At 46.4% G+C, this 144179-nt stretch overlaps 1 protein-coding gene and 2 non-coding genes across 3 annotated transcripts; 2 read left to right on the plus strand and 1 right to left on the minus strand.

Annotated features, from left to right (window-relative positions):
- Nucleotides 1-2653: 2653 nt before the first annotated feature.
- On the minus strand, nt 2654-114766 carry REEP1 (receptor accessory protein 1). The gene is made up of 9 exons (XM_068966795.1): nt 114648-114766; nt 74801-74873; nt 57878-57954; nt 43732-43852; nt 39664-39777; nt 17555-17732; nt 12668-12703; nt 5271-5422; nt 2654-2725 (listed from the first exon to the last, which is right to left on the minus strand). Exons 1-9 carry the CDS (start codon nt 114764-114766, stop codon nt 2654-2656), a joined length of 942 nt encoding a protein of 313 aa, XP_068822896.1.
- On the plus strand, nt 102539-102677 carry LOC138093858 (small nucleolar RNA SNORA68). Its single transcript, XR_011146163.1, has one exon. It is a non-coding gene; the product is annotated as a small nucleolar RNA SNORA68 (small nucleolar RNA).
- TRNAG-GCC (transfer RNA glycine (anticodon GCC)) lies at nt 112775-112846 on the plus strand. The gene has a single exon. It is a non-coding gene; the product is annotated as a tRNA-Gly (tRNA).
- Nucleotides 114767-144179: the final 29413 nt, after the last annotated feature.

The raw sequence follows: 144179 nt of genomic DNA on the forward strand, positions 1-144179 counted from the left end.
AGGTACTCAATGGCGGTTGTGGTTGACAAGCACTGTTATCACAGACACACGAACAGTTTACTACGGAGAACACACAATTCAGAGGCCAGCAAAGTGAGCAAGCTATTCACACAAAGCCAGGAGGGATTATGCCTAACTCTCCAGTTTGTAAGTACAACACCCTCTCTCGTCTCCTCAGAAACAGAACAGGTGCTCAAAAGCAAAGAAAAAGTTACTACGTGAAAGGTACAGACTTTCCATTAGCATTTTGTAAACAGCCCGTGTCTGTAAATCAGTAAATTCAAAACATTCAGCTTTATCGTCTCAACAGAACTCCACACCACTATGTGTACACTTGGAGGCATTCACATTTTTACGTCAGTCCACACAAATATACAGCTTGTTGGATAAGTAAACACGTTTTGCCAGAAATATGACAGCTGCTCTCAGTTGTACAGTGAGTGTTTTTAAGAAAGAAACCAATTCCCTAAGCAACACCTGAAGGAAAAATAGTTACGTTAAGACAGCAGTTTGGGTACCTTTCTATTTTTTTAAATCTTAAATGAGAAGTAATACAGCTTGTCTGAGAGTAGAGTGCTTCAAAGTTATTTTTGGCATTGTTGAGTGCAAACTTGAGAGCCCATACTTGTTAAAACTCTCCACAGTAAAATGGTGAAAATATAGCTTGTTCACAATAGGATTTTAATCTCTGCTGCTAAAGGCATTTGTTATTTTGGCCAGGAAAAAAAAAAAAAAAAAGTTGCTAAAAAGCTGCTTAATAAGCCTTTTTTTTTGCATTTGTTTCTGATAATTCTGGGTGTTCCCAATAACAGGTAAATACATTTTAAAGCATATATTTTTCCTCTGTCTGAAGCTACTTTGTGAGCTTGAAGAAAACAGGTTTTCTAACAGGATTTAGCTATTGGTGGGTATGGGGCACAAACATTAAACAGACAGCCTCTGTTTGCCTTCCTGAACCCCACATTTGCTTTTAGGTTTATTTTCCTAAATCCTTTTGTAAATTACCAAGTCACCTTAAGAGGCATTATGAGGAAAAGGGATTTAAATTTGCAATCTGGTAACAACTTCAAGTAAAACCCTTTCCGATGTGGCTAAGATCCAGCCAATGTGTCATCAGCAAAGACTGATGTAGGTTTGTGTAGCTCAGTCATGCTACTGTCTCTAACTGGGCCTGTTTATAGCTGACTGACAGTAGGTTCTATGTGGTACGTGACACTAATTCTCTAGTGTTCAGGGCCTACCTATGAACAAACACGATCCAAGCATAATAAGTAACTGGGTTGTGACCCCTGCATGCATCACACTGAAAGGAAACATCAATTCTAAGCACAAGTAGACGAGTCCTACATTTAGGCTTGGGGCTTCCAGTGGGGAGCACCCGCCGCTGACCGAGATGCTATTTCAACCAGATTCTTCTTTTCAGATAAAATTCTCAGTCTAATTAGGGAGTTGCCTCAGACAGCGGTTTGTTCTCTTCCTAAAAGATGTGAGCCTGTATGAAATACAAGTGCCCATGAACATGCCACTTCTGTCTGGCTCACACTCCACACAACCCAGGAAGCAAACAGAGGGCACAAGCCACCGCTGCCCGTGGAGCTGAGCAGCAGGTCACATTCATGAAGACGCAACCTCTACAACCTTCTAGAACCCAGAGTTGGGATTGTTACCCAGATGTCTCAGATGTACTTCACGGAGCATCTGAAACAAAGCATGGTTCTAGGGTTGGTTTCGTTTGGGTGGATTGGTTTGTTTTTGCCAAACAGCGCAGGGTACTATGAAGGAAAAATAAACACTCAGTGATTCGTCACAACAATCCCAAGAGTTTACATCCAAAGGTGAGCCAACCTGCCTAAGGCAATGAGAAGTCCTCACCCCAGAAGGACTCAGAAGCTCCTAATCCTGTGTCTATGGGGGGAGACAAGCTTCCTGTGACTTTTCTCTTATTCTAGGCTGTTCCCCTGACCTCATTATACCCACCTCTGGTACTGAAATATCAAATCTCCATTCTAAACTTCTCTGGTATACTGAGTGAAGAATACAGACCATCACCCTATAGGAAAAACGGATGTCCTTGAGGTGTGTTTGGAAGCTTCGTAAGCACATCTGAGACACCCTCCAGAATTAAAATAATCTTTTACGCTTCTGTTTTTGCAGTTTTCTTATACATCAGAACCTCTGGCAGCCTTTGCAAGTCCACGGTATCAAGCCAAAAGCCATAAATATGTACATCGTAGTCCAAAGTATTAGTATCAAGAACAAAAGAAAAGTTTTTAAAAAATTGCTTTGTTTGCATATATAGGACTAAAAACAAAGTATGCAACAAATAAGTTACAAATGTACATCTCAGCAGCTCCGTGGGGGGATTCTCTTGTTTCTACAAACACTGCTGTCTGTATGCCAATCCAATGGTGGGAAATGACTAACCTCAGAAGACCTAAGGTCACACCCCCCACACACTACCTTTCCCTTATCCTCTCCCCAGCAAAATAAAGAAAAGGAAATGGGGGGCTCTTAGAGGGGAGAGAGGAAAGGGATGTCCGAGGCTGTGCACAGAGCACACCAGCTTGCGGGTTTCTATGTGATTAGTGAATAAATAGCTCTTTAAGGCAGAGAAGAAACATTCTGTGGATCCGGTGCTGTTGGCTCATCTCACTCACGTGGTTTCAGTGGCTGAGGATGAGGTACTTTTCTTCCTGAAGCGAGATCGAAGGATTCTAGGCGGTGCCTGGCAGAGAAAACAGAAACAGGACTGACCCCTCAGTTTGGTATAAACACGAACGCTTTTGAGGACAGTACCTGGATGGGTTTGTGTTGGGACTTCAGCTCTTCCGGTCAAAAGTCCATGTGTGTGAGCAAGCTGGTGGGGCTGGGGACTCCCTTGGGGTCTCCACCACAGCAATCAGAGTGGCCTCCCAAGCATCCCCATAGAGCTGAGCCAATGGAGGAGCCCAGTGCCGCCATCTTCATGCTCTCCTAAATCCCTGCACCTCCCAAGTGCACAGCTGCATGGAAGAATGACAACTTGTTTCTGCCTTGGGAGCAAAATGATCTTAACAAGTGACTCAGCAGAGAGAAAGGCCTCTCCATCACTTCCCTGGCTTTTGTTATTTCCTTTGGGAACTGGCCTTGCATTTCTTGGTGCATGCTTAAAATTTCCATCACTGAATTTCCAGTCCTCCTCCCAGATGTGAAATCCTTTCATGCAGAAGCAAACCACACAACACAGGAAACACTGGCTTTCTGCATGAAGAGTTCTACCTCATCTCCCCTACCAATGACTATCAAGGGACCCCCTCCTCCCATGGGACACAGATCACAGGGGCCACTACTGTCATGATTAAAGAAAAGCGAAATACTTTCTCCTGGCATAGTGCACTCAAGGGGTTCACCACTGGCCCCGACCTACCCTCAGCTCCCATCTGTCCACTTCTCTGTACTCAGCTGCGTTTTCTACACTATCCTTTCACATCTCCATCCCTTCTGACCAGAGGCCTTTCCTCCCTTCTCTGTCTGGTTATCTCTAGTCCTCTTAGGAACAAGCTCCAGAGTCACTCCTGAGCCCCACCCCAACAGCCCAGCCACAGCCAGGATCAACTCCTTGGTTCTCACACTGTTTAGCAGATGGCAGGCCATCAGAGACGGAGCCCACAAGGGAGCGTGCTGCTCTGCGCACTGTCTTCCTCGGCCACACTGTGCCTTCCTGGGGGCAGGAAATGCACCACCCTCTCCCAGCAAGGAGCTCCGTGCCCAGTAGGCGCATGGAAGGGAGGCGGGAGGGAAACAAGCACCAACAGAAGGCTCTGGCCTTCCATATACTGAGTCCTCCCACCACACTGATGACAGAAATGTTTACCAGCCACCTCTGGACAGAATGAGAGGAGAATCAGTGACCTGCCTCAGGCAGTTTAACCATAAGCAGTAAAGCAACATGGGCGGTTTTAAAAAACAAAACCAGGGACTTTCCTGGCAGTCCAGTGGGTAAGACTTCACCTTCCCATGCAGGGGGAACGGGTTTGATCCCTGGTCAGGGAGCTAAGATCCCACATGCCCCGTGGCTGAAAAACCAAAACATAAAACCATAAAACAGAAGCAATGTTGTAACAAATTGAACAAAGACTTTTAAAATGGTCCACATTAAAAGAAAAAAAGAGGCACAAACCCTCAAGACCTAGAATGGTTCTAGCACCTTGCATGCCCTCTGGGCTGGGTCCCTCTCCCCATCATGGGGCTGGCCGGGCTGTAAAGGACTCCTTGGACAGAGTCCAAACCCAGAATATCTTCTACCAAAACCTCTCAGTTCAAAAGGACCCCTGCGTGCCCCACTTTGGGAAGGAATCTGATGAACGCTTGGGAAGGAATCTGATGAACGCATGCGCTCTGCGGTGGGAACAGCTGTGACCTTGGTGGGAACAGGCCGCCAGGCCTCTGTGTTGGAGAAGGGCAGCTTGTCCACACACTGCCTCACCTGAGTCTCACAAGGGTCTCTGCACTGAGGGCAGGGGGGCTCCCAACTTGCCTCAGTTGGACTCTCAGGTTGCAGCGCTCAGCAGAAGGGGAAGGAGGGGAGACCTGATGAAACAGAGAGGAAGACTCTGGGGTCCCCCAATTTTGCAGGCCCTGCGTCTGAGCCCAAGGCTGTGACCCTGCCTGAGGCTCTAGGCTTGGCCCTCCTGCCGCCAAAATTCCATCCACGTCTGCACTTGGCCAGAGTACATATATAAAGTGCATTGTTTTGCTCATTTGGCCGTGCCCCTTCAATAACATTTTACGAACATCTCCTGGTTTGGCCAACAAGTTCATCTGGGTGTTTCCAAACCCGAACAAACTTTTTGGCTAACCCAGTATTTTGTATCGGCTACTATGTTGTGACATGGAGATAAAGAGATGAACGAGCTCTATTTATAAAGACATGTCATAAGACATTCTGAATTTTTCTCTCCCTCAAAACACTCATTTGGTTTGCTTCTCACTCACACATCATCTTAAGTTGGTAGCTGGGTGTTTTGTTTGTTTTGTTTAATCCCTAGACACAATCTCATTTCTTCTATTCCCAAATAAAAGTGGTAGGGTCTTTTTTCAGCCCTTGGCAAGTAGCTAGATGCTACCTAGTGGCTTCTCCTGCCTTTTTGATGGAGGGAAGTCTTCCCTCCTCAGGCACTCAGGAGATGTTGGGTATCCCAAGAGATGCCACTCTCAGGAGCCCCAGATCTCCAGGGCAAAGCCCTCTGTGAAAATACACGCTCCACCCCACAGCCCCCGATACCGTGTACCTCCAGGGGGAACTCCGTCTTTCGAGGTGCTTTAAACTTGTACATGAAGTCCAGCAGGTCTTCCTCCTCCTCGTCAGAAAACGCCAATGGGTTTTGGACCTGGTGGGGCCCCCAGGCCTTCACACCACCCTCATTCACATCGCCCTCAACCACTGAATGGCCATTTACAATCTACGCAGGGGAGACAAAGTACAGCAAGGTGGGATCAGTGCAGAAAGGAGCGAAGAAGGGCAGGCCAAGGTTAGGCACACAGCACGGCAAGCCAGGCCAGTTAGGAGAACTGAGGCCCCGACAGCTTCCTGGAACGTTGCAGGGGAGCCAGGACCACTGCAACCGTGAGGCACTATGCACAGGAACAAGCAAAGGCTTCAGAATCTACTGACAAGCTATCGGGGGACGTGGGGGTCCAGGGGGGGTACCTCTGTCTTAACAGATGGGTCACACCCTACAGCTTAGGGCTGTAAGGCCACACCAGAAGAACACCAGAGGGAAAGAATATCCTCTGGAAAGGATGGTGGCAGTGAGTTCCGGAGGGGAATAACACAGTTTTCTGCATGATACATACAAGCTGATGTTGCCTTAATTATACTTGCACATACAGCTCTGAGCTGTCCTTAAGAGAGAGGATGTAAAATGCCAGGAAGCCTTCAGAAAGAACCTTAAGCAATGTAGATTTTTCATTTCAAAGGTCAAGTGCTAGATAGAGAAGCAAAGGAGCCTGGAGGAAGGAGAACCTAGCCGCAGTCTTCCCCTCAAAAGCAGCAGCAAGATTCCTGTTTTGATCTGCCATGACTAATCCACGTGGAAAACTCCAGAACTTATTTGTGTCACTGTTGTTGTTGTTCACTCAGTCATGTCAGACTCTTTGTGACCCCATGGACTGCAGCACGCCAGGCTTTCCTGTCCTTCACCATCTCCCGGAGTTTGCTCAAACTCATGTCCATTGAGTCGGTGATGCCATCCAACCATCTCATCTTCTGTTACTCCCTTCTCCTCCCACCTTCAGTCTTTCCCAGCATCGGGGTCTTTTCCAATGAACTGGCTCTTCAAATCAGGTGGCCAGAATATTGGAGCTTCAGCTTCACGTCACTGAGTATTTCTGCAACATCGAATGTGGAGCATATTCCATGTCATCTGGCCACGTGATCCTATCTCAGTCGAGATATAAAATACTTCCTGTCCCAGTCTATCTGACACTCAGAGACATATCTTTCTAGGCTTCGTATATTGTTTTTACCTAGAACCACAGAAGGCAGAGCCGGGGGCCCTCTGATCACTTGATCTGACCACCCGAGGCCTGCAGACAGAAACCAGAGCTGTTCTGGGACACCCTGCTACTTCTCCTAAAAACATGTTCAGCCACCAAATGTATTCTCCCCATCAAAGAGGGTATGACAGCATCCAGTGTGGACTTCAAAAAACTAACAGTGGGAGCCTAGTCTTAGCCGCTTTCCCAGTCATTGCTGCTATACTCCCAATAAACAACAGGGGGCAGCATGAGAGCATAGTTGTCTTAACCATGAATTTCAAAGCTGAATTGTAGACTGGGAGCAACCAGCTGAGACAGGATAGACCCTAGCCTGAGATTGTTAACTCTCCTTTGTATTTTATTGCTCCTGTGCATTCCCCAACCTGTTTCCTCTGGGTTTAGGCTCTCTCTGGTGCCTTCCCCTGCCCAAGTCAGCTGCCTCGCTAAGATGGATGTAACGTGAAAACTGGTCAGTCTGGCCCTCCTTGGATGCTCTGGTCTTCCCCAGCCTGTCAACTCACCCAGAAGGTCTTGGAATGTGTAGCACACGGCTTGTGCCTCGAGCCCGAGTTCTCCTGTCCATCAGTTTCTGTCTCAGCTTCAAAGAAAGTGTCCTGAGCTATGGCTGATCCTCCTTGGTCCCTCTGAGCAGCTGATCCAGGACTGTGCCCACAGTGGCCACCCATCCACTAAAAGAGGTGGAGTCCTGACATCATCTCAGAGGGCTCGACTCTTGTCCCAGACAGAACTCAACATCCATCACAAGGACATTCCTCTGAACACCTAACAGGAGAACAAAGGCCTGCCTACCTAGGACCGAAAGACCAGGGCAAAAGCAACCTGCCCAGGTCTGCCCCAGCACAAAATCTCCCATCTTGAAAGCAGACTAGGGTTTGAATCTGTGCTTCTGCACACAAGGTTCCCTCTAAATTCAGGGCCATAGCATTCCCTCTACATATCACTCTGGGGTTCAGAAGGCAGCCCAGAGTCACCAAAAGATCCTCAGGCATGGAACAGTTCAGCCTGCTCACCCATTCTGGACTCACTGGGACTGAGCAGTGAACTCACACACTGTCAGAATAACAACAACAACAACAAGTGCCATCTCAAGAATGAAGCAAAAATGCTTTGAGTTAGTTCTCCACTGCATCCTTGAGCAGGGACTAAATGGTAGAAAAGAAGGGCCACTAGGAGTGATGGATCGAGGGAAGTCCAGAGATCCAGGCAGGAACGGAAAACAAGGTTTCAACTCAGCAGAGGTGGGGAGTGAAGGAAGTCAGTGTGGGCAGCTCAGGGACCAGAAGTATCTTCTAATAGAAGACACAGAGAGAACTTCTTGAAAAGAGGAGAATCCTTCTGGTCACTGTGTTCGTGGAGAGTTTTTGCCAAGAATGTTGTTTGTAATATTCTGCTTGAGTCTTAGGACTTAGGAGATGAAACACTGTAGACAAGCTGAGCCTCTGAGCCTCCAGATGTCTACTGTGTTGTGACAGTGAATCTCTCACTTATTTTTGGCTGCGCTGGGTCTTTGCTGCACTCAGGCTGCACATGGCCTTTCTCTAGTTGCAGTGCACAGGCTTCCCATTTGGGTGGTTTCTCTCGTTGAAGAGCATGGGCTCTCGGGCAGGCGGGCTTCAATAGTTGCAACACATGGGCTCAGTAGTTGCGGCTTCCAGACTCTAGAGTGCAGACTCAGTAGTTGTGACATACAAGCTTACCTGTCCCGTGACATGTGGGATCTACCCAGACCAGGGATCGAACCTGTGTCCTCTGCATTAGCAGGCATATCCTTAACCACTGGACCACCAGGGAGGTTGGACAATGAACTGCTTAACTGCATTTCGCTCTTTGCGCTGGCTGCGAGGAAGCCCAGCATCTCAGACTGTCTATGACTTTGTGACAAGCACCTATATTTTTCTTCTCGTTCTGACTCCATCTTACCTGCCTCCTCCCTTCCCCTCCAAGCTTCATTTTTCTTATCTGGTTTGATCTATCATCTGTATTTCCACAAGCATACTTAAATCCTTTAGGGAACAGGGAGGAGTATCAGTGAAGAAATAAACCCCACAGAACATGGGCCTATCTTTATGGGCACCCAGATGAAAATAAGGGGCTGAGCAGAAATGTGGTGCCGGACCTCCTCAGCACTCCTCTTCCTGTACATCCAAACAGAATTTGTGATCCCACAGGTCCTCACCCAAAAGGGTGCTACTGTCTACATCTTAATACTCCTCTGGCTCCTGAAGGCAACTTGCATGAGGGGAGCGTTTCATGCAAGGTCATGACCACAGCCACCTGCAAGCCTCAGGGGGTGGCAGCCAAGCCCTCAAGCCCACAGCTGACCACAGTGGCCAGGGCTGGGCGGTCTCCAAGAAGAGATGGGGTCAATCTTATTTCCCTCAGTGGGGGAGTGAGTGTGTGGCCTTGGCTTACTTTCTGAGTTAGCAAACGTGCGTAGAGCAGGCTGGGAAGCGGCTGCATCTCTTCTCTCTGTGGGGAGTGCAAGGAGGGAAAAACTCCCAGCCCTTCAAGGCTGAGCTGATCCATCTGCAGGAGCCCCAGGCCTCCCCACAGCCCTCCCCCAGGGCAGCAAACACCCCGGGTTAGTGAACACTTCCACACAGCACACATTAGTGGGAGCCATTAATCAAAGTCAGCAAACACGTTTGAGGAGAGCACGCCCATCTGGACCACTTACATCCGAGTCCCCAACAGCCACCGAAGAGAAAGGAAAGAATATCCTGTTAAAGAAGGACCTTTGCGGATGAAACTCACACACAGGTGGGAGTGTTCGTGCACACGCACACATACACACACACTCACTCACTCACTGCCCATGCTCCAAACCTCTGACAGCTCCTGCTACTGAGGAAAGAAACTGCCCCAGGGCCCCACTCACAAAAAGATGCAGTTCTCTCTCTCTTTTAATAGGATAAAAAGGGATGATTCTGCTTTTTAAAATATGTCCCATCTACTTGATTTTAAAAGGTGGGGGGACCCACCTCTATGACTCATTTCGAGCAGTGACAGAATTCAGTCTTCAGTTCTATATAACATCAAGGTAGGCAGAGAGAAAAGTGGGGAGAAAGGGCGGTAGGGGTGGGAGACAGAGATAATAATAGAAGCACAGAAAAAGAGAGACAGATGTGCAGGAAACAACAGGAAACGGCTGACAGGCAGGCCAGAATGGAGCAGAAAGTTCTCTTGGGACATGAGAGGCATGGAAGGAAATCATCTCATCGTTTCAGGGGACCAGGAGGGCCCCTCTGGGCAGAGCATCTGTGATCCACAGCATCCATGCCCCAGCCCCAGGTGTGAGACACACCTCCCCCTACACCATCTGCTGACGCTTCACAGCCAGCACCCTTCACGGGTCAAGATGGAAGGGTCCCCGGAGCCTCAAGTTTAATCCCTCACCCCATTTTACAGAGGAGGCGACTGAGGCCTGGAGAGTCGAGGAGCTTTCTCACCGTCACAGAGGGAAACGGTGCAGATGACTCACTAGCTGTTTCCTGGCAAGGAGACCTCAGGGAGATGGGGTAGAACTCCAGGGCCTTGGATGTTCAGAAGGCTGAGAAAGGCAGGGCTGGGGCAGAGGCTCCCAGATCATGACTCTGAGCAGGTCCACCCCAGCCTGAGGCCTCCACTGAGCCCCACCTGCGGCCCCATCCCCAACAATCCCCATCCCCACAGCTCCGGGGAAGGCCAGGCTCTACGCAGTGCTCACCACCAGCTATAATTCTATTTTAGCTTCTGTTCTAACGTCCTAGAAAGGCAGGCTTTGATGATGAAATCACCAGGTGTCGTGGGGGTGGCGTGGGAGGAGGACTTCCCAGAGGGCAGCATGGAGCAGGCCCACCGGGCAAGAGCAGAGCAGGAGGCGTCTCTCTCCTCCCAGGTCCCAAGGTGACAGGGTCCCATAGGGAAAGGCTTTCTGAGTGGCTTAAGGTATTTACAAACTCCAAACTGTAGGGTGACTAGGTCGAAATGAACCTAGCTGCCTGAGGCCACTGGGATGGGTGTTTTCCACCAACTAGTGCGTCCAGCAGGCTTCCCAGGTGGCGCCAGTTGTAAAGAACCCGCCAGCCAATGCAGGAGACACAAGAGATGCGGGTTTGATCCCTGGGTTGGAAAGATCTCCTGGGAAAGGGCATGGCAACTCACTCCAGTATCCTTGCCTGGGAAATGTAATGGACAGAGGAGCTGGTGGGCTATGGTCCGTAGGGTCACAAAAAGCTGGACACGACTGAAACGACATAGCAGCAGCAGCATCCAGCAGACCCGAGTATTATGTGCTAGTAGTGCTGGACACAGCTGTGTGCAGCCCCTGGGTTTCTTTCATCCTTGTTGAGCCTATGTACACTCCTCTGTTCCGGCAGGACGATGGTCCCCGCAGCCTCCTGCTCAGGAATCTTTAGACCATCCATTCTCATTAGGCTCATGGCCTCTGAAACCCCCAGGTCTTCTATAGATCTTTAAAAATCCAAGAGCTGAAATGTCTAAGGCAGGGGTCCCTAACCCCTGGGATCTAATGCCTGATTATCTGAGGGGAAACTGATGTAATAATAATAGAAATAAAGTGCACAATAAATGTAACGTGCTTGAATCATCTTGAAAGCATCCACCCACAACCCCAGTCCATGGAAAAACTGTCTTCCACGAAACCAGTCCCTGGTGCCAGAAAGGTTGGGGACCACTGGTCTAAGGGACTCCCCTGGCAGTCCAGCGGTTAAGGCTCTGCATTTCCACCGCAGGGGGTCCGGGTTCAATCCCTGGTCAGGGAACTAAAATCCCCCATGCCAGGTGGTGTGGGAAAAAAAAGAAGGGCAAAAGTCTTAAAACTGAAGAAATAAAGGGAAAAGAGGATCCTTCTTAGAACACAGCTCCCTGTCTTCCTGCTCACCACTTCTGTGGGAGGCATGAACCGCGTCTTGGTGGCAACAGGGCTGGGGGCACACACAGGCAACCATGGCACTAGGCTTGTTTCCCTCCTCCCCCAGCCCCACACCAGCCAGCAGGCCAGGGCTGGGCCCTCTTGCCTTCTGAGCCAAAGGAAACTCCTTCAGGGGGCTGTAATGGGGACTTGGGTTCGTCCAGCACCATCTCTGGTCCCTCACATGTTAAGATCAAGGAAAGAACAGGAGCAGGTCAGAAGAAAGCCACACAGCCCAGACACCACCCTCACCCAGGGAGGGTGGCAGCAGGGGCCCTGGCCAGGCCTGGGAGAGCCCGGGCCCATCTCCCTGAGGCCTTCTGGCCATCACAGTCAGCATCATCACCATCATCACTCTTCAAAAAGCCCTTTCACAGATATTGTCATAGCAGCGCAGTGAGGTGGGGAAGCGGGAAGCTCTGCCTCTATTGGAAGGAAACCCAGGCTTACGGTGGTTAGGCCATTTGCACATAGTTACACGGCTGGCGAGTGGCAAAGCAGGACCAGGGCTCCCTTGGCTGCACAAGGACTGAAACCCCCAGAACTGCAGGGCTCATCACTTCCGGGGACCCGGGTAAGTGCCTGCACTCCTATCACCAAGAGCACAGGGAATGATGACTCTGTGATGGTTTTAAAGTCTCTCCATATTCCTTGTTACTCCTCCCTCCAAGAGGTGGAGATGAATTCCCTCCTCTTGAGAATGGGCTGGACTTAATGACTCACTTCCAACAAACAGAACAAGGCAGAAGTGATGATTTTGTGCTTTCCAAGACAAGGTCCTAAAAGGTGCTGTAGCTTCCCACCTGGCCTCTCTCCTGCATCACTCACCCTGGGTGAAGCCAGCTACCATGTGGTAAGGATGCTCAAGCAGCCACCGGAGAGGCACGTGGAACGAGCTGAGGCCTCCAGCCAAGAGCCACAAGAGGGCCGTGTTCAGTCAAGCCTTCAGCCAGCTGTGGCCCTGACTGACACCCAGACCATAACTCTTGAGAGTCCCTGAGCCAGAGACACCCAATTAAGCTGCCCCCAAATTCTAGCCTGAATTCGCTGTAAGATAATACACACTTGCTATTTTAAGGAGTTAACATCCTCACCCCACCCCACCCCCTGACCCTGCAGCTGAAAGGGAGCCCCAAGGTCAGACACCAGGTCACAGTTAGAGCCTCCTCCCAAGGCAGGTCTCACACGCTTCAGGGAGGCTGGCTGTGTACTCACCTTTCCGGGTCCTGCAGGTGGAGCAGCAGGTACACACTGTGGGGACGGGGCATCATCAGTGATACCCCTCACCTGGACAGGAAGCAGCCCCAGGCCAACAGGGAGGCCCCAGGGAGGTGTGGGCATTCCCATGTGTTCACTATGGGAGTCCCAAAAATGTGGGTCTCTGTAGAGACACCAAGGTGGGAGAGGGGATCACCCTAGATTCTGCTTCCTCACAGGTGCTAGAAAATGCCCTTGTATGGCGCGCAGAGGCCAGTCCTTGTGACCTGCAGCCCGAGGGGAGGGAGGGGATGAAGTCCAAGCTTCCTCTGAGAAATAACTCCAACTGCCCCTTCTCTCTCTCTCTCCCAGTTCAGCATGGCCTGCAGAAAACCTGCTCACACTGACCTCTGAATCCCCAAAGGGCTCTCTGTCTGGCATTTGGCCCCAATGGTTAACTGGCTGCTGCCTTACACACTCCACTGGTCTTGGTGTATATCTGGGCCTTGTTATTGTATGTATGTGTGTGTATGCATGCTCAGCCATGTCTGATTCTTTGTGACCCCACTGACTGTAGCCAGCCAGCTTCTTCTGTTTACGGGATTCTCCAGGCAAGGACACTGGGGTGGGTTGCCATTTCCTTCTCCAGGGGAACTTCCTAACCTAGGGATCAAACCCACATCTCCTGTATTGGCAGGGAGATTCTTTCCCATTGAGCCACCTGGGAAGCCCTTGGTATACAGTAGGTGCTCACTAAATACAGGCTGTCTCCAAGTTCATGGAGGGCAAAGATCATCCTTTCAATTCCCTTTGTACCCTTCCCTGGGTTCAGTACCAGACCTGCAATAAATGATGTCTGACAAAATACCTCCCAGGCCATTTATTCTGCAGGGTGGGCCGCAGAAATTGCATGGTGTTATTTCATACCAATGGGCATGTATATTTTACATAAATTATTACATAATCTCTTACTCCATTTTGTACTTTTTTCACTAGGCCTCATGGTTCCAAACTCTACCTAAATGTGCATTGAAACTGTTCCTTCCAACAGCTGCACACACCTCCCTGGGGTGTGTAGCCACCGCGTCCTACCCAGCCTGTCTCCAACAGTGGCCTCCGGTCCAGGACTGGCAAATTATTAATACCTCAACTGCTCTCCTCACAACCCCGAGATGGAGGCCAAATAGGGATTCTGGTGTCTCACCTTCAAAGGCAAAGTCTGAAGCGAACTGGGTTCCTTTCCTGGTCCAAGGACAAATCCTCTGATAGGAAGGTTGTGAGACTGAATATAGGCTTAGGGGGAACAAGAATGGTGACTGCTTGGTGACGTTGGCCTCGCTGCGTTGCCATCTCTGCCCAGGCCCAGGGTCACTCAGTCAGGACAGATGCCCAGACTCGGGGCCATTTCCCAGACCAAACCATTCCTGGTGTCCGAGGCCAGGGCCGGGAAGGGCACACCAGCTGGCCTCCTTTGGCGGACTTCCACCTAGGCACCCTGACCCTCCCCTCCGGGGTTATGACAACTCCAGAGCCTCTGACCTGGGTGCTTCTGCCCTTGACCCAGGCCCTGGGCCATCTTTCACCTGTCTTTCTTTCTGAGCTGCCTTTTATTTTAGGCCCAGAACAGCTAGGGCAAAGGCAAGTCAACGGTCCCTGTCCTTCCTGCTAGGTCAGCACCCTGCTTGCTGGCCCTGAAATTGTGGGTGCCACGGCCAAGGGCGGGCAGGGAGGAGACTGCACTTTGTCGCAGCACAGCAGGCTCTGGTTCCCCGGGAACTCCACTCGCTCAGTCTGCAGGCCTGCAGTCAGAGTGCCCCCGTGCTCTCCAGGGCATCGCAGAGCACAGAGCGGGCAGGGCCAGGAAGACAAATCAGCCCAAGTCCGTTCCCATCAGGCGCTGGCCTGGGAGAGTGGGCAAAGCCCAGGGGATGCCCCCATCACCTTCTCTTTTATATCTGCAGTACAGCTGACTCACAATATTTACTTTCAGGTGTACAGCAGAGTGATTCAATATTTTTTTATAGATCATACTCCATATAAAGATGTTATAAGTAACATAGATAAGACTACCTTGGTGGTCTAGTGGATAAGACTCTGTGTGTCCCCTGCACGAGACACGGATGCGATCCTGGTCAGGGAACTAAGATCCCACATGCCACATAGGGTGACCAAAAAGGAAGAGAAAAATCTCACACAATCCTGGCTGTATTCCTGCCCTGTACACCACATCCTTGCCACCTGTTTTATATTCAGCAGTCTGTAGCTCTTAATTCTCCTCACCCATTTCACCCTCCCCCTACCTTCTCCTCTGGCTACCACCAGTCTGTTCTCAGTACCTATGAGTCTGTTTCTATTTCATTATATTAATTTGTTTCATTTTTTAGATTCCACATATAAGTAAATATATATAGTGTTTGTCTTTCTCTGACTTATTTCAATAAGCATAATACCCTCCAGGTCCATCCATGTTGCTGCAAATGGCAAAATTTCATTCCTCTTTATGACTGAGCAATATCCATCTCCTTTTAGATCCTACCAGACCTCCCTTTTTCCCAGTTTTGAAGCTGCTGCAAATAATCCGCCAAGGGGAGGACTAGGCAGGCGGCCTGGATTCTGGTCCTGTGTGGCCCTGGCACAGTATGTGACCCCTCTGAGCCCACTGCCTCTGCTTAGTTTGCCTCCATAACGACAACATAGACAGGAAGGGACTGCAGGCCCACCTCGACTCACTTCCTGGCCAAAGCAGGAACTTGGTACATGACTAACTCTGGTTTGGGCCCTTCCAATGTCAGGGATCTCACTACTTCACAAGGCAGCCCATTTCCATTTTAGACACCTTAATATTAAAGTGCTTTTCTAGGTAAGTTAGACAGCAACAACAACAGTAATAGCAGCTACTACTTAGAGTGCCAGGCATGACCCTAAGCACCTTCACATGGCTTTTTTCATTTGAATCCTCATGACAACTCTGCACATGGGGCTAGTCATTCTGTGTGTTCAGATAACGACTCTCTGGTGCAGAGAGGATAAAGTGCTTGCCCCGGTCACACAGCTGGTAAGCGGCTGCCCCCTCAGAACTCTACCCCGTTGGTTTTAGCTCTGTCCGCTGAGCCTCACAGAATCAGGACCCTTTATCAAATCAAAGCGACAGCTTTCATTTGAGGCTCGGTGGCCCAGAAACTGATCAAGGATGGAGGCTCACATGCCTAGAAGCCCAGGAAGTCAGAGGCTAAAGATGCTCAAGGAAACCTGATGGCCAGTGGGTGAATGGATAGAAGGCACTGACCCGGGAGTCGGGGCCACAGGAGAATGCCATCAGCGGGCGCAAACCTGATGACAGCTACCTTCCCTGGGCCTTTGTCTCTTCGTTGGTAAAATCAGAGGGTGAGACTGAGTGATCCCCAAGCTCCCTTCCTGCCTGGCCTTTAGGGATTCCATACTAAGTTCTCCTGGCTCAAGGACAAGGTTCCCCTAACCAAGGGGGATCTCACCCCATGGCCAAGCCTCCATCTCCCCAACCCTAGTAGGGCTAAAACATCTCTCTTCCAACAGAAAAGCCACAATCTTCAATCCTAGGTAGAGGGGACATTCCCGAGAAGGGAGGAAACTGGTGGATGCCAGGCCTGGTTCTGAGCTGGTCTCCTTTTCCCGGCGGGGAGCACACGCTGTCATTCCCAGGACCATGAAGCTCCTCTTTCCCACCCATGTCTTAAACCCTCAGGTTGGGTGGGCCTGGAAGGACCCTGTGCTCAGGACTCTAAGATGCCCCCTGCAGGCTGCATCTTACAGCACACGACCCAGGTCTAGGTGACCTGGACATCCCTGTTTATATATTTAAGGGCAGGCGAGCCACCTGGCACACGTCACAGCCAGAGATTGCCAGAGTGGCCCCATATCCACAGCCAGGCTCAATGTCCCATCAGGCAAAAGGGACGGAGGTGGAGATTCAGAACCATGCCCTGCAGCCTGCCCCCTCCCCATCAAACCTCTGCTGGCAGCAGCAGTGCTCAGCCCTGTAACCTCCCCTAGGAACAGTTGGGGAACCAGAAGTGCTGGCCAGCTCCCTACCCCTCCAGTCCCCGACCCCAGCCTCCACAAACCAGAAACCCCTTGATGCATCAGAGGTCAGTGGGCCCCAAATGTGGCTGCACCTTGACAGCATCATGTATCAGGGTCTCATCCTCAACAAACTGAATTCCCTGGGGGTGGGCCCAGGGCTCTACACATTTAATAATAAGGTCCCATGTCAGTTCTGGCACAGGGACCCCTCTCTACCAGGGCAGACACGGAGGCAGAGGTGTGGTTTCATACAACCCTGGGCTCCATAGGAATTAGATCTCAGGGCTAGTGTGGCCTTGGCACGTGGTGGCCCAGGGTGAGGTTTATGGCGGCGGTGAGGGGATGGGGGCCGGAGGGGACGAGACGGTAGAATGAGAGGACAGGAAACACCACGTCAAGAAAAGGGACCACGGGAGCCGTAAGCCCTGGGTGTGGGGAGGAGACACTCAGGTGCTCATGACAGGTGAGCTCTCCCAGGAGCATGTGGACAGAGAGGAAGGAAAGAGAGAAAGCTGCCTTGGCCAAGGACAGCTGGCCCAGTTGCCTCTAGGCTTGGTCTATGTACCACTATTCAACCACTTTCAACACCCTCCCCACCCAGATAATCAGATGGGGGAGGCAGGACCCTTGGTGTAGGTGACCTAACTCTGCCCCCATCAGAGTTCCCAAGGCCAGCTTCCCATCCTGGCCTGAGTGGTACTCAGTCCCTTGGCTGACGTGAATAGTCTGATGGGCATCTGTGTGAGTGGTGAGTCCTTGGGGAAAGGGTCCTAGGGTGGCCTGGGCCTCTCACTAGGAAAGAAAGGCCTAAGAGGTGGGAAAGAAGAGAAGTGAAATGACACCTACCTGAGCTGCCAGCGCTCTCAGAAGCACTCCTGGACATCTTAGGCTGGCCGTGCTTGCCGCTGGCCCGCCCAGGGCCCGGTGGAGGGGGGCCCGAGGGAGCAGGGGCGCCGTCTCCCCTGATGGTAGAGAGATCCTGCATGCTGAAGCTCCGGAGTCGCTCCGATAAGGCACCTTGTCCCTGGACGCAACACAGGAGGGACACCCATCAGAGGCCTGCCCCACGGGCCAGGGGCAGCCGTGGGGGACACACAGAGGAGGGACACCCGTCAGAGGCCTGCCCCACGGGCCAGGGGCAGCCGTGGGGGACACACAGGAGGGACACCCGTCAGAGGCCTGCCCCACGGGCCAGGGGCAGCCGTGGGGGACACACAGAGGAGGGACACCCGTCAGAGGCCTGCCCCACGGGCCAGGGGCAGCCGTGGGGGACACACAGGAGGGACACCCGTCAGAGGCCTGCCCCATGGGCCAGGGGCAGCCGTGGGGGACACACAGAGGAGGGACACCCGTCAGAGGCCTGCCCCACGGGCCAGGGGCAGCCGTGGGGGACACACAGGAGGGACACCCGTCAGAGGCCTGCCCCATGGGCCAGGGGCAGCCGTGGGGGACACACAGAGGAGGGACACCCGTCAGAGGCCTGCCCCACGGGCCAGGGGCAGCCGTGGGGGACACACATAGGAGGGACACCCATCAGAGGCCTGCCCCACGGGCCAGGAGTAACCATGGGGGACTCTGACAGTCAGCACAGTAGAGACCAAGCCCCTGGAAGGACTCTGCACCGGGCAGCTGCCCTGCGTACTTGTGGGAAACACAGAGGGGGACCAAGCCCAGAATGTCACAGGGCCTCTTATAGGTTCAGCCTTATTTCTCTACCTCCCGACTCTCCTCTCCTTCAGACGCCCCCACAATAAAGCAGGGCCTCAGCCAGACCCAGGGTGGAGGAAACGACCGTTGCCTTCAGTCCCTAACTCTCCAGGGCTTGTCTGTAGCTTCTCCAGCCTTACATAGATAAAAATTCTTATATAGCTACATTTTTCTCTATCCTCAGGACACAGGAATCTGGCCAGAAGATCAGAACTTAATAATCTAATAATCTTAATAATGTGCTCAGTCCTTAGTCTTTTCAAAGGAAATCAAATGTAGACAATATTTTTTAAATGTATGACAACAGCAATTTCTTTTATCTACTCATGTGACCGTCCATGAGTCACGCTGACTGCCACTGGTGTATCTGAGCTTCATAAAATAGCCAAAGGTAATGAATCAGGAAGGAAAAAGATGACATTAAAAAATAATAACATACATGCAATAAAACCCTGCTGACCATAACCATTTCTGTCTTGCTTGCTCAAGTCGCTTCAGTTGTATCTGACTCTTTGCAACACTGTGGACCACAGTCTGCCAGTCTCCTCTGTCCATGGGATTCTCCAGGCAAGAATATTGGAGTGGGTTGCCATGCCCTCCTCCAGGGGTCTCCCCAACCCAGGGATCGAGCCTGCCTCTCCTGCATCTTCTACATCACAGGTGGATTCTTTACCACTTAGCCACCGAGGAAGCCCTTTACTGTCCTGAGGGAGCCACAGACATCATCTCAGGCAGAAACTGTTCTTTTGTTTAGGAAAGCAAAATCAATCCATTATACTTAGGAAAGGGAAGGGCCTTGTTGTCTGGATGAGAGAATCTGTCATTGTGAAAAGGATCGTAAGGCAGGCACAGGGACGATGGCGTTGTCTTGGGTGCACCTTGGGGGCTGGAGGACAGACTCCTGTTTGCAGAAAAGGAAACCTGCAGTGGGGGGCTGGTAGGAGACTGGGGTTACTGAGGATTGGGTTGGGACCTGGAATAAGACGTGACAGGCAGACTTCCCTGGTGATTCAGTGATTAAGAATCTGCCTTGTAATGCAGGGGATGTGGGTTCCATCTCTGGTGGGGGAACTAAGATTCTATACATGACGGGGCAACTAAGCCCCCACAACAGCAACTAGTCTGTGCACAAGAACTAGAGAGTCCATGTGCCACAAAGAAAGATCCTGTGTGATGCAATGTCTCCTGGAAACTAACAACAACACAAAGAAAACTAAGTAATCAAATACACAGTTAGAATATGAAATCCAGGCAAAGGGTATTTAAAGGGAAAAAGGTGGGCTTTCCACGTAGCTCTAGTGGTAAAGAACCCACCTGCCAACGCAGGAGACATAAGACATATGGGTTTGATCTGGGTTGGGAAGATCCCCTGGAGGAGGGCATGGCAACCCACTGGAGAATCTTTGCTTGGAGAATCCCATGGACAAAGGAGTCTGGTGGGCTATGGTCCATAGATTTGCAAAGAGTTGGACATGACTGAAACAACTTAGCACTCATGCACAGATGAAAAAGGCAGAAATTGTCCTGGTTGCCTCAGATATTGCCCTGGGACGATGGTGGGCAAGGGGTTTGAGGCTTAACCTACCAGATATGACAGTTGGGTAGTATTTGCCAAGAAAATGAGACCAGGACTGGCTGCCCAATATAAACCCATCCAAATCCATCAGTCAATGGCCCATGATATTTCTACTCAGAAACATTCATGATGACATGTAGAATTTAGAAGAAATGAGACTAAAGAACAAAAACTGATCCTGAAAAGAGGGAGAAAATATTCTGATAATTATAATGGAGTATTCTGAAGGAGATCAGCCCCGGGATTTCTTTGGAAGGAATGATGCTAAAGCTGAAACTCCAGTACTTTGGCCACCTCATGCGAAGAGTTAACTCACTGGAAAAGACTCTGATGCTGGGAGGGATTGGGGGCAGGAGGAGAAGGGGACGACCGAGGATGAGATGGCTGGATGGCATCACGGACTCGATGGACATAAGTCTGAGTGAACTCTGGGAGTTGGTGATGGACAGGGAGGCCTGTCGTGCTGCGATGCATGGGGTCGCAAAGAGTCGGACACGACTGAGCGACTGAACTGAACTGAACTGAATTCAATATTAGGTTAACATTCAGGAAAACTACTTATAAATTTGCTCTTTCATTCATTCTTCCATTTATTCCTTTATCTATTTCACAAAGATTTATCAAGGATTGGCTATGGGCAAGACACTGTACTAGGTGTTACTAGGAAGTACCAAAAATATAGCTCGATTTCTGACAAAATGTAAAGAGACAAATGGACGAATAACCATTCAGAAGTGCCATACCAGAAGCTACAGAAAATGAAGATTAAGAACCACACAGCAGCAGAGAGTGGACATATGAACAGAGCGGGGGAAGGGGAGGGTGGGGCAAACTGGGAGATTAGGATTGCCGTATATACACTACCATGTGCATATTCCCTGGGAACTCAGATGGTAAAGAATCTGCCCGCAATGCAGGAGACCCAGGTTTGAACCCTGGGTCAGGAGGATCCCCTGGAAAAGGGAATGGCTACCCACTCCAGTAGTCTTGCCTGGAGCATCCCATGGATAGAGGAACCTGGTGGGCTACAGTCCATGGGGCCCCCCAAAATTGGACACGACTATGCAACTGACACTACATGTGTAAAGTAGATAGCTAGTGGGGACCTGCTGTATGGCAGAGGGAGCTCAGTTTGGAGCTCTGTGACAACCTAGAGGGGTGGGATGGGGGTCGAGTGGAAAGGAGGTGCAAGAAGGAAGGCATATATGTATTTATGCAGCTGATTCACTTCGTTGTACAGCAGAAACATAACATTGTAGAACAATTATACTCCAGTAATAAATAAACAAACCACAGCTCTAGAGTCAGACCTGGATTCAGTCCTATCACTTACAGCTGGGTGACCTCAACCTGTCATCTGTAGAACAGCATCCATGTGGCAGGAGGGTGGGGAGGAATAAATGGGATGATGGCATAAACTGTCCATGACAGAGCCCAATGTGTAGTAAGTGGTTCCCAAATGTCAACTATGATGATGGTAACATATTACTCTAGCTACCTGAGACATACAAATTGCTGCTGAAATAAAAAACAGAAAGATCAGGGACTTCCCTGGTGGTACAGTGGTTAAGATTCTATGCTTCTGATACAGGGAGTGTGGGTTCAATCCCTTGTTGGGGAACTAAAATCCCACATGCCACACAGTGTGGCCAAAAACAAATTAACAAATAAAATATAAATTTTAAAAAATGAGAAAACTCCAAATGCATTTGATCACAGTTAGACAGACTGTTAACTGACCATCCAAAAGTCATCCCCAATCCCATTCTCAAAATGGTGAGAAAAAACAGATTTCGCAAACTCCCTCCTATCTACTATGCATGACCATGTGATGCAGTTCTGGACTGGGAGGTAAGGGGAAACCTGCTAAGGGATTTCTGGGAGAGATATTTTCTCTGTCTGACATGCAGAAGGAGAAAGGCCTGACCCTGCTTCCTGCTTTCTGCCTTTGAGTGTGGGAACTGCTACCTTTTGACAAAAAGACTCACCAAGACATTCACCCGGAGCCTTGGCATCACTAAGACACTGAGATACTGACAGTGTCCGCTTACTCCTAGACTTCTTGTGAACGGTGTTCATCAATTATAAGACATATTTTTTTTCACTTCTGAAATTAGGGTGAGTCATATGATTGCTTGCCTTATTCTTGTCACTGCTTACACACGAATGCACTCAGTTGTTATTCCCGAAGGCAGGATCAGACAAAGGAAACTCGAGACTGTTCACTGTTAACAAACCAAGACCTACTGGAAGAAGGATTATGAGCCCAGGTTATTTAAAACACAGTCCATTGACACCTTCTAGTAAGATGCAGAAAGTGGCAGGATGGGAAACAGCAACATGGTTGAAAATCTCAGACACAAAATATCTGCATCACTAGCACTTGGGAGAGCACAAAAAGTGATGTGGCTTCATCATATATGGATACTGATAAGTGATTCAAAGGAATCCTAGAAAGACTTCAACCAATTTATTGTGTGTATAGCATCCCTTTACTTCATGTATGCAAGTGACACACAGGAAAAATCTAAAGACTCCGAGAGTCACTTTAATAAGTAAAAGTAGAGGAGTTCTTTGGTGTGTGTGTGTGTCAGTTGCTCAGTCATGTCCGACTCTTTGCAACCCCATGTGCCGGGAGCCAGTGTGAGGAATTCCACCCGTGACAAGGTCATGCGGCAAGAGCTCTGATAGCAAGGCTAATCAGACCTCAGGTTTTTCCCCTGGAATTTCCTGAGCATCCATCCCCCCCCCCCCAAAAAAAAAAAAAAGAATCTGCCTGCTTTTCCACTCTTCTGATATTCTCTGGAAAAAGTCAAATCAGGGCTTTAGCCTTCTGCATTTGAAAGGGATATTTCAGTTAAACCCCCTCTGATAGCTCTCTAGCTTGCCTATCAGGTTCCCCAGACCTCTTACAGCTTGTGAATTGCTTACAACCCCCCAACCACGAGAGGCACAAAGCTTAAAAGCATCTTAAAGATACAGCGCCTTTTCTAAAGAGTTAAAAATCATATTGGTGACAGGTTTTCACTGTTGACTCAATGATTGCCACCAGACCTCCATATTCTTTATCTTTTAGGCACCTGGGAGGATGTTAATCAATGTAAACGGGATATGGAAAAAGATATATAGTAGTTTTGATGTTAGCAACACTAGACTTTTGAGTTAATTACTTTTCTCTTTGTTATATATCACTGCACTCTTCTTGTGTCCTTGCTAAGTAAGAATGTAACTTTATTTAGTGCTTTCTGAGAATGGCACCAGACTTTGGGAAGATCAACACAAATAAGTCTTCTAGTTAACAAACCCTTATCAGAAAAAAGGCTGTAAAATGTTAATTGGCCCTTGTTGGCCAGAAGATGATGTAAATCACCTAAGACTTGTGTATACAATTAGGTATGCAGAGAGAAAAGCCTGGTTTTGATAAGAGTCTAGACTGCTAACACTGCATAATTTTGTATTACCCATTGATCTCTATGTACAATCAAAAAAATGTATAAAAGGCCTTCTGAACAATAGGGGCTGGAGCCAGTCACTGGACTGGTTTCCCCCGTGTCTCTCTCTTTTTCCTCTTTACTTCAACTTCAGGCTGAATTCCCATCTGGGGCGCGGAGGCTTGCCAAGTCTACTTACTTGCCCTGGCTGTTAAGACCCCTGCGAAAGGGAGCCTAAGGCAAGGCACCCTTAGATATTCAAGCAAGCACCGGTGGCCCAACATAGATGGTGCAAATTCCTTGTCTGGAATTTTATTGGCCTTCCATGTAATCCAAGTTATTCAGCCCCCTTTCTCCACTTAATTTTCCTACTACACACTTGTTTCTCAATCTAATCTTATATCAATAAATAAACAAGTCTTTCCTCGCCAACGCCATCCACGCTTCCAATTCCCTGGATCCACTGGGGCTGGACCCTGGCACCCATGGACTGTGGCCCGCCAGGCTCCTCTGTCCATGGGATTCTCTAAGCAAGAATACTGGAGTGGGTTGCCATTCCCTTCCCCAGGGATCTTCCCGACCCAGGGATCAAACCTGGGTCTCCCGCATTGTGGGCAGATTCTTTACCGAATGAGCCACCCAGGAAGCCCCAGTTATACCATGTTAATGGCCAAATAATTAGATTTGTGAAAGTGCCTGCTGAAAGGTTACAGGGGTTTTTTTACTTATTGATTTTTAAAATATTTATTTATTTATTATTTTTGGCTGCGTCAGGTCTTAGTTACAGCTCGTGAACTTCTCTCTAGTTGTGGGACAGGGCACACGTTACCCCGTGGCACACGTGATCTTAGTTCCCCCACCAAGAACTGAACTCGAGTTCTCTGCCTTGGAAGGTGGTCTCTTAACCACTGGACCACTTAACGGTAAGTCCCATTACAGGATTTCTTTTAAAACAACTGTGTCAGGGTTCCCCAGTGGTTCAGTGGTTAAGAATCCACCTTGCAGTGCAAGGGACACTGGTTTGATCCCTGGTCCAGGAAGATCCCACATGCCTCAGAGAAACTAAGACTCTGTGCCACAGCTTTGGAGCCCATATGTGCCTAGAGCCCGTGCTCAGCAATAAGGAGCCCACACACAACAAATGAAGAGTAGCTACAGTGAAGAGTAGCCCCCACTCACCACAACTACAGAAAGCCCAAGGACAGCAATGAAGACCCACCGCAGCCAAAAAATAAAATAAATGAATGTTAAAAAAATAAATAAATAAAAAACAGTTCCAGAGGAGGGTGGGAGCAGAGGAGTAAGACTGACTTTTCACCTGATGCCCTCTTTTGTACTTTTAGAATTGTGTACAATGAACATGTATCACCTTTAACACAATAAATCATTACAGTTGCATTTCCAGTAACACCCACAGCACTCTTCCATGACCACCCTGCGGACTCCAATCTGCAAATATGAGGCTTGCATGATGCTGACAAATGCCATCTAGACCAAAAAAATAACATGGGATTGTTTAAAACAAGTGGGAAAAGAGAAGGAGAAGCGGTTTCTCCAGAAACTGCCGTGTACTCACTCTCCAGCCTTGAAAGCCTGGGCTCAACTCTGCCTGGGGGACCCCAACCCATCAACTTGGTCCTGCTCAGCCTTGCAACCTCATTGGGAAGTTAAAGGGTTGAGTAAGATTCCCTTCTGGAATTCCCAACTGGGAAATTTTAACTTCGAGAATCTATGGCCTTCTCCTCTACAGTTGATTATGTGGCTCAGATGGCAACTCTAAGACTTTCCAGAGTAATTTGAAAATCTCTAGAATAAATGTTGGGCCTCCCAAGGTAATTCTGAGGAAAGGTAAATAAAATTCTGGTGTGTGTGTCTTTAAATTCTTGTATCGATTTCCTTCCCCGCCAACACCAGGTTTAGAATATGAACCATAGGAAAAGCTGGGAAGTCTGGAGCCCTTTCACGAGCCAAGGTCGGCTACTTCAGGCACATTGTGGGCACTTGTCCTGGACGCTGCAGGTCTGCACTGCCTTCAGCATCTCGCCCCTGGAAGAACCTCCCTGCGGCCCAGTATCACAGGACCAGAAAGGGAGACACAGTCGGCCTTCCCTGAAGACGAATCTCCTATTTGTATTCTGTCCTACTTTGAGCTCTTTATCTCCCCCCATATTATAAGTCTTGTTGCAGCTGCTTGTTTATACGCTGTTTGAACAGACTCAATCTTGCTTTTTTTCCTGGCACATTGATACCACACGGCCCAGTGGCTCTCTCAACTCTTTAAAATACCAGAAATCCCATAGAAGTATCTTTGGGGCAAGGAAGGGAAGCTTATTACTGATTAATTTTTTTTTCCCAGCTAAAACCCAGAAAACTGACCTTTAAGAGGTAAACCATGTCACTGAATTTTCTATTAATCTGAGATCTTCATTTTTGTGTGTGTGTTCCAATTTTATTGATGTATTTTTTCATTTGTATTTTAAAATTTTACTTTATTTGACTGTGTCTGGTCTCATTTGCGGCACGTGGGATCTTCCTTGCATCATTCTGGATCTTCTACGGCAGCGCTCGAACTCTAGTTGTGGTGCATGGGCTTAGCTGCCCTGTGGCCTGTGGGATCTTAGTTATCCAATCGGGGATCGAACCCAAGTTCCCTGCATTGCAAGGTGGATTCTTAACCACTGGACCACCAGGGAAGTCCCTCCATTTGTATTTCATTACTATATTTTTCTAATTTTATAGATGGATTCAAGATATAAACCTTAGGGGCTTACAAGTACTTTCACATACATATTTAAACTTAACATGTATTATAAATTTTTTTTTAATTTTAAAAGATGTTTTAATAATTATTTTTTATTGGAGTATAAACGATTTACAGTGTTGGGGATCTGAGATCTTTAATTCCTAATACTTCTCCTAATTTGTAAGAAATAAGAAATCCATGTAGCAAACACACAACAAATTCTCTTTGTGTTAATGCTTTTCTTAATCGGGAGAGCAAGTGTGTTCCTGGGAAAACCCACCAGACCTCTACTAATGTGATACTCGAAGTAAAAAGTTACCACTAATAGAAAACCTCTCATTAGGGCCCACAGAGCCCCGATTCAACACAGTCACTAAGTTTGGCTGCAAGCCCTTGAGGAGGTCCTCTTTTCCGAAAGGACACAGTGGGGAAGGGACACCAGGAATCTCACTGGGGGCTCCAGCAGGGCATAAAGTTTAGCACACCTCACCTCACACCGTATCTAAGGCCTGTGACCGATGACAATGAGAATAAAGTCAGAAGGCTTCAGTGAGTCAGTCAGTTGATAACAAAGCCATCAGCAGTAACCACAATTCCCACCGGCGATTTAAAGAGCGTGAGTGCTTCCTTCCAGATTCCCACGGGGTACCCACCTCACTGGCACAGTTAGCCTCTACAGCTACACATGCTCCACACCAAGCCCGAGCAGGCTCCTTCTCAGCATGCTTGATGAAGGCAGGGGCCTCCGTTTCTGCCACAGAAGTGGGTTAACAAACAAGAGAAAGAGAATCTTTCCCACCATTGCATCAACAGTAGCATCAATCATCAAACCCAATTCACTCTCCAGGCATGAAACAAACAAACAAAAACAAATAAGTTAATTGCATGTTAGATGCCGCCACATTAACACAATAAGAGGCTCTGGGAGGAGGCTGACCCCGGCTCTGGGATTAACGCACATGTACACACACGGGTGTCGGCAGGAGAGACACCGGGCTTGGATCCAGACCATGGGCTGGTAGGCAGAGGTGGCTACTGGCCTCTCTCCCCGACTGGATCAGTTCGAAGTTAGTCACACCTCTCAACGGGGTTACCTGCCCTTCTCTGAGGTCCAAAGAGGAGATAAAAGGAAAAAGTCGAGCCACCTGATAAAGGGGAAAAGAAAAAAAAGCCATGGGCACCAAGCCTATGAAATAGGTTGAAGGGCACCGTTCTGTTGCCCTGGCCTCAGACTCTCACCCACTCACTCATATTACTTCATTCACCACCAATGCTGATACTGCTCCTAAAGCTCTGAGGGAAGCCCAGTGGAGGAAAACAGATGGATATGAATCATGACACAGTTCCTGCTTCCACTATTCTTGCCTGGAGAATCCCATGGACAGAGGAGCCTGGCGAGCTACAGTCCATGGGGTCACAAAGAGTCAGACACAACTGAGCAACTAACACTTTCTTGCTTCTAAGGGCCTCACAGTCTGGCCAGGCATCAAGGCACAAACGCAAACAAGACAGCAAAGGGCAGACGGCAAAACACGTGACAAACGTTCAAGGCCCAGAGAGAAAGAGAGCAGTGTTGGCAGGGACCCCAGAGAGGCTTCATCCAAGAGTTCAAACTGGAGTCAGAGATGAGGGCTGCACCATCAGAAAGGGAGAGGAGGGATGTTGCGGCTGGAGAGTTGTCGAAGCCAAGGCGTCAGAGAGGAAAACCTGGATTTGGGAAACTGAGATTGAACCAATCAGAGAAGGGGCCAAGGTGCCTGGTGAGCAGCAGGAGGTAAGTCTGGAAAAACTGTGCTTTGTCTAAACCTGGACTTCGATGAGAGTGCCACTGACAGTTTCTGAGTGGTGACCCAAGTGAATAAAGCAGGATTTTAGAGTCACTTCCATGGTGGCTCAGATGGTAAAGAATCTGCCTGCAATGCAGGAGACATGAGTTTGATCCCTGGGTTGGAAAGATTCCCTGGAGAAGGGAATGGCAACCCACTCCAGTATTCTTGCCTGGAGAATCCCCATGGACAGAGGAGCCTGGTAGGCTACAGTCCAAGGGGTCACAAAGAGTCAGACATGGCTGAGCGACTAACACTTAAGAGTCATGAGAACATTCCAGATATACTGTGTGGCCCACACGGAGAATGGCCCCTGGTGTGTGCTCTGCCTTTCTTTCTCAAGTTGGAGCCAGGCACATGGATGTCTGCAGGGAAGACTGAAGTGCGGGACTTCCCTGGTGGTCCAATGGTTAAGACTCCAAGCTTCTACAGCTGGGGCTGCAGGTTCCATCCCTGTTCTGGTAGCTAAGACCCCACATACCTCATGGCCAAAAAACCGAACATAAAACAGAAACATTTTGTAACAAATTGTACAGAAATATTGTAACAAACTCAATAAAAACTTTAAAAAATGGTCCACATTAAAAAAAAAAAAAAGGACTAGAAGTGCCCTTAATGGGAGATGAAGTGCAAAAATGAACATTAACTGGTGAGGGAAGGCTGGTTTGGAGCACTGGCTGGATCTGAGGTGTCCACAGTAGCTGCTAAGGAGGTGAGGAGCGGGATGGGAAATGAGGACATTATGCAGGATAACGACAGTGAGCAGAGCCCCTGTAAACCAGAGCTGGGCCTGGTCCTCTGAGGCAGGCTGTCACTCAGGTGATGGGCTTTCAGGGTCACCAGGAAGGACTCCAGCCCTCACATGCAGAAGGCCACCATTGAGACCCAGCCAGAAGCCCTATCTGGTCCTTGGAGAGACCGGACCCTGAGGGAGCTTTGTGTGAGGCAGATCCCTGTTCCAGGATTTAATTTCTTTTTTCTTTCTTTTTATTGAAGTATAGTTTATTTGCAATGTTATATTAGGACATTGTGGTGCTAGAGAAGACTCTTGAAGTCCCTTGGGCAGCAATGAGATCAAACCAGTCCACCCTAAAGGAAATCAATCCTGAATATTCATTGGAAGGACTGATGCTGAAGCTCTAATATATTGGCCACCTGATGGGAAGAGCTGACTCATTGGAAAAGACTCTGATGCTGGGGAAGACTGAGGGAAGGAGGAGAAAGGGGCAACAGAGGATTAAATGGTTGAATGGCATCATTGACTCAACGAACATGAGTTTGAGCAAACTCTGGGAGACAGTGAAGTACAGGGAAAGCCTGGTGTGCTGCAGTCCATGAGGTCACAGACTTGAACACGACTTAAGTGAATGAAAAACCAATTAGGAACCAGTGATAAAGCTTTAGAGAATCCATCTTTAGTATCTTAAGAAAGTTAATTAATCATTCATCTTTGGCAGAGCTGGGTCCTCACTGCTGCACTCGGGCTTTCTCTAGTCGTGGCTAGCCAGGGCTGCTCCCGACTTGAGGTACTCAGGCTTCTTACTGTGGTGGCCTCCCTTGTTGTAGCGTGCAGGCTCTATGCACACGATCTTCAGTGGTGGCGGCACGCAGGCCCCGCTACCTTGTGGTATGCGGGATCCTCCTGCACCAAGGATTTGAACCCATGTCCCCTGCATTGGTTGGTGATCTCTTAACCGCTGGACCACCAGAAAAGTCCCTATCTTTAGTATCTTAAGGTAACTTGTGACCCACTGCCCAGCATTTAAGTGTGGCCCAAGCCTTGCCTGAAGAGCTGACAGACAACCTTAAAAGTACCCAGGGTTGGTTCTATAATTCTCAGCGGCAGACTGGCATCTCTCAGGCCCTCACCGCTGGGTCCTCCTGGCCAGGGGGTGAGGTCCAAGCACAACATGGTTAAGGAAGCATTGGTCTGGTGTGTGTGGAGGGGAGGGGGCTGTGGGGGTGTCTGGAGTGACGCAGGAACAAGCAACGGGCAACTAGAGTCTCACTCTCAGGCTAGCTAGGCCCCTAAACAGCTGTGTGGCCTTGGCAGCTGCTCGGCACTAGGGTCTCTGTGTCCTCGCCTGTGCAGTGAGGGGCTACGGACGGCAGCATCTAAGGCTCCTGTTCTAGTCACTCACAGGGTGACATTCTTCTCTCTTTCTCTCTCTCTCTCGGTGGGGGAGGGGGGGCAGGGGCTCATGTGTTATACAGAAGCGGCTGCCCAGGCACTCCCCGCCTCGAGGCTGAACAGGTGGCAGAAGTCGAGCCCAGAGTTAAGAGGGACCTGAGGCCCCCGGAGGGGGCGGGTCTTTCACAGGGCCACACAGCACAGGCAAGGTGGACGGAGCACAGGCAATGCCCAGCTGTGCCCACGCTACCACACCCAGAGCAAAGACGGGATTGTAAGTCATGCTGTGAGGCCAGCGTCGGACTTGTTTCTTTTATTTGGTTCATCAGTGAGTGAGGATCATGATCAACCTCAGGGTGTAAGCGGACACAGGAGTGACCAACAGGCAGCCTCCGCATGCGCTCTGCATCTAAGAAGTCTCTGCGGACATCACTTCATAGCTATTTTGCAGCAGAAACCGTCGTCATGCCCATTTCGCAACTGAAGAGACTGAGGCTCACAGAGATGCAACAGCAAACGGAGGAACTGAGGTTTGTTGGGTTTCTTTGCCTCACAGCATGTGGGATATTAGTCCCCTGGCCAGGGATCGAACCCACACTCCCTGTATCAGAAAGAAGCAAGAAATCCTAACCACTGGACCGCAAGCGAAGTCTTGGAGCTGGGATTTCCAACCTGGGTCTGCTTATTTTCAAAGCCCACCCTTGATACTAAGCATTGCTCTTCCGGCTGCGACAGCTAAAAATAGGTACAACCGTCCTTCGTTGCTTCACTATTTACTGTGTAACTAGTAGGGATGCAGACAAGACGTGGCTATAAACGACGGCAAGAGGGCCACTGGGGGACCATGAGGTGAGAGACTGGTTTCACCAGGAATCTGAGGAGGCAGCTGTGGAGGATGTGGCTCTTGATTTTGAAGGGTGGACAGGATTTCAAACAGTTGGGAACAGAGGCAGATGAAGAATCAGCATAAGAAGAGGTAGGAAAGAGAAAACTCTACAAACAGCATGTTAGTCAGTCAGCCATGTCCGACTCTTTGCAACTCCATGAACTGTAGCCCGCCAGACCCCTCTGTCCATGGAATTCTCCAGGCGAGAACACTGGAATGGGTAGCCATTCCCTTCTCCAGGGGATCTTCCCAACCCAGGGATCAAACCTAGATCTCCCGCATTGCAGGCAGGTTCTTCACCATTTGAGCCACCAGGGAACACCGTATGGCGTTGCTATTGCTAGCCCAGCACAGGAGGTGGCGCTGTCAATACAAGCGCCAGGAACAACTAGACAGGAAGGCAGGGATCAGTACAGGAACGCACAGGCCTCAAAGAGGGAGAGTGGCAGTAACACTTGAGTGGCTACTGCAGTAGTCCAAGCCAGAAGGGAGGGTGATGGGAAGAGAGCAAGGAAGGGAGGAAGGGAGGAAGGAAGGGATGTCAGATGGGCAGGTCTTGAAAGGAAGAGCACCAAAGATGACTAAGATTTAGAGCTTGGGGACCAGAGAGGATGGTGGTTTCATTATCATCTGAAAGTTGGGACCCAGCAGGAGGGGTAGATTCGGAGTTAGGTACCTGGCACTAATGGTACCAGGAACGAGGGAGATGTTCAGAGAACCGGTAATCCTGGACTTGAGGCCTGGGGAGGGGCTGATTTGGGAGCCAGGAGCATCAGGTGACAGCTGAAGGCGAAGGAAAGGATGAGGTGGCCCTGGGGGTTAAAGGAGCAAGCTGGGGTCCTGGAGAATCCCAACACAAGGGAGTTAGGGCAGGGGGCAGGGAGAGACGTATGGCCACTGATCATGATTGCAGGCAAGTTGCCTGAGCTTTGGCTGGCAAGTCAGCAAGTGCGAGAGCAGGCCTGGACCAGGGGCGAAGGTGAAGAAACAAAAGCTCTGTCATGGGCAGGGCTGCAAGTTGAGTCTCTATACCTCTGTTTTCCTGGTGAACCTTATATACAAAGGCCTCAAAGGGCTGAGCGGGCGAGGGAGATGGTAGAGACAAGCGTTGAGGAGGAGGAGGCGACCATCCTCCTCCACGGAGGCTGTGGTACCATCGCCACAGCCACTCATGGTGATCCTAAAAGTGGTTTCTCACACTTCCTAGGTTCAAGCACGCTCAGAGTGGTCCTCAGAGGCCAGGCAGGCACATGGCCTCTCTTCTTCCACTGCGACCCTCGGTGCATCCAGCAACATCATCCCCACAGGCCAACTTGGAACAGAGGTGGGGCAAGCAGCATCAGATCAGTAACTCTTCCTGAGCGCCGGCCCTTCCACCGACTTGTGAGGCTGAGTCTCTTGCTTGTTTTGATCCACCAGGAATGGATTCCAAATAGAAATCCGGAGAGAAAGGGCGTTGGGTAACAAAGGCGAGCGTGGTAGAACCACAGTGAACAAGGTTTGCTTGGTTCTGTTTCAGCTTGTTTTGGAAACAAGCTCCAGCACAGGCTGATTTGTTGGGGAGACTAGAGGGCAGGGAATACTTCCAAATTTTTTCAGTGGGTTGTCCATATGGTTTATATAATCTTGGTGTTTAAATGGTTGCCACAGTGAATTCTAAACATTGATTTTATGTCACCCAGTCCTTGGCTGAAACAGAAAGAGGGCTAACTTGACATAAGTGAGCACAGAGGCTGGGAAACGTTGCTCTGAGGGGTGAAGGGACAAGCATGAAACTTCCTGGAGTCCCTGGGTTTGGCAGACACGAGGGTTTGAAGCCACACAAGGAAGACATGGGAACCTGGAGGGGCCAGCAGTCTTTTCTTCTTCCTTGGAAAGCATGTCTTCCAAGCATGAGTGGATATAGGGAGATGTTATAAAAAGAAAATCAATATTTAATTGATATAATTAATTAAATGGGTTAATTATAATTAATCTGACAGACTGTAAACAGGTAGGTTATTATTATTATTATTATTATTATTATTATTATTTTGTCTTTTGGGTTTTTGCTAGGAAAAAAAAAAAAACAAAGGCAAACAACTCCAATCTGGTCAGAAATCTCAAATCACTAGGCTTATGAACTTTCCAGAATTAGCTTCTGGTTCCAAAAATAAAGTTCCATGATCATTTGAAAGGAGCATTTTATTCAAGCAAGATTTTCAGATAAAGCAATGATGGATAAAAAATAAGGGTCGGAGGCAGACAACTTTTTTTTTTTAATTATGGTGAATTGTTTCATAGTTTATTTCTAAAGCAAAAAAGAAGGTGAATTTTTTTTCCAATGAGTAGGAAGACACTGTAATTTATCTCTCTGTGACTGTGCCTAGCTATTTGGATACTAGGGCTATAACCAAGGTTTGGCTACACCCTGGTGGCCGCTGACCATAATGGTAGGCAAAGTGCCTGAGCTTTGCCTGACAAGTCAGCAAAGTGTGAGAGCAGGGCTGGACCAGGGGAGAAGGTGAAGAAGCAGAAGTTCCACCATGGGCAATGCTGTAGGCTGAGTCTCCATCCCCTTCTTTTCTTGGTATACCTCATATAACAAAGCCCCAAAGGGCTGGGCAGGTGCGGGAGGAAGGGGCCTTGGTTAAAGCAGAGCACTGTAGGCAGGAAGATGGAAATAAGGCGAAGGAGAACCCAAGAGGCATAACAGAGGTCCTGGTACAGTGCTGTCCAGGAGAACTTTCTGTGAGGGTGGAGCATCCTATCCCTGCGTCAGCCACTAGCCACACTGGTTGCCGAGGACTTAAAAGGGGGTTAGTAAAGACTGAGGAATCGAATATTAAAACTTACTTAATTTCAAATAATTTAAGTAGCCACATGTGGCAAGTGGCTACCATTTTGGACAGAGGATTGGAAGCCTCAAAAAGTTTATTCTTCAGATCAATTAATGAGGTTTAATGAGTGTAAAACAACAAACAAGAAGGCAGTTTGGCTTTTGCTGCTGCTGCTGCCAAGTCGCTTCAGTCGTGTCCGACTCTGTGCGACCCCATAGACGGCAGCCCACCAGGCTCCCCCGTCCCTGCGATTCTCCAGGCAGGAACACTGGAGTGGGTTACCATTTCCTTCTCCAATGCATGAAAGGAAAAGTGAAAGTGAAGTCTCTCAGTCATGTCTGACTCTTAGCGACCCCATGGACTGCAGCCTACCAGGCTCGTCCGTCCATGGGATTTTCCAGGCAAGAGTACTGGAGCGGGTTGCCATTACTTTCTCCAAGTTTGGCTTTTAGTGTTGTTTTTTTCCTAAATGAGGAACAAGGGAAAAGAAACCAGAGCCACTTATCACCAGGAGCTCACGAACTAACAGGAAATATCTGATTCTAGGGAGGGAAGAGAGGGCAATGGCAACCCACTCCAGTATTCTTGCCTGGAGAATCCCAAGGACAGAGGAGCCTAGTGGGCTGCCGTCTATGGGGTTGCACAGAGTCAGACACGACTGAAGCGACTTAGCAGCAGCAGCAGCAGCAGCAGGGAGGGAAGAACCCACAGGCAATCTGGGGCAGAAGCATCCCTCACGCACAGAGTGCCAGCTTTACTGAGAGCATCTGTCTTGAACAGGTGACTCTAATAACATTATTGGCACCACTGGAACTGTTCTAGGACAGGATCTCCAGGGGAAGTAAAATGGCATTATTTTCCAAGTTATGAGACAAGTAAAACACAAGATTGGTTTACCAGGCTAGAGAACTGGGCAGATGGAAGAGACAGAGGATATAGTTCAAATGTCAAGGGGAATGAGGGGGCCTGGATATCTCACAGTCTTAAATTTTTTTCTTTTTGTCTTTAGTGAAAAGTGTTTATTAGGAAGAAAAGAGTACAGTTTGTGTGGATAGACACATGGGCAGAGCCAGAGTCACTAAAACTCTTGCTCAATTGTTTTTTTCTCTCTATGGTTTCTCCTTATATGAGAATGTATTTTGCTTAACTAATTAATTTCTCCATTCTCTTTTCCAGGGGATCATCCTGACTCAGGGATCAAACCCAGGTCTTCCACATTGCAGGCAGATTCTTTGCTGTCTCAGCATACCAGGGAAACCCAATGAATTTCCAGAGAATTATTTTTTTAAAAAGAGAGCTTTCCAATTCTAGTCTTAAAAAGATGTGGGGCTCAATATTCCCTCCAGGTGGAATTACTGACTGGGAAATATTATTAGCTAACATCTAAGTTCAGAACCAACCAGGAGACTAGGGACACTTAGAAAGAAGGTACTAGTGAAGTGTGTTCCCAGGAAGGAGACAGAGCAGCTGTCACGGAAAGCAAAGATGCACTGCTACTTCCTAGGGACAAGGACTAGACCTTGGGGAAACTGGGGGATGTGTTGGGGTTAATAGGTCTGGAGAGACATTTCCAGTGTGCAATATTTTTATTTTACCTTTTCTAGTTCTAAGATAAAACATCAATAGCAACTTAAATTCATATAGTGACAGGCTCTATTTTCTTGGGCTCAAAAATCACTGCTGACAGTGACTGTAGCCATGAAATTAAAAGACGCTTGCTTCTTGGAAGAAAAGCTATGACAAACCTAGACAGCATATTAAAAAGCAAAGACATCACTTCGCTGACAAAGGCCCATATAGTCAAAGCTATGGTTTTTCCAGTAGTCATGTATGGATGTCAGAGTTGGACCACGACCAAGGGTGAGGGCCAAAGAATTGATGCTTTCAAACTTTGGTGCTGGAGAAGACTCTTGAGAGTCCGTTGGACTGCAAGGAGATCAAACCAGTCAATCCTAAAGGAAATCAACCCTGAATATTCATTGGAAGGATGAATGCTGAAGCTCCAATACTTTGGCCACCTGATATGAACAGCTGACTCACTGGAAAAGACCCTGATGCTGGAAAAGATTGAGGGCAAGAGGAGAAGCAGGCAGCAGAGGATGAGATGGTTGGATGGCATCACTGACTCAATGAGCTTGAGCAAACTCCGGGAAACTGGACAGGGAAGCTGGGCATGCTGCAGTCCATGGGGTCTCAAAGAGTTGGACATGACTGAGCAACTGAACAGATGGTTTACAAACCCTCTTCACATTTCTATGATTATTTGCAAAAACCCTGCAAACATTTGGAGAAAGGGCTCAGGGCTCAAAGTTACAAGCAAAAAGAATGAACTAAATGTGTAGGTAAAAGACCTTTCATTCTTCCAGTTAAGCTTTGCAGCTCCTCTTGGAGAAGCATCAAAGGATGGAAGGAAGCTCAGATGAGGAAGAGGTGCCCTCATCTGGTCTTGGTCCCAGACTCTCTTCAATCTGTCTGAACTCAGAGAGAGGCTCTCAGGCACCTCACCCCGTCTTCTGCATCTGTTGAGCTAAATGCAGTAGGTATGCAGAGTGAGAATTGATTTGTCAGTTGAGGGTGTTTTCTGGAAGGAGCAGGCAGGGTCCAGGAGCCACGGGTCCACGTGGTCCAGGGGCTTCGAGTACTGCAACCATAAATCCCAGTTTGTTCGGAACAGACCTAGTTTATACCTGTTGTCCTAGCATAATAATTAGAGCATCCTTTCACTCTCATATGTGTCCTGTCTGAATATTATATTATACAGTCACCCTAGCCACCGGGACTTGACATGGTGTCTTTTTTTTTCCCCCACAAAATTGCTTTGACTGTTCCCCTGGGGTCATTGACAAGATTGTTCTGGCTCAGCTTTCTCATTCTCAAGGTTAATGCTTCTAAAGGGCTAAATTTGCATCCCAGGAATGTTAAAGAAGTTAACTATTTTAACCCTAATCACTTGTGGTTTATGGCTCTGCATGGGGAGTCAGGCAGTGACCCATAATGAGCTCGCTGTTTGAAAATCATCTGGGGAACTTGTTAAAAATAGAGATGCAAGGCCCCATGGCCTGAAATTCTGATTCAGCACATCTGAGAATCTATTTAAAAATGAGAAACAAAGCTTCCCAGGTGGTTTGAACACTGAAGCCAGATTTGAACCCACTGGTGAGTCATCATTCTTCAGCCGCTGGCTGGAGTGGTCCCTTGTTGCTATGGAAACCACTGATCGACCCCTCAGCCAGTCTGAATTTTACTTTTTTTTTTTAAGTACACATCTGTTTCAAAAATAGGGGACATTATTTTATGGAGAGAAGAGTATTTTCTCTAAGACATTTTGAGAGGAAAAGCAAAGCTCCTAAAAGGCAGAAAAATTTCTAGTCTGAAGCCAAATTCAGCAGAAAGCAGGCATCCCTCACTACTTTAGCAAGACAAGAAAGAACCAGTGAGCAGTTATTTTCTGAAGCAAGTTTCAGACTGTCTGGAGCATCCTTCAGGTTAGCTGTAAGGTGCCTGGCTGGAGGCCTGGGCTCATGGGCTTCCCCAGTGGTCAGAGGGGCTGATGGTGACTGGCCAAGATGGTATCAAGACTCAGGAGACTCCGGCTGGTGAGGGACCTGGAAAAGGATGGCCCTACAGAATTACCATCAGAATATAATTTACACACACGGCTGAGTAGCCAGGCGGCCCGCACTGAGCCACTCTGATAAATATACCACACTGATGCTCTGAGCTGAGGGAAGAGCAGTAATCTGTCCTTTAGGTGCAGAAGCAGAGAAGATGGGGTGGAGGAAGGGGCCTAGGAGAAGGCTTCTATAAGCCTCCTGTGGCCAAGCTGGCCTGATGAATTCAGAATTTAGCAATTCCGAGTTCTCTTTCAGCTTAAACACAAAAGCATAAAATGATTGTATCTCAAACAGAATGATCTTAGAATTCACTGCTCTTTGTAAATTCTGATATCTGAATATAAAACAGCAGAATTTCCCCTCCAAAGATACTTCCTGGGATTCGCTGCTTTGCCAGCAACTATTGTACTAAGGTGGACAGGGACCCCCCAGGCACCAGCGGTAGAAGCAGCGAGACAATTCACTACGATTCTGTGTTACATAAGCAGCTGGTCCTTCTCTGAAACAGGAATCATTCCCTTTTGGTTCTCCTGTATACCTGCCAACCTATGTCTGCAGAAATCCTTGAGTTTATGTGGATGGTACTTTTCAAACACTCATCCCCGTGTGCTATATCTTTCTCCCAGAAATGGTCCTAAAGTGCTTTTCCCTGGGCCTAGAAAACCCAGCTCCATCCCTTGACCCAACTCACTGTCCACACACTTCATTCTACCATCCACCGGAAGCCCATGGAGCACCAAGATCAGTATTCAAAGTCCTTTTCCAAATCCTTTCAAAGCTCTACCCTCTCTTTCCCCCAAACTCTCACATCACCATCTAGGACTCATAGCTTCCCTTTGCAAATACAACTCACCTCCCAGCTCCTGGGTCTCCCCAGACATAAGCATAACTGTCTTTTCTCCATCCTCCACCAACTGTAGACTCCTACTCTACATCTGAGTTTGGGGGAAGCGATTTTTACGTGGACAATCTGCTGAATTGGCTCTACAAGTAAACGTCTACTAATTACATTTTTCAGGGGTGAGCACATGATAAGAAACTGACACAATGACAAGGAGAATGTGATGGAAGAAGAAGCTGGGAAGGAACACAGAGGGCCTTTGAACAGGGCTGGGTGGGAAAGAGAAGGAAGTAATGACTTACATCACAATATCCCACAGATCTGTGTTTATTTCAAACCTCCTCTACTGTATGATATTTGTTTTTCTCTTTCTGACTTACTTCACTCCATATAACAGGCGCTAGGTTCACCCACCTCACTACAACTGACTCAAATTCATTTCTTATGGCTGAGTAATATTCCCCTGTATATATCCACCATATCTTCTCTATCTGTTCTTCTGTTGATGGACATCTAGGTTGCTTGCACGTCCTGGCTATTGTAAACAGTGCTGTGATGAACACTGGAGTACATGTATCTTTTAAACTTGTGGTTTTCTCAGGGTATATGCCCAGTAGTGGGGTTGCTGGGTTATAATGAATATATATGAAATCTAGAAAGATGGTATTGATGAACCTATTTGCAAGGAATAAATGGAGATGAAGATGCAGAGAATGGACTTGTGGACGCAGGGGTAGGGAAAGAGCAGGGTGAATGGAGAAAGTAGCATCAACATATATATATATATATATATATATGGAGGGGAGGGAGGCTCTAGAGGAAGGGAATATATGTATAATCATGGATGATTCAAGTTGCTGTATGGCAGAAACCAACACAACACTGTAAAAAAATATTTTTAAAAACCCTCTTCTACTCTAGTTATTTGCTACTCCACATATCGTCCTCCACATTCAAGTCACTCAACCTATTCAGGACTCTGGGTTCCTTCCCCTGGATCTTCAGGGTCATGTGAACCTGAAGTGCACCTGCTCCCTCAGGTAAGTCTCTGCACCTGTCTATTTAGGTGACTCTCCCAGTGCATGCTGGGAAATTGCAAAGAAGTGCCCATTGCCTCCCCTCCCCTCTTCTCTGTGTCCAAGGTTTATGCTTCAAGTAATTTTGAAGTTCTTAACATGAGAAGCACAGGTGAGCTTCAGGGGCTCTGGGACTCTCTCGGTATTGCATAAATCATTTGCGTGTGTGTGTGTGCAAGCGAGCATGCAGCTTTCTGAGGGTAATATTCACCCTTTATCCCCTCAGCTTTTCAAGGGGACCCCAGCTATACTTAGCCTGTCTCTGGATGAGTTACAGCCATAGTGGTCAGGTCCCGGCACGGTACCTTGGAAGCAGCCATCACTGCCGCCGTGGCCGCCACGTTCAAGCCTCGCTTCCCAAAGTGCACAAGGGCATCGTAACTTCGGTCTTTCGCTTGGACCAGGCAATCATCAATTTCCTGTCAAAGGAAAACAGGCACTTTGACTTGGAAGGCCCCAATAAACCTCTATTCTTTCTCCCCTCTCCTGAGCGCTGAGCTTGGCAGCTTGCTCCATCACTGATTCTTGCTGGCACTGCCACTAATTGGCTGTCAGACCTGGGTGAGTGCTTAGCCTCTACACATGGTTCTGTCTTCTGCAAAATGAGGACAGCGGCGGCACCTAATTTGTGGAGCATGGTGAGAATTCATTGTTGTTGTTTAGTTGCTAAGTCCTCTCTGACTCTTTGTGACCCCATGGACTGTAGCCCGCCAGGCTCCTCTGTCCATGTGATTTCCCAGGCAAGAATACTGGAGTGGGTTGCCATTTCTTTCTCCAGGGGATTGTCCCAACCCAGGGATCGAACACGTATCTCCTGCATTGGCAGGTATATTCTTTACTGCTGAGCCATCCTGGAAACTCCATGGTGAGGACTACATGCGCTCATTCCAGGAAAGGACCTTACACAGTGGCTGGCTTCAATAACCAAGAACCATTGTCATCTTCCTTATCTCAAGGAGGTAAAGCCCCAGGATCTCTGAAATTCTATTATTGCATAGCAATTTCATACAATATCCAATATACAGTTCTTTCTATGTGTATATCGAGGGGAGAGATTAGGATGCAAAAAGAGATAGGGGATATTTTTGTTGATAGAGGAGATCATTTTATAGATAATTAAATAAAAACAGAAACCAGAAGTCAACTACAAGGTAAAGGTGAGGTGGGAGAGAGGATTGAGGTCTACTTAGGGACCAAGAGCAAGTAAAATATTGGTTTAGTTCAAATTTGGATCAGTGCTGGCTCATTCTTTTTGTTGTGTTTGGGTTGTTGTTTTCATTGTTTTAGGAACACAGCCATTCTGTAATCACAGGAGCAGAGTTCAGTCAATGACACTTGGCCTCGGCCTCATCTGAAGTTCAGCACATTGGTGCACTTCCTTCCCTTTGAGGCATACAGGTGGGCATTCAACCCCTTGCCTGGTCCTTGTTTAAAATTCCTCAGGAAGTCACAACACTCAGTTTCCATTGTGACCCCTGGCTGACTCTGGAAGTGATTCTTGGCAGCTCTTAAGAGTCAGTCACCTCCGTGTCAATGGAAATTGCATTAGTGGCTTCAGAGTTAAGTCCAGTGTTTAGAGAAAGGGAAGTAGGAAGAGCAGAGATTTGATAATGAGGTGGAGGCAGGGATTACTGTTTCTCAAACTTTACCCTCTGAGACAGTAAGTGTTGTGTCCTAGTTCCTAAAGGGTGTCTCAGAAATGGCTAACAGTAACCTGTACTGGAGTACCTCCAACTAATGTACTCAAAGCCTTGCCCTGGAAATCCAAAGTGTACAACTTTCAGAAGCAACAGAAATGAATATATCAAGCCACCTATAGTGAAAAAGTTGGCTTAAAGCTCAACATTCAGAAAACTAAGACCATGGCATCTGGTCACATCAATTCATGGCAAATAGATGGAGAAATACTGGAAACAGTGACAGACTTTATCTTTTTTTTGGCTCCAAAATTGCTGCAGATGGTGACTGCAGCCATGGAATAAAAAGACACTTGCTCCTTGGAAGAAAAGTTATGACCAACCTAGACAGCATATTAAAAAGCAGAGACATTACTTTGCCAACAAAGGTCCACCTAGTCAAGGCTATGGTTTTTCCAGTAGTCATGTATGGATGTGAGAGTTGGACTGTGAAGAAAGCTGAGCACAGAAGAATTGATGCTTTTGAACTGTGATGTTGGAGAAGACTCTTGCCTTGGACTGCAAGGAGATTCAACCAGTCCATCCTAAAGGAGATCAGTCCTGGGTGTTTATTGAAAGGACTGATGTTAAAGCTGAAACTTCAATACTTTGGCCACCTGATGCAAAGAGCTGACTCATTTGAAAAGACCCTGATGCTGGAAAACATTGAAAGCAAGAGAAGAAGGGGACAACGGAGGATGAGATGGTTGGATGGCATCTCCAACTCAATGGAACTGAGTTTGAGTGAACTCCGGGAGTTGGTAACAGACAGGGAGGCCTGGTGTGCTGCAGTCCATGGGGTCACAAAGAGTCACATGACTGAGTGACTGATCTGAACTGATAGTGCTCTTCATTCATATGGTAGAATCTTACCACACAACCAGTTCAGAAAGTCATATAATATCATTAATGAATTACAGCCTGCTGGACCCAATAATCCCACTCTCAAGAATTTATTCTAAGATAAGAAGTCAATAGAAGTTGACTATATACTATATGTGGTAATGTTTGTGGGTCCTTATGGACCCACAAGTGGAAAAGGATGGTATGCAAACGTGTTTAAGATTTCAGAAGACAAGTAATGCCATCTGTTCATTTTTTTGTAGTTATTGCTTTGGGGTTTTGTTTTGGGCTTTTGGTGTGTGTGTGTGTATGGTTAACATTTTAAGGAAGCATTACACAGACTGGATTGAATGACAAAAGAAGCTACCAAACAAATTAATAAGACAGAGATCATTTATTTTAATGGTTTCTGCATCTATTATTTCCCTTAGTGTCTCAGTGGTAAAGAATCCACCTGCCAATGCAGGAGACACAGGAGATGTGGGTTTGATCCTTAGATTGGAAAGAGCCTCTGGAGGAGGAAATGGCAACTCATTCCAATATTCTTGTCTGGGAAATCCCATGGACAGAGGAGCATGGTAGGCTACAGTAGGACATGACTTAGCAACTTAGCATGCATATGTCTCTTATTGTATGAAATCTTAACAAAACCACAGAACAATCCATTGAAAACATATCTGGCAAATCAGGTTCAGAGATGTTAAACAAAAAATAATTTTATAGACAGTGACATTATCTTAAAAGTAGCTTAAATTTCTTTTCAAGAGGTATAAGTCGTAATTCCTCCTTGTATCCTTAGATATTTTTGACTCCTTCCTGCAATTTCTCCCTGTCTTATTTTTTCCATCTGTGACATTAGACAAACCTACATTTTCATTTCAAGGATGTACGCAAAGCAAAACTTTGAAGCAAAACACAAAAGGCATGAAACAAATTATTATGTCTATTCTCATTAACACACTTATCAACTGATAACTTATGAAGTACAAAAATAGCAGGTATTTCATTTGTAGCATTTAATATATTCCAGTCTCTGTTGTAGCTATTCAGGCACAAATTCAAGTCTTTTCATCTCTCTAGGCTTTAACTTTCCTGTTTCTATTAGGTTTTTAAAATTTTATTATTTTTATCTTTAAAATGTATTATTTCTAATTTTTTTGTCTGTGCTGAGTCTTGGCTGCTGCTCAGGCTTTTCTCTAGTTGCGTCAGTGGGGGCTACTCTAGTTGTGGTGTGTGGGCTTCTCACTGCAGCGGGGTCTGTTGTTGCAGAACACAAGCTCCGGGCGAGCAGGCTTCAATAACTGCGGCACATGAGCTCAGTAGTTGTGGCTCCTGGGCTTGAGAGCACAAGCTCAGTAGTTATGGTGCATGGGCTTAGCTGCTCCTCAGAATATAGGATCCTCCCAGACCAGGGATCAAACCTGTGTCTCCTGCACTGGCAGGCAGATTCTTTACTACTGAGCCAGCAGGGAAGCCCTGTACTAAGTTTTAAAAGTATTTTTTAGTAGTATATATAAAAATTCCATCTACAAAAGGACAGGTGCTTAGCCTGATGAAAGGAAAGAAATTCAGTTTGGGAAGTTGAATTATGAGTGAATTTTTTTCTGTCTTTTGTTTCGATGTATGGAAATATTTTACAGTAATAGTGATGAATAATATCCTTTTGAGAATTTCACCAGGTCATAAAAATAGACTTAAAAGAGAAAGATTAGAAGGAACAATTTTCGGGTAGGGGGCAAATAAGTCAATCAAGAGTCTCCTTCAATAAAATCATATGTCTTTAAAAAAAAAAAATCACTTAAAATTTTTTTTTCACTCACTGGAAGAGGGGAAAGGCAGAACAACACAAATTACCTTTTCTTTTGAAGACAGTGTGGGATGTACAAACTTCCTGTAGAGGAGGCTGGAGCCTTTTGTGTAGGGAGACAGCAGCCAGGCTACAAATGCTATTTTTAGTTCATAATAGAATGGAAACCTGGAGAGAGATGAGAAACATACACATTCCATTAGATTTTCAGCAACTCTGCCCTGAGCCTATGAAAGACAGAACCTGGGAGCACAGATAGCTCTTCTGCCTGCACACAGCCTGGTCCTCGGATTCCCATAAACGTGTGTGCACACACGCACATCCGAGGTACAAGTCCAGGGCCTCTTTTGAAAACCAGTTCCTTTTCTGTGTGTGTGTGACCTCAGTATGAGGCTTGCAGGATCTTAGTTCCACGACCAGGAATTGAACCCGGGCACCTAGCAGTGAAAGCACAGAGTCCTATTTATGGGACCACCAGGGAGTTCGCAAAGCCCGTTCACATTTTCTTTTTTTGTCAAACAAGCTAGGGACCTAGGGTCTCTCAGCAGTCACTCTATGACTGCGCCTGACAACAACTGGTGCTTTCTGCCAGGCTCTGTTCACTTCCGCTGGAGCCGGAGCTCCTGCAGGCCCAGATGCCACATCCACCCTCGCCCGAGTTCCCAGTCATTCACTCTTTCCTGGAGGCCAAGAATGGACAAACACCTGGAGGATTCACAGCAGGGAAGAGCTGACAAAGAATCTCCACTTAGAATGAAAGCCTCTGTTCCTTGGCTGTCTTCTTAGTCCCCAAACAGGCTGGACAGTAGCCCAGCTCTTGCAGGAAAGAGGATGCTACTTACCCTGCTCAAACCAACAACACGCTTGTGGGAGGGGAGCAAGGAATAGAATATAAATAGTAAAATACAGGAAAGCCTGGTGTGCTGCAGTCCATGGGGTCGCAAAGAGGTGGACGTGACTAAGCAACTGAACAAGTACAATATATATAACTGCTTTATATACATATAATATACTTAAATATACTTATATATATGTATATATATACCCCCTGGGAATCCCTTGGACAACAAGGAGATCAAACCAGTCCATCCTAAAGGAAATCAGTCCTGAATATTCATTGGAAGGATTGAAGGTGAAACTGAAACTCCAATATTTTGGCCACCTGATATGAAGAACTGACTCATTCGAAAAGACCCTGATGCTGGGAAAGATTGAAGGCAGGAGGAAAAGGGGATGACAGAGGATGAGATGATTGAATGGCATCACTGACTCGATGGACATGAGCTGGAGTAAGCTCCGGGAGTTGATGATGGACTGGTAAGCCTGGCGTGCTACAGTCCATGGGATCGCAAAGAGTCGGACACAACTGAGCAACTGAGCTGAACATATATATATATAGTTTCTTTCAGGTGTACAGCAAAGTGATTCAGCTGTATACCTGACACTAACACATCATTGTGAATCAATTATGTGTGCATGCTAAGTCATTTTAGTCATGTCCGATTCTTTGCCACCCCATGTAGCCTGCCAGGCTCCTCTTTCCATGGGGTTCCCTAGGCAAGAATACTGAAGTGGGTTCCCATGCCCTCCTCCAGGGGATCTTCCCAACCCAGGGATCAAACCCTTGTCTCATATATCTCCTGCTTTGGCTGGTGGGTTCTTTACCACTACCGCCACCTATACTTCAATAGAAAAAAAACCTAAAATTTAAAAACCAACAGCAGGCAAAAAGGTTTTGATCATTTTGGTGCCAAAAGAAAGAAGAGTTCAAGGTACAGATAAAATACAACTCTGAAGTTTAAAGTCCTGGGTACTATTCACTGATGTATCCCATAAACACTTTGCTAGCACCCATATGTGGCAGTTGGTGCTGGGCACCAAGACGACACTGAGGAACAAAGAGGACCTGAGCCCTGTTCTCTTGGAGCTTCCAGTCTAGCAGGAAACACAGACAAGGTTCTGGCATCCTCGGAACTGACAGTCCAGTCAAGGAAACAGAGATTGCTCAAATCAAGACAATTAGTATAGAATAACATCCTCAGACAAGTGCCATCAAGGGTCTCTGTTAACCCATGTGGTACTTCTGCACGTATGAGAAAAAGCCCAACCCTTCGACTGGATGCAGTCCTGTGAGCATATGACTTGCAAACAGGGCTTCATCTGAATTTCAGCTCCACTGGCCAGGTATCTTGTGCTATGAACAACCTGTGCAACCGTACTTGGCAGGTCAAATGAGTATTAACCAGGTCTTTTTATTTTTCCTATTCTGATGCTTTGACATCTTGGGACCTTGCAGATGGAGAGACTACCTCTCTCATGGACACCACAATACAGGCTCCTGCCCACACGTCCTTCCTCTGCTTCCTGATCTGCCTGTGTGACTCTGCATGGCACACTGTGCCTCTAGGGATCTGTGTATCTCTTTAAAAATATTTATTTGTTTATATATTTGACTGTACTGGGTCTTCACTGTGGCACACAAGATCTTCAGTTGCAGCATGTCAACCCTTAGTTGCGGCACGTGGGATCTAGTTCCCTGACCAGGGATTGAACCCAGGATCCCTGCACTGAGAGTGTGGACTCTTAGCCACTGGATCACCAGGGAAGTCCCTTGGGATCTGTGAAGTTAACAAACTTATTCCTTCATGATGGTCATTTCTGTGTCTGCATGTCTTCTGCTACACTGTGCTTAGTTGCTCAGTCTCGTCCAACTCTTTGCAAGTCCATGGACTGCAATACGCCAGGGTCCTCTGTCCACGGGGATTCTCCAGGCAAGAATACCGGAGTGGGTTGCCATGCCCTCCTCCAGGAGGTCTTCCCAACCCATGGATCAAACCCAGGTCTCCTGTACTGCAGTCAGATTCTTTACCGTCTGAGCCACCAGGGAAGCCCAAGAATACTGGGGTGGGTAGACTATCCATTCTCTAGGGGAACTTACCAACCCAGGAATCAAACCAGGGCCTCCTGCATTGCAGGTGGATTCTTTACCAACTGAGGCACCAGGGAAGCCCCTCTGCATTTCTTACCAAACTCAAAAACAAACCCTGGATACCATTCAAACATGATGCTATGAGGGAGCATGATACCTGGGCAGGTTTGAGGCGTCGGAAAAGTAAAGCCCTTTCAGGCCATCCTCGTGATAAGAGAGCAAACACAAACAGTAATTTCTAGCAAGACATTTCAGAGGTCTTTAACTCTCACATCACTCCAGACAGCAGCTCCACCCACCCCTTCTTTCCATCCTAGTCCACTGCCTTCTGCTCCGGGCAGGCCCTTCCTGAACATTCCCCTAGCAACTAAAGGACACTTTCATGTCAAGATTGTTTAATGCTTCACAGCCAGAAAAGAGAAGGAGCTGAAGGAACAGAGATGTGATCCTCTCATATTTGAACACTCTGGTGATTAACAATGGAGAAAATTTGGTCTTGAAAACAAGTATTTGTCAGTCCAAGGGGCAAATGAGCCTGGCAAGCTCAGGCACCAATCCAAGATACACAGATAATCCTAGGGGGAATCTGTCACACCGGGGCTCTTTCATTTATTATGTAACAGATGTGGGTTTTTTTTTTAATAGGTTCTATGTGCACATAGTTTAAAAGATTCTAGAAGTCCAAAAGGGGACATAACAGAGTCTCTTTCCCATCTTGGACCCTTTTCCAAAAGCACAAAAGCATCATCAGTTTCTTGTAGATCCTTCCAGAAGTGGACTAGGACTAAGATATACAATCATGTGGGTATGTAGGACACCTGCAATGCTCCCTACACTCTCCTAGTGGTATTCTCTGCTCCCCTTCACACCACACCTTGCTTTCCCCACCACACATACAATTAACAGTACACTCTGGTGGCTTCAGCAATATGTGAACTGTGAAATTCCAGATGTTCAAGCTGGTTTTAGAAAAGGCAGAGGAACCAGAGATCAAATTGCCAACATCCACTGGATCATCGAAAAAGCAAGAGAGTTCCAGAAAAACATCTGTTTCTGCTTTATCGACTATGTCAAAGCCTTTGAATGTGTGGATCACAACAAACTGTGGAAAATTCTTAAAGAGATGGGAATACCAGACCACCTGACCTGCCTCTTGAGAAACCTATATGCAAGTCAGGAAGCAACAGTTAGAACTGGACATGGAACAACAGACTGGTTCCAAATAGGAAAAGGAGTACATCAAGGCTGTATATTGTCACCCTGCTTATTTAACTTCTATGCAGAGTACATCATGAGAAACGCTTGGCTGGAAGAAGCACAAGCTGGGATCAAGCTTGCCAGGAGAAATATCAAAAACCTCAGATATGCAGATGACACCACCCTTAAGGCAGAAAGTAAAGAAGAACTAAAGAGCCTCTTGATGAAAGTGAAAGAGGAGAGTGAAAAAGTTGGCTTAAAACTCAACATTCAGGAAACTAAGATCATGGCATCTAGTCACATCACTTCATGGCAAATAGATAGGGAAACAGTGGAAACAGTGGCTGATTTTATTTTTTTGGGGTCCAAAATCACTGTAGATGGTGATTGCAGGCTTGAAATTAAAAGACGTTTGCTTCTTGGAAGGAAAGTTATGACCAACCTAGACAGCATATTAAAAAGCAGAGACATTACTTTGTCAACAAAGGTCCATCTAGTCAAGGCTATGGTTTTTCCAGTGGTCATGTATGAATGTGAGAGTTGGACTATAAAAAAAGCTGAGCACCGAACAATTGATGCTTTTGAACTGTGGTGTTGGAGAAGATTCTTGAGAGTCCCTCGGACTATAAGGAGATCCAACCAGTCCATCCTAAAGGAGATCAGTCCTGGGTGTTCATTGGAAGGATTGATGTTGAAGCTGAAACTCCAATACTTTGGCCACCTAATGGGAAGAGCTGATTCATTTGGAAAGACCCTGATGCTGGGAAAGATTGAGGGCAGGAGGAGAAGGGGATGACAGAGGATTAGATGTATGGATGGCATCACCGACTCAATGGACGTGGGTTTGGTTGGACTCCGGGAGTTGGTGATGGACAGGGAGGCCTGGCGTGCTGCGGTTCACGGAGTTGCAAGGAGTCAGACACAACTGAGCGACTGAACTGATCTGAACTGGAGATTTTCTCATACCAGTACATGGAGAGTGGTTTCTCTCTCTATTTTTTTTTTTTGGCTGCTCCATGTGACTTGCAGGATCTTATTTCCCTGGCCAAGGATTGAACCTGAGCCCAGGACAGTGAAAGCACTGAGTCCTAACCACTGGACCACCAGGGAATTCCCCAGGCCTTACCCTTCTTAATGGCTGTATAGGGGGCATGAGCATCTACCCAGACCCCCACAGATGGATATTTACAAAGGTCACAACCTTTAGCTACTACAACAGAGCTGCCGTGAATCTCCTGGAGTATGCTTCTTTATGTCCTGATGATAATGTACCTTTAAGAAAATGCTCAGAAGTGAAATTTCTGCAGGTATCTGATTTATAGGTAGAAGCTGCGCTTTTGTGCAAGCATGGATACAAGAGCCTGGTTCCCCGCAGCCTCACGCTCACAGTGTAGGACAGTGAAAGAGCCTGCCCCAGGTTATGAGGATTGGTGGGGCGGTGGAGCGGGGGGCGGCGGGGTAGGATGGGCATTAGATCCTGAGCAATTCTTCTGAGCTGCTGGAGCCCCTGTATTTTCTGGTCAGCCTGCTGCTAAGCCTCCTTGTTCTTCAAGATCTTTCCTGTGTATCCCATCCACATTAACATGACCTGAAAAAATAATTAATTTATTTTTAGTTGCACTGGGTCTTCATTTCTGTGTTAGTTGCTCAGTCATATCTGACTATTTGTGACCTCATGGGCTGTAGCCCACCAGGCTCCTCTGTCCATGGGGATTCTCCAGGCAGGAATACTGGAGTGGGTTTCCGTTTCTTTCTCCAGGTTCATTGCTGTACATAGGCTTTCTCTAGTTGTGGTGAGCAGGTGCTGCTCTTAGCAATCACTACATTTTCTTTCTATTTTTTTCCTCAAGCTTTTTTCCTGCCCCACTTTCTATTCAAAGACAACTGCTGGCTTATTGAGTGATTCATTCAGTTGGGAAAATTTAACTGAAAAGCTATGAGGTAAGGGGCCCATACTAAGGAGTTCAGGGAAACCAAAGCTAAGGTAGAAACATCCTCACCCTTAGTGGTTTGTCATTTAGCAAGACCAACAGGTAACCCCATAATGTGCAGTGAGTAATGGAACAATGTCTCAGTGAGGCTCAAGGGCTTTGCTTCTCTCCGAATCATCATCCATTGCTCACAAACATACACCTCAAAATTCTTACTATGTACGTGGCCAAAGGTCCATATAGTCAAAGCTATGGTTTTTCCAGCAGTCATGTAAGGATGTGAGGCTTGGACCATAAAGAAGGCTGAGCACCGAAGAATTGATGCTTTCGAATTGTGGTGCTAGAGAAGACTCTTGAGAGTCCCTTGGACAGCAAGGAGATCAAACCAGTCAATCCTAAAGGAAATCAACCCTGAATATTCATTGGAAGGACTGATGCTGAAGCTGAAGCTCCAGTATTTTGGTCACCTGATGCAAAAAGCCGACTCATTGGGAAAGACCCTGATGCTGGAAAAGATTGAAGAAAAGAGGAGAAGGGGGTGACAGAGGATAAGATAGTTGGATGGCATCACTGACTCAATGGACACAAGTTTGAGCAAACTCTGGGAGATGGTGAAGGACAGGGAAGCCTGGCATGCTGCAGTCTACGGAGTCAAGGGAGTCAGACACAACTTAGTTACTGGACAACAATAACAAAATTCTATGTGGATAAGCCCTTGAATTGCCCTGATCTTGAGAACTAGGATGTATTTGAGAAGAAAAGGCTGGATGAACCCATCATATCCAAGGCATTTGTATAGCACTCAGGTGCAGTTCTATGCTCTCAATACAATACCGTCACACTCAAGGGGGTAAGAGTTTCCTTTTTTTTTTTTTCAGTCATGCCGGGTGGCTTGCCGAATCTCAGTTCCACAACCAGGGATTGAACCAAAGCCTCAACAGTGAAAGTTCTGTGCCCTAACCACTGGACTGTCAGGGAATTTCTAAGAGATTTCAAAGAGGGTTGGGCAAGTGATGAAACTGTCAAAAATATACGCAATTAATGTGTACAGAAAATTTCTGGAAAAAAACACAACCGACTTTGACCATGCTAACCTCTGAGGAGAGAGTCAAGGGCCTGGGGGAGGCGGGACTTACTTTTTAGTGTACTGTTTCAATTTTATTTTGCCATGTGCAGGTAGTATTTTATATATATGTATGTATATTTTAAAATCAAATGAAATAATCTACGCAAATTGTGAAACAAACCGCCATCCTATCTCTTCTGTGACCATACACAGTCGCTGTTTTCATCAAGATAGAAAGCTTTTAAAAGTTACCTGTGAAGAGAGAACTGTTTTAAGGGTGAGGTGGAGAGAGCAGGGTGGGGATGGATGCGTGAAGACTGAGAGGAAAAGTATAAACACGAGGGGTGATTTCCAGTCCAGGAAGTGAACCGAAGTGAAAGATGCTTCTAGGAAGCCAGAAGGTGTAGAACTACCTCTCCACTTCTTTAATTATAAAAAGAACTTGGAGCTGCTGAACTGGGGTCCATTCCCTGGAAGGGAAAGGGGCTCTGTCTGTCTGATAGGCCTGTTCTGGGTCCAATCCCCGGGCGAAAGAGAGGATGGAGAGGGAGGACTATCCCAGAAGGAGACCAGGATCTGTGATACCTGGAGGTCGGCAGGGAAAGGCAGAGCAGGCTGAGGGCATGTCCAGACTGTAAGCTGAGGCAGCCAATCCCCGGGCGAAAGAGAGGATGGAGAGGGAGGACTATCCCAGAAGGAGACCAGGATCTGTGATACCTGGAGGTCGGCAGGGAAAGGCAGAGCAGGCTGAGGGCATGTCCAGACTGTAAGCTGAGGCAGCCAATCCCCGGGCGAAAGAGAGGATGGAGAGGGAGGACTATCCCAGAAGGAGACCAGGATCTGTGATACCTGGAGGTCGGCAGGGAAAGGCAGAGCAGGCTGAGGGCATGTCCAGACTGTAAGCTGAGGCAGCCACAGGTGGCAGTGGTTCAGCTGCAAGTTGTGTCTGACTCTTGCAACCACAGGAACCATAGCCCACCAGGCTCCTCTGTCCATGGGATTCCCCAGGCAAGAATACCGGAGTGGGTTGCCATTTCCTTCTCCAGGGGATCTTCCCGAACCAGGGATCAAACCTGGGTCTCCTACATTGCAGGTGGATTCTTTACCGACTGAGCCACCAGGGAAGTAAGGCGGGCAGGGAAGGATCCCATGAGCCCTTCCCTGCAAAAGCGGAGTCCAAGGTGCCAGGAGACAGGCAAGGGACCCTCACTTTCCACCCACAAACTGCCTGGACAGTGCAAGCTCAGGGGGACCAAGGAGGGACCAGATGACGCCTCTACGTGGGTCAGGAAGAGAGGGGGTTTCTGCTCACACTGCACACACACTCCAAACACACCAGCTATCAGATGCCTTCCTGTGATAGGCAGTGTTTTGATCCTAGGAACTTCCTCCCCATGTTACCCACCAATATGTTACCTCACATGGCATAAGGGATTCTACAGATGTAATTAAGGCAATTAATCTGCTGACTTCAAGTTAGGGAGATTGGGACTTTCCTGATGGTCCAGTGGTTAAGAATCTGCCTTCCAGTGCAAGGGATGCAGGTTCAATCCCTGGTGGGGAGACTAAACCTGTGCACTGCAACTATGGAGCCCACATGCCACAGTGAAGACTCAGCATAGCCAAAAAAAAAAAGAAAACTGAACATATGAAAATTTCAAAGTTCAAGTCAGCACATTTGGTACATGTATTGCAAGTGCTCTTAATAGATAATCATGAAAATTTTTTTAAGATGGGGAGATTATATTGGATTATTGGGGTGGGCTTAATCTAATTACATGATATCTTAAACAAAAAGGCAGAGACTATTCTCTGGCTGGTAACAGAAGAGGACAGAAATGACATGCCATTGTTGGCTTGAAGATGACAGGATGTCACATGTCAAGGAAGTGGGGACCTCAGTCCTACAGCCCCATGGAACTGACTTTGCCAACAACCTGAACAAACCTGTAAGTGGAATCTCCCCAGAGCCTCCAGATAAGAGCCTGGGCTGACCCACACCCAGGTTTTGGTCTTGTGAGCTTCTCAGCAGAGGACTCAGTTGACTCTATTTGAACTTCTAACTCACAGAAACTGTGAAATAATAAATTTGTACTGTTTAAGGATGCTAAATTTTTAGTAATCTGTTCTGGCAGCAATAGAAAAGTAATACACCTCCCCCAAGTCAAAATTAAATCAACTCCAGAAATAGATGTTGACACTTGGGTTGCCATGCCCTCCTCCAGGGCATCTTCCTGACCCAGGGATTGAACCTGAGTCTCTTTATGTCTCCTGCATTGGCAGGCAGATTCTTTACCACTAGTGCCACCTGGGAAGTCTACTTATTAGGCATGAGACTAAAATTCCAGGACCATGGGTTAAACATATCCCAGCTATTAGAGAGCAACACATTCATCATTAGGTAGGATTTCCACCCAGCAAAGTGGTTGAAATGCCAGGACCTCAGGAAAAAGCTCGTGAGACTAACGTTCTTCCCCACAGTGTTCATAATAAAGGATGAGAGGACAGCAGGAGGCCAGCAGTGCCAGCCAAAGGGAGGGCATTAAGACAGAAGACTAGACCACAAGAAGTGCTGGCCATACTCTCTCTTTTTTTTAATTGGAGGACAGTTGCTTTACAATGTTGCATTGATTTCTGCTGTACAACACTGCAAATCAGTCACAACTATATATTTATATCCCCTTTCTCTTGGGCCTCCCTTGCCGCCCCCTTCCACCCCTCTAGTTCATCACAGGGCACCAGGCTGGGCTCCGTGTTATTAACATGTTAGCACCTTCCCACTAGCTATCTACTTTACACATGACAGTGTATGTCAATGCTACTCTCTGAGTTCATCCCACCTCTCGTTCCCCCTCTGTGTCCACATCTGTGTCTCCATACCTTCCCTGCAGTTAGGTTCATCAGTACCATCTTTCTAGATTCAATCTATATGCTTTAATATACTATATTTATTTTTCTTTTTCTGACTTACTTCACTCTGTATAAAAGGCTCTAGGTTTATCCACCTCACTAGAACTGACTCAAATTCATTTCTCTTTATGGCTGAGTAGTATTCCACTGTATATATGTACCACAACTTCTTTATCCATTCATCTGTTGATGGACATCTAGGTTGTTTCCATATCCTGGCTACTGTAAATAGTGCTGCAGTGAACACTGGGGTAAGATGTGTCTTTTTGAATCGTGGTTTTCTTAGAGTATATGCCCAGTAATGGGACTGCTGGGTCATATGGTGGCTATGATCCTTAATCGATTACACAGTCCTCACTAGGTCCAGCCTATTCTCCTCATCTCCACGAGACAGACAGGAGCCTCCCCACTGAAGCTCTGATGAAAATGGGGTTTGCCTCCTAGTGCCAGCCTGTGGGGCCTGGGGAAGGAAAAAAAAAATGGCTCAGAAGAGTTCTGTCTCCATTCTTAGAGCCTCAGCCCATCTCTGGTCTGCTGTTTACCTGGGCACAGAACAGGGCAGGATGGCACAAGCATATTAAATTAGTTCATCCAGATTCCTTCCTTCCAGCTTGAGGTCATGATAGCTGAGACATCTATCTCTCCCAGTGCAGATGAAAGCCAGGCTCCTTCAGGGGAAAAACTACATACACACTGAGCCAAGACAGGATTCAGTGAAGTAGTGTTCAGAAAAGTGGACGTCTTTGACCCAGGATACCCCAGAGGATAAGTCCAGACAAATCCTTTTTTGGATGAGAACTTTTTTCTCCAAAATGGAAATATCCTTATTATTTTTTTCCAATGATATTTGATCATGGTAAAACATTGATAAAACACAGCAAAAGTGAAACTGACCTCATGATCCCAAATTTCAGAAATAAACCTAGTTAAGTGATCAGTATTTTCCACACTATTTTTAGTATACGTTCACATGTGCACAAACTCAGACACTTCAGATATAAACAGGATTCTATATATTATTCACAACCTCTTTTAGCTAAGACACAATATATCAGTTCAAACATGTAGCTTATGATTTTCACTTGGTTCACCACTATAACTGTACTGGTCATAAGAGAAAAAAAGCTGTCCATCAAAAGGGAATAGATTAAATTACAGTCCATCTATACCATGAAATTCTATGTGGCCTTTTAAAAAAAGTAGGTAGATCTATTTATGCTTTCATGAAAGCATATTTGAAAAATAGATTTGAAAAACAAAGTAAGAACTATTAGGTATACTAGAGTTGTTGTTCAGTCGCCCAATCATGTCCGGCTCTTTGAGACCCCGTGAACTGCAGCACGCCAAGTCTCCCTGTCCCTCACCATCTCCCAGAGTTTGCTCAAGTTTACGTAAATTGCATCAGTGATGTCGTCCAGCCATCTCATCCTCTGATGCCCTCTTCTCCTTCTGCTCTCAATCTTTCCCAGCATCAGGGACTTTTCCAATAAGCATCTATTCATATCAGATGACCAAAACACAGGAGCTTCAGCTTCAGCATCAGTCCATCCAGTGAATATTCAGGGTGAATATCCAGTGAATCTCCCTTAACTTGACTCGTTTGATCTCCTTGCTGTCTAAGGAACTTTCAGGGGTCTTCTCCAGCACCACAGTTTGAAGGCATCAATTCTTTGGTGTTCTGCCTTCTTTACAGTCCAGCTCTCACAACCACACATGACCACTGGGAAAACCATAGCCTTGATTATATGGACCTTTGTTGGCAGACTAATGTCTCTGCTTTTCAACACACTGTCTAGGTTTGTCATCGTTTTCCTGGCAAGAAGCAATCATCTTCTGATTTCATGGTTGCAGTCATCATCTGCAGTGATTTTGGAGCCCAAGGAGAGGGAATCAGTCACTATTTCCACCTCTCCCCCTTCTATTTGCCATACAGTAATGGGGCATCTGGTCCCATCATTTCATGGGAAATAGATGGGGAAACAGTGGAAACAGTGTCAGACTTTATTCTTTTGAGCTCCAAAATCACTGCAGATGGTGACTGCAGCCATGAAATTAGAAGATGCTTACTCCTTGGAAGGAAAGTTATGACCCACCTAGAGAGCATATTGAAAAGCAGAGACATTACTTTGCCAACAAAGGTCCATCTAGTCAAGGCTATCGTTTTTCCAGTGGTCATGTATAGATGCTAGAGTTGGACTGTGAAGAAAGCTGAGTGCCGAAGAATTGATGCTTTTGAACTGCGGTGCTGGAGAAGACTCTTGAGAGTCCCTTGGACTGCAAGGAGATCCAACCTGAAGATTAGCCCTGGGATTTCTTTGGAAGGAATGATGCTAAAGCTGAAACTCCAGTACTTTGGCCACCTCATGCGAAGAGTTGACTCACTGGAAAATACTCTGATGCTGGGAGGGATTGGGGACAGGAGGAAAAGGGGACGACAGAGGATGAGATGGCTGGATGGCATCACTGACTCGATGGACGTGAGTCTGAGTGAACTCTAGGAGTTGGTGATGGACAGGGAGGCCTGGCATGCTGCTATTCATGGGGTCGCAAAGAGTCGGACACGACTGAGTGACTGAACTGAAATGAACTGAATGGGGCCGGACGCCATAATCTTAGTTTTTTTTTTAATATTTAGTCTTAAGCCAGCTCTTTCACTCTCCTCCTTCACCCTCATCAAGGGGCTCTTTAGTTCCTCTTCACTTTCTGTCGTTAGAGTGGTATCATCCGCAAATCTGAGGTTGTTGATGTTTCTCCTGCCTATCTTGATTCCAGCTTGTAACTCATCCAGTCTAGCATTTCTCATGATGTGCTCAGTGTATAGGTTAAACAAACAGGGTGACAGTAGGCAGCCCTGTTGTACTCCTTTCTCGATCTTGAACCAATCACTTGTTCCAGACGGGGTTCTAACTGTTGCTTCTTGACCCGCATACAGATTTCTCAGGAGACAGGTAAGACAGTCTGGTATTTCCATCTATTTAAGAGCTTTCCATAGTTTGTCATGATCCACAGAATGAAAGGCTTTAGCATAGTCAATGAAACAGACATGGATGTTTTTCTGAAATTCTCTTGCTTTCTCTATAATCCAGTGAATGTTGGCAGTTTGATCTCTAGCTCCTCTTCCTTTTCTAAACCCAGTTTAGACATCTGGAAGTTCTTGGTTTGCATAATGCTGAAGCATACAGTGCTGTATGTTGTGCTTAGTTGCTCAGTTGTGTTCAACTCTTTGTGGCCCCCACAGACTGTAGCCCACCAGGTTCCTCTGTCCATGGGATCCTGCAGGCAAGAGTACTGGAGTGGGTTCCCATACCCTCCTCCAGGGGATCTTCCCAACCCAGGGATCGAACCCAGGTCTCCTGCATTGCAGGTGGACTCTTTATTATCTGAGCTACCAGGGAAGCCCAAAGCATTTGGTACATCCTTAAAAAAAGGAAAAGTATGTGTATATGTGTGTATCCCTGAATATTCATTGGAAGGACTTTTGCTGAAGCTCCAATATTCTGGCTCCTGATGTGAAGAGCCAATTCACTGGAAAAGACCCTGATGCTGGGAAAGATTGAAAGCAAAAGTAGAAGGGGATGGCAGAGGATGAGATGGTTGGATGGCATTATCAACACAGTGAACATGAATTTGAATAAACTCCAAGAGGTAATGGAGGAGAGAGGAGCCAAGTGTGCTATAGTCCATGGAGTCACAAAGAGTCAGACACAACTTAGCAACTGAACAACAAAAAAAAAGTGTGTGTACATATACACACACACACACATTTAAAAAAATTGTATACAACTGTGAAAAGCAGTAATGGTGAGAGTCAATGGTGCTGGGGGAAATTTAGTTTTATTGCACACTTTTGTGTATTGTTTCTTATTTTCCTTTTAATTTTTTTTAACATATGAATGTTTCTTTACCAACTCCATTAATTGAAGAATTTTGTTTATTTTGCCCATCTTTATAAGAACAATACCTGCTCTGATAAAGGCATTCAATAAACATTTACTTGAAGAACAACTTTATAGACTAGTTGATTTGAAATGTTCCAGTGAACATCCTTGCACCTGCTTCTCTGCTGATAAGGTTTAAGACTGTGGTCAGACCTTTTCCATCTCTCCCTTGAGACTAGGCAACATCTTTCCTGGAAAAGTCCCAATTCCTGGAGTACTTACCAACAAAGGAAGATGTCAGTGAATGTCTCTGCTGTGGTGAATAGTGCAAATATAATCCAGTACATCATCCATTTGACCTGTTGAAAGAGAAAGCAATAAAGCTAGCAGAAAAGGTCAAGGATGAATGGTTGCGAACTTCAAGAGAACAGGCTCCAACAGCAGATGTTGAGATGGGTCCAGGCAGCCTTGCCTACCACTGGTCACCCCTTCTCCTATCCCTCCCCAGGTTGGTCCAGTTCCACTCCAGACCCTGGGGCTGCAAACATAGGCCATTTCCACAACTGACCCAGGCTCAAGCTCAAAGTAGACTTTAGGTGCCCTTCACTAGTCCTCAGGTTGAGCCAGTGAGACCTGAAGACCAACAGTGACTCAGGATTCAGTCAAGTCATTTTGCCAGGACTAATACCAGGTGAATAAAGTTTCCAAGCTTCCACAGAGACACACTCTGGGATGAACTTTAACCTAGCCATATTCTCTGAGATAAATAATGGTAATCCTCACTGATCACTTAAAAACACTTCTGAGGACTTCCCTGGTGGTCCAGTGGTTAGGATGCAGAGCTTCCACTGCAGGGGACATGGGTTTGATCCCTGGTCAGGCAATGGCACCCCACTCCAGTACTCTTGCCTGGAAAATCCCATGGACGGAGGAGCCTGGTAGGCTACAGTCCATGGGGTCGCTAAGAGTTGGACACAACTGAGTGGCTTCACTTTCGCTTTTCACTTTCCTGCATTGGAGAAGGAAATGGCAACCCACTCCAGTGTTCTTGCCTGGAGAATCCCAGGGACGGCGGAGCCTGGTGGGCTGCTGTCTATGGGGTCACACAGAGTCAGACACGACTGAAGCGATTTAGCAGCAGCAGCATCAGGAACTAAGATTCTACATGCTGAGGTACAGCAAAACAAGCAAACACAAAACTCTTTCATGTGGGAAAGCCCTCACAGAAACTGGATATTTTCTTTTATCTCCCCCACGTGACCATCCTTTTCCACTTCTACTGTTTCTCTTCCCCAGGTGAAGCCTTGGTTTCCCCCTCCCTGTCCCCTGCTCTCTTTAACTACTGTAAGAGTCTCCTAACTGCTTTCCTGCCCTTTGACTTTCCTCTTACCAATCCATCTTGCAAACTATCCCCACACTCATCCCCCACAAAGCATGAACTCATCCTACTAACCTTTCATTTAAAATCTTCTAGCCTGCAGAATAAAGTCCAAAATCCTTAGTCTGCTCCTCCTGTTTTTTGGAAATGGTGGGGTAGTTTGTATTGGACTAATCCTCTTGCCAATAATGATAATAAACTCAGAACAAAATATTTTATTCTATCTATCTTTGGCCACACCACATGGCATATGGGAAATCTTAGTTCCCTAACCAGAGATTGAACCCACACCCTCAGCATCAAAAGCACAGAGTCCTAACCACTCGGCTGCCAGGGAATTCCCTAAACAAAATATTTAAAAATAACTGTCTGAAGGCTAGAAAAGCTATCAAATGCTGGCAGAAATTGGAAAGGATCCAACTCTTGAAATGTGGGGACCACACCAGAGTAAATCCACGTGGATGCAGCTAAAGAAACCACCTGGCCAGCAAATCATGGGGCAGACAGAACTCCAGAAGAAACCCATAGTCGAATTTGCCTGAGGAAGTAGAAAATAGAGTTTGAGATGGTCAAAGATGCTGGAAATTGAAAAGGAAAAATCCTCAGTAAGAGGGAAGCATAAGTCATAAACCAAACTCACATATAAACTCCTTTCAACTTCTTAGCTGGCTTCTGAATTGTACAGAATCAGGTAATATTCCAAGGTGGCTGAGTAAAATACAGCTAGGAAGTGGAGAGTCAAGCAGAGATTCAGTTTCTGCCCACTACAGGAGAAACAGAGTTTGGAGTTCAAGTTTTGCCTAATTAGAGAAGGTTGGTAAACATTTGGGAATTTCCAGGGGAACATTTAAAAGGTCATACTTCAGGAATACAAATTACAACCTAGGACTTAAGAGATTAGCTCTAGGACTAAGAGTAAAACTGAAATACACCCGCCCCAGGAAAATGTAAAACTTAACTACCACAAGGTCAAGGTGATCTGTTGGAAGTTAACTGCCTGCTAGAATAAAAATTAACCTTCTTCACAGGAAGACAACATAGATCTGGAGTTCCTATGATGAAGTATACATAAAAATTCCAACAAACAAAAAAGGTGTGTGTGTGTGTGTGTGTGTGTGTGTGTGTGTGTGAAGAAACAGGAAATATGCTCCATGGTTAAGAGAAAAACTAGTCAATAGAAACAGATCTGTATTTGACTTAGATGTTACAATTGGCAAAGACTTTAAAAAGTATAAATGTATATTGAGAAAAATAAATATTCACACATAAAAGAATGAAGATGGACTTCTACCTCACACTATATACAAAAAAGTGAACTCAAAATGGATCAGAGACCTAAATGTAATAACCTTACAAGAAAACACAGGAGTAAATTTTTGTGGCCTTGGGTTAAAACATGTTTTCTTAGATGTGACACCAAAAACACAAGCAACAAAAAAAGAAAATAGATATATTAGACCTTATAAAAATTTTAATTTTTTGTACTTCAAAAGATACCATCAAAAAAGTGAAAAGACAACCCACAAAATGGGGAAAATATTTGCAAATCACTATCTGACAAAGTATTTGTATTGAAATAATAAAGAACTTATATAGCACAACAATAAAAAGATCAAATCCAGGTCTCCTGCATTGCAGGCACATTCTTTACCAACTGAGCTACTAGGGAACCCCCAATAAAAAGACAAATAAGCCAATTTAAAGTGTGTCAAGGGCCCATATCTTTTAGAAAATGAATCAGTAATTAATAAACCCAACACCCATTTATGATAAAAGACCTGAATAGCCAATATGATACTGAAGAAGAGAAACAAAGTCAGATAATTGATGCTGTCTAATTTTAAGATTTAATATAAAGCTACAATAACCAGGAGAGTGTGGTATTAGTGAAATAACAGATAAATATATCAAATAGACTAGACAAATAGAATAGACAGCCTCCAAACAGACTGCACAAATACAATCAACTAATCCTTGACAAAGGAGCAAAGGCAATTTGATGGAGAAAAGACAGTTTTTTCAATAAGTGGTGCTGGGAACAATTGGATATTTACAATCAAAAAACAAATAGATGTAGGCACTGATCTTACATCTTGCACAAAAATTAACTAAAACTATAAAATTTCTAGAAGATAACACAAGAGAAAACCTAGGTGATCTGGAACTTAGTAATTCATCTTTTAACACACCACCATGACCCACAGAAGAAAACAATGATAAGCCAGACTTCATTAAAATGAAAAATTTCTGCTCTGCAAAAGATATCGTTAAGAGAATGAAAAGACAAGCCACAGACTGGGAGAAAATATTTGCAATACATATACCTGAAAAGGGACTTGTATCCAAAATATTCAAAGAATACTTAAAACTCAACAACAATAAAAATAACAACCCAATTTTTTAAATGGCAAAAAATCTGAATATATATCTCACCAAAGAAGATATGTAGCAACTTACTAACAGATATTTTATTATAGATTTTTTAAATTCACCACTTAACAAGACACTTATCCTAGGAGGAAAAGGATGGGTTCAGGATTATTTTTTTTTAGTATAAATATGTTGTGTAGTCTACCAGGCTCCTCCGTCCGTGGGATTCTCCAGGCAAGAGTACTGGAGTGGGTTGCTGTTTCCTTCTCCAATAGGAAAAGGTAGATACAATGAGTGAAGAGATGGGAGATTTCAAGAGAAAGAAGGAAAATCTTTAAAAAGAACTAAATGACATCCTAGAACTGAAAAACAAAACATCTGAAAAAATGTTTTTAATTATTGAATGAAATTTATAGGAGTTTGGTCACAACGAAAGATCTGTGAACTTGAAGACAAGACAACAGAGTCAACCAGGCTGAAGCCTAGGTTAGCGGGCGGGCTGGGGGATGAAGAGTCTCGATACCTGAGGAACACCCATCTAGCAGTAAATGTACGTGGAACACGAATTTGAGAGAAGAGAAAAAAGAGAATTGGATAGAAAAATTATTTGAAGAAATACTGCCTAAAGTTTTCCAGAATTTAACCAACATATGGTCACAAAACCCAGTGAATTGACGCAAGATAAATATGAAGAAAACCACATCTAGCCACATTATAGTAAAACTGCTAAAAAACAAAGAGAAAACCTTAAGTGAGGGGGAAAAAGGACATTACATACAGGGGAATGACAGTAAGAATTACAGTTGACTTTTTATCAAAAACAACAAATACCAGAAGAAAATGAATAACATCTTTAAAGTGCCACACACACACACACACATACACACACACACACACACACACACAACAGTGCCAACCTATCATTCTATACCTAGCACAAATATCTTTCAAAAACCGAAGGCAGTTCTGGTGAATCTCATTGCCTCTGTGACTCTGAAACATGTGCCCAAATAGATCAATTAGAGGCCTTCTCTATTTAGAAAAACAGAATAATCCCTTGGGAACAAGGCTGGCTTAGTCCATCAAAAGAAACTTATCTGTGACACTATATACTACCAAGGTTATATGCAGCAGAACGGGCTCCTTAGCAGGGAGCAAACAATCTTACCCAGCTGTAAACTCCCTGGTATACTGGGGCCCAGGATCTAAGAATTCCCGACACTGGTATCCATATACACTGCAAGGAGCCTGAATTCCCTCTCTGGAAGTTTTTTCGTTTCAGTGTTCAAACCATGTTCCAGGGACTTCCCTGGGGGTCCAGTAGTTAAGATGCTGCACTTCAGTTGACTTTTTATCAGAAAGAATGAACTGGCTTAAGTGGGTTTTTGGGAAGATGGGATTAGATAGCTTACAAGGCAAGAAATGGTCCCCAAGAGAAGGATGGCTAGGTATACCTGGGAGGGAAGGGACCTGCTGAAATCAGGGCATGAGTGACTGATTGTTATGGAACCACTCACATTAACAAGAAAAAATAAAAGCCAAACTGGGGAGAAGAAGCTGAGCTCCATGAGGCTGAGGACAATCTGAGGGTTTTGGAGGCCATCTAAGAAAAATGCCCAATGGGCCTCTAGAGAGGCAAAAGTAAATCTCAGGAAGGAGATTGGAGCTGAAGACTGAAGACAAAGATGAGGAAGCCATGGCAGAGAGGAGACTGGAAGGGACAGCCTAAAGAATTTTCCATCATGTACTCCTTCACCTTAAAATACTTTCATGCAGAAAGAAGGATCTGAGAATGACTCACTGAGCCTAACAAGGTAAATGAAATACTGGTGACTCAGACATGGAAACCATAAATAAATATCTGGAAATGGTCTCCCGACCTCTCCTCAGAGAAACCAAATGGAAGCTGTTTTTCCAAGATTTGAAATAGAACTTGCCATGTTAGAGGGATTCTACCCAAAACTCCCTGCAAGGTGAGTGGGAGTGTGGGTGGGCCAGCACCCAGAATAGAGAGAGGAAGTTATTGTTGACTTGTGACGTTATCATCAGGGGCAGCTCTGGAGTGGACAGTTGACAGCACAACTGGGAACTCCCTCTGGACTGGTCAAGCACAGGAATGAGGAGACAGGAGAGAAGTGATGACCCTAGGTCACAACAAAAGGGTGGGAAGCAGATCTCAGTGACTTTCCATGAGTCACAGAATGGGCTGAGACCCCAGGACCCATCAGATCCTGCCCCCAGGGCTCCTGGGAGCCTGTGAAAAGCCTCCTCCACGAACTCTGGAGGCAGCAGGCTCAGTCAACTCTTAGCCTCACCTCACCTTTGGACCCTCCCCCCCACCAGTCACACTAATATTTCTTAAGCCTCTCACACTCCCTTCTGCATCTGAGCTCTGTTCCAGTCTCACAGGGAACCCTCTCTGACAAATGACTGAGAAAGGAAGTATCTGAGCCAGGTTGACAGATGAGTTGGCACCATCTGCTGGTACAAGTTCACAGGGGACAACTGTAAAGTCAGAGGTGGCTGGGAGAGGGTAGGGAGGGAAATGCCCTGTAGGCAGAACTGTGAGCAGGGCTCTCAGTCCAGTGGGAGAATCGTCCTGAGGTGTGGCATTTATACTGTCATCATGTATATTAACCATATTTTCATATGTTCTGTATTCTTTTTTTTAGATTTTTCTTGATGTGGATCATTTTTAAAGTCTTTACTGAATTTGTTACAATATTGTTTCTGTTTTATGACTGCAAGGTTTTTTGGCCACAAGGCATGTAGGATCTTAGCTCTCCAACCAGGAACTGAACTTGCATTCCCTTTCATGCAATGAACTTGCATTGGAAGAAGTCTTAACCACTGGACCACCAGGGAAGTCCCATTTCCTATGTTCTTGATGTTGGGGTCTTGCTGACTGGAGAGACTGCCTCTCCTATGACTAGCTAATTCACAGAGATAGCAAATTTCTTATCCCAGGGCACATCTGCACACTGAGCAATCTGGGATCCATACTACAAACCACCTCCTTTATGGAGCTCTCACAGGTTGAGCTAATATTTCCCAGCCCTAGTCATCTGGGACCAGCTGCCAGATAACTGGAGGCAGATCCCATACCCCAGAGCCTGCTGAAATTATTCAAACTAGCCAGTTGTAAGGCTTCTCACTCTGCTTTGCCTTGAATTCCCCACAGAAACTGTAATAAAGGTCAATGCCCATGTTTCCCCCTTGCTCTCCCTCTAACTCCTAACAGACCTGGTACTTCTCCAGTGGCCCTGCATGATGTGCTGAACCTCCTACTTCCAAGGAACAGTGAGTAAAAATTTCTTCCTCTATGAGTCATTTCTGTGTCTGTATGCCTTACCATAGCTGATTAAAACAAATCTGGGATACATTTTAAAACACCACGTAAGAATTTGGATAGATGATGAGGTACTTGGAAGGGACAAGATTGAGAATTTGGTGTTGAGGTGGTTTTGAAATTATGTGGATGGGTCCATAGAATGCAGATGTTTGTGGCTCATGCTAATGCTCACCAGAAGGTCCCAATGGCAGAGGAGGCTCTTGGTAATCGGGGGGTGAGATGACCAGCTCTATAGATGTCTGTGAGCCTTTTAGTTCAGGCATGATATTGCTTGATCAATGGGCTCATGTAGCAGTGGTCATGTGGACAGAGGAAACACACTGGCTCAGCAATGTGCATTTCTCTCACCAAGGATGACCTGGCCATGACCTCTGCCCAGACACCAAGGTGCCAACAGCAGTGACTAAGCATCTCTAGGACGGTACCATAACTCAAAGCACCAGCCAGCCTCCTGGGAGCAGGCCATCATACCAAGTCCCGTCCTTCATAGAAAGGGGAGCACAGAGTCTTTCTGGAATATTCATTCATTGGGCATGTGGGCTTGCTTTCCCCAGTGCCATGTTTCTGGCATCCACACAACAAACTGTGGACTCCATTGAGTATCCTTCTCATTTTGATGTATTCCACCCAACAATCCCATGAGAGGAGCTTGGCAGGCTGCAATCCATGGTGTCATAAAGAGTCAAACACAACTGAGTGCACACACACACACACACACACACACACACACACACACACCCATCACTGCCTCTGACCAAAGGCTCTCTTTTACAGCCAAAGAAACGCAACAATAGGCTGATGTTTCGGGGAATCTCTGATGTAATCATGTATCCCAATGCCCAGAAGCAGCTGGCCTTATACAATGCTGCAAGACCTTCGGAGAGTGCCAGAAAAGAACCAGGTGGGAATTAGCATTCTGGGAAGTTTCCATGCTCTCCTAGACAATGCAGTTTCCTCTCTGAACTAGTAACCAACACATGGTACTGCATCTTAGCCAGAATCTAAAGGTTCAGGAACCAAGGAAATGAGGGTGGTGTTTCTTAGGATTAGGCCTAATGCTAGCACCCTGCAATTCAAAGTGTAGTTCATGAGATTGCAACATTAGAATCCCCAAGAAGTTTGTTAGAAATGCAGAATCAGCTTGTTAGAAGTGTAGCATCTCAGGTCCCACTCCAGAGCTAATGGATCAGTTCTACATTTTAATAAAACTCTCTGCTTATTCGTATGCATGTTAAAGTTTGAGAATCACTGGTCTAATCCACTCACAACACTTTAATTCTCATCCTCAGAATTCTGAGCTCTGGTTTTTAATAATTTTAGTGCTTGGAGGATGGATGCTTCCACCAGGGATATAAAATGGTTCTGATGAAGTGGAAGCAGAGACTAGAAGGTCACCTGGCCATTTCAAGACCACCACGTCACTAGGAAACAGATAATAAAGGGCTTATAGACTGCAAGAAGATCCAACCAGTCCATCCTAAAGGAAATCAGTCCTGAATATTCATTGGAAGGACTGATGCTGAAGCTGAAACTCCAATACTTTGGCCACCTGATGCAAAGAGCTGACTCATTTGAAAAGACTCTGATGCTGGTTTTTCAAGATTGAAGGTGAGAGGAGAAGGGGATGACTGACGATGAGATGGTTGGATGGCATCACCGACTCAATGGACATGAGTTTGAGTAAACTCTGGGAGTTGGTGATGGACAGGGAGGCCTAGTGTGCTGCAGTCCATGGAGTGACTGAACTGAACTGAACTGAACTAAACTGGGCTTTTGTAGGGTAACTGATACTGCTTATGAAGGGGAACTAGAGTTGCTATTACACAATGTGGTGGGAAGGAGGTTGGATGGAGGTTAAGAATCCTTTAGGGCAGCCATCCCCAACCTTTTTGGCACCAGGGACCAATTTCAATTTCATGGAAGACAATTTTTCCATGGATGGGGGTTGGCGGGTGGTTTCAGGATGGTTCAAATGCAGCAGGGTTTGTGCTCTTATGATAATCTAAAGCCACTGTTGATCTGATAGGAGGTGGAGCTCAGGCGATAATGCGAGAGATGGGGAGCAGCCGTAAATACAGATGAAGCTTCACTTGCTTGTCCACTGCCCACCTCCTGCTGTGTGGCCTGGTTCCTAACAGGCCATGAATACAGGTTTGTGGCCTGGGGGTTGGGAACCTCTGCTCTAGGGGATCTGCAAGCATTGTTTTGTTCAGAGGTAAAAGTCAATGGATCATTACTACAACCCTCCAGAGGCAAGACCACTAAGGCCTCAGATTCCCCAGAAATGAAGATTTAGGCCACAACCTTGGAGAAGAAAAGGGGCTTCCCTGGTGGCTCAGATGGTAAAGAATCTGCCTGCAATGCAGGAGACCTGAGTTCAATCCCTGGGTTGGGAAGATGCCCTGGAGAAGGAAGTGGCAACCCACTCCAGGATTCTTGCCTGAGAAATCCCATGGACAGAGGAGCCTAGCAGGCTACTGTCCATGCAGTTGCAAAGAGTCCAACACAACTGAGCCACTAACACTAACACTTGGAGAAGAAACCACACTCACTAAAGTTGAAGGCACAGGGAGCATGGACTGGATGGTGGAAAAGGGAAGTAATAGGAAACCCTGTGAAAGACTTCGGAATGGGTGTCCTGTGGACTGCTAGGTGCTAGCCAGAGCAGCCAGCCTCCTGAATTATTTTAACTCTGCAGGTGTCTTGTTTTACAATATCTCTGAGTTATTTTACAACTTGGTGAGTTATCGAAAACTGATTGCAATGCAGATAATTTAGTCTATAGAGGTGAACAATAATTTCGTCCCGTGGAGGTACAACTGGGTCCAATGATCACATTTCCCAAGAAATCAGTTGAAAATCTATGAACAAACATTTCATCATACCTCATTCAGTTCAATTCAGTCGCTCAGTCATGTCCAACTCTTTGCAACCCCATGAATCGCAGCACGCCAGGCCTCCCTGTCCATCACCAACTCCTGGAGTTCACTCAGACTCACGTCCATCGAGTCAGTGATGCCATCCAGCCATCTCATCCTCTGTCGTCCCCTTCTCCTTGGGCCCCCAATCCCCTCCCAGCATCAGAGTCTTTTCCAATGAGTCAACACTTTGCATGAGGTGGCCAAAGTACTGGAGTTTCAGCTTTAGCATCATTCCTTCCAAAGAAATCCCAGGGCTAATCTCCTTCAGAATGGACTGGTTGGATCTCCTTGCAGGCCAAGGGACTCTCAAGAGTCTGCTCCAACACCACAGTGCAAAAGCATCAATTCTTCGGCGCTCAGCCTTCTTCACAGTCCAACTCTCACATCCATACATGACTACTGGAAAAATTGCTTACATACATATCTGTTCTTCGGAGTCTCCTTTGGACTGATTTCTTTTTTAATACCTTATTGGTTCCCACATTACTCAGTGAGTTAAGTAAAATTTTCAACATGTGTTAATTTTCTATTTGTATAAGAATCATGATTTCACCCCTTTTTAAATTCAGTCAGTTCAGTTGCTCAGTCATGTCCGACTCTTTGCGACCCCAGGGACTGCAGCATGCCAGGCCTCCCTGTCCATCACCAACTCCCAGAGTTTACTCAAACTCATGTCCATTGAGTTGGTGATGCCATTCAACCATCTCATCCTCTGTTGTCCCCTTTTCCTCCCACCTGCAATCTTTCCCAGCATCAGGGTCTTTTCAGATGAGTCAGTTCTTCGCATCAGGTGGCCAAAGTATTGGAGTTTTAGCTTCAGCATCAGTCCTTCCAATGAACATTCATGACTGATTTCCTTTAGGATGGACTGGTTGGACCTTCTTGCACTCCAAAGGACTCTCAAGAGTCTTTGCCAACACCACAGTTCAAAGGCATCAATTCTTCTGCATTCAGCTTTCTTTATAGTCCAAATCTCACATCCATACATGACTACTGGGAAAACCATAGCCTTGACTAGATGGACCTTTGTTGGCAAAGTAATGTCTCTGCTTTTTAATATGCTGTGTAAGTTGGTCATAACTTTTCTTCCAAGGAGTAAGCATCTTTTAATTTCATGGCTGCAATCACCATCTGCAGTGATTTTGGAGCCCAAGAAAATAAAGTCAGTCACTGTTTTCACTGTTTCCCCATCTTTTTGCCATGAAGTGATGGGACTGGATGCTATGATCTTAGTTTTCTGAAAGTTGAGTTTTAAGCCAATTTTTTCACTCTCCTGAAGGCTCTTTAGTTCTTTGCTTTCTGCCATTAAGGGTGGTGTTATCTGCGTATCTGAGGTTTTTGATATTTCTCCTGGCAATCTTGATTCCAGCTTGTGCTTCATCCAGCCCAGCATTTCTCATGATATACTCTGCATATAAGTTAAATGAGCAGGGTGACAATAAACACCCTTGATGTACTCCTTTCCCAATTTGGAACCAGTCTGTTGTTCCATGTCCAGTTCTAACTGTTGCTTCCTGACCTGCATACAGATTTCTCAAGAGGCAAGTCAGGTGGTCTGGTATTCCCATCTCTTGAAGAATTTTCCACAGTTTGTGGTGATCCACACAGTCAAAGGCTTTGGCATAGTCAATAAAGCAGAAGCAGATGTTTTTCTGGAACTCTCTTGCTTTTTCCATGATCCAGAGGATGTTGGTAATTTGATCTCTGGTTCCTCTGCCTTTTCTAAATCCAGCTTGAACATCTGAAAGCTCATGGTTCACGTACTGTTGAAGCCTGGCTTGGAGAATTTTGAGCATTACTTTACTAGCATGTGAGATGAGTGCAATTGTGTGGTACTTTGAGTGTTCTTTGGCACTGCCTTTCTTTGGGATTGGAATGAAGACTTAAATTTTTCCAGTCCTATGAACACTGCTGAGCTGTCCAAATTTGCTGGCATATTAACAAAGACATACATACCAAGCATGAACTCATGACCACTGACTTAAATAAGGACTCTAGCTTCTATTCATGTTTTCTTTCTTTCATGTATAGATTTAAATATTTTAACTAATTTTATTTTATTTATATTTATTTATTCTCCTTCTCCCCTTAACATAGTACATGAGCTCTGCCAGTGATGGTTCACTTGACAATTTAATTTTTAGAGTGTTTACTATTAAGGTTAAATCCTGTCAGAGCCAGAAGAAGAGAGAGGACTTGCCAGAGATATGAATCTCTGGAGCTGGACTCAGATGAAGAAATTTGGATTTGGCAAGAAGATGGTATAGAATTCTTATTGGAAGAATTTGTTTTGTTTTGGGCTGAAACAGAAAAAAATAGCTTTGCTGCTTTGGGAGGCAAAGGGGGACACAGTGGGACTGTGCCTCTCAAAACTGTGTGTCCCAACCTGGAAAGAATTGGTGAGAAGTTTTATTCTTGCCTCAAGTGGTCTCCTGATCTTCTCTGAAGAATACTTCATCAAGGGTGTTCCATCTTCCATTTGTTCTGGAAGAATTTTTTAAAAGGTAAAGGAGTGGATGTTGTGTAGCCCAAGAAATAACTGTAATATAGATCACTATATATTTTCATATATATAATATACAGGCATATCTCCTTTCATTGTTTATTTTTAAAATGCTCTTTGCAGACATTGAGTTTTTTTCACAAATTGAAATTTTGTAGTTAAGCAGATATACTGGCACCATTTTCCCAACAGCATTATTTTGAATAAGGGTGTATATAGTTTCTTAGACCTGGTGTTATTGCACACCTAATAGACTACAGCATAGTGTAAACACAAGTTCTGTGTGCTCTAGGAAACTAAACAGTGCATGTGACTCACTTTTTGGTGATATTCATTTTGTCGTTGTAGCCTGAAATCAAACATGCAGTATCTCTGAGGTGTAGGGTGTGTGTGTGTATTTTTAAAACTACTAGCATCCAGGGACTTCCCTGGCAGTCTGCTGGGTTGCACTGCAGGGACACATGTTCAATCCCTAGTCAGAGGACTAAGATCCTGCATGCCCCATGGTGTGCCAAAAAAAATTATGAACTACTAGCATCCGAAGCCTCCTAATCTGGAGGGCATCTCCCAGCGTGTGGGTCTTTATGGAAGGCAAAGTCTATTACCCAGACTTGGAGAAACCAAATGTCCCTATCCAGGGTTTTGAATCTTCATGGGATGTTCCAAAGGCAAGAACGTTCCAAAGGCATGGGCAGCTCGCAGCCAGTTTGGTAGTGGTGACCTGGGCAGCAGATTCCTAAACAGACCCTTCCTGCAGCACGAGCTTGGCCATCACCCAGCCTTCTTGGACCTTCCTCAATTTCTGAGTATCTTTCCCCAGGCTTCTAGTTAATTCTATGAAAGTGAAAGTGTTATTCGTTCAGTCGTGTCTGACTCTTTTTGACCTGATGGACTATAGCTCGCTAGGGCTCTGTCTGTGTAATTCTCTAGGCAAGAATACTGGAGTGGGTTGCCATTTCCTCTTTCAGGGATCCCCCCAACCCGAGGATCAAACCCAGCTCTCCTGCACTGCATGCAGATTCTTTACCATCTGAGCCACCAGGGAAGCCCTATAAATTCTTTTCTATTTAAGCATCTGCCCATCAAACCTTGACTAGTGTAGCAAGTTTGGAAAGACATAAAAAGCTATGAATGTCAAGAGCAGTGTCTCTCAAATTAAGGATTTTGTTAAAAATGATGATTTTTGAGTAGAGTTACCTGTACACCTGAAACTAACACAACATTGTAAATCAACTATACTCCAATAAATATTAAAAAATTGAAAGTAAATAAATACAATCAAAATAAATTTAAATGATAATTTTTTTTAATGCCAATTTTTATTTTGGAGGTTTGGGTAGGGCTTGAGATTCCAAGTTCCAACAAGCTCCCGGGTGATGTGGGATAATGCCAGCCCACAGACCGCTCCTTGGGTGCTGAGCTCAGGAGCGCTGAATGCTTGTAGAGAAGCGGCTAGAAAGTGGGAAGGAGCAAGGTCAACAGGGTTCAACACTATCTAATGGAGTTTGGAGTTGATCCTGCAGGGGATAAGCAGCCATTAAAGGACCCAGGGGGAGTGAAATGAATAGATTTCCATTTCTCGAGGGCTTGTAGACATGATGTAGACAACAGAGCATGAGAGACAGGAGGCAGAGGAAGCAGTGAGGGATCCAGTGGGCAGAACAACAGCCTCCACCCCCAGATGTCCTCTTCCTCATCCCCAGAACCTGTGCATATGTTACATTATATGATAAAAGGGACTTTGCAGTTATTAAGTTAAGGGCTTTCAGATGGAAAGATTATCCTGGATTAACCAGGCAGGCTCAGTGTAATCCAGGAATCCTTACAAGTGGAGAACCCTTCTCAGCTGTGGCCAGAGGGAGATGGGATTACAGAAGAAAGGTCAGATCCACAACACTGGTTTCCCTGAAGAGGCAGGAAGAGGCTCAAGCCAAGGCAGGAAGGTGGCCTCCAGGAACTAGAAAAGGCGAGGAAGTGGGCTCTTCCCTACAGCCTCCAAACGGAGGCTTGATTTCAACCAGGGACACCCATCTGACTTGACCTTCAGAACTGTGAGACAGTACATTTTTGCTTTTTTGGTTTAGTTGGTTTTGGTCTTTTTTTGGCAGGGGTGGGGGGGCAGCTGTACATAGGGCTTGTGGTACCTTTGTTCCCCGACCAGGGATCAAACTTGTGCCCTTGCAATGGAAGTGCAGAGTCCTAACCACTGGACCACCAGGGGATGCCTGCATTTGTGTTCTTCTAAGCCACAAAGCGCATGGTAATTTGTTACAGGGGCAAAAAAAAAAAAGGATATGGGAGGCCACGGGGATATTCAGGGGAACAATGACGAGAGCCTCATTGAAGAGAAAGTATTAGTCTCTCAGTCATGTCTGACGAGTCTTTGTGACCCCAAGGATTGTGGCCCGCCACACTCCTCTGTCCTTGGAATTCTCCAGGCAAGAGTACTGGAGTGGGAGGCCATTCCCTTCTCCAACGGATCTTCCTGACCCAGGTATCGAACCCGGGTCTCCTGCACTGCATATGGTTTCTTTACCGTCTGAGCCGCCAGGGAAGATCTCATTGAAGAGAGAGGGCAGCAAAGAAGGAGAGACCTGGTTTGAAAGATTATTGGGACAGTAGAGATGGAGGTTCATAGTTACCCGCTGGGTGTGTGGGCGGGGATGGGTGGTGAGGAGAGGCAGAAGTCAAAGGAAGCTTTCAGGCTTCTCTTTCGGACAAAAGGGTCTGTTGGTCAAAAGGAAGGAAAGAAGTGAGTGTGAGTCTGAGTGTGAGAGAATGTTTAAGTGTGCACGCAAGTGTGTGAGTTGAAGGCGTGTGAGAGATCCCAGATAAAGGAAGGAGTCTCCCTTAATACTACTGGGCTCTTTCCTTGTAGTTCCATTTTTACCAAGAAACTGGCTAATCTTACTCTCAAGCTTTCCCTCCTGAGAACAGCACCGCCAACATAAACAGCTGCTCTGCCTGTCAGTTATATTTTTCAGTTTAAATTAATGAATGGCCATTCTAGTCCTACACCAGGCTCCCCTGAGTTTAGTCAGGGCAAAACAATTCCCCGGGGTTCACTGTCTCCTGGGTGAGAGGACAGAATTGAGTTTTGTACCCCTGCAAAGCAGAGGATCAGAATTAAACCGCGGTGACTCGTTTCGTCTCCTTCCTTGGTACAGCGTCCCGCATCCCCGGCTGGAAGGAGTCAGAGAAAGGGAGGGAGACGTGGCGGAGGCTGCCCAGTGCTGTCCCCTGGGCCAAGGCAACTAGGAATCATGAGGTTCTGTGCATGCAACTTCACTGCTATTTATAGTTCACACTCTGAGATTCCTTCACATACACTTTTCGGGGACCCAGCCTCCAGAGGCGACACACCCCATTTGGATCCCCTGGATGGTAGCAAATGCAAGCCAGGCAAGCCATTCTGGGAAACTGGGGGGTGGAGGCAGATTTGGCTGAGTTGATATAGAGGCGGCTGGTTCCATCCTAAAGACATCCTGGGAAAGTCAAGAAAATAACTTCAGAGCAGGTTACCGCTCTGAATGATTAATTTAGCTGTGCCTAACTTGCCAAATGCGTAAAAGGAGAGCAAAGATCCTCTGTCCCTCCCAATGCTAAGGGCTGGGACTATTGATATCAACCCATTGCTCAGATGAGGAAATTGAGGCTCTTGGAAGTTAAAGTTCTTATCTAGTATTGGGTCAATCAAACATCAGAGCCAGGACTTAACTTCAGTCTTTTGATGACAAAAATCTCTATCCTTTGTACTTTGACGGAGGATTCTGTCCCCTCTGGGGAGGGACACCCCCCACCCTCCACTCCCCGCAGGCCTTTGTCGATCAGTGGTAGTCTGACGATTCTTCTGCCTGGAGGTGCCCAGAACATTTAGGGCTGTGACTGGGGCACCCAGATCACCCAACAGTGACACAATCCTCCCAGTAAGTCCTCCTGGTCCCCTACCTGTGTGTCCAGCCCTGGGCCAGGTGCTGTGGAAGATGGTATAGGAGGTATATGTGGAGGGTGGTACAGCCATAGGAGGATGGTAGCTCCTGTTCTCTAAAAGTTTATAAAGCAACAGTGCTTAGACCGTGGGGCGTTCAAACCACAGAACTGGAGTGGGGTTCAGAGTTGCTGAACCAGGACCTTAGGATCCAAGCCCCTGCCCCTAGTGCAAGACTGTTTCCCAGTAACACTGCCTTCCACTCCAGACAAGGGAACTGACACTCAGAGAGATAAGCCATGCTTCCAAGCCCATGGCCTGCGGCCTCTGGCAGCCTCCAACTCTAGCTACCGTTCCCTCTTGCCAGGCCTCCCCGCTCTCATCACTTCCACATTCTACTTGTAACACCTCTGTTACTCAGCATAGCAGTTCATTTGTTTAAAATAATGCTTAATTATGTCACAGTCATGACCACCAGTCAATGAAAAAATTGTGTGAATATGCAATCATCTCTTTTCCTATGGCCTCCACCTCACTCCATGCATTCTCATGACTCTTCATAAAGGGGTATGAAATCTCCTTGGTTAGCAAGGTTAAAGGAGAGGACTCCTGGGTGACCTCTGGCAGGTCAATGCACCGCCCTGCTCCCAGTACCCACCAAAGAGGGCGTCCGCCCTGCCCCCACTTCACGCTCAGCCTCCCCCACTTAACCCATCATCACCACCCCACCCACTCAAAAATTGTGCTACTTACATATTCTTTAATGTCCTTTGACTTCACAGCCTTGTAGGAATAATATGCAGGGTAAAGAGTGCCAAATATTAGCCTGGAGGAAAGAGAGAGGGAAAAAATGAGAAATGTGATTTTCATTCATTCTGTTTGATGGAAAATGTTGTCTTCAGTACCAGAGCATCCTCTGAACTACAGAACATGCTTCTGTGGGGCTTGGGTTATTTTTCTGAAGGCCCTGAAGCTTTTCTGCTCATGGCTGGGACGTGCTTAGAAACCTCTATGCCCTGTTACAACTCCACACACACCTTCCTTCAATCTGTCATTTGCCATACAGGAGGGTGGTTTGGGGTCATGAAAGCCAAAAATGGGAGGATCGGGGGCTCTGGAGGTGGGAAACCAAGGCTGAGCAGCCAAGACCCCTGAAATTAAAGGCCCAGTGGATTTCCCTGGTGGTCCAGTGAATAGGAATCCACCTGCCAATGCAGGGGACACAGATTCCGTCCCTGGTCCAAGAAGATCCCACACGCCATGGAGAACCAAGCCTGCACACTGAAACTTCTGAAGCCTGTGCACCTCGAGCCTGTGCTCCAGAGAAGGAGAAGCCGCCACAATGAGAAACCCACACACCGCAAGGAGGAACAGTCCCCACTCTCTGCAACTAGCAGAGTCCTTGCAGCCACGAAGACAGACCACAGCCAACACTAGAAATTAATAATTATACCTTTGTTTTTAAAAGGCCCAGTGTTCCTCCCTACTATGAATCCCTATCAGATGCTCTCTTAAGCCCACCTACACCTTGGGCTTCCTTTTCTACCAAAACCGCATCACTCCAAATTTCTTCAAATTTCACTCCCTTCAGATTGGATTTCAGCATCCTGCAGTCAGAGTCAGCTGTTCAGTTTGTAAATCCAATCAAGCCAATCCTTTCTCCCACCAGACACATAAATCCCCACCTTGCAATAACCTGCTTCCCACTGCTCTGAAGATGTAGAAGCAAAAATAATGACACCAGTGTGATGTTTGGGCTTCAGCTCTCACTGAGTCATCGCTCCTGGGGCCATGCACCAAGTCATTAAATAATCAGACTCTGCATAGCATAGCTCCACTTGCCCTCTTTCTCTCTACTTTGTCCCTTCCCCACCCCCAACCACTGAGGCTTTGCCTGTTCTGTCCTTTCCTTCTGGAATCTCTGCACCACCACCCCCACCTCCTTCTTTGTCAGGTTGGTGCCTATTCACTCATCAGATGCCAGCTCCTTATGACCTCTTCCTGGAAGCCTTCCCTGACCTCTCCCCCTAAGTTAAATCTTCCCACTATACTCTCAAAGCATGATATACAATTTGATCAGGGCATGTGATATTTTGATTGACAGCATCCCCCAATTGGACTCTGCACAGAATGGATCTGTTTTGTTCAACAGTGTGTTTCCAGCACCTACCACACAGGAGACTCAATAGATACTTTAATAATTATTATTTTAATTTTACTCATTTATTCATTTTTGGCTGTGCTGGGTCTTCATTGCCGTGCATAGGCTTTCTCTGGTTGTGGCGAGTGGGGGCTACTCTCTAGTTGTGGTGCTCGGACTTCTCATTGTGGTGGCTTCTCTTGTTGTGGAGCACAGGCTCTAGGGTGTGCAGGCTTCAGCAGTTGCAGCTTGTAGGCTCTAGAGCACAGGTTCTGTAGCCGTGGTGCTTAGTTGCCCTGTGGCATGTGGGATCTTCCCAGACTAGGGATCAAACTCATGTCCCCTGCATTGGCAGGTGGATTCTTAACCACCGGACCACCAGGGAAGTCCCCTCAATAGATATTTTTAAATGAATGAACTGACAGGATGCTGGAGCTGGAAGGGTTTCATCCTTTCACCCGACAGGTGAAGTCACCTCTACGTGTCAATTCAGGTGCCAGCTGTTGTACCATCCTGGCTCTGTCCCCACAGGGGCCAGCATCTTATGTGACAACCCTATGGACAGAGCAATCCAAGGAGACACCACACTCAGGAAGCCCAAAGCCATGGCTGCTTCATCGGCGGGGGGTCATACAGAGAACTCCCATCAGATGCTATTTATCAAGCAGGACTTAGTTTTACAATAAGCTGTGGCAGGTAACACCTTGACAATCCACATTCATCAGGTTTCCATGGGAAAACAGAAAGCTAACTGAACCGAGTCTGTTTCTAGTGCTGAATGGGAAGGGGAAAGGGTTTTGTAACCTTGACTCACACAGGCCCTGCACTAAGTGCTCTGCAGACATGAGCTCAGACAGCGTTGGAAACAAGAACCTCGTCCATAGACAGGGCACCAAGGCTGGAGTGGCTAGTGTGAGCTTGCCTAGTTCCATGACCAGAAAGGGATAAAGGAGGGGAAGGGACCCAGCCAGACTGGCCTCCTTACCAACACTGTCCGCTGCCTTGGAGAGCAAGGCCACGCCCTGGGAAGGCTGAAATTGTATCTAGGGAGCTAGATAAGACAGCCAAAGGGACAAAAACATAGTCTGAAAGAAATCAAAAAAATTCAAAAGGAGACAGTGACTTCCTTTGACTATCCGGTGCCTAAGACTCTGAGCTTCTAATGCAGGGATTGTTTGGTCATTCAGTCATGTCCGACTCTTTGCAACCCTATGGACTGCAGCACGCCAGGCTTCCCTGTCCTTCACCATCTCCCAAAGTTTGCTCAAACTAATGTCCATTGAGTCCAATGCAGGTGGCCCAGGTTCAATTCCTGGTCAGGGATCCCACATGCCGCAACTAAGAGTTCGAACGCCTCAACTAAAAATAATCCCGCATGCCACAGTAAAGATCCAAGATCCTGTGTGTTGCAACTAAGATCTGGCGCAGCCAAATAAAAAGTCAAAAAATTAATTAAAGGAAAAAAAGATGGCCACAGTGCCAAAGACACAAGCAGCCCAAGGAAGTCCACTGGGATCTGTCACAAGTCAGCTCAGAGGAGGAGGTTTCCCCAACCCCCCGACCCAGCCCCACTTCACTCTAAGCAGTGTTCTCAGATACGTGGGAGAATCTCCCTTTGTCCATGAGATCTTTCCTGACCTCAGCATCGCCTGAAGATTAGGTTCCTCTTCTGTTCTTCACTGCCACACCCTGAACGGTCCCCTTTCTTAGCTCTGATCCATATCACTTGCATCAGTTTTTTCCATGTCTGTCTCTCCCACAAGACAAGTTCCACAAAGTTGGCTTGATGTTGTCTACTTACGAATCTAACCCACACCCCTTGGGCAGAGGAAGTGCTTGGTAAATATGTATTCCCTCTGGGAAATTTCAGAAAGTGGTGAAGCAAAGGTCAAAGCCACCGAAGGGATGCTCATGACTTTGGGGCTGAGGTCTCAGTAGTGAGGAGATGCTGGACAGCACCAGGCTGTTTCAGCAAAGCCTCCAGCACAACATCACAGGCCCCGGAGAAACAAACACGCCCTCCTTTGGCACAGAGGCCCTGGTCAATAGTCACGTCTGCCAGGACAGAGGAGCCTGGCATGCTGCAGTCCATGGGGTTGCAGAGTTGGATGTGACTGAGCGGCTGAACAGCAGCAACGGCTGGGAGGGTGTCCAGCCCCTGCCTTGAGGCAGTGCGTGAGCAGCAGGAGAGACAGGTGGAAAGTGCATCTTGACCTGATAGCCCATGGATCAGCCCTTCTGTGAACCCCAAAGGCCAGCGACAACCCCCGAGTGGACATAGAGGCAGAAAGCCTCATGAGGGCCAAGACAATGGAGGCGGGTGCTCCGTCTGCCTGGGGGACTCAGATGGGAATGGCTGCCAACATCCCCCTACCTGGCTCCCATCTGACAGCACAGGGACAGCGAGACAAATGTACCTGTGCTTTCCAGTCTCCAAAAGCTCAGAAACGCTGGCATGTAAGGGACTAGACTCAGTATTTCACTGCCCAGAGGAGGCAGAATGGAATGAAGAGGGAAAGTTCTCCTAAATCTATTTTGGAGAAAAAAATAAATGAAGCAGGTCCCTGCCAAAGGGGGTTGAGATTGATGTCCATTCAGAGCAAGTCCCCCTGGCCAGGACCTTCTCTTTCCCCCTCTCCCTCAGCTCCGGACCTAACCCTAACCTCCTGGCCAGCGGCTGTTCCCCACTGAGCCGTGCTTGCACGCTCACAACGTGTCACTTTCTGGGACTTCCCTGGTAGTGAGTGGGTAACAGGCAGGATGGCCAGGGGTCTCCAAACAGAGGAAATAGGCAGCAAGTGTCAGATATATTTTATCTCTCTCTTAAACAGCAGGAGGAAACAAGTGTTAGGGTTTTTTTCCCCTTCTCTCTACAAATTTTAAAAAGGTTTCTCTTAAAATTCTGTGTGGCCATAATGACACCTGGTTCTACCTGAACTTTTCTCAAACCATGAGTGAACCAATGTGTTTTTCTTATGAAAATGTTTGTCTTAAGTTATGTTAACGAACTGTGTATTTACCCTAGACTCTGTCTTTCAAGTCAGTTCCCCCTCAGAACCGACTTGACAAACCTGTATATTTCACTCATACGTTGTTCTCCTAATCTATGTTAATGAAACTATATATTTACTTGGAAACCTGCCTTTCTTCAAGATTCAAGTCAATCATTTTATGGCCCAGGATAACTCACCTAGTGCCAGTGTTATCTCAAAATGAATGTTGTGGGTGAGGGGTCTGGTGCCACTCTGAGTTTTGAGACATCTCCTTTCTATAATTAACAGCTTGCTGGTAGCTATACAACATCCGGCTAAAGACTAGCAGGGGGGCACTCTTTCTGCCCCTTTCTGATGTCTATGTCAGAAGCTTTCTCTATCTCTTTTATACTTTAATAAAACTTTATTACACAAAAGCTCTGAGTGATCAAGCCTCGTCTTCGTCACTGGCCCTGGACTGAATTCTTCTCCCCCGGAGGCCAAGAATCCCAGCGTCTTTCGTGGCTCAGCAACAACCTTTCAGTAGGCCAGTGGCTAAGATTTCATGCTCTCATAGCAGGGGGCCCAGGTTCTATCCACAATCAGGGAACTAGATCCCACATGCCATAACTAAAGCGTTTGCATGCTGCAACTAAAGATGGAAGATCCGGCATGTCACATCTAAGACCCAGTACAACCAATGGAATAAAAATAAACTTTTTTTTTAAACATGTGACTTCCTATTGGCTACCTCTTCTTCAATTTTTTAAAAAAATTATTTATTTGGCTGCATCAGGCCTTACTTGCAGCCTTTGAACTCAGCTTTGGCTAGTTCCCTGACCAAGGATAGAACCCGGGCCCCTTGCACTGGGAGCTTGGAGTCTTAGCCACTGGACCACCAGGGAAGTCTCCCAGCTTGTTCTTCTGCCTGCATCTTAGTGCAAGACCTTCCCACAACTCCACACCTCCCCCGCCCTGCCCCCACCGGCTCCATAAAGTCTCACTAATCCTTTAAGACCGAGCCACTTCTGTGCATCTTTGATCAGTCGGCTCTCAGGATTTTCTTGACACTGTAAGTCTCTTACAGCTCTTATGTAGTAGTTTTAATAAGAAGACATTAAAAATAATGATATGAATATCACTGAGTGCTCACTCATGCCAGGCACTGCTCTACAGGCTGTCCATTCTGTCCTCTCAACATCAATCCAGGATAAGAATTTTTGTATTGTTAGTCACTCAGTCGTGTCCGACTCTGCGACTCCATAGACTGTAGCCCACCAGGCTCCTCTGTCCATAGAATTCTCCAGGCAAGAATACTGGAGTGGGTTGCCAATTCCTTCTCCAGGGGATCTTCCCGACCCAGGGATAAAACCCAGGTCTCCTACACTGCAGGCAGATTCTTTTTCATCTGAGCTACCAGGGAAGCCCTAAGAATTCTTGTCCTCAGGTGCTCAGTCGTGTCTGACTCTTTGCAACTCCATGGATTGTAGCCCACCAGGTTCCTCTCTGTCCATGGAATTCTCCAGGTAAGAACACCAGAGTGGGTTGCCATTTCCCTCTAAAGGGAAGAATTCTTACTACTCCATTTTACAGATTAGGACACAGATTAGGACATTTTAAAGGGACAAACAGCCAGGAGCTGAGCTGGAATGTGACCCAGGCAGCCAGACAACAGGCTGACTGTCTTCTCCCAGGGCGGCCTGTGCTGACGGGGTCAGACCATCCAGACCTGGGGGATTGATTAGTGAGGTCCCCAGCATCTGACACAGCGCCTGCCCAAGTGCCTGCTGGACGAATGTCTGATGGATGAATAAATATCAAACAACTGCAACCTCTCTCCAAGGAACTTCAGCCCACTTCAGATTCACATAACTCTCTCTATAAGGTCAAGAGAAAAGCTGTGCAATTCTTAGGAGGAATAAAGCCACTTAAGTGCTTAAGGTTGGCTCAAGAGCGGGAAGGAAGAAGGCTTGAGTGCCTTCTGTAGAGGGGAAACCAGGCTCTGTGTTCACACACTCCACCTGATTATCTGTGAACAGAGTCCCACCTGGCGTTCCAGAGCCACAGAGCTTTGCACCCACCCACCCTCTGCGCATGGCCATTTACTGCTCCCCGGAAGCCCCCAACCCAACCTACTGCCTCCATGTATCTGCTTGCCACATCCCTGCTATCTTTGCCCTTGATTCCTCCTCTTGCTCCAAACTAGGGGCCTTCTTCCGGGTTGCCGCCTTCGCTTCCCCCCAGCTGCAGCAGTGGGGTGCAGGATGGGGTGGGCAATGGGCCTCCTGTGAATGCTAACCTTGGAGACAGCAGTTCCCAACTGGGAGCTAGACATCTGGGCAACATCTGAAAACATGCAGGTCATCACAACTCAGAGAACACTACTAGCATCTTGTGGTGGGGGGAGGCCTGGGATGCTGTCCAACATCCTACAACACACAAGACAGCCCCCCAAAGCCTGATTGGGTCCATAACATCAGAAGTGCCAACGTGGAGAAACCCTTGTCTAGGTGTTACTTTTCAATCCTTGGGCCTTGCTCATTTCCTTCAGCTTAAATGACATAAGATAAATGCTTTGAGTAGGACTCAGGGGCGTCTCTTCTTTCTCCAGTTAATTTCCAAGGAGTTAAAATTTCCTAAGAAGAAAGGGCTTCCAGGTGGCGCTAGTGGTAAAGAACCTGCCTGCCAATGTAGGAGACATAAGAGACTCAGGTTCAATCCCTGGATTGGAAAGATCCCCTGGGGGAGAGCATGGCCACTCACTCCAGTGTTCTTGCCTGGAGAATCCCATGGACAGAGGAGTCTGGCAGGCTACTCTAGCAGCCATGGCCAGTCCATGGGATCACAAAAAGTTGGACACGACTGAAGCGACTTAGCACGGCATAAGAAGAGAGGTAAGAGGTCTGTTGAAAGCCTGACTGAGCCCCACTGAGCCCCTCACTGGGCTCACCAAGCCAAACAACGGCAGAGGGTCCCAGAGGGTGAGCCCATGCCCGATCTCATCTCGGCCAAATCCACAGGTTCCCCCCTCAACACTCAGTCACCCCTGCTTCCAGCCGCTCCACCATTTCCCAGCCCTGCTGGGACCCCAGCACTGGCAGCAATATGCACCCTTGGCACCGATGCGAAATATACAATTTCTGATTATGGTCCTATGTAGGTTTTTCCATGAAAGTTTATGAATCCATTTTTCAAATGTTTACTGATTTTTGTCTATCTGTTTGGCTGTGTTGGGTCTCAGCTGCAGCACACAGGATCTGAGATCTTCGTTGTGGTGTGCAGGGTCTTTAGCTGCAGGTTGGGAACTCTTATTTGCAGCACGTGGGATCTAGTTCCCTGACCAGGGATTGAACCCGGGTCCCCTGGATTGGGAGCACAGAGTCTTAGCCACTGGACCACCAGGGAAGTCCCTATGAATCAGTTTTGATTACTTTCCAAGAGAATTAATTTCCAAGACCGTTTTTACTTTCTACTGTCACACAAGGGTCCTCCTTGGTGCTAGAGTGCCTACTAGCATTTCAATAAATATGCTACAATTTTTAAGATGGAAAAAACTTAAAACAGGAGAGAGAGATCTGAAGTCTCCTATATGTACTCTTTTCTCATATTTTTCTTTCCTTCCTTCCCCCAAATAAGCAACCTCCTGAATTCAGTGTTTCTCATTCTATTTCTCACTAATATTTTTACTAACTCTGTAAGCCATGCTGAAACAGACAAAAATGTATTTCTATCTAAACATTATATAAATGGAATCACACTATATGTATCCCACCGAAATGTGTCTTCATTCAAATTTATGGTTTTGAAATTTTGATCCGTATTAAGACTTGTCTTTCTAGACCTTTTTTGTTGTTCTTGTGTTGGGTCTTCGTTGCCGTATGCAGGCTCTCTAGTTGGTGTGTGGGATCTTAGTTCCCCGACAGGAAATCAAACGCACATCCCTTGCATTGGAAGGTAGATTCTTTTTTTAAAATATTAATTAATTTATTTTAATTGGAGGCTAATTACTTTACAATATTGTAGTGGTTTTTGCCATACATTGACATGAATCAGCCATGGGTGTACATGTGTTCCCCATCTTGAACCTCCCTCCCACCTCCCTCCCCATCCCACCCCTCAGGGTCATCCCAGTGCACTGGCCCTGAGTGCCCTGTCTCATGTGTTGAACCTGGACTGGCGATCTATTTCTGGAAGGCAGATTCTTAACCACTGGATCACCAGGGAAGTCCCTCTAGCTCACTGTAAACCTCTGTATACTATTTCATTATGTGAATTTATCACAGCTTATTTACCCATTCTATTGATGCATATTTAGGTTCTTTCCAAGTTGCCACTATTACAAACAGAGCCAGAATGAACATTCTTATACAAATCTCCCTGGGCATGGGTGGGACTTACTCTAGGGTTTACACACAGTGTGGGACTGCTGAGTTGCAGGGCATAGCACCTTCCTCCAGACAATGCCAAACCACTCCCCAGAGAGGTTATTATACCAGTCTATACTCCTTCCTGCCATGTAAATGAGTTCTGATGTCCTCCATTCTTTTGTTTTGGTTGCGCTGGGTCTCCATTGCTTCCCTTGGGCTTTCTCTAGTTACAAGGAGGAGGGGGCTACTCTTCATTGCAGCGAGTGGGCTTCTCATTTCAGTGGCTTCTCTCATTACAAAGCAGTGGCTCCAAGCACACAGCCTTCAGTAGCAGCATGCACGCTCAGCAGTTTACACGGGCCTAGTTGCTCCGTGCCATGTGGAATCTTCCTGAACCAGGGATCAAACCTGTTCCCCTGTATCGGAAGGCACAGGATTCTCCATTCTTGCCAAACTAATACAGTCAGATTTAAAATTTTTTTGCCAATCTGAAGGATGTGAAACAGTATCTCAAGTTTGTCTTAATCCATATTTCCTCAATTGCAAGTGAAGTTGATTAACATTTTATGCCTCTTAGCCATTTGGCCCCCTTAACTGGATGAACTATTTATATTGCTTCCCTCCCCAACCCCATTCAGTTCTTTATCTTTTTTTTTTACTGATTTTTAGGACTTCTTTGTGAATTCTGGGTATAAATTATGCCTTGGACATATGGATTGCAAACATCTTTTCCCAATAAAAAGACCTTTTAACTTTCTTTGCTGTGGTCCCTTCTGTTGCACAGAAGTTTTAAATTTTAAATGATAATATATCAGTGTTTTATAGCTTGCTTTTTTATATCTTGTTGAGAAAATCCTGGCCACATATATCTTCTCATAAAAGTTTTTAAGGTTCACTTTTTCACTATTAGGTTTTAATTCATCTGGAACTTATCTTTATGTATGTTATGAGTTAGGGATTCAACTTTATGCTTTTTTGTAAGGATCCCAACTGTTCTAATAACAATTACTGAATTCTTTCCCACTGATTTTCAATTCTACCGTCATGTGTAATGTTTTCTAATGTGTATAAATATTACTTCAGTTCTCCATTCCCTTACCCTGGTCTACCGACCAACCATGCACCTATACCACAGGGTATTAATTTCCATAGCTTTATAATAAATCCTGATATTCTTTTTAAAAAGTATTTATTTATTCGGCTGTGCTGGGTCTTAGCTGCAGCATATGGGATCTTTAGCTGCAGCATGCAAACTCTTAGTTGTGGCATGTGGGATCTAGGTCCCTGACCAGGGATCGAACCTACATTGGGAGCACAGTGTCTTAGCCACTGGACCACCAGGGAAGTCCCCTAAATCCTGATATTCTTAACACTGTCTCGCCTATTCTTAGCCCTTAGATTTTCTATATGGATTTCATGACAGCTTGTTAAGTTCCATGAGAAACGTTATCTATTTTGATTGAGAGTACACCGAAATCACAGATTTACTTGGGAAGAGTCACCATCTTTATCGGGTTTCCTTTCCATGAGCATGGTCCCTTCTACTGAGTCTTCCTTAACGTCTTTTCAAGATATGCTACAGATTTTTCTATAAAGACCTTGGACTTGTTTTGTTTTCTTTATTCTTAAGTATACATTTCAAGAGGGTTTTTTTATGGTATTATGAGTTTTAAAAATTAGATATTCTCTTGGTTTTTAATGTTATACAGGAATGCCATTGGTTTTCCATGTGGATCTCAGAACCACTCAACTTGCTGCAATCAAAAGCATTTGCAGTCCCAAATGCATTACAACTCCATGAAAAAAGTCAAACCCCAAACCAATATACTGCATGATTCTATTTATATGCTATTCTGAAAAAGGAAAGGTTATAGGGATAAAAAAAGAATCAGTGGTTGTGCAAGGACTAGAGATGGTGGGAGAGGTGACTACAAAGTAGCCTGAGAGAATTATGGGAAATGATGGAAGCTTCTTGCATCTTGATTGCAGTGGTGCCTACATAATTGTCCATTTATCAAAACTCAGAATTCAAACTCACACTTAAAACACTCATACCAGGATTTCCCTGCAGCAGTCAAGTGATTAAGAACCTATGTTTCAAAAAAAAAAAAAGAACCTATGTTTCCAAAGGCAGGGGTACAGGTTCAATTCCCAGTCAGAGAAAACTAACCCACGTATGCAGGCAAAAAATTTTTAAGTAAATAAATAAAATAAAACTTATCAAATTGATTAAAAAAAACCTGACCTTAAAAAGAAAAAGCATCTGGAAGAATTCACACTCGTAAGTGTGTGTGTGTGTGTGTGTGTGTGTGTGTGTGTGTGTGTATTGGTGTCCAAAAATGCATAAAGCTGGCTAGGCATTAGCCTCCAAGCTCGACACAACTTCCTGATATTGGAGGGTCCATGTGTGACAAAACAAGGATTTGCAAAAAATATAACAAGGGCTGCTAATACTATAGCTCTGAAAGGACTGTCTTAGACACACTATGGACCTGGGTGCTATATGCAACTGAGCAAGCCTGATCTTTACCATGCTGTGTAGGGAACGGCCTTACTCACAGTGGTTATCCACAAGCCTAAGCTGGGCAGCTTCTCAGGCTGGGCACAGAGCTCAAGGTTCCCATGGCACAGCAAGCTGGCTGGGCTCTGGTTGCCATGGGTCCCACCCCTTGGGCTCCCGCTTCTATTTACCCACTGTGACCTTCTAAAAGGCTGGAGGGAGAAAACAGGAGAACAGCAAAACTGGCCCACTGGGCATTTGGGCTCCTTGGAGACTATATGACTATGATTTATAAGTTCTTCCTTATTTACTGAGTATCCATTAGTTATCAGGGACTGTGCAAACTTCTTTATAAGCAATATCACTATTCATCTTCATATGGCCTATGAGAGAGAAATTGTTTTTTTCTATAATACAGACAAGGAATCTCATAAAGAAGGCTGAACACTGAAGGACTGATGCTTTTGAACTGTGGCACTGGAAATGACTCTTGAGAGTCCCTTTGACTATAAGGAGATCAAATCAGTCAATCCTAAAGGAAATCAACTCTGAATATTCATTGGAAGGACTGATGCTGAAGCTGAAGCTCCAATCCTTTGGCCTGATGCAAAGAATCTTTGGAAAAGACCCTGATGTTGGGAAAGAATGAAGGCAAGAGGAGAAGGGGACGACAGAGGATGAGATGGTTGATGGCATCACTGACTTAATGGACATGAGTCTGAGCAAATTCTGGGGGACAGTGAAGGACAGGGAAGCTTAGCGTGCTGCAGTCCATGGGGTCACAGTCAGACATGACTTAGCAACTGAACAACAACAAAGCTGTTCTCAGTCAAACATAAACAAACCATGTCCTTCTTTCTCAACGTGGCATGTGATTCTGCTAGCCCCTGCCTATAGACCCTTCTCTTTTTCTCTTGGTCTCACTGTGTGGCACGCAGAACTTCTCCAAACAGGGATCGAATCTATGCCGCCCACATTGGAAGCACGGAGTCTTAATCACTAGACCACCAGGAAGTCCTGTAGACTCTTTCTTTTCGGTGTGCTTCAAGTCCAACTCCTCTCTGCAGACTTGAGACTAACACGTGCAAAACTGTTCCTAGGTGAACACCCAACAAACACCTTATTCTTTTATTTGCTCCTTTGGTCTACACCACAGCCCTCTGAGACAACTGGGATTCTTTTCAGTTAATAAAAATCTGAGGCTCAGAGTGGTTCAGAGACCCGCCAAAGGCCCCTTCCTTATCTGACAAGACTCAAACTCAGGTCTCCTGCCCTGAAGTCCAGGACCATTCTGAAGCCCCTATCGCCCTGGCACAGAGAAGAGTTTATTACTTATTTAGAGTTGTGTATAATGTGTGTGGCAAAAATACAAATTTAAATTGGATTACAGAAATACTCCGAAGTCCAATTTAGATAAACACAAAACAGAAGAGACACGCTGCAGATTTCAGTTCATGCTGTTAAGCGTTAAACTCTGCAGTCCAGCCCACTCAAGTGCTGTTTAAGTGTCGGTCTGAGTGTTTTTCAAAAAATCTATATGATTGAGATTTCTGTTCTTAAGAAATCCAGAAGCTAAGCTCTGGCATCAGACCTGAGTCCAAATCTTGCTCCATCACTGACTAGCTATGGAACTGGGAGTGTGTCTTAACTCCTCTGGACCAGTTTCCTTGAGGCTGGAGAAGAAAAACACCTATGGTCAACAGCCACTGCACGGATTAAACAAGGAGACCGTAGGCGAGAATTTAACATTTCAGAGGCAGTGTAGAAGGATGACAACACAATGTTTTGTGTTTCCTTCCCTTCTACAGAAACAAAAGGACCACTTCTATTTACAGAAATAGTGGCTTCGAATGCCAGTTCCTTTAGGCACAAAATCGTTTTCACCCAATCATTATTTGTTGAGCATCTACTATGTACCCTGGGTCCTCTGGTAGGGAAGACAGCCAGCAAACAGATAATTATACAAATAGTTGACTAATAACTGTGGCATCGAGTCTCACTGAGTATGTTTTGAAGGAGAGAATGGATTTCCTTTACAATGACTGTCCTGTGGTCATCCACTTCTCAGCTCACAACCCCTCCCAGGATCTGAGAGCCAGAGACCTTGGCCAGATGGCCCCCTGGTAAAGGGTTATGGTTCTCCTCCTGGTGAACTTGTCTCTAAAGCACCCTGCAAGGGATATGGGGCTTCCCAGGTAGCTCAGTGGATAAAGAATTCACCTGCTATGCGGGAGACCTGGATCCAATCCCTGGGTTGGGATGATCCCTTGGAGGAGGGCATGGCAACCCACTCTAGTATTCTTGTCTGGAGAATCTCATGGAGAGATGAGCCTGGCGGGCTACAGTCCATGGGGTCGAAAAGATTTAGACACAACTGAAGTGACTGAGCATGCACGCACAAGGGATATACTTGGTGAGAGGAAAGTAGTGATGGACCTTTATCTGCCTGCACTGTGAGAGAGGGGGAAGGGGAATAAGCCTGAGGGGTGCTCTGAGCTAGATTTGAGGTGGTAGCTGTGGGGTACCTGTGGGATTCTCTGGGAACCGGGCTGCTCAGCTTGTGCCCCCCCGCCTCCCGTACCATTCCCACAGAGCAGGTGCTGATGTTGCTGTGCCCAGCTTGGAGGTAGACACAATGTGCACACACCTGTCCAAAGAGGGTATCAAAGGGCTCCAGGGAAGATCTTTACTGATGCCCACCAGGCGCTCACTGATGCCCACAGCAGTCAGGTGAAGTCGTGACTATTATCCCCTTTCTAAACACGTAGGACCTGGGACTTGAGGAGGTTCCATTCTTTCATCCGTTTATTAGATATTCATTCAGCACACTCTGTGCTAAATTCTGAGTCTAACACAAAGTCACAGAGCTGCCAGGTGGGTAAGCTGAATTCAAAGTGCCGTCACTTCCTGGCTTCAAACCCTTTGCTCTTTCCAGTGCAACATAATATCTCAAGAAGGTAAGAGATTTTATGCTCAGGGGGATCAGAAGTACCTGGAGTGCCAGGTGTATTGGAATGAGATAGTTAGCAGAGCAAAGCTGTGTGTGCTAAATATTGAAGGAAAAGCCTACGGAGGTGGGCCCAAGAGCCTCCTCCGTTAGACTGTGAGCTCTCTGATGGCAGGAACTGGGACCTTCCCCTCCTTTCATCTCCAGTGCTGGGCACAGAACGGGTGAGATGTGCAGTAACACGGTGAAATTCAAATGTGTTATGCTAAGTGAAAGAAGGTGAAGGTGATAGTTGTGTCCAACTCTTTGCGACCCCATGGACTGTAGCCTGGCAGGCTTCTCTGTCCATGGAATTTTCCAGGCAAGAGTACTGGAATGGGTAGCCATTTCCTTCTCCAGGGGATCTTCCCAACTCAGGGATCAAACCTGGGTTTCCCATATTGCAGGCAGATTCTTTACCTTCTGAGCCACCAGGGAAGCCAGACTCAAAAGGCTACATGCGGCTTGACTCCACTTATATGACATTCTGAAAAAGACAGAACTATTAGAGACAGAAACAGATACACTGCCAGAGGCTGGGGATGTGAGAGGAGTTGACTTCTTCAAAGAGGCATGTGGAAATTTTTGAATGTGATGGAATGGTTCTATACACTGTGATAATGATTACACGATTGCATGAGTTTGTCAAAGTTCATAGAACTACATGATAAAAAGGGTAAATTTCATTCTATATAAATTATACTCTAATTCTTTAAAGGGGGAAGAAAGAGAAAAAGAGAATGAATATAAGCAGAAGCAGATTTACAGAGAAGCTAATGAAGCTTAAATTTCAGGACCCCTCAACTGCATGGGTCCTGGGAGGGGTCCTAGCAAGCATACTCATCAAATTTTTTACGACTGTTTTGGAGAAGGCATCTTTCTTCCACTGTAAATGCTTCAGGATCTATTAAACCTAGATCCATGTCTGAATGAAAGTATAAGAACAGATCAAAAGAAAAATGGTGGGCTCCCAAGGTAGTAAGACTCAAGTGGGACCCTAAAGAAAGGCAAGACCTGGTTCCAGCAGAAGGAGGTAAGGAAGACAACCCAGGGAGCAGAACCAGCGTGGACACAAGTTCAGGGGACACAAGTTCATGGTTCCCAGTGACCTCATGAGCATCAGGAAACTGGAGTTCCTACACTTATGCTCACTACTCAGACACAGATGTCTGGTGTGATCTCTTCAGACACATCAAGCCGTTCAAGGCAGGTAGAGCTATGACCTAACAGGATGTGAAAATTCTACATGCCAGTGTAACAAGCTTGTATCATTCTTCTGGCTACCCACACAGCAATGACCCCCCACTGCCCAACAGAGGGAAATTTTACATTATGTTTCTGAAACGGAAAATGGTTGATGTCCACTTTTCCAGCCTTCCCTCCAGCAGGGATGTGTGTTTATGGTAGACACACCTGCACAGGTATGAACCCGGGTCCCTGCAGCCCTCTCATTCAGCTGTGCTGAGAATGCATCCTTCAAGGGGACAATCTCATGATACTACAGGAACAAACACAGCCAAGTGCGGCTGGTCTTGTGGGTGGAGTTGCTGATTTCTTTATGGTTAAAATCAGCCAAGTTATCAGTAGAATGCAGCTCCAATTTTAAAGCAGTTCTGTTATAGAGAAATATTTGCACATCCATATTCATAGCAGCATGATTCACAATAGCCAAGGGATGGAAGCAACTTAAATGTCCAATGACAGATGAAAGGAGAAACAAAATGCAATGTCTATTTATTTTTGCTGTTGTTTAGTCACTAAGTTGCGTCAATCCCAGGGACTGTAGCCTGCTAGGCTCCTCTGTCCATGGGATTTTCCCAGGCAAGAATACTGGAGAGGGTTGCCAGTTCTTTCTCCAGGGGATTTTCCCCACCCAGGGATCAAACCCATGTCTCCTGCATTGGCAGGTGGATTCTTTACCACTGAGCCACCTGGGAAGCCCATATATATATGTATATATAATTTTATATATATACATATAATTATATATATATATGTAATTTTTAAGAAACAGAATATATTGAGTACAGGCCATTAGCTCATTTAATCCATAAATGGTTCATTGCAACAAATTTAGAGGAAAACAGAATTTATATAATTTTTCAATTACATCTGTTCTGCTTCATGGTACAATTTCATTTATTTAATTTACTGAAATTGTCTACCCAAATAAAATTTGCCAATTTTAGACGGCATTGTAAACTCATCTCAATTCATTAGAGAGGATATAATGACATTTAAGATGAATGAAAATTAGCAAGCAATGCAAAAGTTGTATTTTTTAAATGGTTCTGGTTGTAGAAGAAAAAACAAAGTCTGTATATTATGTTCTATCCAGAAGTTTCATTACTAAATATGTTCCTGCTATTGACAGACAGTAAAGAATCTGCCTGCAATTCTGGAGACCTGGGTTCAACCCCTGGGTCGGGAAGATCCCCTGGAGGAGAGCATGGCAACCTATTCCAGTGTTCTTGCCCAGAGAATCACATGGACAGAGGACCCTGGCAGGCTGCAGTCCACAGCATTGCACAGAGTCGGACCTGACTGAATTGACTTAGCATGTACACAAATATATACACACACACTCTGCACATATATATTTGGCTGTGCTGGGTCTTCATTGCTGTGAGCAGGCTTTCTCTCTAGTTGCAGTGAGTGGAAGCTACTCTTTATTTCAGTGCACAGGCTTCTCATTGCAATGGCTTCTCTTGTTGCGAAGCAGAGGCTTTAGGGTGCATGGGCTTCAGTAGTTGAGCCTCGCATGCTCTAGAGCATGGGCTCAGTAGTTGCAGTGCATGGGCTTAGCTGCCCTGCGGCACATGGGATCTTCTTGCACCAGAGATCAAAACCTGTGTCCTCTGCATTGGCAAGTGGATTCTTAGCCTAAGATCACCAGGGAAGTCATGTATATATATATATTTTGATTTCCTCCAGAAAAGATCTGGAGGTGACTTGGTTATAAATTGTGTGACACATAAGAAACTATCACGATTCCAGGCCCCTGGGCTTGTCTGCAGGAAGGCTTGGGCAGCCAACAAAATCACTGTCACCTCACCCAAAGTGGGAGGAGCTCAGTTCAGTCCAGTCCCGTCCGACTCTTTGCAACCCCATGAATCGCAGCACACCAGGCCTCCCTGTCCATCACCAACTCCCAGAGTTCACTCAGATTCACGTCCATCGAGTCAGTGATGCCATCCAGCCATCTCATCCTCTGTTGTCCCCTTCTCCTCCTGCCCCCAATCCCTCCCAGCATCAAAGTCTTGTCCAATGAGTCAAGTCTTCACATGAGGTGGCAAAAGTACTGGAGCTTCAGCTTTAGCATCATTCCTTCCAAAGAACACCCAGGACTGATCTCCTTCAGAATGGACTGGTTGGATCTCCTTGCAGTCCAAGGGACTCTCAAGAGTCTTCTCCAGCACCACAGTTCAAAAGCATCAATTCTTTGGCGCTCAGAGAGAAAGGCTAATCACATCCAGGCCTGACTCACCTGCTCGTGGAAGAACAGAGATTGTCTGCAGCAGGGCTGTCTGGCCAGTGCCCAGAACGCCTGCCTGATGAGAACACAAAAGCCCAGGAAAAGAAAAGGCAGAGTGGAAAACAGCCAGGGTTTCTTCAGTGAGTGAAATTTCAATTTTGAGAGGAGGTTCTCCAGCACATGTCTCGATCGCCAGGGAGTTGTTAATTACAAGGGACAGTTAAGGAAAAAGTGCAGGTAATGACTGCTACAGAACGGATCTGGCTGGGCATTGTGAACTGGGCTCCTGAGCTGGCCAATCCATCATCAAGAACATCTGTGCTTCAGGTGATGTAAGGAAGCCCACGGCTCCCCTGGGAGAAGATCAGCGAGTGCCAGCCTCCTAGATGTGCTGGTTGCTTACAATTCCTGGGGTGCAGCCATCAAGAGAAGACAGACCCTGAGAGAGAAAGGCAAGGCCCTGGTTTGGGTAACAACATTTTTGACGCTTGGAAAGGTAATCCTTGGTAGTGCTCTAAAAGGTGTGGAGGAGGGAGTTCCTTATTGGCTACTGGTTAGGATTCTGGGTTTTCACTGCCATGGCCTGGGTTTGATCCCTGGTCAGGGAACTGAGATCCTGCAAGCCACTGGGCCAAAAAGGAAAAAAGTTTTTTTTAAATGAGGGGTGGGGGTGGGAGGAGGAGGCAGGGGGAGGGGCTTCCCTGGTGGCTTAGTGGTAAAGAATCTGCCTGGCAATGCAGGGGACACAGGTTCTATCTCTCATCTGGGAAGGTCCTACATGCCATGGCAACTAAGCCCCGTGCACCAGAACCACTGAAGCCTGTGCCCTAGAGCCCAGGAGCCACAACTACTGACGCCCATGGCCCTAGAGCCCATGCTCTGCAGCAAGAGATGCCACCACAGTGAGAAGCCCGTGCGTCACAACAGGAGAGTAGCCCCCGCTCACTGCAGCTAGGAAAAGCCCGTGCAGCAACGAAGACCCAGCACAGCCAAAAATAAATAAATAAAATTATTTTTTTAAAAAAAGATGAGGTAGAAGGATGCTTAGTGGTTAAAAAGCTGAAATACATCAAATAGTTTGCTTCATTTAGAAAAGATATTCCTCTCAACTACATCTGTTCCATTTGCTTTTGCAGATCTGAAAAGAATGGATAAAACTAGGTCACTAAGGAGAAAACAATTCCAACACAGAACACAAAGAGTTGGATTAGGGGAGGGTGATATAAGAAATTCAGTCAATTCAGAATGAAAACAGTATGCTTTCTTTCCATTTGTTGTGAGCTCCAGATGGCCATGAAGACAGGGTGAACAGAAAGGGAAGTCCTGGTGAGGGATGGCCTGCTATCCTGGGAAACAACAGCAAGCAGAAACACTTCACATTTGGGGGAGGGGAGGTGGTGGTGGTTAACATCCCATAATCAGCAGTGCTAATTACTAAGCACAGTCCTAAGCACCCTATGTGCATTTGCAGGTACAACCACTCTAAGAAGTAGGCATGATTCTAATCTACATTTCTCAGGCTGAAGATGTCCATCAGAGAAGTTAAATAATCAGGCTAAGGTCACACAGAGGATGAGATGGTTGGATGGCATCACCGATTCAATGGACATGAGTTTGAGCAAGCTCCAGGAGTTGGTGATAGACAGGGAAGCCTGATGTGCTACAGTCAATGGGATCACAAAGAGTCAGACACGACTGAGGGGCTGAACTGAACAGGTCACACAGCGAGTCCATGTCCGGGCTAAAACTAGAATGTGAGATTTCAAAGCCTCGGTGCTAAACGGATGTCCCAACTTTTTTTGACAGCACAAAATCAGTAAAATATCATGATATTCCTCAGGCTTTGCTGAGGAAAGCTTGTTAAGTCATCATGAAGGCTGGTTTTATCTAAAACGAGCCTATCTAATACATAAGCCCACTTCCCAAGGCTCTTTCAAACTGTAACACAACTTGGGTCCTGCTGAAATCAAACAAAAGCTTAAGAGAGCCTCCCACTGCATTGCGAGCCTACCCTCCCAACCTTGGGGCCTTCCCCAGGGAGTGTGTGCAGCGTGCCCCTTTCCCAGGCAGACCACTGCCTGCTCTGCGCCCAGCACTGCACTGCAAACCACCCATCCCGTCTCCTCTCATCTTCATGGGGCCCGGAGGTTTCGCTGTCCACAGAGCCGGTCTGTGCTGCACCACTCACTGGGTACAGACCTTGGACAAGCACCCAGGAGACTCACTGGGTTTATGTCCTCTACACAATGGGGTATCCCCACCAGAGCCAGGAGTCCTGTCAGAAGGGATGACACACAAGAAAACAGCGATGCATCACGAGACACGTGGGGCTGGAGGAAGCACAGGCTGGAGTCAGGACTGCCGGGAGAAACATCAACGACCTCAGATGTGCAGAGGACACCACCCTTATGGCAGAAAGTGAAGAGGAGCTAAAGAGCCTCTTGATGAAAGTGAAAGAGGAGAGTGAAAAAGTTGGCTTAAAGCTCAACATTCAGAAAATGAAGATCATGGCATCTGGTTCCATCACTTCATGGCAAATAGATGGGGAAACAGTGGAAATAGTGTCAGACTTTATTTTGGGGGGTTCCAAAATCACTGCAGATGGTGACTGCAGCCATGAAATTAAAAGACGCTTATTCCTTGGAAGGAAAGTTATGACCAACCTAGATAGCATATTCAAAAGGAGAGACATTCCTTTGCCAACAAAGGTCCGTCTAGTCAAGGCTATGGTTTTTCCAGTAGTCATGTACGGATGTGAGAGTTGGACTGTGAAGAAAGCTGAGCACTGAAGAACTGATGCTTTTGAACTGTGGTGTTGGAGAAGACTTTTGAGAGTCCGTTGGACTGCAAAGAGATCCAACCAGTCCATTCCGAAGGAGGTCAGCCCTGGGATTTCTTTGGAAGGAATGATGCTAAAGCTGAAACTCCAGTACTTTGGCCACCTCATGAGAAGAGTTGACTCATTGGAAAAGACTGATGCTGGGAGGGATTGGGGGCAGGAGGAGAAGGGGACGACAGAGGATGAGATGGCTGGATGGCATCACTGACTCAATGGACTTGAGTTTGAGTGAACTCTGGGAGTTGGTGATGGACAGGGAGGCCTGGCATGCTGCAATTCATGGGGTCTCAAAGAGTCAGACACGACTGAGAGACTGAACTGAACTGAACTGAAGCTCCAATAATTTGCCCATCTGATGTGAAGAGCCAACTCACTAGAAAAGACCCTGATATTGGGAAAGATTGATGGCAGGAGGAGAAGGGGGCGACAGAGGATGAGATGATTAGATGGCATCATCAACTCAGTGGACATGAGTTTGAACAAACTCTGGGGCATTGAGAAGGACAGGGAAGCCTGGCATGCTACAGCCCATGGGGTCGCAAAGAGTCAGACACAACTGAGCAACTGGGGCAACAACACAAAAAAATACATTGAAAAGAAATGCTGCACACACCTGTGATGCTATTTCCCTATGGTGGAGGCTGTGAGCAAAGGACTGCAGTGTCCCACTAACAGCAGGGTGAAGCAGGAGCCACCGTGGGAGTTATACCTGAACAGCCCTGGGTGGGGCTGAGTCCAGCCCTTGTGCCTATAAGATGCAGGGATGCTTTGTGGCTGGGAGACCAGGGGTGGCACTGCCTGCAAGCCCCTTCCTGGGGTTAGTGGACACTGACATCCAATGAGCATGGTTTCCAGAGCACAGGGAGGAGTGCTGCTGTCTCAGTGGACTCTTCAAAGCATCCCGCCCTGATTCTTTGCTTCCTTCTGGCTGCGTGACATCAGGGAAATGCCTCTTCCCAGAAGGTTCTGGCAGCGTCAGGGACACCTGTATTCACCCTGCCTCCATCCCAAACAGAAAACGATGGACAAGCTCACACTACCTCCTCTCCCTGTGTGCATTTGACCAAGGAGGTTTTACTGTGAATGGTACACACGCTCATGTGCTCAGTTGTGTCCAGCTCTTGGCAACCCCATGGACCATAGCCTGTCAGGGTCTTCTGTCCACAGGATTTCCCAAGCAAGGATATTGGAGTGGGTCACCACTTTCTACTTCAGGGAATCTTCCCAACCCAGGTATTGAACCCACGTTTCCTGCATTGGTAGGTGGACTCTTTACCACTGAGCCACTTGGGAAGCCATGAATGGTATGCTGCTGCTGCTGCTAAGTCACTTCAGTCGTGTCCGACTCTGTGCGACCCCATAGACGGCAGCCACCAGGCTCCCCCGTCCCTGGGATTCTCCAGGCAAGAACACCGGAACGGGTTGCTGTGTCCTTCTCCAATGCATGAAAGTGAAAAGTGAAAGTGAAGTCGCTCAGTCATGTCCAACTCTTAGCGACTCCATGGACTGCAGCCCGCCAGGCCTCTCCATCCATGGGATTTTCCAGGCAAGAGTACTGGAGTGGGGTGCCACTGCCTTCTCCATGAATGGTATAGTTTAGCCCAAACTTCAGCATTGATAGGATCTTTCCTCAAACCCCAGCTCTGACTGGTCTGTGAAGAATTAAGCCTGGGCTAGCTTCCCAGGGGGCTCAGTAGTAAAGAACCTGCCTGCCAATGCAAGAGATGTGGGTTCAATCACTTGGAGGGTTAGATTCCCTGGATGAGGAAATGGCAACCCACTCCAGTATTCTTGCCTGGGAAACCCCATGGACAGAGGAGCCTGGCGGGCTACAGTCCACAGGGTCACAAAGAATCGGACACGACTCAGCAACTAAACAACAGCAAGGCACCAGCCCTGGAGGTGTCCCTGGGGGTGTGCTCTCCTGGGAGAGATAACGAAAGGAACCACAGCCTGTGGTGTAGTACGGTGTGGTTCTGTGGCTCATTTGCAGGTAGAGAAGGCAAGTTGCTTTTTACGGTGGGTTGGTTAGTTGGTTAGCAGTGGACTTCAACAGGAGGGGACTGGAGCACAGAGTGGTGGGTACAGGGGCCTGGTCTTCAGGAGGATCTGTTATCAGTCAGGGCCTAGGGTGACATCTCTGGGTCCCTATGCACTGAACGGGGTGCAGCACAGGAGAAGGGCTCCCAGCTGAGGGTCAGGAACCATGGTTCTAGCCTCAGCTCTGATCCCAACTGGCAGCGTGATCTTGAGCCACCACACCATCCTTCCAGGAACCTCTCCTCATCCTTTCATTCAGAAATCACTGAGCTACTGGGACTTCCCTGGTGGTCCAGTGGCTAAGACACCGAGCTCCCAATGCAGGGGGCCTGGGTTCAATCTCTGGTCAGGGAACTCGATCCCACATGCCACAACTAACAGTTCACATACAGCAACCAAAGATCCCAAGGGCCCCAGCCAAGACCCAGAGAAGCCAAATAAATAAATATTAAGAAAAAAACGAAATCACTGACCTACTGACCTATTGTATTGACCTGGTCCAGCAAGTGTCCAGCACTGCTCTGCTGACAAACCAGCAGTGAACAGATGGGGACAGAACCCTGTTGAGTTCTGGGGTACTCCTTCCCCTGGCTCAGGCATTCTTTCATCTGATGGCTGCAATCTGACCCAGCTCCAGTCCTGGCCTCTACTTAGCCTCTTGCCCTGTGTGGACACTGCTGAATGTGAACTGTCCCCTGAGCATCACCCCCTGCCCCACTCTGCATCCTGAGAGAGCATGAGGATGTCAGCAAACACCCAAACAGTGGTGATGAGCAAACAAACAAAGCTGCTCCAAGGCCATCTGCACAGACGTGGACAGTCACCCCTCGCCAGGGTAGATTCCTGGGAAACTGCAGCAGGAAACAGAGCGGTCCAAAGGCAGATCATGTTTTTGCTGTATCCCTTTGTCACCAGTAGATGGGAATCACGGGTCAGCAAAGCAGAATGCTGACACAGCTTTCCTTCGGATGGATGCGTACAAAACAAAGAATGGACAGCCTGAGGTGGAAAACAGGAGCATACGGGTGTGATTGAGTCTGTGGGTGTGCAGATGAGCCAGCAATGAGGCAAAGCTGGGGTGAGGAGAAATGATACGCTTCTTGATGGAGCGATTCCACTGCTCCAAAATCTTCCATGGTGTGACTGCCCTGGTGGCCCAGTGGCTAACACTCCACCCTCCCAATGCAGGCGACCTGGGTCTGATCCCTGGTCCAGGAACTAGATCCCACGCGCCACAGCTAGGAGTGTGCACGCCACGACTAAAAAATCCTGCATGCTGCAACAAAGACCCCCCACCACACCACAATTAAGACCCCACTCAGCCAAATGAATAAAGACAAAACTTCCACAGCTCCCGACTGACCGCAGGACACATCCAATTGCTTGCTTTGATATTGAGGGCCCCCACCAGCCAGCTGGGCCCACCCCACCAGCCTCATGTGCCCTCCACTAACTCCTGGGCACACATCATATGTTTTTGCCACTGTGCCCTGCCATCATTCTCTTTGCCTGGAAGGTTCTTTCCCAGCTCTGTCTGCCAAAATCCCAAGCACTGGATTAGAAGCCTTGACATCGGGAGCCAGGTAATTATTTGCTGGTCAGGGAGGGGGCTGTCCTGGGCACTGAAGGATGTTCAGCAGCAACCCTGGTCTCTCCACTAGATGCCAGTAGCATTCCCTCCATCCCACCTGTGAGGATCAAAAATGCCTCCAGGAGGGAGATAAGTTCAAGTGGGAGGGGACATACATATCCCTATGGCTGATTCATGTTGATGTATGGCAGAAACCAACATAATACTGTAAGGTATTATCCTCCAATTAAAAATAAGTAAATTTAAATTAAAAAGAGAAAAAAATGCCTTTAGAAGGACTTCGCAGGTGGTCCAGTAGCTAAGACTCTGCACTCCCAAGGCAGGGGGCCAAGGTTCAATCCCTGGCCAGGGAACTAGATCCCACATGCTGCAACTAAGACCTGGTGCAGCTAAATAAATACATAAATACTTTTTTTAAATGCCTCTAGATACTGGCAAATGTCCTCTGGGGGCCAAAGAGCCCCTGGCTGAGAACCCCTATTTTACACTCAGATCCCGGGCTACTCTTTTCATGAAGCCCTTCCCTGAACTTCTTAGAAGTGTAAATGGCTTTTACATGCTTTGTAATGATCTATTAGCATTTAACATAGCTTCCTTTCAGCTTGATTTATATGTGCTTATATCACCCTCCCCGTCAGGCCACAAATTCCTTGAGGGCAGAGATCACCTATTGTTCATCTTCTACAAGCCACTCACTACCTACTGGCCTAGTGAAATTCGACCACTAGGTTTAACTTGCTTACTGTTAGTGTATGGATGTGAGAGTTGGACTGTGAAGAAGGCTGAGCGCCAAAGAATTGATGCTTTTAAACTGTGGTGCTGGAGGAGACTCTTGAGAGTCCCTTGGACTGCAAGGAGATCCAACCAGTCCATTCTGAAGGAGATCAGCCCTGGGATTTCTTTGGAAGGAATGATGCTAAAGCTGAAACTCCAGTACTTTGGCCACCTCATGAGAAGAGTTGACTCATTGGAAAAGACTCTGATGCTGGGAGGGATTGGGGGCAGGAGGAGAAGGGGACGACAGAGGATGAGATGGCTGGATGGCATCACTGACTCAATGGATATGAATCTGAGTGAACTCCGGGAGTTGGTGATGGACAGGGAGGCCTGGCATGCTGCGATTCATGGGGTCGCAAAGAGTCGGACACGACTGAGCGACTGAACTGAACTGAACTGTTAATATAAATGTAACCTGTCTATGTTACTTGTTTATGCTTATTGTGAAAAAAAATTTTCAGACAGAAAAGGACAAGACCTGGACCTAGCGGTCCAGTGGTTAAGACTCCGTGCTTCCACTTCAGGGTGCACAGATTTGATTCCAGGTCCGGGAACTAAAAAAAAGAATAAAATAAAAATTACCCAGAATCCCACCATCCAGCAATAACAGTACTTAAATTGTTATACTGGATATGTCCTTCCAATACTGGTATACCAATAAAATACTGGTACATGTCCCTCCTCAGGGCTGCCCTGGTGGCTCAGGGGTGAAGAACCTGCCAGCCGATGCAGGAGATATGGGTTCAGTCCCTGGATCGGGAAGGTCCCCTGGAGAAAGAAATGGCAACCCACTTCAGCATTCTTGCCTGGAAAACCCTACGGACAGAGGAGCCTGGTGGGCTACAGTCCACAGAGTCACAAAGAGTCAGACATGATTGAAGCAACTTAGCATGCACGCACATGAAAAGTAGAAGCCTGGAGAGAGAGTCAGAGTCAGAAGAGAACAGTGAACACACACACACACACACACACATATACACAGAAAATGAAGCAGAGATGTGAGACCAGGGCCTTGGGGAGGGGGAAGAAGTGAGGACAGGAGGCTTCCCAATAGCTTCCAGCCCAGTTTCTAGGACCCCATGGGGTCTAGCTGCAACTCCCTAACTCTTTACAATGAATTCCCCTTTTTGTTTTGTTTTTGTTTTTTTTTTAATTAAAAAAAATTTTTTTTTTTTTTTTTTACTTTATTTCTTCCCCTATTTCCATTATTTACAGAGTTTGAATCTTAGGGCAAGCTTTGGTTTCTGGTTGTTAAGTTTGAGGAATAGTTTAAACTTAAGGCTCCTCTGTCCATAGGATTTCCCAGGCAAGAATACTGAAGTGGGTTGCCATTTCCTTCTCCAGAGGACCTTCCCGACCGAGGGATCAAACCCACATCTCCTGCACTGGCCGGCAGATTCTTTACCACTGAGCCACCAGGGCAGCCCCGGGGAGGGATGTGTACCCGTAATAGTTTAAACTCTGCTGATTTAGGAATTAGCAGAATTCATACTTTCTCTCCTTGTTGGCCGCACCACTCAACATGTGGGATCTTAGCTCCCCAACCAAGGATCTAACCTGTGCGCCCCACCCTCTGCAATCTTAACCACCGGACCACCAGGGAAGCCCCCAAATTCCCCTTTTTGGATGATGCTAAATCATCCAGTTGGTTTTGTCTCTCCTGGTTCATGTGGGAGAAGGTGAAGACTTGAGTTAGACACAGCCTCTGACAACTGATGCCTGAAAACTCAGATCCCCTTAACCTTCTCCCCTCCAACCTGAACTCAGGTCCCCTGGAGCTGACCGAGGCCTCCTGAGGGCAGATTATGCACCCCTGTGCATAAAGCCATTCACACTGCAGTACTCCCAACAAACTCATTGTGATGGTACCAAAAGCTGAGGCTCCGGTTCCCGAGCTGAGAGAGCTGGAAATCCAGGACAGCAGTACCCACCCAGAGAGTATGTTTGCATAAGGATTCAGATCACCCCAACTAAACACAAGCACCCACAGTGAGGGTCTAAGGCCAGGGAAGCTGGGAGCTGTCCAACTTTTCCATCTGCTTCCCTTTGAAGCGCCTCTAAGCTCCTCTCAGAGCAGATCCTCAGCAGAAACCACAGCAGGCTTTCTCCTAGGGGCACACAGCCCTGTCCCTCCCAGGACCAGGTAACGGCAGCTGGCTTACCACCCCCTTTAGTCCAGCTCCTGCCAGAGCCAGGAGAAAAACCACTCCCTAAATACTGAGAAGGGCATTTCATCTCTACCACTTACGGACTTCATGATTTTGAATGTTATTTAAGTTCTCTAAGTTTCAGTTCCCTCATCTACAAAAATTAGAAATAACAACAGTTCCCACTGTAAGGATGAAATAAAATGAGAATTTTAAAGGGACCAGAGCATTAAAACAAACGTTAATAGCTTTAAAGTGTTAGCTTTCCATCTCCCATTTTGTTCATATTAAATGTTTTAATTAATTTTTTCAATTTGCGCTGTGTGTTGTGTCTGACTCTTGGCGACCCTATGGACTGTAGCCCGTCAGGCTACTCTGTCCATGGAATTCTCCAGGCAACAATATTGGATTGGGTTGCCATTTCCTCCTCCAGGAGATATTCCCCACCCAGAGACCGAGCCCTCATCTTACACCTCCTGCGTTGGCAGGCATGTTATTAACCACTAGCACTACCTGGGAAGCCCATTCATATTAAATGTTTTACGTAATTTTTTTCAATATAATGTCAATTTAAAAAACATAATCTATGTGAGATCCTCCTTAGCTGGAAAATAAAAACTTGATTAAGGTTCATTTTATTTTTTAAGTGTCCTCAAAATGGCACCAATTCCAGAAGTATATCAGCAAAAATAAGCAATACCATGGTTTAAACAGGGGTGCCAATAGCAAGTGGATCTTATCACCTTTGGGGGGCTACAATTGTACCCCTAAAAGTGAATTTGCAGGTTCTGTGTGCTTAGTCACTCAATTGTGTCTAACTTTTAAAGACCCTGTGGACTGTAGCCTGCCAGGCTCCTCTGTCCATGGGATTTTTCAGGCCAGGTTACTGGAGTGGGTTGCCATTTCCTCCTCCATGGGATCTTCCCAACCTAGGGATCGAAACTACATCTCTTGTGTCTCCTGCATTGCTTAATGCAGAGTATACTTAATATTTCAACAGATGTATATGTGCAAGAGGGTGCAACTTCAGCTTCCAAGCAGGTCCAGTTTCCTGCCTGGAAATGAATGACCTCTTGGAAACCCACCTTTGTTTGCTCCTGGGCTTAACTGGCCAGGAAGCCCCAGGCAGATGAATGCACAGTAGTGACCTCTCTGCACCATGACAGCAACGAATGCTTCACCTTCACTCCATTTTCCTTTAATGTCTGGTAGATTTTATAAAGCCAGATGGGCTTCCTGAAGCTTGAATTCCTCAATGATGGATGTTCAGCCAATGCATTGCTGTCTGAAGCCCCCTGCCCACAGGTCAGCAAGCAGCTTCTTTCCCTCCCTACTTAGGAAAGCCACAGTCTGTCTGGGGTCATGGAAGAGGCAGCTATGCTGAGAGCCCTGGCCCTTGTCACTGAGGGCAAAGCTCCCAGCCCCGGACTGCAAGGCAACAAGCCTGTCTCCACACAGGGGCTCCAAACACAGGAAAAGCTGACACTTCCTCCAGACAGATTTTCCAGGCAAGAATATTGGAGCTGGTTGCCATTTCCTTCTCCAGGGGATCTTCCCATTGCAGGGATCGAACTTGCATCTCCTACGTCTCTTGCATTGGTAGGTGGATTCTTTACCACTAGCGCTACCTGGGAAGCCCCCTCCAAATGGAAGTCATAGCCAGTTAAGAGGCTATCAGGCTGATTCATGCTGATGTATGGCAGAAACCAACAACACTGTAAAGCAATTATCCTTCAATTAAAATTTTTTAAAAAGAGGATATCAGTGCTTCTTATTTTTTTTTTTTACCTCCATTTGTTTTTTTTTTTAAAGGATTTACAAACCCAATCATCCAGAACTGCCGATGGGAGGAGAGATTGGTATGATCTTTCTGGGAGGCAAGTTGCTCTTATCTCTCAAATCTTTATAGCTTTGCTATCCTCTGACCTAGTAATTGTACTCCTGGGAACCTACCCAAAAGAAATCAGAGGTAAACAAAGATTAAGGCACAAACACATCCCATGGCTTTTTATTACAAAAGAAATGGAAAATAATACAGCTGTCCAACAATTTTTAAAAAAGGAATTGACTGTACAATTTTAAAAGGTTACTAAAATTCTGTTTTGAAATATTGTGGACACAAGGATATATTAATATATTAATGTTAATGGGAAAGCAAGATACATAGTAACTCCAACCACACAAAATTTTTGTGTTCAGAAAGCCTTAAGGATCCCCCCAGAATGCATTTCTATAATGGACTTATGAGTGACTTTATCTTCTTTATCCTTTCCTTTTCTCTGCCATCCTATTGTCCAGAGTAGCATTCAATCCTTTATCCATCAGTCAGGATCTAAAGATGAGTGGAACAGTCCTAGACATCACCAAGTTCAAGTCTAGCTGAATGACAGTCAGGTCATCACACCCACAGCTGTGCTCTGTGAGCTGCGGCTGGGCTGCTAAATTAGCAGGGGATGCTCCAGGAGATGTTGAACGATGAGCAGGAGCTTGGTAGATTCGGGAGGAAGAAGGGGACACTTCAGAAAGGGAAAAAACATGAGCAAATTCCAGAAACAAGTAAGAGCATCATGGGTTTGAGGCTACAAGGGGCTCGGGGGAGCTGGGACCAGGCCAGCTGGGCATGGACTGGGGGGAGCTGTCATTTTCCAGGGTACCTTCTGCCGGGGGTTGGGGGGGGGGGGGGTCCTTCCAAAGGCTGAGGGGAGGAGGGAAAACTAAAAAGGAAGTGCCAAGGAGGGTGACTGAAAATACGAAGCAGGACAAACTCTAGGGGACTTCCCTGGAGGTCCAATGGTTAAGGCCCTCCCTCACTTCTAACGGAGGGGATGTGGGTTCAAACTCTGGTGGGGAACTATGATTCCACATGCTGAAGGGCGTGGCCAAAAATTAAAATAAATAAAACAAACCCGAAGTAGGATGAAGTCTATCTCTTTACACAGTGCTTGGCACACAGAAGATATGAATAAATAAGTGAAGGAATGAGTGAGTGCATGCATGAATGAATGAATGACTCAGGGGCAGAGAGAAGGTTAGAGAAGCAGTTTACAACCAAAACAGCAAGGAAAACCAGTGAGTTGCGGTTTCCCCTCTTTGGAAAGTGGGTAGAGATCCATTCACACATACGCCTTATGGTCTCCCAGAACTTATAAATATTCCAATAAAACAAAGGAACAATTCTTGTAAAACCATTAGCAACTAAGTCCCAGATTTCATAGGAAAGAAAGATGCATGGACCCAAACACACCACAGCCCCAACCAGATGAAGGTGAGTCTACTGCACTCAAGAAGGAGCACACAAGCCACTGCAATTCCCTCCACTCCCTTCCCTCAGGCTTAGACGCCCAGACTCCGTTGTTTCATTTGTAATCACCGACTCTTAGGGAGAACAGCGTTAAAAGCTATCACCCTGCCCCCAAAAGGAAAAGAATCACCCTGTGAGTCCCTCTGCACCAACAAGCTCCTCCCCTCCCACCCCCTCCTCCCGACTCCACCAACAATAAGGGTTTCTAATAATTAGTGCACACAAACCCTCAAAGGGGCCCCACCGTGTTGCAAGAGTGCGCTGTTCATTATAAATGAAAACAAAAACCATTTCCCCATACTAGTGGATCACACTAGTAACCATGAAAACACTGCACTGAGGCACAGACACTGTTTGGCACAGCCACACTGCCCATTCACCTCTCTCACAAGGACCCCCCACGCCCCCCACCCCCAGGCACGAACAGAGGACCCTGCCTCCAGCCAAAGCTGATTCAGGCACTGTCGGCCCCCAGCTGGACCTCTCCAATTCTCCCCCTGCCCAGGAATTTAGAATTAGAGCTGAGCGATCTACAGGTTACTGAAAATGAGGACTGTAGGCACAATGGCAAAGAATCCACCTGCCAATGCAGGAGAAGCAAGAGATACACGGGTTCAATCCCTGGGTCAGGAAGATTCCTTGGAGAAGGAAATGGCAACTCACTCCAATATTCTTGCCTGGAGAACCTCATGGACAGAGGAGCCTAGCAAGCTACAGTCCGTGGGGGTGCAAAGAGTCGGACACAACTGAGTGTGTGCGCGTGCACACACACACACACACACAGAGTGGCCATATCTGACCAAATGCTCACCAAGGCAAAAAAGGATGTCTGCAGAGACAGAAAGAAGGGAGTACAGAGAAGCAAAGACAATATTTCATGCTGAAAGAGACAGACAGACATGCTGTATAAGGACAGAGCTGAGTCTCTTTTTATTTTAAGCTCATATACTCTCTGGATTCTCACCATGCTCAGCTCCTGGTTTCAGTCCTTCCTAAAGTTCAGGTGGACTCTGTCCTCTCATACTCCGGGTGCCATCCCAACATCCTTCCCACAAACATCCTCTCTTGCTGAAGCTGATCAGAAGCACATTTCTTTTCAGTTCAGTTCAGTTGCTCAGTCATATCTGACTCTTTGAGACCCCATGGACTGCAGCACACCTGCAGTCTCTCCTGGAGTTTGCTCAAACTCATGTCCATCAAGTCAGTGATGCCATCCAACCATCTCATCCTCTGTCATCCCCCTCTCCTCCTGCCTTTAATCTTTCCCAGCATCAGGGTCTTTTCCAATAAGTCAGTTTTTCACATCAGGTAGCCAAAGTATTGGAGTTTCAGTATCAGTCCTTCCAATGAATATTCAAGACTGATTTCCTTTAGGATTGACTGCATTGATCTCCTTGCAGTCCAAGGGACTCTGTTACTTGCAACCAAAGAGTTTTACTGAGACACCACCAAAACTGCCTGGGCACAACACTCCATACACCCCTGGGTGCACAGATTGGGCAAGGCCAGTGTCTACGCCAGCCCCACCACCCCTCTCCCTAGCTTCCACCCCCTCCTCCAATCTCCAACAGCTGTCAGTATTTCCTCTTGGATCATATACTTCCCCTCAAACCCCATTTCCTTATGTCAGGGGCTCTTAAATGTGAGGTACATCAGAATTCCTCGGTGGGCTTGTTAACACACAGATTGCTGGGCCACCTCCAGAGTGTCTGAGTCTGTGGGTCTAACATAGGGCCCAAGCCTGTCTTTCTAGCAAGATCCCAGGTGGTGCTACAGCTGGCCCTGGAGTACAGCTTGAAGATCACTGCCCTATTTCCTTCCACGGAAACAAGGCATCTACCCTTATTCAGGGGCTTCCCTGGTGGCTCAGACGCTAAAGAATCCACCTGCAATGTGGGAGACCCAGGTCCAATCCCTGGGTCGGCAACCCAGGAAATGGCAACCCACTCCAGTATTCTTGCCTGGAAAACTCCATGGACAGAGGAGCCTGGCGGGCTACAGTCCAGGGGGTCACAATAGAGTTGGGTATGACTAAGCACACACACACACCGATGCAGTCTGGCCGATCCAGCCACACCCAGCACACCACGGGCGTTCTCACACGGCCCTCCGGATGCTCCCTGTGCTCTGCTCCTACTCTGAATCAAGTCCCACCTCTCCTGTGAGACTTCTCCCACCCAGCCTCATCAAAGAAACTCTAGGCCTCTCTTCCTGAAATGCAGAATATACAAAAACAGTTGAGTAAAGATAATCTAGTTTCCCATTTCCCCACCTTTGCTTGAAAAAGTGATCATAATAAAATACTTCCAATTGGCTTACATTGGTAGGTAGTCTTTATCCACTCTTCCAAAAAAAAAAAAGGACTGATGGCTTTTCATGTAAAACAATCTACAGCATCACACTGGCAACATTTTCCCACATGCTGGAGACAAACAGTTACTATAACTTTATCAAATGAAAGAACAAAATGTATGTCCCTCCCTCTTGCTAAGGGTCATGCGATCTACAAACAGGCGGCTGGGAGTTCTGCGGACAGACCTCAAAGAACACTAATAGAAACAGCTATTTGTTCTCACTCAGAACCATACAGGAAATTCTGACAGGCCCACTCACGACTGGGAGCAGGGGAATCAGTGCTCTGTGTATGAAAGCCATTTGATGCCACGCATCAAAAGCTTTTCAAAGACTCACACCTGTTTATCCCTAATTCCATCAGCATAAGGAAAACATCTGAAAAACAAAGGCCAGCAATACCATTCCCTATAGTCACACACATGAACAAAGTCAGAAACAAATGGGACGTCTCACATGAGCATGGCTTTCACATCCACAAATTTATTTATTGTCATTCATGCTCCCCAGGTGGCGCTAGTGGTAGAGAACCCACTTGCCAATGCAGGAGACGCGGGTTCCATCCCTGGGTGGGGAAGATCCCCTGGAGGAGGGCACGGCGACGGGCATGGCGACCCAGTTCAGTATTCTTGCCTGGAGAATCCCATGGACAGGGAAGCCTGGTGAGCTACAGTCCATGGGGTTGTAAAGAGTCAGACACAACTGAAGTGACTTAGCACATGCCAAAAAGGATTTACTATATACTTAATTGTGCTCAATTTAGTATGGATAACAGCCCTTAAAAGTGGATATTTACAAAATATCTGAATCAGCACAACACTGTTTAGAGCATTATCTTCAGGTGAAAAGTAGAATACAAAATTGTTACTATGTATAAGTACAACTGCATATTTTTACAAATTAACTTCAAAAGCAGAAAAGGACCAGAAAGATTCTCTATGATGTTATCAGCAGTCCTGGTGGGAAGACGGAAACAGTAATACTTTTTCCTTTCTATTTTTACGTGTCTTCCAACTAACGATGAGCTCATTTTTAAAACATAGCTTAACATAAATATAGAAACCAAATGGGGTGTGGGCGTCAGGTGTTCCCTATCATATAGCTCGGAGAAAATCACCTGTTCTTGATAGAAACATGTATCGGATTACGAGAACAAAAGGCAGACAAATGCAGAGAAGGCAGGACTGGGGAGACCTTTGCTGTCAGCCAAGTGCACACTGCTAAGAATCTTTTAGATGCAAGATTCAAAGGCAAAAAAAAAAAAAAAAAAAAACGTGAGTGGTGACAGCCCTGCTGCTCAATTGGACAAGATTACAGAAAAAGGGGGGAAAACACATGTGATGTTAGGAAGGCACTTTCAAGGATGACCCAACACAGATCGTGTCTTAAACTGCTGGCAGTGAAAGAATAACGGCATTTCTCCTGGGGGTCTCAGAGCCTCCCAGGTCTGCTTAACAAGTTCACCCTGCGAGCCAAGAAGGGCAGGACTGCAGACAGCTGGTGTAAGGACCAGAACTGCAGCCCAGACTGTCACTCACTGATGGAGACCTGGACTAGTCAGCCTCTGGGCTCTTACTGTCCTCCTCTGTAAAATGGGAGGGTCTTGGAAGAGAGTCATTTGGTTGTTAGTAACAGAAACTGCTCAAGCTGGCATAAGCAACAAAGGGAATCTGTGGGGAGGACCCTGGGGTAAAGTCAGAACCCCAGGGCAGCTGGGCTCTGGGAGCGTCTAGGACTGGGGACTGGAGAGCCTAGGAAAGCAGGCAGGGTTTCTCACACCTCTGTGTGCCCTAATTATCTGTGTCACTCTTCCTTCTCTGCTAACCCATCTTCCACATGCTCTTTGTGGCAGAACACAGCCTGCACACCTCCTCACACTTACTTATGATGACTCCCGCCTCTTGAATAATTGGTGTTTTAGCTCAGGCTACCATAATGACGTACTACAGACTGAGGGCTTAAATCACAGAAATTTATTCTCCCACAGTTCTGGAGGTTCAAAGTCCAAGATGAGAGTACTGGCATGGCTGGGATCTGGTGAGGACGGACAGATGGCCAGCTTTCTCTCTGTGTCCTCCTATCACAGAGACGGGGGGTGGTGCGAGAGCTCTCTGGCGCCTCTTCTTACAACAGCACTAATCCCATCATGGCGGGGAGGAGGGGGGCATCCTTGTGACCTCACCTGAACCTAATTACCGGTGGTAATTCCTTGGTGGCTCGGTGGTAAAGAGTCCACCTGCCAGTACAGGAGATGCGGGTTCAATGTCTGGTCTGGGAAGATCCCATATGATGTGGAGCAACTGAGCTCGTGTGCCACAACTATTGAGCCTGTGCTCTAGAGTCTGGGAGCCACACAACTGAAGCCCACACCCCCTAGAGCCCAGCTCAGTAACAAGAGAAGCTGCCAAATGAGAAGCCCTGATACCGGAACTAGAGAAAAGCGTGTATAGTAACAAGACCCAGCACAGCCAAAACAAAATAAAGAAGATTATTTATAAACAAATAAACCTCATTACTTCCCAAAGGCCCCACCTCCAAATATAATACCTTCTCACTGGATGTTAGGACTTCAATATATAAATTCGTGCCTGCATGCTCAGTCGTGTCTGACTCTTTTGTGATCCCATGGGCTGTAACCCACCAGGCTCCGCTGGTCCATGGGATTTCCGGGGCAAGAATACTGCAGTGGGTCCCTCCTCCAGGGGATCTTCCTGACCCAGGGATCGATTCTGCATCTCCTGCATTGGCAGGCAGGTTCTTTACCCCTGAATCACCTAGGAAGCCCCTATATAAATTGGAGGAAAACACAATTCAGTCCATGGAAACTGGCTACCTCTGAATCTCACTTCTCTGTTGCCAAGAGAGGGAAAACAGAATTGGTTCAGTCTTGAGTCAAGTGGTCATCCAGCACAAACTCGGTTTCCAGGATTGATTCCCCAGTCCTGTCTCTACCCTGTCACCTGAATGAAAAGCTATTAAAGCAGCAAGTCAAGAACTGTTCCTCTTGGTCAATATTTCCCACAAAACTAAACACTCATAGAGGATAAAGGTCATTTCTGTCTTATCTACCACCACCTCCTCAAGCCCATCACAGAAGCAGGCACACAGAAAATGTTCAATGCCTGATGGTTGCTTTTTGGCGAAATGGGGATGGACTTCCCCAGTGGTCCAGTGGTTGAGCATCCACCTGCCAGTGCAAGGGACACAGGTTCAATCCCTGGTCCAGAAGGAGTCCACATGCTACAGGGCAACTTAGCCCATGCACCACAACTACTTGGACCAAACTCACAAACCGATGCTCTGCAGTAAGAGAAGCCATCGCAATGAGAAGCCCATGCTCTGCAACTAGAGAATAGCCCCCACTTGCCACAACCAGAGAAAGCCCACGTGCAGCAACCAAGACCCAGTGCAGTGAAAAGTAAATACATTTTTTAAAAATGGGAGAAGGATAAGGAGTTTGTACTCCAAAGATAAATATAGACATACCATCACTTTCTTGGAGCCAGAGTATGATTTCCACCCTAAACGTCAAGAAGACTTTCCTTTGAGTCAAACTTTCTTGTTTCTTAATTTTTCCCAGGCAAAGAAAATTATCACCTACCATTGCTTGGAAAATCCACTACATGTATGTTGAATACTAACAATGTATAAAGTGTATAGAGCAGAAAAAGGATCAAAAGACAGATTGTCTACCTTCAAGGACTGAGACCTGAGCCCAACCGAAAAGCCATCAATATTAGCAAAGAAATAAGAAAACATGTGATATGTCTCAAGACGGCTGGGAAGAATATTGCCCAGTGACCGGTGCGAGCAAGCAGAGTGTGCTTTGAGGGTGCAGGACACGGAATCCACCTTAGTCTAGAGTGGCCCAGGAAGAAAAAGCAGATGTTAAAGATGGGTGGGATACAGCTTGGTGAGGTAGGGATGTGACCTTCAGGAATAGGGTAGCGGGCACTCGAGTCAAAGCATGGAAAGCACACAACATATGTAGGGATGGTCACAGAGAACAGTGAATAAGGTCCTTTAGAAGTACATTATAGAGGGCCTTGAACAACTGCAAAATTCTAGACTGGATAACTGAATGGCTGTGAGCACTGAAAGGGCTTCCCAGGTGGCCCAGGGGTACAGAATTCACCTGTCAATGCAGGAAACACAGATTCGATCTCTGGGTTGGGAAGATCCCCTGGAGGAGGAAACGGCAACCTGCCCCAGTATTTTTGCATGGGAGATCCCATGGACAGAGGAGCCGGGTGGGCTACAGTCCATGGGGTCACAAAGACTTGGACACGACAGAGCAGCTGAGCACACAAAAGGGCGCTGGAAAGGAGAGAGAACAAGTACCTGGGCCCTGAGCAGGTCCTCTGAGGACAGTCATGCCAGGCAGCCCTGTTTCTTCTTAAAACAGGGAGACCAGCAGGGGACTGTGAGTTTTGCAAGGTCATGAGTACAAGTTCCCATAAACTTGATATAAGAAATTTCCATAAACTTGATGGCTTAAAATAACAAATTTATTCTCTCAGTTCCAGAGGGGAGACGTCTGAAACCAAGGTATTGGCAGGGCCACACTCCCTCCAAAGGCTTAAGGGGAGAATCCTTCCCTGTCTTTTCCTAGTTTCTGGGGGCTGCCAGCAATCCCTGGTGTTCCCTGGACTGCAGAGGCATCGCTGTAAAATCGCCTCAACTGTTACATGGTATCCTCCCCCTGCATGTCTCGGTCTGCGTCCAGATTTCCTTCTTATAAGGACACCAGTCACTGGATTGGAGCCAACCCTAATCCACTGTGAACTCATCCTAACTTGACTACATTTGCAAAGACTCTATTCCCAAATAAAGTCACATTCTGAGGTCTCGGGTGGGTTTCCCTGGTGGCTCAGCAGTAAAGAATCTCCCTGCAGTGCAGGAGATGCAGGAGACGTGGGTTCAATCCCTGAGTGGGGAAGATTCCCTGGAGAGGGAAATGGCCACCCATTCCTTGAATATTCTTGCCTGGAGAATTCCATGGACAGAGGAGCCTGGCGAGTTACAATTCATAGGGTCACAAAGAATCAGACGTGACTGAGCATGCACGCATCTTTGTGTCTTGTGTATATGAGGTCTCGGGTAGACACGAACTTTGGGGAGACACTCTTCACATCAGCACAGACACTGAGTAACTCTCACCCTTATGTGCTGGTTCGAGAAACTAACAGCCACATAAGCAACTGTTCCATTATCCTGCATGAAAAGTGACTCAAAGGACTTCCCTGGTGGTTCAGTGGCTAAGACTCTGCACTGCCAATGCAGGAGCCTGGGTTCGATCCCTGGTCAGGGAACTAGATTCCACATGCTGTAACTAAAGAGTTACCAAGAGTTTACATGCTACAGCTAAAGATCCTGCACACCGCAAGGAAGAACGGAGATCTCACGTGCTCCAACTAAGATCTGGCACAGCCAAATAAATATTAGAAAAAAAGTGACTCGATGTACTACTGTGATGGACACCACCAAAGGAGGAGTCCCCACGCCAGGACAAGTTAAAGCTCTAGATGACTTCCAAAATTCCTTCCGATTATACACACATGGGGTTCAAGGTTCCGTCAATTATTTCTGTTATACTGACTTACCAATTCAGGCCTCCCTCTCCATTCCTACTGCCAAGACTCTGGTTCAACCCTGTTGCTTCAAACTTGATAGAACTGTTTTCACATCACTTCCTCTTTCTAAAAACCTTCACTGGCTCACTCCTGTCTAAAAGCAAAGTCCTGTACTTTGACCTCAAATCTACCTTCCCCACCTGAACTCCCTAGACATCCCAACATGAATTCTCAACTTGAGTCAGTCTGGTCCTTCAAACACAGCTGGCACATTTCACCCCCACACCTTAACCTGGCACGTGCCTGCCTCCCGGCAGAAGGGAATCCAAGTTGCACCTGGAAGACCACTTGCTCCTCTTTCACATCACCTCTGAGGACCAACCAGCCCAGCCCTCAGTGCTCTGGCATCTCCATGAGTCTGACTGCCTGCAGAAGGGCTGGATCCTTGCTCTCTCACTGCCTTCCACTATTGATGATCCTTTCTGAACGCAAAGAATGCTGCAACATCCAAACAGAGACAGACAAAGGCTGTGAAATCAGAGCCAATGGATAACCATTAAGAGCTGGGCAAATTCCTTAACCTTTCTAAGCCTCAGACTGCTCATCTGTAACATGGAATAATACTACGTACCTATCCTATCGGACTATTGTCAGCGGAAAGTGAAACAATACATGCACAGCTGCCCATGCAACATCTTACATGGAGTGCCAATAAAAGTACTCATTTGCAGACTTCCCTGGTGGTCCAGTGGTTAAGACTCCACGCTCCCAATGCAGGGGACCTGGGTTTGATCTCTGGTCAGGGAATTAGATTCCATATGCTACAACTAAGTGTGACTAAGAGTTTGAAGGCTAGAGATCCTGCATGCCACAACTAAAGATTTTGCATGCTATAACTAAAAAAAAAAACACAAAAACTAAAAGATCCTGTTTGCTGCAAAAAAGATTGGAGGTCCTCATGCTGCAACTAAGACCTGGTGCAGCCAAATAAATAAATGAATATATTTTTAAAGTACTTACTTGTATCATGGTTGTGATGTGCTAAGTCGCTTCAGTTGTGTCTGACTCTTTGCAACCCTATGGACTGTAGCCGAACAGGCTCCTCTGTTCATGGAATTCTCCAGGCAAGAATTCTGGAGTGAGTTGCCATTTTCTTCTTTAGGGGACCTTCCCAACCCAGGGATCAAAATCCGCATCTCTTATGCCTCCTGCATTGGCAGGCAGGTTGGACCCAAGTTTTGTGTTTAGGTCTGGGGACCAAGGCACAGATCTGTGTCCCTCCAGAACCAAGTAACAAACAACCAATGACTATCAGGTGACATATGTCGTAGGACCCTGTAAGCATTTAGCTACCCCGCCCCTCATTTTATGAATGGGGAGACTGGGACTCAGGCAGGCAAAGTGACTCACCCGAGCTCACAGAACTGTTAAGCAGCAGAGCCACGAATGAACTGGGCAATGACTATTTTCTTACATCAAATGTTGAAGTCAGTTTGGGCTTTGGTTACCTCACTGGTAAAACCGGGATACTAATGCCTACCTGCCCAGGTTGCTAGGGAAATACTGCATCAGGCTGGTGAGGGAAATGACCAGGTGTATGATGAGCAGTACAAAAAAGATCTTCACGACCCAGATAATCACGATGATGTGATCACTCATCTAGAGCCAGACATCCTGGAATGTGAAGTCAAGTGGGCCTTAGAAAGCATCACTGCAAACAAAGCTAGTGGAGGTGATGGCATTCCAGTTGAGCTATTTCAGATCCTGAAAGATGATGCTGTGAGTGTTGCACTCAATATGCCAGCAAATTTGGAAAACTCAGCAGTGGCCACAGGATTGGAAAAGGTCAGTTTTCATTCCAATCCCAAAGAAAGGCAATGCCAAAGAATGCTCAAACTACCGCACAATTGCACTCATCTCACATGCTAGTAAAGTAATGCTCAAAATTCTCCAAGCCAGGCTTCAGCAATATGTGAACCGTGAACTTCCAGATGTTCAAGCTGGTTTCAGAAAAGGCAGAGGAACCAAAGATCAAATTGCCAACATCCACTGGATCATCGAAAAAGCAAGAGAGTTCCAGAGAAACATCTGTTTCTGCTTTATTGACTATGCCAAAGCCTTTGACTGTGTGGATTACAATAAACTGTGGAAAATTCTGAAAGAGATGGGAATACCAGACCACCTGACCTGCCTCTTGAGAAATCTGTATGCAGGTCAGAAAGCAACAGTTAGAACTGGACATGGAACAACAGACTGGTTCCAAATAGGAAAAGGAGTATGTCAAGGCTGTATATTGTCACCCTGCTTATTTAACTTCTATGCAGAGTACATCATGAGAAACGCTGGACTGGAAGAAACACAAGCTGGAATCAAGATTGCTGGGAGAAATATCAATAACCTCAGATATGCAGATGACACCACTCATATGGCAGAAAGTGAAGAGGAGCTAAAAAGCCTCTTGATGAAAGTGAAAGAGGAGAGTGAAAAAGTTGGCTTAAAGCTCAACATTCAGAAAACTAAGATCATGGCATCCGGTCCCATCACTTCATGGGAAATAGATGGGGAAACAGTGGAAACAGTGTCAGACTTTATTTTTTGGGGCTCCAAAATCACTGCAGATGGTGACTGCAGCCATGAAATTAAAAGACGCTTACTCCTTGGAAGAAAAGTTATGAGCAACCTAGATAGCATATTCAAAAGCAGAGACATTCCTTTGCTGACTAAGGTCCGTCTAGTCAAGGTTATGGTTTTTCCAGTGGTCATGTATGGATGTGAGAGTTGGACTGTGAAGAAGGCTGAGTGCCAAAGAATTGATGCTTTTGAACTGTGGTGTTGGAGAAGACTCTTGAGAGTCCCTTGGACTGCAAGGAGATCCAACCAGTCCATTCTGAAGGAGCCCTGGGATTACTTTGGAAGGAATGATGCTAAAGCTGAAACTCCAGTACTTTGGCCACCTCATGAGAAGAGTTGACTCATTGGAAAAGACTCTGATGCTGGGAGGGATTGGGGGCAGGAGGAGAAGGGGACGACAGAGGATGAGATGGCTGGACGGCATCACTGACTCGATGGACGTGAGTCTGAGTGAACTCCGGGAGTTGGTGATAGACAGGGAGGCCTGGCATGCTGCGATTCATGGGGTTGCAAAGAGTCGGACAAGACTGAGCGACTGGACTGAACTGAATGATGAGCAGTGGTAATCTCCAGTAGCCTTCAGTAACTGGACCAGGTGGGGCTGAGTAGACCCAGGGGCGTGTGCCCCAGGGGCAGCCGCTGCTCAGCTCAGCTGATGCTGCCCTGCTCAAATCACCCTGGGGCCTCGATTGTCCGAGTCTTCCAGAGAAGACAGAAATCTGGATGTGGGTGCCACAGCTCTCAATTTTAAATGTGGTTAATGACTCAAATTTCAAACACCACAAGGCAAATAAGGACAGGTGAGCGGGTCTCAGCCTGGAAGCCACCATGCTTGTGACTCTGTATCCAACAAGAGGGGCTTCCCTGGTGGCTCAGTGGTAAAGAATCCACCCGCCAATGCAAGAGAAGCAGGTTCAATCCTTGGGTCAGGAAGATTCCCTGGAGGGCACAGCAACCCACTCCTGTATTCTTGCCTGGAGAATCCCGTGGACAGAGTCTCATGTAGATGGGTGGGCTACAGTCTGTGGGGTCTCAAAGAGTCAGACACGACTGAGTGACTGAGCATGCCTGTACACACCATGGGGTAAAGGAAGGACTGCCCCACAGTGAGTGGGATGGTCCATCTATCTGGAAAGCTGCCTCCAGACTGTCTTCCCAGGATCAGAGCTCCCACTCCAAGTGACTTCACCCAGCCACACAGCTCCCAGCCTGGTGACCACTGTTGATCTTACCCTGCCCCCAGCCGGCACCATGTCCTGCAGGAAAAGTACCTGCTCGCTCAGAGCCTCATTAAGCTCAAAGAGCTGCCCCCAGGGCAGTGCTGAGCCTCAGTTACACCCGGGAGGAGACTGCAGGGCTGGGCTGACCTCAGAGTTTGGAGGCCGCCTCTCCTGAGATGAGGCAAGCACAGGTTGGGGGAGCAAGCAGGCAGGGCTGAGCTGGCCAGGCCAGGAAGGATAGCACCTGGGCTTGTTCAGTTGTTCAGATGAGTCCATCTCTTTGCAGTCCACTGCAGCATGGCAGTCTTTCCTGTCCTCCACTATCTCCCAAACTCCTGGAGTTTGCTCAAACTCATACCACTGAGACAGTGATGCTATCTAACCAGACAGGTGTGTGACCAAAATCAGGAGAGCAAGATGCTTGCTAGGAGCTTCTGAGGAAGAAGCTTCCTTGTGTCCCATGAAGATACTCACAGAGATGTCCTCTTCCTCATGGACCCCAAACCCCCTAGAAGCTGCTAGAAATCACCATGTGTCCACAAGGGGAACCAGCCTTAACATCGGTGTAGGGGAGAGACCAAGAGAACCAGGTGCTGACCCTGGGCTGCTGGATCAAGCCTCATCTGAAGTCAGCCCCATCCTAGACTTTTAAGTTATGTGAGCCGGCATGAGCTGTATTTTTTTTTTCTCAGAACCAAAAGAATTCTAAGTGCTAACCTCTGAACCTCAGAAATGAGCACTCAAAAGGATATCATTATTTCCAATAGTATCAGAGAAGATATTTGGATATTACCCTCCCATTGAAAACAACTAAAAATTCTGGATTTAAAGAAACTGTGAAGTTTTTCTTTTTTACCAAGTGATCAAGTTTAGTGGGCTTCCTCGGTGGCTCAGTGGTAAAGAATCCACCTGCCAATGCAGGAGATGTGGGCTCAATTCTTGGATTCGGAAGATCCCCTGGAGAAGGAAATGGCAACCCACTCCAGTGTTCTGGCCTGAGAAATTCCACAGACAGAGCCTGATGGGCTACAATCTATGGGGTTACAAAGAGTTGGACATGACTTTGTGACTAAACAAGAATGACGACAAGTTTGGTGTAATCAATCACGGGAGAGCCGGACATTCTGTTCACTTGACAGAAGGTAGTGGGAAGTGCATCTCACCATCTGTACAATGTTTGACTTGAGTCTAACCATGAGGACAAGTCTGACACGTCCAGAACATCTATATCACAGTCAAGAGTCTCCATAAAGTTGACGAGACTTCCAGGTGGCGCTAGTGGTAAAGAACCCACCTGCCAATGCAGGAAATACAAGAGAAGTAAGTTCAATCCCTGGGTCAGGAAAACCCCTGGAGGAGGGCATGGCAACCCACTCCAATATTCGTGCCTGGAGAATCCCAAGGACAGAGGAGCCTGGCAGGCTATAGTCCACAGTGTCGCAAAGAGTTGGGACACGACTGAAGTGACTTAACACGCACAAATGGGGGGACTGTTCTAGGTTAGTCAGAGATGCAATAGCCAGATAACATGTGTGAGCTTTAACTGGATCCAAATAGAAACAAGAAAAAAATAAAGAGTTTCTTAAAAACTGGGGTTAGTTTGAGTATGGACCACATGTTGGATGAAGCCGTGGAGTGGCAGTTATTTTCGTTAAGTGTGGAAATGATTGTTGATTGTATAGAACAGTGAATGGTTCTCAAGCAGGCTCCACAGACTTCTGGGAGACCTCCAAACCCTTTCCAGGGGTTTCTGGGACCCTGTCAGATATTTTAATAATAATACGAGGACATCTGCCTTTTTCACTGTGTTGAATTTGCACTGACGGTGCAAAAACAATAGAGGGTAAAACCGCGGCCTTTCCATGAATCAAGGCGATGGCACGAAACCTTAGCAGTAGTCACTGTATTCCTCACCATGACCCAGTAGGAGGGGAAAAAAAAGCCTGTTTCATTTAAGAATGTCATTGATGATGAAGCAGAAATCATCAATTTTATTACATCTTGACCTTGGAGTAGAGTTGTTTTTAATATTGTGTGATGAAATGGGAAGTATGCATTAAGCACTGTTGCATACCAACGTATGATCCCTGTCATGAGGAAAGCCCTTGGATCATTGAGTTATGTGCTGATTATCCACTATTTTTCAGAGAACACTATGGCTACTTGATTGACTAACAAACCATGGTTATTCATCTGGCAAGCATGTTTTAGGAAATGAGTCCATTTCTTCAAGAAAAACAAATACAGTTTGTTGTCAATGATAAAATTTGATATTTCAAGCAAAGACTAGAATTTTTGAAAATTTTCCTCTCCTACCATGAACTTGACAGTGTCCTAACACTTAAAAGACTTTTCTGATGAGATTGATGATGACATTAATGAAAGTGATTTTTTGATGTTGTATATTTGTCAACATTTAGAAGATCTGCATTTAACTTGGTGAAATCAATAGTTTCTAAATGATTCATGTGTGACATTACAAATAATGCATGGATAAAAGATCCATGAATTTAAAATATGGGGAAGGGGGCTTCCCTGGCGGCTCAGTGGCAAAGAATCTGCCTGCCAAAGCAGGAGACACGGGTGTGATCCCACATGCAGCAGAGCAACTAAGCCCGTGCACAACTGCGGAGCTTGTGCTCCAGAGCGCGGAAGCCACAAGTCCTGAGGCCATGCGCTGCAGCTGCTGAAGACTGTGCACCCTAGAGCCTGTGCTTCACAACAAGAGAAGCCATGGCGATGAGACGCCCACACCTCGAAACGAGAAAAGAGCCCCCACTCAACCCAACTAGAAAAAAGCCCGCAGAGCAACCGAGACTCGGCACAGCCAAAACTAAACAAATAATTAAATAAATTTTAAAAAATCTTAAAATATGTGGAGGGAACAGAGGCCATAAAGTATGACCAAATAGAAAGAAGCAGCTAATTAGAGACAGATGTGGAGAAAATTATTCATAAGCAGAGGAGGGACTTCCCTGGTGGTCCAGTAGTTAAGAATCCACCTTGCAATGCAGGGGACATAGGATTCGATCCCTGGTAGGGGAACTAAGATCCTACCTGCTGTAGAGCAACTAAGCCCATGGGCCACAAGAAAAGATTTCTCATGACACAAGGAAGATCAGCAACTAAGACCCGAAGCAGCCAAATAAATAAATAATTTTTTTGAAGTAGTAAAGACAAAAGAGAAATAAGAAATGAAGAGATATGGAAGACAGTAAGAACACCTACCATATAGCTAATGAGAGCTAGATTAAAAAAATTTTTTTAAATTCCCTTTTTTCCCTCAATGGGGTAATTTGCTTATTGAAGTAGTGACATTAATCTCAATCATAAATATTGCTAAAAAAAAAAAAAAAGCAAAAAGGAGTGGGGGACAGAAGCAATGTTAACTATCAATAAATTTGAAAAATTAGTAAAATGAATGAACTCTAAACTGACATTCACTCAGGAAAATAGAGAAAATCAAAAATCATCAAAGAAATCAAACAGATATGTTAAGTTTTTCCCACAGAATAATATACCTGGCCCTGATAATTTTTCTGGTAAGGTCACTCATTTTACACACAAGAAAGAAATCCAATCTTACACAAATTATTCCAGAGTATAAAAAGGAGGATATATCTGCCCTCCACTTGGTTTATAAGGCTAGCATAATCTTTTTAACCAAACCAGACAAGACAGAACAGCTAATATAACTCATAAATATAATTTTAAAAAGAAAAACTAAATATTAATAAGTTGAATCTCAGGTTGTCCTAACAACAAAAAAGAAAAATAACTTTATAACTAAATTGCCTTTATCCAAGAAGGCAAAATTGATTAAAGGTAAAACTAATACAATTTGCCACTTAACAAATGAAAGGCCAAAAAAATCATTATCATCTCCAAGGAAGAATCAGATAAAATACCATATCATTCAATAAAAAAACTCTCAGCAAACTAGGATGAAAACAAAACTTACAACGATAAAGTTTTCTTTACCATTTAAAGCTTCTTTAAAGTTTTCTTTAAAAGTTTCTTTAAAGTTTTCTTTTCAAAGTTCTCTGAAAACCCTACGGCAAGCACAATACTTTATGGGGAAATGCTGAAGCATTCCTCTTTAAATCAGGAACAAGACAAGAAGGTTTGCCTTCCTCACTGGTTTTCATCTTGCACTAGAGATCTTATCCAGGATAGTGAGGGGTAGGGATAAAGGGGGATGATTACTAGACAGACACAACACTGTGCTCTTCTCAGATGGCATGACTCTATCCGGAAAGCCCAAAAGATCTATAGTTTGACAAGGATGCAGTCTAACAAGCAACCGGAAGATGAAAATTTTAATAAGATACCAAATACACAGGCATCAACAAACATCAAGTAACTGGGAATAAATCTAAAAAATGATACATAAGACATTTACATTAAAAATTATATTGAAAATCATTAAAGACCATAAACATAGATAGAGACCATGTTTATGGATTGGAACACTCAATACCTCAAGAATATCAATGTTACTACAATCAAACCCCCAAAAGATTTTTGAGTGAGTATGTGTATGTCTCTGTGTGTATGCATCTGTGTTGTAACATATCATTTTAAGATAATTCAAAACATGTATATGGAAGAGAAAGGGCTAAGGCACTTTTGAAGGTGGGGGGTACTTGCCAGGACAGATTCCAAGAATTTTCATAAAATTATGGTAATGAAAACAGTGGTATTGGTACAGGGCCAGACAAACTGCTCAAAGGAACAGAATAAAGAGCCCAGAATAGACTTACACATCATGGAAACTTACTTTATGACAGGCTGGAAATCACAGATGTAAAGAGACAGGACACACTTTATAATAAATGGAGCTAGGACAATTGGTTTTCTTTATAGAAAAAAAAAACCTCTCTAGTCCTATTCCACATCATACACCAAAATCATCTCAAAATGGATTAAGAAATTAATGTGAATGACAAAACTATTAAACTGCTTGCTAGGAACAATAAAGGAGAATAGCGTCATGATTTCAGGTAAGTAAGGTTTTCCTAGGACACAAAAAGTATAAATTGTAAATGAAAAAATTGCTAAATCCATCGCAATCATATTAAGAACTTCTGCTTATCAAAACACACCACCATGAGAGCTAGATTAAAAAAAATGAAAAGAAAATGAAAAAATAAACCAGAAACTGGGAGAAAACATGCGTAATGCATAGTGACAGAGGATTAGCATCTAAAATATTTAAAGAACTCCTACAAACCAGTTGGATAAGGATAAGAGAAAAATTGGCAAGACTTAAACAGGCTCTTCACAGAAAAGAGAACATGAATGGGCAATAAACATATGAAAAGATGTTCAACCTCATTAGTATTCAGGGAAATGCAAATTAAAACCTATAATGAGATTCCATTCTGTACCCACCAGACTGGCAAAAATTCCCAAGTGTGACAATAGCAAGAGATGGTAAAGACATGGCACAACTGAAGTAATATATTTCGCTGGAGAAAAGCATTTCAGATAGCAATTTATAACAAAAAAATGTGGAGACTTGCCAGGCCAGATACCAAGAATTTTCGTAAAAGTTACGGCATCAAAGACAGCATGATCCTAGTGCAGGGTCAGACAAGTTGATTAATGAAACAGGATAAAAAGCCCAGAAAGAGACCCATACATCTAGGAAACTTAATTTATGTTATTTGGCCTAGTGAAATCACAATACATATACCCTATGTGTCAGCCATTCCATTCTTAAAGAAATTTGTGTACCGGTGCACCAGGAAACACACACAAGAATGTTCACTGCAGAAATCCTTTCCTTTCACAAGCGAAACAGAAAAACAAAAATCTAGGAAGACCCCAAATGTCTGTAAACAGTGATATATTGATACAGTGAAGGTAACTTTCTGTTTCTTAAACTGGTTGGGGAGTAAAGGAGCATTCATTTATTATCCATTACTGTGTATCCTAACCACTTCTTTGTAATCTTTTCTACTGACTCAATAGTTACTTTTTACAAATCAAGGAGAATCTGGAAATAGACACAAAGTAAGAACATCAGAGTGTTCTTTCTTTAGGCTATTCTTTTTTTAGATTCTTTTTTTTTTTTTTTTAATGTAGACCATTTAAAAAGTCTTTATTGAATGTTACAATACTGCTTGTTTTACCTTTTTTTTTTTTTTTTGGACCCAAGACATGTAGGATCTTAGTTCCCCAAACAGGTATGGAATCCACACCCCCTGCATTGGAAGGTGAAGTCTTAACCACTGGATGGACAGGGAAGTCCCTTTTTAGGCTATTCTTAACTCCCCTCAGCTTGGCGGCAACAGAACCAGCAGTTTGGTGGGCTGAATTTTGTTTCCATTGTCCTTGTGCTCGGTTGTGCCCAACTCTTTGTGACCCAATGGACTACAGCCTGCCAGACTCCCCTGTCCATGGAATTCTCCAGGCAAGAATACTGGAGTGGGTTGCCATTTCCTTCTCCAGGGGATCTTCCCGACCCAAGGATCGAACCCCGTTCTCCCACATTGCAGACAGATTCTTCACCGTCTGGGCCACCAGGGAAGAGGCTGGATTAATTTCTATCAGATGCTGCAGGAGTGATGCTGTTCTAGAACCAATGTTTATGTTAATCTCTCAGCTAAGGGTACAGAGACCATGCAGAATGTGTTCATTTAAACCCTAAATCCATATAAGGACAGGGCCATGGAAAGCTTCAAATTCCCAAGGGAGAGTTTCCCCCTACCAAGAACGCTGGGCAAGACAGACAAACTTCACTGCCATCTTCCTGTGCCAGTGGGTCTAGGCTTTCACTCAGGACTAGGCTGCAAAATGCCCTTCAAGTCTGAGCTGTATGCAACGTTCAGCTCTGACTTATTACCCCCACAGACTCAAGGCCCCTCTTTTCTCTACTGAGATACTAAAATCAAGTTAGGCCAGTCCTCCAGGATGGTATATTAAAGATAGCTGCAAAGTACTTCTCCCCATCCTATGGAGAGGGAGAGTCTAAACTCTCTCTCTTCAAATCTAGGATGGCTTTAGCAACTTGTTTGGCCAATAGAATGCAGTTGAAATATTGTCCTGGGACTTCTGAAACCACCTGATGAAAAGTTTTGCAGGAGGCTTCCTTGATGGTCCAGTGGCTAAGAATTCACCTTGCAAGGCAGGGGACAAAGGTTTGATCCCTGGTGGGGGAATTAAGACCCCAATGAGGTGGAGCAGTTGAGCCCAGGTGGCACAACTAGAAAGTCTGCAAGCCACAAGGAAAGATCCCATATGACAGTATCATGTGGGATCATGTGGGATCTTTCATTATGGTGCAGGGACTCTCCAGTTGTGAAACACGAGCTTTACAGTGTGCAGGCTCAGTTGTTGTGGGCTCAGTAGTTGCAACATGCAGGCTTAGTTGCTCCATGGAAAGTGGGATCTTAATTCCCCTAACCAGGGATCGAACCCACATTGTACTGCACCAAGACCAGCCAACCTCTTAACAACTGGACTACTAGGGAAGTCCCTCTTGGACACTCACTTTTGCAGCTCTGAGCTGCTGCTGCTGCTGCTGCTGCTGCGTCACTTCAGTCGTGTCCGACTCTGTGCGACCCCATAGACGATAGCCCACCAGGCTCCCCCGTCCCTGGGATTCTCCACGCAAGAACACTGGAGTGGGTTGCCATTTCCTTCTCCAATGCATGAAAGGGAAAAGTGAAAGTGAAGTCGCTCAGTCATGTCCGACCCTCAGCGACCCCATGGACTGCAGCCTTCCAGGCTCCTCCATCCATGGGATTTTCCAGGCAAGAGTACTGGAGTAGGGTGCCATTGCCTTCTCCGCAGCTCTGAGCTACCATGTAAGAAACTTGATTATTCCAAGGCCTCCATGCTGGAGAAATCACATAAAAAGACCAAGCGGAGAGGTCTTGGAACACAGGGAAAGTGAGAGATGGCTAGTCTGCCACTTGTTGCTGTTTGCATCATCCCATTTGAGACCCAGATACCACAGGGCAGAAACGAGTTTTGTGGTTCATGTCCTGCCCAAATTCCTGAACACAGAGCCAGAGGAGATGATAACAAAATGGCTGCTGTTTGAAGCTAAATCTCAGGGTAGTCTGTTGTGCAGCCCAGCAAAACAATTCTCTCTCTGTCCTGCCTCTTGGCAAATTTCTTACTTACTTAAAAGTTTGGCTATGTTTTTAGGGGATCACTTAGATTTCATCCAAAAGTTTTAGAAAAACGTTTCATTCCATTTTCTTATGGGAGGAGTTTCAGGCTATATAGTTTTTCTATATTGCCAGAGGCAGAAGCCAAATCTTTCACTTAACAGATGAGGAAATTGAGGCTTAGAGAGGTTAAGCTATGTGTCATGGTCACGAATCTGGGTTCCACAAACCTAGGTTTAAAAAAGGATCTTCTAGCTGCTCTTACCTCCTGGGATGGCCCACATTGAGTCTGTGGGGTGTTGCTCTCTAAATAAATCCACTTCTTACCAATCACTTTGTCTCTCACTAAATTCTTTCCATGATAAGATATCAAGAACTCGAGCTTCATTAATTCCTGAGACGAGGTATAGTCTCAATTAAAAGACTGTGGGTTCAAGTTCCAATCTGAGTTATACAGTTACACTTTGACATCACTTATTCTGATCACAAATCTCAGGGACAGGAGCTCCTCTGTGGGGCGTGCAGATGGTGGACAGGGCATGACAACACATCAAGAGGACCTAGTCATCATAAAAATTTTTTAAAAAAGATCTTCTAACCCCAGAGGGAATACAAAGTCAACATTCATATTTTTATCTACTTATTTATTTATAAATAGAGGCATATGGGATCTTAGTTCCCCTACTAGGGATCGAACCCATGCCCCCTCTGCAGTGGAAGCAAGGAGTCTTAACCACTGGACCACCACGAAAGTCCCTGGATATTTTTTAAACACCTACTATGAGCTTAGAACCACTCTAGACACTAAAAAAACAGCTACAAGATAAAACAGGAAAAAAGTCTCAAAACAAACCATGGAGATCATATCCTAGTAGAGAGATAGACCAGGAACAAGTGAGAAAAGAATTAAAAGCATAATTTCCAGGATGGATGAGAGCAGAGGTGTGGGTGGGGGATATCTTGGAGAAGGTGATCAAAAGAGGCCTCTCCTGAATACGTGACATGTAAGCAGAGACGTGATAAAAAAAAAAGGGAAAGGGCCACGAGTGATCCAGGGCAGTGTGTTCAGGGCCACGGCCCACCCACTCCAGGGTGTTCAGGGCAGAGGGCACAGCAAGTGCAAAGGCCTCTGGGTGGGACAAGCTTGTCACCCTCCAGGAAGAATGAAGATGATGGAGCTGAGTGAGCGATGGGGAAGCAGTACCAGGTGAGGTCAGTGCAGCGGGCAAGGGCTGGGCCTTGCTGAGTCTTGTTGAGAATGCTGAGGAGTCTGAATTTTATTCTCTGTGTGACGGGAGATCTTTAGACAGTTTTTAAACAGTAGGGGAAAGCTATGATCTATTTTATTTTATTTTTTGAAATCTTTTCCCTGAATAAAGTATACTCCAATAAAAATTACTTTTAAAAAGGAATATATAATTTTTGAAAAAGGAAAAAATATTTTCCTCTATAATATTTATTTATTGAAGTATAGTTGTTGTTTTTTTTTTAATTTGGCTGCACAGGGTCTTAGTTGTGGCACACAGCACCTTTTAGTTATAGTGGGACCTCTTTAGTTGCGGCATGCAAACTCTAAGTTGCGGCATGTGGGATCTAGTTCCTTGACCAGGAATCAAACCTAGGTCCCTGCTTTAGGAGCATGGAGTCTTAGCCACTGGACTACCAAGGAAGTCTCTATTGAAATATAGTTGATTTATAATAATGTGTTAGTTTCTGGTCTATGGCAAAGTGATTCAGTTATATAAATATATATGTGTGTGTGTGTTATATGTATATGTGTATTCTTTTTCATATTCTTTTCCATTATGGTTTATTACTGGATACTGAATATAGTTCCTATGCTATACAGTAGGTTCTTGTTTATATATATATAAGTTTTATTCTTTGGCCACATTGTGCCATACATGGGATCTTAGTTCCAAAACCAGGGAACAAACCCGTGGCCTCTGCAGTGGAAGCATGGAGTCTTAACCACCAGACTGCTAGGGAAGTCCCAAGACCTCCTTTTAAAACCATCCAACAGGATAAAGAAAATAGGTCAGAAGGAGAGAGAAAGATTTTTCTACTGTGAAGAGGTAAAGGAGTATGTTAACACTGTCCTGGTAGCAATAAAGAAAAAAAAAAAGAATCCCATCTCACCCCAACTTTAACAAAAAAAGGCCATGTAGAGGTTTGCAAAGCTGGTGAGGATTCATTCATTCAACATATATGGTGGTCACTGGGGCTAATTACAGATATTTCATGAGATTGGAAGTCTCCACCCAGTTGAATTCAGGCTTGGTCATATGATCTTCTTTGGCCAATGAAATGTGAGCAGAAATGACACATGTTACTTCTGGTTAGAGGTATTTAAGAGCTGGTACATGACTCTCCATTTTCTTTCCATACTCCAGTGAATCCTGGTACCTTATGTTGTGATAATAGCACCTGGAGACAGAAACTACTCAGTCAGCCTGAGCCTCTGGTGATAACCATGAGCAGAGTGCCTCTGCCAACCCACAGTGAACAGGCAGCTTTTATAAAACAAGAAATAAATCTTTGCTGTCTCTAACCACTGGGATGTAAGGGTTGTTGCTGCAGCATAACCCAGTCCATCCTTACCACTACAATAAATGTTTAATTCACACAGCACTGTTTGGGACTTCCCTGGTGGTCCAGTGGTTAACACTCTGAGTTTCCAATGCAGGGAATGCAGGTTCGATTCCTGGTCAAGAAACTGAGATCTCACATGCTGGAAGGCACAGCCAAAAAAACTACAAGCACTATTCAAGGCCTTCATTGTAGGATGTGGGATAGATCAAGGAATCAAAAGAGGAGCTGCAGGAACCAGAGCCTGAGAAACCAGAATCAAGACTCTGGTGCCAGCTTCCTGCTTTCTATTCCTGCATCTCATCCCTATTTACCTCTGCTTTGCCATAATTACCCCTTCGGTCTACACATTCTTCCTGTGCTGGGTAGCCACCAGCAGTCCCACCTTCACATCTTTCCAGTTCTGGGTCCCCCAGGCAAGTCTATTCTCTCTCAGCTTCAAATCAAGAACCCCTGGGGAAGGGTCTAGGGGTTCCATTCGGGTCACATACCCACCCCTGAACCAATCTCTGTGCCCAAGGAAATGTGCAGCTAGGCCTGAGCCACTGCCCACGTCCACAGTGGAGTGGAGTAGGGGCAGGTAGGATGGGGTATGTTACCAAGTGGGAATGGGAAACATATTTTGAAGCCCAAAGTACCATCCACATCCCTAAAGGAAGTGAAAAGGATATGAGTGTACAAGTACATGAGAAAAGCCAAGGGAGAATGTAACTGAGCTGAGGCTGGTGAAAGGCAAAGGAAAGCATGGCATCTGTGTGATCACCCGGAGAGGACAGAGGCAGACTACAGAGCCATTGGCTGGACAGCTCCCTGCGCTGGCACCGAGGAGGCACCTGCGGTGTCGCACTGCCACGTAATTGGCAAAGCCTGGTGGAGACAGGACACGAGGAGGGGATGTCGAGTCAGATAAAGGATGTGGCTCTCTGTTTACTAATTTAGGGAACAGCGGGATGGATCTTCTCTCATGGGGAACAGGCTAAGTTTGGAAGAGCAAATACTGAACTAATCTGTACGCTCCATTACCATCTTCCCTACGTGAATCCTTATTGGTCTCCTTCACCAGTGAGCCCAACTCAGGTTTATACCCCATCTCAAGACTGGTCCCAGGCAACCTCCTGTCAATTATAAGAGATGAAACCCACCCGCCATCATGGTTGAGGTATGCATACCATGCTTGAGAGCTATAATACCAGGTTACCTGTCCAGATTCTTTCAGACACCCCTACTGTGTACCAGATACTTGGTTCTTTATATTTACTTTTTCTCTATAAATCAAAGGAAAGGCCCCCAGGGAAACTGAAATGAACCAAAGGGAAAACAATGCACTTCTGTGTGAAGATGGGTGAGATCTGAAAGTTCAGAACAAACCATATGTATGTAACTATCCAACTTCCAATCCATCAGGGCGTTCCCAAGGCCCAGAAGTGAGAGGAAAATATTCTCTTGGCCCAAATGCAAACTCTCTTAATGCTTGTTGGTTCTTGGAAAAATTTCCACAGACACCAAGAATCCTGGTCACCAGTTGGGCATGTGCATGGCTCTTTGTTGGCAATAAAATTCCAAAGATGCCAGGGACTTCCCTGGTGGTCCAGAGGCTAAAACTCTGTGCTCCCAATGCAGGGGACCCAGGTTCAATCCCTGGTTGGGGAACTAGATCCCACTAGGCTGAAGCTAAGACCTGGCACTGCCAAATAAACAAACAAAAATAAATATTTTTTAAAACTTCCAAAGGCTATCTCACAGTCAAGTCTACCCCACCTCCCACCCTCTTGAAATCCCTTGGACAACATACACTCACACACACACACATACACAATACAAAATAACAATCTTTCCAGGTGGCTACTTGGGGGCCTGGTCCTCCCTTCTCTCATTCTTTGCAGGGCTCATTTTCCCTGCAGATAATATATACCCCAAAGAGGACAGCTCTCTTTAAGAGGAAGGGGAGGACTGAGTCATTACTAGCTTGGTGAGACCGTCACTTGTCAGCTACCCTTCAAATTAAGACCCAGCAGGAAGAAGGGCACAAAAGCTACTTCCCAGCAGGCAGGCAGGATTAACAAACAAAAATCAGGGCAACAGAACAGCAGCACATCTAAGCTGATATTTTTCACTTCCTTGCGGATACTTGCCCCGTTTATAAACAAACATGGTGCATATGGGCCAGCTGGGGGGTCTGGAGAAAAGGAAGGGGCCCAGAGGAGCAATGGCTCTTGGAATGTCACCAAGAATGATGCTGGTTAAAAATCCTGTCTCATAGACCGGGAGCTGGAGGAGGGCATGGCAACCCACCCCAGTATTCTTGCCTGGAGAATCCCATGGACACAGGAGCCTGGTGGGCTACAGTCATGGGGTTGCACAGAGTCAGACATGACTTGGCTACTAAACAACAGGCCGGAAGCAGGGCCCTAGTGTGGGTATGAGTTGCCCTCAGGACCCTGCTGGCAGGTCAGATCAGCATGTGGACTAGAACCTGGCATCCTACCTCTCAACAATACAACTGAAATGTTCACCAGGCTCCTACCCTGTACCACACCCAGTGCCAGGAGCAAAATCATTAACTCACCTGAACCCTCCATTAACAGGATCACATTTCTGCATTCCACTTTTCAGAGCAGGCCCCAAAGCAAAGCAAGCTTATATTTAAGAGTCTATGTTTTTTTCTTTTTTCCATTTGTGTTGCAATAGTTGGGGAATATCCCGAGGATAACCCACATTCCTTCCAGACTCCTCTACATGTCTATCCCTGACCCAGAGCACACAGATTTCACACTCCAAATCCCAACCCTAGGACTCAGCTAGATCTTCAGCTATCAATCCAAGACTCTGTTTCAAACATCAGACTTTCACTTTCTAAAAACTAACATTTTTTAAAGATGTGCAATGTGGAAAGGTGGCATTTTTCGACACGTGAGTGTGTGCTTAGTCGCTCAGTCATGTCCGACTCTTTGTGACCCCATGGACTGTAGCCCACCAGGCTCCTCTGTCCATGGGGTTTCTCCAGGCAAGAATACTGGAGTGGATTGCCACGCCCTTCTCCAGGGCATCTTCCAAACCCAGGGATCGAACCCAGGTCTCCCTCATTGCAGGCGGATTCTTTACCATCTGAGCCAACAGGGAAGCCCAAGAATACTGGAGTGGGTAGCCTAACCCTTCTCCGGGGGATCTTCCCGACCCAGGAATTGAACCGGGGTCTTCTGCATTGCAGGTGGATTCCTTATCAGCTGGGCTACCAGCGAAGCCCATTTTTCGGCATAGCTATTGGTTATTTAAAATTATTGGTGAATTAGGACTCTCTTTTTCCCCAAGCAGTGAGTTGGAGTTTTGGTCTACTATCCTAGTAAGTGGCTTCCTTGGTGGCTCAGTGGTAAAGAATCCGTCTGCCAATGCAGGAGACTAGGGTTCAATCCCTGGGTCAGAAAGACCCCCTAGAGTAGAAAATGGCAACCCACTCCAGTATTCCTGCCTAGAAAATCCCATGGACAGAGGAGCCTGGCGGGCTACAGTCCATGGAGTCACAAGAGTCAGACACAACTTAGTGACTAAACCACAACAACCCAGTTAAGTGGTGGGAAGCTCTGGATCCATTTAGCCAAAAGCCTGGGTCTCAGACTAAATTCTGTCCAGGGACTTTCTTAGTGGTCCAGTGGCTAAGACTCTGAGCTCCCAATGCAGGGGGCCCAGGTTCGATCCCTGGTCAGGAAACTAGATCCCACATGCTGAACTAAAGATTCCACATGCCACAACTGAGACCAGGTAATCAAATATATAAATAAATATCAAAAAAATTCTGTCCAGAGACAATGAGGCAACACCTGCTCCTCAGAATAAATGCTTCAAGACAGTGCATTCTCCCAAGAAGCACAGAGGACGCTCTGTGTGCCCCCAACTCCCCCCAGTGCACATGAATTTACCCTCCACAGTTTGAAATTCTTTCACACCTAGGCCTTGAGTGGTTTGGAAAGAAAATAAAGTATTTTAAAGAAGGCAAGCAGCCCAGGCCTAAATGAGCTTCCACGGTCCCCGCAGTTATCAACCAGGTTTTAACAAAGCCAGCTTTGTTGTTGTTGCTATTTAGTTGCTAAGTCATGTCTGGCTCTTTGTGACCCCACAGACTGTAGCCCACCAGGCTCCTCTGTCGATGGGATTTTCCAGGCAAGAATACTGGAGGGGGGTTGCCATTTTCTCCTCAGGGGATCTTCGCGACCCAGGAGTGGAGCCTGCATCTCCTGCACTGCAGGAGGATTCTTTACCACTGAGCCATCAAGGAAGCCCTAAGGGCTACCTGGCTACTGCACTAATGTTTCTTCCTTAATTCTTCCCAGCTAAGTGAAGGAACTTAAGAGGAAGACAGCTGGCAAGAGAGAAGGATCTCAAATCGGTTCCCATTCCAAGAGCTTCGCCCATTGGACACAAGCCTGTGCCAATGCCCACTAACCTCCGTCCCCAGAGAATAACCCTGACCAGCTCCCTGGCTTATCCCAGGGCCTCTGACCTCATTCAACACAACCAACATTTACTGAGGGCACAGAGTACCAGGGACTTCACAAAAGAGCCTTGGGAGGGGGCAAGAGGTGGGAGAGGAAGAAAAGCCACCACCACTGCCCTCAAAATGCTCACAGTCCATGGCAACACAGACAGCCACAAACACAGCTGGCTGTTCCCAGACTCCATCAGCTTGTCTTGATGCCTCTGGTTGGAAGGAAGATACTCCCTCCGCATTCTCAGAACACAGCGATAGGTCTTCCTTACACATTCTTTGATGTGACAGAGGCTTACCAAATCATGAAAAGATTGCTTACAGAAAAAGGGACTTGTGGACAAAATCATAGGACTTCATACTAAAAGTCTTGAAAGCTTGAAAGACATCATTTTAGGTCAAGGGCCGGCAAAGGTGGAAAAGGCACTGACCCCAAAATCCAGTGTCTGTGTCTTTCTCCAACTCACCTCCTGCCCTGAGGCAAGGCACACTCCACTAAGAGTTTTACAGATGAGGAAAGGACTGGTTCAGCAGTTTTTATCAGAAGTAAAACCCACAAAATTTCCAAATTACATTTGCTCTAGAACCCCAATATATAAAACAAAGAAAAGGGATCAGGGCTGCAAGCCCAGAGCCAACCCACTAATGCTAGGTGGCCACCAGGGCAGCCAGTTTGAAATCTGTAGGAATAACATCTGAAAGCTCCTTCCAGAATTTGTACACCCTCGCTTGAAGGACAGAAGGAGGGGATTCTCATTGACTGAATGCTTTCAGTGGTCCCTGACAATTTATTAGTCAAGGATCATTGAAATCTCTGCAACAGTAACATGAGTTCAACTAGTGCTTGTGAACTAGTATCTCCTCGGATCTGAGCTGTGAATTGGGATGTTGGCAAGAGGCAGAACTGGGTTTTGAATCAAGGGTTTTCTGCCTCCAAACATGGGATTTCTACTCTTTGCTAAGGGGTGTGTGGAAATGTGGGCTGAATCAATAATCTCCTTGAATGGTAAATACAAACATATGTGCGTATGTGCCTAGGAAAACACATCTTGACCAATACTCCTCTTAAAATTATTGTTAGCTGGGCTTCCCAGGTGGCGCTAGCAGTAAAGAACCTGCCTGCCAATTCAGGAGACAAGACAGATGGATTTAATGGGTGGGTAGGGAAGATCCCCTGGAGGAGGGCATGGGAACTCACTCCAGTATTCTTGCCTGGAGAATCCCATGGACAGAGGAGCCTGATGGGCTACAGTCCTTGGGGCAGAAAAGAGTCAGACACAACTGAAGTGACTTAGCACACACACACATATGGTAGCCATGTAGATGATTTATAGTCTATATGGTCTATATTTTCTAATTTTCCTATAATGAATAGGTATTTTTATACAAAACAGGTACTGCTTATTAAAATGGTTTTAACAATTCACAACTGACACATGTTGGGTTTCTGTAGAATTAGGGGCTGGAGGGACAGGTGGTATCTCTGAAGTTTTGGAGTTGACAGTGGGAATAACAACACCAAATTCCAAAAACTCTCCCTTGGAGTAGAGGGCCCTGGGGAAAGGAGCAGTTCTCATGGTCATTTAACAGCTGGGGGAAGGAGAGGGTGGGGCAAATTGAGAGATTAGAATGGATATATATATATACATTACTATGGCTCAGACGGTAAAGAATCTACAATGCAGGAGACCTGGGTTCCATCCCTGGGTTGAGAAGATCCCCTGGAGGAGGGCACGACAACCCACTCCAGCATTCTTGCCTGGAGAATCCGCACGGACCGAGAAGCCTGGCGGGCTACAGTGCATGGGGTTGCAAAGAGTTGGACATGACTAAGTGATTAAGCACACATATGTAAAATAGCTAGTGGGAAGCTGCCCTATTACACAGGGAGCTCAGGCCAGTACTCAGGGGTGACCTAGAGGTGTGGAAGGGAGGGGGTAGGGAGGCTCCAGAGGGAGAGGATATTTGTACACTTATGGCTGATTCATGTTGTTGCACAGCAGAAACCAACATAACACTGCAAAGCAATTATCCTTCAATTAAAAATAAATAAATAAACAAAACATTCTCTGAAATGAAACTGTTCACTTCTGGGAAGTGTGGTTATTTTTGAAAATAACAGCAAGTCCCTAAGACCCCACCCACACCTATGCTTCTCTTCTCCACTCCTCTCAGGGACCTCATATAGAGGCTGAGGGTGCTAATAAAATTAAAGATGGTCACACGGACCCCTTATGACACATGGACCCCAGAAAGCCTGGCTCCTCAGTGTTCCAGCCCCAGCCCAGCAGGACCTATGGGGAGTGAGCCCTCCAGCCTGGCCAACTCAACTCTCTGGCCCCACCCTGAAGTCCCCCCAGAAGCCACTTGAAAATATGACAATCACAGCACTACTTCAGGAGGAAAAAAAAAAAAACACCTAGAAGGCAAGACAGGCCTTGATCGGGCATGAGGTGGGGCCAGCCACCGTGCCAGCCACTTCCCTGGGTTATTCATGACAGCCCTACCCGCAGAAATCTTCTAAATATTTAACATGCCACCTCTAGGTACAGCACAAACCCCAGCAGGCGGCAACAGCTGCGGACAGGCCCGCAAGGAATGAACAGCTCGGGGGGCTGAAAGGCACACGCACTGGCTTTGGGAGGAAAGCCCAGAACGGTGGCCAGGAGACAATGCTGAGTACTGCTTCCGAAAGCGCCCCGACCGGCTTCTCTGAAAAGCAGGAAAGAAGGGTAGGAGATGGGAGGTGTTTCCAAACGTGGAGGGTGATGGTGCAGAATCAACCAGAGTCGGGAGCCCCTCTTTCTCAGACAAAGAAAAAACCGGAATCGCACCACCTGGCCCCTCTTCCCAGACCAATTTCACCCCGGTTCCCTGAGCAGGTGGCAAATCTGACTCAGGAGAGGCTGGTCAACGAAGGGGAGGAACTCGAATAGATGGCTATATCTACCTCCAAAGGAGAGCAAATCCACGAGAGAAGGAACTCTTCAAAGGTCTAGTAAGCTCTGGGGCTTGTCAGAGCAGAAAACGCCCCCCACGCCCACCCGCGATGACTTCACGCAGGCCTCACCCCGGATGACTCTGCGCTCTCCTGCAAGGCCGGGGAGGTGTCATCGCCACCGTCAGGGTGGCCGTCTGTCACTTGGAAATTTCCCGGAGATACCTGTCTATCTTTCTCCTTCAAACCCCCCGCCAAAGGACCCAGACAAGGGGACGCGAGATTCAGAGGTGTCCTTCTCCGTCCCACTTCCCTTGGCCGCTGTCAATTTGAGAACCCTAAAAAGGAGTCTTTTTCAACCCCCTGGAGAGCCCCGCCTCTGCCTCTCTGCCCTTCTCCGCGACTACCCCTCCAGGCAGCGCCCAGGCTCTGCTGTCGATTTCACCCGACAAAAGCGTAGCGGCGGGGCGATCGCAGGCCAGCGTTTCTCCCCCAAGGAGAGGGACGCGTGTCCCCGCGGCGCGCCCACTCGGGGCCTCTACCAAGCCCATCAAGCGGGGGAACAAAGCGGCCGGGCGCGGCGACACGCGGCCCCCTGCGCAGCCCCGTGCGCCCCAGCCCTAGCGGCCCCACCCGCCGGTCCCCCGCGCCCCGGGCCCTGCCCCGCAGGGCAGCAGCCGCGTCCTGCGCCGCCCGATCGCCAGCGACCTCGGCAGCTACTGTACCTGCTAAATTTAGCGGCCGCCGGGTATTAATAGCCGGAGCCACCCGGGCCGGCGTTCTGCAGGGGCGCGCGCAGCCCCCGGGGCCGGCGGCGGCGAAGGAGGGAAAGGAAGGAAGGAAGGGACGCGGGGAAGGAGGCCACTTACACCACCAGCCTGGAGATGATCCATGCCACCATGGCGGGGGCCGGGCGGGCGCAGCTCGGCGACGCGGGGCGGCTCGGCTGCGGCGCTCCGGGCACGTCCGTCCGCGCACGGCCGCCGCCGCCAGACTGAACGCGCCCGCCGCCCTGCCTGGCGCTCGCGCGTCGGCGCAGCCGCGGCACGTTCCGGCGGCGGCCCCAGCCCCCCGGGGCACCGCGGGCCCGCGGCGATTGGGCGGCGAGCGGCTCGGGCTCCCGCGGGACCCGCCCCGCCCCGCTGGCCCCGGGTCCCCCGGCTACATTCGGGCGGTTCCTCAGCGCGCCCCGGTGCCCCCGCCGTTCACAAGGGGATCCTGCGGTGGTCTAATGGGCAGGACAGAGACCCCGGGGCCGCCCCACCCTCTGTGCTCCGGGGGATAAACTGAGGCGTGGACTTTGGGAATCTGTGTCCACCTGTTCTGATTGGAATACAGTCATCCCTTGCCCGGATACTGCACTGGCCTCGTAAAGGACTTAGCCACATCTGACTGCTCCAGTTGTCCCCCCCCGCAAGGCGTTATCTGCCTAAGAAACAAATCTGGGCCTATGTCTCCCGTGGTTAAAATGCTGAAGAGTTCCTACAAAATCTGGTCTCTGCCTACAAACTCACAGCTACCACCATGGCCCAGATCCCCTCTCCGGGCCTTTTTACTTCAGGCATTTTGGACTTAGACCACGTTGTCCCCTCTCCCCCGTTTATACACTCCATGCCGTGTCTCCTTCTTCAAGGCTCAGATAAGGGTTATTTCCTAAGGACAGCCTTTCCTGGAGGCTGCTCCAGCATCTCTGTGTCGAAGTGGCTCCAAGTGACCCGGAGGAAGAGAGAAGCTGGTATTGCCTAGCGCCAGTGCCCTGTGGAGCCATTTTGGAGTCTTCAGCAAAAGGGAAGATATGCGCCTAGAGCGTTTGCTTTGTTTTTAAACATTGCACCAAATGTGATTTACCTTGATAACTGCGTCTTGCGGCACTCCCTTACATTTTGCCACTGAAAAAGTGCCTCAACCTTCTCACCCAAATCCTGGCCCTTATTATAGACGTGCTCCCTGGTACATTATTCCATGGGAGCTTGAAAAACCTTTGTCTACTGCGCCTGCCCTTGGCTGCTGCTTTCCTCACTGCCTCCATGGTGCCTTCTGAGAGCCTCTGCTTTGCTGATGCGATGTCATGTATAATTCAGTGTCAGATGCCAGAGACACAGGAAAGAGTCAGCTTAAAGCTTTCTTTAAAGGAAACTTGCCCAAGACAGCTTCCTAGCAGAGGAGAGACCTCAGACCTTGGAAAGAGGCTGAAAATGTTCCTTCAGAGGGAGCGGAGAGACAGCGAGGGTGTGATACAGGCAGAAAAAAGACCTTGCCCACAATAAGGGAACGGGAAAGAAGATATTCTCTATGATAAGGGGTCTCCTAAGAGCTCATGGGCTTTCCCAGGTTCCTCAGTCAGTGAAGAATCCCCATGCAATGCAGGAGACCTGAGTTCGATCCCTGGGTTGGGAAGATTCCCTGGGGAGGGAAATGGCAGCCCACTCCAGTATTCTTGCTGGGAAATCCATGGACAGAGGACCCTGGTGGGATCCAGTCCACAGGGTCACCAGGGTTGGACACAACTTAGTGTCTAAACCACCAAAGAACCCACAAAACACCTGTAATAGAGTTGTTGTTTAAAGCTGTTTTGACCCAGGTTTGAGGCCCTGCAGGGACTAGTCAGTTCCCCTTCATCGGCAGCCAAATGAGTCCACACCCCAGCACCTGTCTTATCAGAGTCTGGCACAGGCCGCTATAACCCAGCTTATCACTCCAGGGCCAAGTACCAGATGGCCAGGGACAGCTTCTATGTCCTCGAGCCCCCCGAAATTATTCAAATTAGCCAGTCCTAAACCTGTTTATCCTGCCTTGCTTTTTCCTTCCCACGGAAACCACGATTTCCCTCCATCTGTCTGGCTTGTCATCCACCCCCATGTTTACAGCAAGTAGCCCTATGCGCAGGGTGTGCTCTGTCCAGGGAACCGTGAGTACAACAAAGCTGTAAACCTTTTTGCTTTCTCCCTCCTGATCCAGCCTCATCATACCTGACTCAAGGTAATATGGTGAACATAGTTGTTGTTCAGCTGCTAAATCATGTCTGACTCTTTGTGACCCCATGGACTGTAGCCCACCAGGGTCCTCTGTCCATGGGATTTCCCAGGCAAGAATACTGGAGTGGGTTGCCATTTCCTTTTCCTGGAGATCTTCCCGGATCAGGGATCAAACAGATGTCTCCTGCATTGATAAGAGGATTCTTTACCACTGAGCCACCAGAGAAGCCTGGTGAAAACAGTATCCCACAGGAAAAAGCTTGGAATATCTACTAGACAGATCAGGACAGTACCAAGCTAATAGGAATTTTCTCCATCCCTCCCTGCGCCCAGGTCAGAAAATGCTGTTAGTGGTCTTGGGGGGTGGATATGGGAGGAAAATCGTAGTTTAAAGAGAGACTTCGGTGGGAAATTAGAGAAGCTGATCACTTGCTATTTCTCTTCTAGTTGTTTTTGTTGTTTAGTTGCTAAGTCGTGTCCGGCTCTTTTGTGACCACATGGACTGTAGCCTGCCAGGCTCCTCTGTCTGTGAGATTTCCCAGGCAAGAATATTGGAGTGGGTTTGCTAATTCCTCCTCCAGGGGATCTCCCCGGCCCAGGGACTGAACCTGTGTCCCCTGCACTGGCAGGAGGGTTCTTTACCACTGAGCCACCAGGGAAGCCCTTCTCTCCTGAAGAAGCCCCCTATTCCTAGAAATAGAATTCTCAGGTTTGACTGATGCACACAACTGGACATTTTCATTAACGAAATGAGACTATTCTTGGGATTAAAATATCTGAAGATCTTTCTGTTATCTGGAGTACCAAAAAGCTAGTGGGACCAACCAGATTTCATTCAAGGGTTGGGAAAAAAAAAAAAAAAAACATGTTCAACAGCACAAACAGGCAGGGGAGGGGAAAGAACACAGAGAGAAGAAAGTTGCTTTTCTATTTCTTTTTATCTCTTTCAGGGTAACTGTTACATGTGTTAACTCTCTCCTTCATAGACTCCTTCCAGTTTGTCCTTGACCCTGGAAAACTTCAGGCCAGGGGAATAGATAGAGCCTTTGAAACAATGAGACTCTTGCAGCCCTATCAGCTGGTTCGCTTCATTTCTCACATGAATTGCTGTTGCCGTGGATACTTAGGTGGATACTTACAATCTGTTTCCCCCATACCCTTTCTTCTGGGAAGATCAATCCATTTTGCATTGAGGAGTGATTTTCCCTATCCTCCAATCTTTTTTTTTTTTTAATTAAAATTTATAGCTAATTTACAATGTTGTGTTAATTGTCCGGTCCTTCAAATGTCATTTTCTCACAGGTCCTTGCTACCTTGACTGGCCACAGGTGAGCACTGGACACAAGCTGAGCCAAGGTTCTCCCCTGGGATTTTTAAAGTTGAAAATAGGAAAGAGAGACTTCAATTTTTCATCCATTTATATGAAATTGTAGTCAAGACAAAACCTTTGGCTCTGCAAATTCTAGTTTTCTACCTAAACTATCAGAATAATAGAAAATACATCAGTGTTTCCCAGATGCCAAGAATGGGGGAAGGGAATTGACTGCAAAAGGGCAAGAAGGAACTTTTGGGTGATGAAAAACAATTGCAATTATAGCATTTTCAGTAAGAAATATCAAGACAATATAGTGCACTTTTCATAAAGCTAATGTATGCCATCTAAAAGACCATCTCTTATTCTGAGGTTGTCTTTTATACCTTTGGGGTTCCTAATATGTCTTTTCTTTTATCACATCATGGTGATAGCAATTTAGTGGTTGTTATTTTATTAATGTCCTTCCTGGCAAAGTAAAAAACTACCAAACTAACGTCATTCCCTTCAGTTTCTTCCTTTTTTCTTTTTTTTCAAGTGTCACTGTTGCTGGAAATTCAAAAGTCCAGGGGCCATTGCTCTGCCCTAGTCCTTGGGTATCATGGACTCCAGAGGTGAATAATTGGACACTTGACATTGTTGTAGGGTTTTGTGGGGTTTTTGTTTTTTGTTTTTTTTTTTCCATCTTCCCTTGTAGAACTAGCATATGTGTTGATTTATAATTTATACCCCACCTGTTTCTGTAAGGATTCAAGGCTGCAAGACAGTTTTTCCCCTGGCATCCCCCCAGACTCTTGTAACGGTTACTGAGTCAGACAGGGCCCTTTCCTGGGTGCCGACAGGATTCAAGCAGCAGGAGTGGGAGGATGAGGCATGATCTTGCGCTATCTACTGCAGGCAGAGCTGCCACATCGCCATTTGGCAGAGCACAGCAGGGAAAGGCAGAGATTGAGACCAGGGGCCCTTGGCACACGTCCCGGCCCAGCCCTCAACTATGGACCGGCAGCTGCAGCTCTGTCTCCTGGCATGTGGTTCTTCAGACGTCTATCTTTAGGCTGTAAAGCTTTGACTGAGGCCACACTCTTCCCTTCAGGTGACTGGGTGCTCTTGTCACCCCCCCTTATAAATGACTACCTGTGATAGGACCCAAAACATCTTGGGAGAATAATGTAGCAGAGGAGTTAACAGTCTGATCTCTGGAGGAAGTGGCTGGATTGAACCCTGGTTCTGCCTCTTACTAGGCATATCGTGTCCTTGGGCAAGCTACCGAGGCTTCGCAGGCCTCTGTCTCCTCGTGTGTAAAGTGAGGATGGTAACAGCAGAACATGCATCATGAGGTGGTCATGAAACAGGGCCTGGGGACTGCCCCAGTGGTCCAGTGGCTAAGACTCTGCACACCCAATGTGGGGCGCCCAGCTTCAATCCCTGGTCAAGGAACTAGATCCCATGTGCCCCAGCTGAGTTCACCTGCTACAACTCAAGGTCCTACATGCTGAAACCGAGACCTCACACAACCCCCAGAAAAATACAAACAGGGCCCAGGAGAGGCCATTTAAAACCACCGTGAGGACTTCCCCAGTGGCTGAGTGGAGAGGAACCTGCCTGCCGGTGTCGGGGACACAGGTTTGGTCCCTGGTCTGGGAAGATTTCGCATACTGCAGAGCAACTAAGCAAGTGAGCCACAACTACTGAGCCCGAGCTCCACAGCCTGCAAGGTGTAACTCCTGAGCCCATGTGCTGCGGCTACTGAAGCCCATGAGCCTAGAGCCTAGAGCAGCAAGAGAGGCCACTGCAATGAGAAGCCTACGCACTGCAGAAAGAGGAACTCCTGCTCATCACAACTAGAGAAAGGCCACTCAGAGCAATGAAGGCCCAGGGCAGCCAAAAATAAAAACAATGATTAAAAACCCACAGTGAGATAGCCCACCCACCCGGGACAACAACTGAAATGAAAAAGAATGACAATACTAACTGCTAATGAGCAGGAAGCGCAAGTGGAATTCATACATTGTTGATGGGAATGAAAAATGACACAGCCACTTTGGAAAACATGTTGGCAGTTTATAAAATGCCAAATGTTTTTTTAAAAATTTCATTCATAAAGTGAAGTATTTTAAAACACATACAATGCATAAATATTAGAAGATGCATATCTTTACAAAAAAAAAATATGTATTTACCAAATGGCCCAATATACATTTACCTCCTGGATATTTTACCTAGGAGAAATAAAAGCATATGATCACACAGACTTGTATACAAAGGTTCTCGTGCATGTGTGTGTTTAGTTGCTCAGTCATGTCCAACTCTTTGTGACCCCATGAACTGTAGTCCACCAGGCTCCTCCGACCACGGGATTCCCTAGGCAAGAATATTGAAGTGGGTAGCCATTCTGTTCTCCAGAGGAACTTCTTGACCCTGGGGCCGAACCCCAGTCTCCTACATTGCAGGCAGATTCTTTACCACAGAGCCATAGTAGCATTATTTGTAACTGCTAAAAATGTAGACAGTATGAATGGCCATCCACAGGTGGATGGATAAACCAAATGTGGTGTTTCCATACAGTGAAATGCTGCTCAGTTGTAAAAAGGCACGATCTACTGTTCATCCATGCAACAACATGAATGAATCTCAAAAAACTTGATGCTAAGAAAAATTTTTAAAAGCCAACAACAAAAGGGTACATATCATGTTACTCACTTATTAAAAAAAAAACTCTAGGGAGGACAAATCTAATCTAGAGTGACAGGAAGCAGACTGTTGTTTATGTAGGGTGGAAAGAGAAGACTGGGGGAGAGCAGAAGGGAATTTTGAGATGGTAGAAATGTTCTCTGTATATATATTGTGATGGATGCAGCCCAGTGTATGCATTTTAAAAAATACAACCAGGGAAGGAGGTTCAAGAGGGAGGGAACATATGAATACCTATGGTTGATTCATGTTGAGATAGGGCAGAAACTAAGACAATATTATAAAGCAATTACGCTCCAATTAAAAATTTTAAAAAATACAAACAACCATACACTTAAAATGTATTAATTTTATTACGTGGAAATTATACCTCTGGAAATTGATTTTTAAAAATCTACCTGTTTGGGACTTCCTTGGTGGTCCAGTGGTTAAGAATCTGCCTTCCAAAAAAAGAAAAGAAGAATCTGCCTTTCAAAACAGGGGACACGGTTCAATTCCTGGTTGGGGAACTAAGATTGCACATGCCAAGGGGCAGCTAAGCCCCCGTGCCTCAACCGGAGAAGGCCCTGTGCTGCAACAAAGACCCAATACAGCCAAAAGTAACCACCACCACAACAAAAACTACCTATTTGTATATAACATAATGCTCTAGCTGAAAATTGGGCTAAGGAAAGGAAGACAGATATAACGTTGGGGAGAGAGAGAATGAGGTAGAACCCATGAGCCTGAGCTGAAACCTACAAAAATGGACAGGAAGCCATGTCAGTCACTCATCACCTCCAACCCTGATGAAGGGAATCCTGCAGGGGAAGCTGACCTCCTTTGTCATAGAGCTTAGCACATACCTGGCTCAGCAGTCAGAGAAACTGAAGGAAGAAGCAGGACACGATGGAGCAGTGCAGGCCTGGATGGCTGCCACAGTCACCAAGGTGAGAAGCAAGAATGTGCAATAAATGCAACTGTCCTGACCTCCCACAGGTAAGAAATAATATGACTGCTGCTTCAGTTCGGACCTCCAAATCTCAGGAAAAGTCTCTCGTGGCCCAATTCAGCATAAACATCCAGGGAAGGGAATTCCAGGAAATTCAGTTTAGGCCAGCCAAGTGGACACATTACAAAGCCAACCTTGAATTTACAGTTTCATTTCTTAAAGCCGGTAGGTAGTTCTGTAAATGTTCGTGTTGCTATTCTCCCTATGTATTTTGTATGCCTGAAATGTATTTTTTATAATTTTATTTATTTATTGGTGGTGCTGGGTCTTTGTTGCTGCCAGTGGGCCTTCTCTAGTTGTGGCAAGTGGGGACAACTCTTCCTTGCGGTGTTGCAGGCTTCTCTTTGCAATGGCGTCTCCTGTCGCAGAGCAGGGGCTCTAGGGTGTGGGGCTTCAGTAACTGCGGTGCACAGGCTTAGTTGCCTCACGGTACATGGAATCTTCCTAGACTGCAGATTGAACCCATGGCCCCTACACTGGCAGGCAGATTCTTTACCACTGACCCACCAGGGAAACCCCTGCCTGAAATGTTTGGTGATAGTTTAAATGTTCCTACAGCTGGGGAGTTGTAATCTTGTTGGGTACACCTGCCCCTGACCTCTACAGCCTATACATTCAGAATCACAGATGTGGCTGTTGAGACCCCAGGTCACCCAGCCAGCAAGGGGCAGCACTGGGACCCAGGCCAGCCTTCCATGCTTTTTGTTCTAGAGCAGACTGCCTTCAGCAAACATGAGTTACAGGTGACCTAAAGAGGTGCGGCTATGGTGTACTGTCCTTTTACCTAATTTTCTTGTTTAGCATCCATCTCTCATCACTGAAATGTAAGCTCTGAGAAAACAAGGATGTCCGTCCATTTTGTTGGCACATTAATCTTGGACTTCCCAGCCTCTGGAACTGTGAGAAATAAATCCCTATGGATTAAGCCACACAGCCTATGGTACTCCTGTTATAACAGCCCAGGCTTCAGGGTCTTCAAGGTAAGAACCCTGCATTTTTTTTTTTGGCTGTGTGGTGTGGCCTGTGCGATCTTAGTGCCCCAACCAGGGATCAAACCCTAGTCCCCTGCATTGAAAGCCCAGTCTTAACCACTGAACCACCAGGAAAGTCCCAAGGGCCTAG

The sequence above is a fragment of the Capricornis sumatraensis genome, chromosome 1, assembly GCF_032405125.1.
Source record: "Capricornis sumatraensis isolate serow.1 chromosome 1, serow.2, whole genome shotgun sequence".
In the NCBI taxonomy this organism is placed as follows: Eukaryota; Metazoa; Chordata; class Mammalia; order Artiodactyla; family Bovidae; genus Capricornis; species Capricornis sumatraensis.

Coding starts and splice junctions, on each gene's coding strand:
- REEP1 (XM_068966795.1), bottom strand. CDS start 114,766: ATGAGTGATCACATCATCGTGATTATCTGGGTCGTGAAGATCTTTTTT. Junction 74,874..114,647: donor TTCCCTAGCAACCTGGGCAG/GTAGGCATTAGT, acceptor TCTTTCCTCCAG/GCTAATATTTGGCACTCTTT. Junction 2,726..5,270: donor AGACGGAGTTCCCCCTGGAG/GTACACGGTATC, acceptor TTTCTCTGCCAG/GCACCGCCTAGAATCCTTCG.